Raw genomic sequence first — 144,179 nt, forward strand, 5'->3', positions numbered from 1 at the left:
ATCATCAAAGACCCTACCCACCCCAGCCACAGTCTGTTTGCCCTCCTACCATCTGGAAGACGCTACAGATGCATTCGCACCCGTACGACCAGATTTAGGAACAGCTTCTTTCCCAGGGCTGTCATCCTACTGAACTCCACAAATAAACACTAAAGCCTGCACATCTGCCGATGCACTTTATTATGGTCATATTTATGCTAATATATATGTACAAATGTATGTTGAAATGTTTAAGTGTCCTAATCCAAATTGTACACTCTCGGGAGCCGCAAGCCTACATTTCGTTGTACTGCACTTGTGCACTAACAATGACAATAAAAGTTGATTTGATTTGATTTGATTGATTGATCATTTTCCAAAATTCCATTGATTCTAGAATGGTTCCCGTGGATTGTAAGGAAGCAAAATGTAACCCCACTATTTCAGAAAGGAGGGAGAGAGAAAACGGGGAACTACAGACCAGTTAGCCTGACATCAGTAGTAGGGAAAATGGTAGAATCTATTATTAAGGACGTGGTAACAGGGCACTTAGAAAATAATAATAGGATTGGCAGAGTCAACAAGGATTTATGAAAGGGAAATCATGTTTGACAAATCTGTTAGAGTTTTTTGAGGTTGTAACTAATAGAATAGATAAGGGGGAACCAGTGGACGTGGTGTATTTGGATTTTCAGAAGGCATTCGATAAGGTGCCACACAAGAGGTTATTAAACAAAATTAGGGCTCATGGGTTTGGGGGTAATAAAGTAGCATGGATTGAGGATTGGTTAATGGACAGAAAACAGGGAGTAGGAATAACCGGGTCATTTTCGGGTTGGCAGGCTGTAACTAGAGGGGTGCCACAAGGTACCCGCAGCATGCTACCCGCCACCATCTCAGCACAACCCCAGCTCGGCATGAGGTTGAAAAGGCTATCCGACAACTGAAGAACAACAAGGCCTCAGAAGCAGATGGAATCCCCGCCGAGGCGCTAAAACATGGCGGAGAAGCACTATTGGTGCGAATACATGAACTCATTTCTCTTATATGAAAGGAGGAGAGCATGCCAGGGGATCTCAGAGACGCTGTAATGGTGACCATCTTCAAGAAAGGTGACAAGTCTGATTGCGGTAATTACAGAGGAGTCTCCCTGCTGTCTGCCACAGGGAAAGTCATCGCAAGAATCCTCCTCAATCGCCTTCTTCCAATGGCTGAAGAGCTCCTCCCAGAGTCGCAGTGCGGATTCCGCCCACTAAGGGGCACAATGGACATGATCTTCACCATGCGTCAACTACAAGAGAAATGCAGGGAACAGCACCAACCGCTGTACATGGCCTTCTTTGACCTCACAAAGGTCTTCGAAACCATCAACCGTGAGAGATTATGGAGTGTCCTCCTCAAATTCGGCTGCCCTCAAAAGTTTGTCACCATCCTCTGCCTGCTTCATGATGACATGGAAGCCATGATCCTGACCAACGGATCCACCACAGACCCAATTCACGTACAGACCGGGGTCAAGCAAGGCTGTGTCATTGCACCAACGCTCTTCTCGATCTTCCTGGCTGCAATGCTCCATCTCACCCTCAGTAAGCTCCCCGCTCGAGTGGAGCTAATCTACAGAACAAACAGGAAACTGTTCAACCTCCGTCACCTCCAGTCCAGATCCAAGGTCATCCCATCCTCTGTCATCGAATTACAGTATGCAGACAACGCTTGCGTCTGCACACACTCTGAGGCCAAACTCCAAACCATTATCAATATCTTCACCGAAGCGTACGAGAGCATGGGCCTTACACTAAACATTCGTAAGACAACGGTCCTCTACCAACATGCCCCCGCCACACAGTACTGCTCCCCGATTATCAAAATCCATGACGAGGCCTTGGACAACGTGGACCACTTTCCATACCTCGGGAGCCTACTGTCAACAAGGGCAGACGTCAATGACGAAGTCCAACACTGCCTTCAGTGTGCCAGTGCAGCCTTCGGTCGCCCGAGGAAGAGACTGTTTGAAGGCCAGGACCTCCAACCCAGCACCAAGCTCATGGTCTACAGAGCAGCAGTGATGCCCGCCCTGCTGTATGCCTCAGAGACATGGACCATGTACAGCAGGCACCTCAAAGCACTGGAGAGGTACCACCAATGCTGCCTCCGCAAGATCCTGCAAATCCATTGGCAGGATAGGCGCACCAATGTCAGTGTTCTCACTCAGGCCAACATCCCCAGCATCGAAGCTTTGACCACGCTCGATCAGCTCCGATGGACGGGCCACATCGTCCGCATGCCCGATATGAAACTCCCAAAACAAGCGCTCTACTCGGAGCTCCGACACGGCAAGAGAACCCCAGGTGGGCAGTGGAAACACTTCAAGGACACCCTCGAAGCCTCCTTGAAAAAGTGCAACATCCCCACCGACACCTGGGAATCCCTGGCGCAAGACCGCACAAAGTGGAGGAGAAGTGAAGGCGCCGAACACCTCGAGTTTCTTCGCCGGGAGCAAGCGGAAGCCAAGCGCAAACAGCGGAAGGAGCGCACGTCAACCCAAGCATCCCATCTACCCGCCCCTTCAACCACCGTCTGCCCCACCTGTGACAGAGACCGTAGGTCCCGCATTGGACTCATCAGTCACCTGAGAAATAATTTTTAGGGTGGAAGCAAGTCATCCTCGGTTCCGAGGGACTGCCTAAGAAGAAGAAGACCACAAGGATCAATGCTTGGGCCTCAGCTATTCACAATCTACATCAATGATTTGGATGAGGGACCAAATGTAATATATCCAAGTTTGCTGATGATACAAAGCTGGGTGGCAATGTAAGTTGTGAGGAGGATGCAAGGAGGCTTCAAGGGGATATAGACAGGCCTGGTGAGTGGGCAAGAACATGGCAAATGGAATATAATGTGGATAAATGTGAAGTTATCCAATTTGGTAGGAAAAATAGAAAAGCAGAGTATTTTTTAAATGGTGAGAGATTGGGAAATGTTGGTGTTCAGAGGAACCAGGGTGTCCTTGTACACGAATCACAAAGTTAACATGCAGGTACAGCAAGCAATTAGGAAAGCAAATGGTATGTTGGCCTTTATTACAAGAGGATTTGAGTATAAGAGTAAAGACGTCTTACTGCAATTATATAGGGCCCTGGTGAGACCACACCTGGAGTATTGTGTACAGTTTTGGTCTCCTTACCTAAGGAAGGATATACTTGTCTTAGAGGGAGTGCAACGAAGGTTCACCAGACTGATTCCTGGGATGGGGGAATTGTCCTATGAGGAGAGATTGAGTAGACTGGGCCTATATTCTCTAGAGTTTAGAAGAATGAGAGGTGATCTCATTGAAACATACAAAATTCCTACAGGGCTTGACAGGGTAGATGCAGGGAGGATGTTTCCCCTGGCTGGGGAGTCGAGAACACGGGGTCGCAGTCTCAGAATAAGGGGTCGGCCATTTAGGACTGAGATGAGGAGAAATTTCTTCACTCAGAGGGTTGTGAATCTTTGGAATTCTCGACCCCAGAGGGCTGTGGAGGCTCAGTCGTTGAGTATATTCAAGACAGAAATCGATAGATTTTTGAATATTAAGGGAATCAAGGGATATGGGGATAGTGCAGGAAAGTGGAGTTGAGGTCGAAGATTAGCCATGATCTTATTGAATGGCGGAGCAGGCTCGAAGGGCCTGCTCCTATTTCTTATGTTCTTATGTTCAATGGCCCTGGTCCCAGCCACACATGGGGCGGGGGCAATGGACCTCTTCCTAGCCACACAGGGGGTCAATGGGTCTGGTCCCAGCTGTTAAGTCTGTGTGTTATAGTGAGAATTACTACACAGACCACAAGAGTAAATTTTAACAGGTCTTTACTAGTCGAAGGTCAGGGCGGAACTGCCCAATAAATCATTACACAGCACTTACATACCGGTGTGGTCACCACCGGTATTACAGTATACAGCAGCCAAGATAAAGTAGTGCAACTCTTAAAATAGTTCTCTTAAAGGTGGAACGGTTACATACACCACAATCCTCCCTTTTTAGCTTAACAGTATATATTCCCCATTAACATAACATAATAACATATATACACAACTTCATGTAAAAACAGTTCACAGATTCAGTCTCTCTGGAGGCTTCCTGACTCGGTCCGGATAACGCCTCGGTGGTGTAGTAGTTTTCGGTGGTGTAGTAGGTTCTTTTGGCAAGGTCGATTCGGCTTGAATGCCAGTGTCGGGTTCATCTGATTCCAGTATCACCGGATCGGAGGTAGATACTATGGGTATCTCTGCTTCATCATTAGGCGTATAGAGTTGTGGAGTAGGTTGTCCCTTTTCGGATGACTCTATGATCTGGTCAACATGGCGCCTTATTATGCTTTCACCAATGTCCACGGTATACATCAGCGGTCCTAGTCGTGTGCAAATAGTTCCAGGCTGCCATTTCTCGGTACGGTAGTCCCGGGCCAAAACTTGTTGACCTATCTGGAAGGTTCTAGTTGGCCTTTCATTCATGCCTTGAAATTGCCGGTTCTCTACGTCCCTTCTGATGTTTGGCTTGATCAAATCCAGCCGGCATCTTAGCCTTCTATTGAAAAACATCATGGCGGGAGTTTGGTTTGTAACCACATGTGTTGCATTCCTGTACGTCAACAAGAAGTTATCTACCTTATGTTGCAGATTTATGTCTTCATTACCCATGGCCTTTATGGCCTTCTTGAAGGTCTGGACAAACCTTTCAGCTAATCCATTGGTGGCGGGATGGTATGGGGCGGACGTGTAGTGCTTAACCCCATTGTTTTTTAAGAACTTCCTGAATTCTTCGGACACAAATTGCGGTCCATTATCAGAACAGATCTGTTCCGGCAGCCCATTCCTGGCAAATATGGTCCTTAATACTGTGATGGTTTTTTCCGTGGTGGTGGAGGACATCTTTATTACCTCCGGCCACTTGGAGTGTGCATCCACCGCGATTAAGAACATTGAGTCCATAAATGGACCAGCAAAGTCGATATGTACCCTTTGCCATGGAGATGAGGGCCACTCCCATGGATGTAGAGGGGCTTGTGGTGCGGCGTTTTGGACTTTCTGGCATCCTAGACAGCTCTTGGTCATTTCTTCGATGTCTCCATCGATACCTGGCCACCACACAAACGCTCTGGCTAGGTTCTTCATTTTCACTCCACCCAGATGCCCCTCGTGAAGCTCCTTTAGCACTTTATGCTGGAGTTTGGGTGGAATCACCACTCTGGATCCACACATCAAAGTTCCTCGGCACACTGACAGCTGCTCTCTTCTTTGTGAGAATGCTGGCAACAGTGGTTCGCCATGTGCTGGCCATCCCTTCACCGTTAAATCGTAGACTCGTGAGAGAGTCGGGTCATTTCTCGTTTCCTTTTCGATGGTAGAATTTGTTACTGGTAGACATTCCACTATGGTTGAGTGGAACATCTCCACTGGGTCCACTGTAGGCGCCTCTTCTACCGTTGGCAACGGTAGGCGCGATAAACCGTCAGCATTCCCATGCTGTTTTGATCCTTTGTATTCTATGTCATATTGGTGTGCCCCTAGGAAAAGGGACCACCTCTGTAGCCTTTGCGCTGTCATAATGGAAACGCCCTTTTTAGGGTTAAATATGGATACCAACGGCTGGTGGTCTGTCAGCAGTGTAAACTTCTGGCCCTGCAGGTAATGATTAAACTTCTTTACTCCCCACACCAGGCTGAGAGCCTCCCTATCTACCTGAGCATAGTTGCGCTCAGCGGAGGTCAATGATCGGGATGCAAATGCGACTGGCCTTTCCAAGCCATTTGGCAACTTGTGTGAGAGTACTGCTCCAATACCATAAGGAGAAGCATCACAAGCTAAACGAATAGGTAGCGTTGGGTTGAAATGAGCCAACACTTCCTCTGAGGTGATCAATGCCTTGCTTTTGCAAAAGGCCTTCTTACAGTCCTCGCTCCACTTCCATGGTACTTCTTTCTGCAAAAGAGCATTCAGCGGGTGCAGCACCGTGGATAGATTTGGCAGAAACTTATGGTAATAGTTAATCAACCCTAGGAACGACCTCAACTGGGATACATTTTCCGGAGCGGGAGCCTTCACAACAGCTTCGATCTTGTCAGGTGACTTGTGCAGCCCCTCCTGGTCAATGACATGACCACAGTACGAGATCCGTTTCTGAAAGAACTCACATTTCTGGCGATTAACTCGAAGTCCATATTCCTTCAATCTGGTGAGCACCAGTTTCAAATTTGCAAGGTGTTCCTCATCGTCATCTCCTGTAATCAGGATATCGTCCAAGTAACATTGAGTGTTTGGAATTCCCTGTAATACCTGCTCCATGGCCCTCTGCCAAATTGCTGGAGCTGAAGCCACTCCAAAAACCAGTCTATTATATCGATACAAGCCTCTGTGCGTGTTGATTGTGAGATACTGGCGCGACTCTTCCTCAACTTCCATCTGTAAGTACGCTTGCGCCAGGTCTATCTTGGTGAAGTGTTTCCCGCCAGACAATGAAGCAAAGATATCCTCAATCCGCGGAAGCGGATATTGCACCATGTGAAGCACCGGATTAACTGTGATCTTGAAGTCTCCACAGATGCGGACCTTCCCCGGTTCCCCTGGCTTGTTACTCGATGAACGCTTCATGACGGGAACAATGGGCGTGGCCCACTCACTCCAGTCCACCTTAGACAGTACTCCTGAACGTTCTAGCCCTTCCAGCTCAGCTTCCACAGCAGGTCATATCGCATAAGGTACCGGTCTGGCTTTGAAAAATTTTGGGTTTGCATGTTCTGCAATCTTGATTTTTGCCTTAATTCCTCTTAGTGTTCCCAGTCCCTGTTGGAACACCTCTTTAGCCTCATCCAATATTCTGGACAATCGTTCAGGTTTGACATTTTTTTTCCAGAATCTACCGTCATTGCTTTTAGGGAGTGCCAGTCCATATTTATTTTCCTGATCCACTCCCGTCCCAGAAGTGGTGGACCTCCCTCAGGTAGTACATATAAGTCCATTCCTTGGTGTTCTTTGCCCTTGTGTATCACCTTGACTTTTATCTTTCCGATGGGGTATACTCTTTGCCCCGTGTATGTCTGCAATACTATCTCCGTATCCCGTAGGGGAATATGTGTGAATAACCTTTTGTAATCTTGCTTATTCATGACCGTCAACGCCGATCCGGTGTCCAATTCCATCTTCACTTGGACTCCTGCTATCTGCAGTGTGACCCAGATAGTTTGTAGGTCAGCTTCCTTATTCACATTGTGAATTCTCAGACTACCCAGTTCCTTGCTGTTGGAGTCTGAATCCGAATTCTGTTCATCCGAACTCTTCTCAGCCACCTTATGTACCTTTCTGCACTTTTCCTGCGGTGACTTTTTGTTGCTGGTCTTCTTTTCTGACCGGCATACTTTAGCTCTGTGACCAAGCTTGCCACATTTTCTACATTCCTGGTTTTTAAACCAGCATTGGTTCTGATCGTGTGTTGTCTTTCCACAACGATAACATTTCGTTGTACCCAAAGCCATTTGATCTACGCTGAGTACCGCTGCCTTCAGCTGCATTTCCGCAGTGCCTCTCACTGCAGCTTCGTGCGATGCTGCAATAGTGACAGCCTTATCAAGTGTAAGATCATTCTCTTCAAGCAGCCGCTTTTGTGTTCCTTCTTTCGACAATCCACACACGAATTTGTCTCTCAGTGCCTCTGTCAGACTTTCCCCAAACTGACAGTATTTCGCTAGCTTACGCAGTTCAATTAAATACTCCGCGTTGCTTTCCTCTTTCAGTTGCGTTCTCGCATAAAATTTAAATCGTTCCGCTAACATCAGCGGTGTGGGGTTCAAATGATTTTTCAGGACAGCAACAATTTTAGCGAAAGTCTGATCCGCCGGTTTAGCTGGTGATAGAAGATGCTTCAATAGCCCGTATGTCTTCGCACCCATTGAGTTTAGTAAGGTTAGTGCTTTATCTTCATCTGATATTTTATTTGCCTTACAATATATCTCTATGCGTTCTACATACGTGGCCCAATCTTCAACATCGGGATCGAAATCATTGATGTTACCACGCTTAGGCATCCTCGCAATCTTCTTGAGAAACAAAAAGAAATTTTTCTTTTATTTTTTTTTTTCAAAATGGCGGTTTCCCGCGCTTGTCTTCTTCCCCCGCCTATGAAAATGGCGGCTTCCCGCGTTTGCCTTTCTCCCCCGCTGGCTGTAATGGCGATTGCCGTATTGCTGCATTCGCCCTCCCCAGCGGTTTTCAAATCGTGCCTCCCAGCCCCTCTTGCAGTCCGGTCCTTTCCCCCGGCTGCGGCTGAGTTCTCCGCGTTTTTTTTTTAATTTCCTCCCGCGCCTTACGCTGACCCGGTTGCTGCGCCTCGCGGCCTCGGTAGCTGCCCGGCCTTTTTCACCGGTCGCGGTCGAGCCCTCTCTCGACGCTGTTGCATCTCCCAGCCCGCTTGCAGCCCGGTCTTTTACACCGGCTGCGTTTGCATTCACCGCGGCTCCCGTGCCTTACGCTGCCCCAGTCTCAGCGCCTCTGGTCCCGACTTCTGTCCGGTTCTTTTCCCCGGCCGCGGTCGAGTTCTCTGCCCTTATATCCTCCGTTTTTCCCTCCCCTACTTCACAGCCAACGTGGCCGACTTGCTGCTCGTCGCTGATCGGCTTACCCATCACCGTGATAGAAGGGATGATCACTGCCTGTTGCTAATGGAAGACTTCGTGTCAGGATTCTTCCTTTGCTCTTCAGACCTGCGTCTTTTTTCAGCAGGATGATGGGGGCGGATGCCTCCTCTCAACGCCCGTCAACTGCCTTGGATGTATCTCTGCCGCAGGGTAAGATCGTACTCGTCGCCACTGTTAAGTCTGTGTGTTATAGTGAGAATTACTACACAGACCACAAGAGTAAATTTTAACAGGTCTTTACTAGTCGAAGGTCAGGGCGGAACTGCCCAATAAATCATTACACAGCACTTATATACCGGTGTGGTCACCACCGGTATTACAGTATACAGCAGCCAAGATAAAGTAGTGCAACTCTTAAAATAGTTCTCTTAAAGGTGGAACGGTTACATACACCACACCAGCCACACACGGAGGGCAATGGGGCCTGGTGCCAGCCACACATGAGGAGCAGTGGGCCTGGTCCTAGCAACACACTGAGGGCAATGGGCCTGGTCCCAGCCACACATGGAGGGCAATGGGCCTGGTCCCAGCCACACATGGGGAGCAGTGGGCCTGGTCCTAGCAACACACTGAGGGCAATGGGCCTGGTCCTAGCAACACATGGAGGGCAATGGGCCTGGTCCCAGCAACACACGGAGGGCAGTGGGCCTGGTCCTAGCAACACACTGAGGGCAATGGGCCTGGTCCCAGCCACACATGGAGGGCAATGGGCCTGGTCCCAGCCACACACGGGGAGCAGTGGGCCTGGTCCTAGCAACACACTGAGGGCAATGGGCCTGGTCCTAGCAACACACTGAGGGCAATGGGCCTGGTCCCAGCCACACACGGAGGGCAATGGGCCTGGTCCCAGCCACACATGGAGGGCAATGGGACTGGTCCCAGCCACACATGGGGGCAATGGGCCTGTTCCCAGCCACACATGGGGGCAATGGGCCTGTTCCCAGCAACACATGGAGGGCAGTGGGCCTGGTCCCAGCAACACATGGGGGCAATGGGCCTGGTCCCAGCCACACATGGAGGGCAATGGGACTGGTCCCAGCCACACATGGGGGCAATGGGCCTGTTCCCAGCCACACATGGGGAGCAGTGGGCCTGGTCCGAGCAACACAAGGGGAGTAATGGGCCTGGTCCCAGCCACACAGGGGGGCAATGGGCCTTGTCCTAGCAACACATGGGGGGCAATGGGCCTGGTCCCAGCCACACATGGAGGGCAATGGGCCTGCCAGGGACCTCAGGGTTGGCACTAACTCCCTCCCAATAGAGAAGGTCCAGGGACAATATTCCCACAGGGCTCAAAGCAGTGTGATTCAATGGTTAGGATAGCCTGAAAAGAAAGACGTGCATTTATATAGCGCCTTTTACGACCACCGGACATCCCAAAATGAAGTACCTTTTGAAATGTCGTCACTGTTGTAATGTGGGAAATGCGGCAGCCAATTTGCGCACATTTCCCACAAGCAACAATGTGATAATGACCAGATAATCTGTTTTTTTAGTGATGTTGGTTGAGGGATAAATATTGGCCCAGGACACCGGGGATAACTCCCCTGCTCTTCTTCAAAATAGTGCCATGGGATCTTTTACATCCACCTGAGAGAGCAGACGGGGCCTCAGTTTAACATCTCATCTGAAAGACGGCACCTCCGACAGTTCGGCGCTCCCTCAGTCCTGTACTGGAGTGTCAGCCTAGCTTTATGTGCTCAAGTCCCTGGAGTGGGACTTGAACCCACATCCTTCTGACTCAGAGGCGAGCCTCCTGCATAACAGAGGCCCAACAAAAACGCTCCCAGTGTCCTCCTGGCCAATATTTATCTCTCAACCAACACCACCAAAACAGATTGGGCCAGATTTTGCTGAAAAAGTATAATGGCGTGTGAACGGCGCTCACCCTCACCATGGCGCAAATCGACCAGCAACTTGTGGCGAGGAAGAGAGACCTCGTGAATTGCAAATCACTGCAGGTTGCTGGCCGATTTGGGCCGCTCCGCTGATAGCTTCGCGAAAACGGCATCTTGCGCTTGACCTGCCTGCGATTCTCATCAAGTTGCTGCACTTGCACATTAATAGCCCACTAAACGTACCACAGAATGTTAAGCCTTGTAATTAACAGCGTAAGTACCCTTTTAACGACATGATAATTGTTAATGACTTGCCAATCAACGCCTCTTACCCAGAAAATAATTATATGTGTGCAGTCAGGTTGTGAATTGTTTTAGGAGATTTTAAAAATGTCAAATTTTAAATATTCAAGTTTTTTTTCCTACTTTTCCTTTCTGTCTTTTTTCTCTCTTTCCTTAAGCCAATCTTTCTATCCCTCTCTTTAATTCTCTTTCTGAACCTGATTTGACTCTAATTCACCCTACTGCTCAGTGCTTCCTCTGTTTATTTCTGAATTCTTAAATCTCTGGTTAAGGAGATACACTGTTTGTCCCGCTGTTCACCAAGATCCCAGGTGCCCTGTTGCCCTCGCTGCGCCGTTATCAGCTTGCACTTCCAACAACTTTGTAGTCAAAATCTTTAAAACCTAAATGTGCACGAACAAGTCTAACTACTGGGGCACAGAGAGATGCCCAGCTCCAGCAACATGTGGCCAGCATTATCTGGTCTTGATCACATTGCTGTTTGTGGCAGCTTGCTGTGCGCAGGTTGTCTGCCGTGTTTCCTACATTACAACAGTGACTACACTTCAAAATCTACCTCATTACCTGTAAAGCGCTTTGATACATCTACGGTCGTGAAAGGCGTTATATAAATGCAAGTCTTTCTTCTGCAGAAATATTCAGGAGATTAGGAAACATCAGTCCAGGGAAACCTTTAAAAAGTCTTAAAGATCTAGCAAGGGCAAGAGCTAGAGCTGGGAAAGTGTACTAGAAGGTGGACAGAAGTGAATTTACCACAAGCTCCCACAAACAGCAATGAGATAATGACTAGATAATCTGTTTTAGAGATGTTTAGTGAACCAACATAACAAAAACATTAGCTGGTCATTATCACATTGCTGTTTGTGGGACCTTGCTGTGTGCAAATTGGCTGCCGCATTTCCTACATTACAACAGTGACCCCACTTCTTTAAAAAAAAGTACTTTATTGGCTGTAAAGCGCTTTGAGACGTCCGGTGGTCGTGAAAGGCGCTCTATAAATGCAAGTCTTTCTTTTCTTTATGTTGGTTGAGGGATAAATATTGGCAAGGAGAGTTCCCCTGCTCTTCTTCAAATAGTGCCATGGGATCTTTTACACCCACCTGAGAGGGGAGACGGAACCTCAGTTTAACGACTCGTCTGAAAGATGGTACCTCCGACAGTGCTGCACTCTCTCAGGACTGCACTGAGGTGTCAGCCTTCAATATGTGCTCAAGTCTCTGGAGTGGGACTTGAAACATAGAAGATAGGAGCAGGAGTAGGCCATTCGGCCCCTCGAGCCTGCTCCGCCATTCAATGAGATCATGGCTGATCGTCCAAATTCAGTACCCTGTTCCTGCCTTCTCCCCATATCCCTTGATCCCTTTAGCCTTAAGAAATATATCACAGAATCACAGAAACCCCACAGTGCAGATAGAGGCCATTTCGGCCCATCGAGCCTGCACCGACACATATCCCACCCGATTCCCGTAACCCCACGTATTTAATCCCCCTAACACTAGGGGTCAATTTATCATAGCCAATCAACCTAACCCGCACATTTTTTTTTTTGGACTGTGGGAGGAAACCGGAGCACCCGGAGGAAACCCACGCAAACACGGGGAGAATGTGCAAACTCCACACAGACAGTCACCCGAGGCCGGATTCGAACCCGGGTCCCTGGCGCTGTGAGGCAACAGTGCTAACCACTATGCCACCGTGCCACCGTACCTGTGATATCCGAGTGGTAAGGTCAGAAACTGAGAGAAGCGAGACTTTAACTCTGGAACTTTTGCACGGTTCCACAATTTTGAGTACACACCCCTGTTAATTATGGTTACGCCGCATCCTGTATCCACTTCAAAGTTGACCTTAGAGTCATTTATTGTCAGTTGCAAAGTGATAGGATCCACTTTTGGAATGTTCTCTACCATACTATGCATTATGAACATGTCGTCTTCTTTCTCAGCTTCTCCGCTGATGTGATGTGCTCCCTGTTTTTTCACTTCTCTTCCTAGGTTTTGCTTTCCTCTCCCTTTTGGTTTGTATTCCTCCACGGTTGCTTTTGCCCTGTATGCACGTTTTATATGTCCTTTTTTCCCACACTTGTGGTATTTTTCCTCCAGAAACCTGCATTCCCTCACCAGGTGATCGCCATTGCATCTATAACATGCCTTTACATGCTCACGTTGTGGTTTCTGACGCATATTTAACTTGTGCACAACAACCCAACCTCCAACTTGCTTTGTAGCAGCCCAGTCGGAACCTTGTATTTCTTTTACATCTCGGTCCACTGTCTCTATGGCTTGACCAAGTTCCAACGCTTTTTCATACGTAAGCCCAGTCTCGGACAATAATCTCCTCTGCATTCGATCATCCATTATCCCGCAAACTAGCCTATCTCTCAGCATGTCTTTCAGGTTGTTCCCGTAATTGCAATCGTGTGCCAATTTTCTCAACACCGCTACATAATCCAACACAGTCTCTCCCGGTTTCCTGTTCCATGAATTAAATTTGAAATGCTGTACAATCTCACTCGGTCTGGGATTGAAATGGTTCTTCAGCAAGGCCACTAAGTTAGCAAATGTTGTGTCTCCAGGCTTTTCAGGACTGCATAAGTTTCTCATTAAACTATACGTCTGACTTCCCACGGAAGTGAGCAAAATAGCTCTCCTTTTTCCGACATCATTTATATCATTTGCTTCAAAGAAATGCATCAGCAACTCGCAGTACTCATCCCAGGTCTGTGTCTGAACATCAAAAGCAGAGATCTTTCCTACCGTAGCAGCCATGATCCTCTATTCAGTGCTCTTTTATTTTTGCTTCTTCAAGATGTGATCTGTTGATCCTCGTCACCAATATGTGATATCCGAGTGGTAAGGTCAGAAACTGAGAGAAGCGAGATATAAGGAACAAAACCCAACTGTTTATTACACGGTGTAGCAGAGAGACATAGCTCTTACAGGCTGGAAGCAAAGCACCATTTCTTACTGCACGAGCACCAAGATGGAGGATGAACCTCTGAGTCATACCCATAATGCAATGCCACATTACCTTAATAACTGGTGTACCAGGACATTGAGTACATGACCCATTACCTTAAATACTGGTGAATGTGAAACCTTACTCTTTGGCTCCATCTGGTGGATAACTTAAACATTACATCCCAGATTACTATAATATCCAACTCCTTCTTGAATATATTTAATGAACTGGCCTCTACTGCCTTCTTTGGTAGAGAATTCCACAGGTTCACCACTCTCTGGGTGAAGAAATTCCTCCTCATCTCTGTCCTAAATGGCTTACCGCTTGTAACATTTGCATATTGATTTATCATTGGCCCGCAGGCATCTGTAAGGAATACATATTATATTCACATGTGATCACATACTGAGTTGTCATTGGCCTGCAGGCATCTGTAAGGACTGCTATTGTTTAGAGGACCCAGGGTCCGGACTCCATCTTGTCCACACGGTGCTGTATTGGTTGAGAAAGCTTACAGACCTGATGCTTCATTAAAAGAGTTTAAACTGTAATACTCCGTTGTCCTGCAATTTATTATTTTTGTACAAACTGTGCAAAACCAAAACATGGTGTCAGAACAGGGATTTGAAATGGACATCGTTGGAGCTCCCTTACCTCAAATGAATTGGGGATCTTTGAACTTACATAGAGAATGGAGCAAGTTCAAGCAACACATGGAATTGATGTTCTCGGGTCCACTGAAAAGCAAAGGGGAGGAATAAAAATGCAGCTATCTACACTTGTGGATCGGAGAAAAAGGGAGAGACATTTTTAACACATGGTCTCTCACCGCAGATGAAACAAAGGTACTGAAAAGTTATTTTGACTGTTTTGAAGCATATGTGATGCACAAGACAAATACGATATTCGCTAGGTACAAGTTTCAGGAGAAAGTACAAGGAGCTAGTGAGTCATTTGAACAGTTCGTGACTGAGTTAAAACTGCTGGTAAAAGACTGTGAATATGCAGATAAAGATGAGATGGTCAGAGACCGCATCGTGTTTGGAATACATTCAGCTAAAGTGAGAGAGAAACTTTTGAATGTTGGGTCCGGGCTAACGCTGGACAAAGCTATAGACACAGCTAGATCGCACGAGATAGCCCAAGCACAGTTGAAAACCATAACCGGCGCCACGAGCAGCTCGAGTGAACAGACAGTGCACGCAGTTAATAGACACACACCAAAGAACACTGCCCAGAGAGCGTGTTTCAGAACAGAAAGAACAGCGAGAGTTCTAAAAATGGGCGACACAGACATAAAACGCTTCAAAAACTGTGGATATTGTGGAAACAACTGGCATGGAAAAAAGGAGTACTGCCCTGCCAAAGGAAGGCAATGTACTAAATGTGGTAAATGGAACCACTTTGCTAAAGTTTGCAAGACTGTTTTCGGAAAAACAGTACACACAGTGAGTGACAGCCAAATGCCAGATAGAGAGCCAAATGCAGAGGAACTGTTTATTGATTCTGTGTCACAGAAAAAACAGATTTCAGAGACTGAGAGAGCCTATGCCGATATTGAGATAGGAAAACAGGGCAAAGAGCTTAAGTTTAAACTAGACACTGGATCTCAGGTTAACGTAATTCCTCTGAGTGAGTATCACAGCTTGAAGGATGAGTGTGAGCTACAGCCCACCTCATGCAGACTGACCGGCTATGGGGGTGAGCAGCTCATTGTAAAAGGCACATGCGTGATGAAATGCAAGTACAAAGAAAGCGACATGATGCTGGACTTTTACATTGTTAACACTCAAGCACCTCCAGTGCTAGGTCTAAAGGCATGTTTAGACATTGACTTCGTCAAGCTAGTGTTATCATTGACAGCACCAGTTGATAAGCAGACAGTCATGGAGGAGTTTGCTGATGTTTTCAAAGGAATCGGACTATTCCCAGGTGAATGCACTATTCACCTAGACCCAGCAGCAACCCCCTGTGGTTTGCCCACCGAGAAGGATACCCCTTGCTCTATGTAGTCGCCTGAAGGAGGAGCTACAGAGCATGGAGAATACAGAAATCATCGTCCGGGAAACAGAACCGACAGAGTGGGTCAAGCTCAGAGTCTGTCTCGACCCCAGAGATTTGAACAAGGCTATCAAACGCCCTCACTACCCTCTACCAACGCTAGATGACATCACACCCAAGCTAGTGGGAGCACGTTACTTCAGTGTAATGGACGCACGATCAGGATACTGGACTATCAAGCTCACGGAAGAGTCATCTAAGCTAACAACGTTCAACACACCATTTGGACGCTAACAATTTCTGCGTTTACCATTTGGTCTTATCTCAGCTCAGGATGAATTCCAGCAGAAGATCGACGAAACCTATGAAGGCCTCGACGGAGTAGTCGCAATCGTAGATGACATCCTCATCTATGGCAGGAAGAGAGAGGAACATGACAGGAACCTCCGTGCGATGCTACAAAGATCACAGGAGAAAGGTATCCGGCTCAACCCCGAGAAAAGCATAATCGGATCCACCGAGATCAGTTATTTCGGGCATCGCCTCTCAACTGATGGCATTAAGCTGGATCCAGAGAAAATCTCCGCCATCAAGAAGATGGAGCTGCCGAAGAACCGCACAGAGCTAGAGACAGTACTAGGCATGGTTAACTACTTAGCCAAGTTTGCCCCGAGCCTCTTCAAAATCAACGTACCCATGCGTCAGTTGCTCAAACAATCCAATGAGTTCCTATGGGACAAACAACATGACGCCGCATTTCAGAAAATGAAAGACCTAGTCACCAGAGGACCAGTTCTTACCTACTTCGACCCCAACAAAGAGCTCAGACTACAAGTGGACGCGTCAAAGTACGGACTAGACGCAGTATTACTGCAAGAAGGAAAGCCCATCGGCTACACTTCCAGATCTCTCTCAGACAGTGAAATCAACTATGCTCAAATCGAGAAAGAGCTATATGCAATTCTGTTTGGATGTAAGCGTTTCCACCAATATGTCTATGGCCGACAAGTCATTGTGGAATCCGACCACAAGCCCCTCGAGTCAATCATGAGGAAACCACTAGCCGCAGCCCCACCAAGGCTACAGAGAATGATCCTTCAGCTACAGAAGTATGACTTCACAATCATTCACCGTCCAGGCAAATACATTCCTATCGCAGACACGTTCTCCAGAAAGTCTCTTAGCTACCAGGACAGCAGCCTCAGTGAAGGCATGGATGTGCAGGTGCACATGGTGTACAATAGCTTACCTGTGAGTGACTCAAAACTGAAGGAGATCCGAGCAGAAGCAGAGACAGATGCACAACTCACACTGCTGAGCAAAGTCATACATGAAGGATGGCCTGAGGAAAGGAGGAAATGCCCTCAGAGCATATCTGAATTCTGGAACCACAGAGACGAACTGTCACAAATCAACGGAATCATCTTCAAAGGGAAGAAAATCATCATTCCTACCAGCCTCAGAGAAGAGATGTTGACAAAAATTCATGCTGGACATATGGGCATGGAAAAATGCAAACAAAGAGCACATGACATTATGTTTTGGCCCGGAATGTGCAAACACATTGAGGACATTGTCGGAAAATGTTCCATTTGTCTAGAACGCCGCCCATCAAATGTCAAAGAGCCCATGATACCTCACCGTATCCCAGACAGGCCCTGGCAGGTCGTCAGCTGCAAGCAAGTGCATGCAAAACATGTACAGAGACAGCAACACCAAAAGAGATACTATGACAGGTCAGCTAGACTACTGCCACTGCTGCACAATGGAGAATCCATCAGAATCCAGGAGCATGACTACTGGAAGCCAGCAGTCGTCATCCAGCCAGCTGACACTGAGCGATCGTATCACGTCCGCACCCCAGAAGGACAAGTGTACCGCCGCAATCGCAGGCACCTCCTGAACACCAAGGAACCACACAAGGTCAGGACGAGAGGTCAAGCCTAGAGTTATCCTTGACTTGTGAACTGTCAAAGCGTGTAGGCGGATCGCTGCCCTAAAAGAAACTGTACTTCGTTATTGAAACGTTGAGATGTTTTCAGTGCTAGTTAAATGTTGAGTTTAATTATATGTTGATGCTACTGAGAACATTATGTAGAAGACAGGTTCAAAGGTAATGCATAACATTTTTCTTTTAAAAGAAAGGGGATGTAACATTTGCATATTGATTTATCATTGGCCCGCAGGCATCTGTAAGGAATACATATTATATTCACATGTGATCACATGCTGAGTTGTCATTGACCTGCAGGCATCTGTAAGGACTGCTATTGTTTAGAGGACCCAGGGTCCGGATTCCATCTGGTCCACACAGTGCTGTATTGGTTGAGGAAGCTTACAGACCTGATGCTTCATTAAAAGAGTTTAAACTGTAATACTCCGTTGTCCTGCAATTTATTATTTTTGTACAAAGTGTGCAAAATCTAGACACCCCTTATCCTTAGACTGTGACCCCTGGTTCTGGACTCCCCGACCATCGGGAACATCATTCCAGCATCTAGTCTGTCTAGTCCTGTTAGAATTTTATAAGTTTCGATGAGATCCCCTCTCATTCTTCTAAACTCCAGCAAGTACAAGCCCAATCGACCCAATCTCTCCTCATACGTCATTCCTGCCATCCCAGGTATCAGTCTGGTGAATCTTCGCTGCACTCCTTCCATGGCAAGAACATCCTTCCTCAGATAAGGCGACCAAAACTGCACACAATACTCCAGATGTGGTCTCACCAAGGCCCTGTACAACTGCAGCAAGACATCCTTGTTCCTGTACTCAAACACTCTCACTACGAAGGCCAACATACGATTTGCCTTCTTAACTGCCTGCTGCACCTGCATGCTTACTTTCAGCGACTGGTGCACAAGGACGCCCAGGTCTCATTGCACTTCCCCTTCTCCCAATCTACTGCCATTCACACGACCATATGACTCAGAGGCGAGAGTGCTACCCACTGAGACACAGCTGACACCTATTCATGCATAAAGACAAATCGGCAGAGCAGATGGGATTTCGCAGCAAGGAAAAGGTGCACTTTTACTCTGTACGATGGCTAATAATGTACCCAGAGTTTTACTGAGGTAGCAAATCCCCATCAATGGTATGTTAAATTTCTGGAATGAAAGATGTCTCTGAGCAGTTTATATGGCACTTTGCTCCTTGAACACACCTGTATGTCCATCTAATTCCTTTCTTTCTTGTTTTAGTGCTGCAGACAGTTCCTGTTTTATGGACAGTTCTTCCTTCAGTTTCTTGAAGTTTTATAACATTGAAAATTATGGAAGTGGCCCTAGAAATAGTAGATGCATTGCGGGTCATCTTCCAAAATTCGATAGACTCTGGAACAGTACCCATGGATTGGAGGGTAGCTAATGTTACCCCACTGTTCAAAAAGGGTGGTAGAGAGAAAACGGGGAATTACAGACCGGTAAGCCTGACATCGGTAGTGGGGAAAATGCTAGAGTCCATTATAAAGGATGTAATAGCAGAGCACTTGGAAAAAAGTGACCGGATCGGACAAAGTCAACATGGATTTACAAAAGGTAAATCGTGCTTGACTAATCTACTGGAATTTTTTGAGGATGTAACTGGTAAAATAGATAAGGGAGAACCAGTGGATGTGGTGTATTTGGATTTTCAAAAGGGTTTTGATAAGGTCCCGCATAAGAGATTAGCATGTAAAATTAAGGCACATGGGATTGGGGGCAAGGTATTGACTTGGATAGAGAACTGGTTGGCAGATAGAAAGCAAAGAGTTGGAATAAATGGGTCTTTTTCCGAGTGGCAGGCAGTGACTAGTGGGGTACCGCAGGGATCGGTCCTTGGACCCCAGCTATTCACAATATATATTAATGATCTGGATGAGGGAACTAGATGTAATATCTCCAAGTTTGCAGATGACACAAAGCTGGATGGGCGTGTGTGCTGTGAGGAGGATACCGAGAAACTCCAGTATGATTTGGACAGGTTGGGTGATTGGGCAGAAGCATGGCAGATGCAATATAACGTGGATAAATGCGAGGTTATCCACTTTGGTGTCAAAAACAGGAAGGCAGATTATTATCTGAATGGCAATAGATTGGGAAAAGGGGAAGTGCAACGAGACCTGGGCGTCCTTGTGCACCAGTCGCTGAAAGTAAGCATGCAGGTGCAGCAGGCGGTTAAGAAGGCAAATGGTATGTTGGCCTTCGTAGCGAGAGGGTTTGAGTACAGGAACAAGGATGTCTTGCTGCAGTTGTACAGGGCCTTGGTGAGACCACATCTGGAGTATTGTGTGCAGTTTTGGTTGCCTTATCTGAGGAAGGATGTTCTTGTTATGTATTGTGTGTTCTATTGTGTGTTCTCCTCCCACCTGTGGTGGCGCTGTCACAGGAGATAAATGGTTGGGTGTTCTCTGTTAAGTTTAGCTCTCTTTGTTCGGAACTTTCCAGAACTTCCTTTCCTTCCAATAAAGCACTTCATGTTTGAATCTCTGAGTTCTGAGTCCTAAATTGTGTCTAGGTAGAAAGGTACCGACACAACAGTTCTTGCCATGGAAGGAGTGCAGCGAAGATTCACCAGGCTGATACCTGGGATGGCAGGAATGACGTATGAGGAGAGATTGGGTCAATTGGGCTTGTACTCGCTGGAGTTTAGAAGAATGAGAGGGGATCTGATTGAAACTTATAAAATTCTAACAGGACTAGACAGACTAGATGCTGGAACGATGTTCCCGATGGTCGGGGAGTCCAGAACCAGGGGTCACAGTCTAAAGATAAGGGGTAAGCCATTTAGGACAGAGATGAGGAGGAATTTCTTCACCCAGAGAGTGGTGAATCTGTGGAATTCTCTACCAAAGAAGGCAGTAGAGGCCAATTCATTAAATATATTCAAGAAGGAGTTGGATATATTTCTTAAGGCTAGGGGGATCAAGGGATATGGGGAGAAGGCAGGGACAGGGTACTGAATTTGGATGATCAGCCATGATGTCATTGAATGGTGGAGCAGGCTCGAGGGGCCGAATGGCCTACTCCTGCTCCTATCTTCTATGCTTCTATGTTTCTATGAATGTCAAAATAAGCCAAAGCCCACATCTACAGTCTTTGTCCTCAGATAAAAGTTGTGCAGTTTATTTATAAATCAGTTTTTCCTCTTCATTTTTTTCTAAGCATCTTATCTTGTAATGGTAACCACTATAAAAACTATTCGCTTTCATTTAGCATCTTCAACTTAAAGAAATCTCCCAAGGTACTTCATCAATTAGCACGATGAAATTGCTGTGACAGGAAGGGAAGGAAGATGGACTGAAGAGGGGGGTTTGAGAAAGTATTTAGTTGTGGAGAGAGGCGGGGAAGGTTAGAGATGGGCTTCCAGAGAGTTGGATCGAGGTGACTGAAATCTCTGCCACCAGCAATGAGGCAAAGGGAGGGGCTTCAGTGCACAGAGGACTGGCCACAGAGGAGCAGAAAACTTAAGAGTGGATCTAAGGCTGGAGGCGATAGTCGAGATACTGGAGAGACTTAAAATAACAGAATCATACAGCACAGAAGGAGGCCATTCGGCCCATCGTGCCTGTGCCGGCTCTTTGAAAGAGCGATCCAATTAGTCCCACTCCCCTGCCCTTTCCCCAGAGCCCTGCAAGTTTCTTCTTTCCAAGTATTTATCCAATTCCCTTTTGAAAGTTATTATTGAATCTGCTTCCACCACCCTTTAGGGCAGTGCATTCCAGATCGCAACAACTTGCTGTGACATTTTTTTTCCCTTTATTTCCCCCCTGGATTTTTTGCCATTATCTTAAATCTATGTCCTCTGGTTAGCGACCTTCTTGCCACGGGAAATCTTAATTACACTAACAAAACCCTTCATAATTTTGAACACCTCTATTAAATCTCCCCTTAACCTTCTCTGCTCTAAGGAGAACAACCCCAGCTTCTCCAGTCTCTCCACATAACTGAAGTTCCTCATACCTGGTACCATTCTGGTAAATCTCCTCTGCCCCCTCTCCAAGACCTTGACATCCTTCCTAGAGTGTGATGCCCAGAATGGGACACAATACTCCAGCTGAGGCCTAACCAGTGATTTATAAAGGTTTAGAAAAACTTCTTTGCTTTTTAACAGCCTTATCAACTTGTTCTGTCAGCTTCGAAGATTTGTGTTTGTAAAATTTAGGACAAGGATTTTAAATGTAATGCAGTGGGGGACTGAGAGGTAATGAAGGTTAATGAGGATGGGATGAGGGTTGAGCAGAACAGGACACATGGATAGGCGCACCAAGGTCAGTGTTCTCGCTCAGGCCAACATCCCCAGCATCGAAGCATTGACCACGCTTGATCAGCTCCGATGGACGGGTCACATCGTCCGCATGCCCGATACGAGACTCCTAAAACAAGTGCTCTACTTGGAACTCCGACACGGCAAGAGAGCCCCAGGTGGGCAGAGGAAACACTTCAACGACACCCTCAAAGCCTCCTTGAAAAAGTGTAACATCCCCACCGACACCTGGGAATCCCTGTCCCAAGACCGCACAAAGTGGAGGAGAAGCATCCGGGAAGGCGCCGAACACCTCGAGTCTCTTCGCCGGGAGCAAGTGGAAGCCAAGCGCAAACAGCGCAAGGAGCGCACGTCAACCCAAGCACCCCACCCACCCGCCCCTTCAACCACCGTCTGCCCCACCTGTGATAGAGACTGTAGGTCCCGCATTGGACTCATCAGTCACCTGAGAACTCATTTTTAGTGTGGAAGCAAGTCATCCTCAGTTCCGAGGGACTGCCTAAGAAGAAGAAGAAGACTTGCTGCAGAGTTTTAGACAGTTAGGGTTTACTGAGGGTGCAGGGTGAGAGGTCACGAAGGAGTGCATTAGAGCGGACAAGTCAGGAGATGGCAGACATATATAAAGAAACAACAAACTTGCATTAATACGCCATTCGTAACCTCAGAATGTTCCAAAGTGTTTCACAGCCAATGAAGTACTTTTGAAGTGTAGTCACTGTTATAATGTAGGAAACGCGGCAGCCAATTTGCGCACAGCAAGATCTCAAAAAATGAGAGAAATGACCAGATAATGTATTTTTGGTGACGTTGGTTGAGGGATAAATATTGGCCAGGACACCGGGGATAACTCCCCTGCTCTTCTTCAAATAGTGCCATGGGATCTTTTACATCCACCTGCGAGGGCGAATTGGGCCTCAGTTTAACGTCTCATCTGAAAGATGACACCTCTGACAGTGCAGCACTCCCTCAGTACTGCACTGAATTATAGGCCTAGATTTTTGTGCTCAAGTCTCTGGAATGGGGCTTGAACCCACAACCTCCTGACTCAGAGGCTACCACTGAGCCAAGGCTGACACGTAAGGTATAGGGGCTGAGGTATGAGTGGAGGTGGGCAATGTTGCGAAGGTGGAAGTAAGTGGCCTTAATGTCGAACAGGATGCCAAGGTTTCTAACAGTCTGAAATAGAAACAGAAAACGCTGGAAATGCTAAGCAAGTCAGGCAGCATCTGTAGAGAGAGAAACAGAGTTAACGTTTCAGGTCAATGACCTTTCGTTAGAACTGAAAAAAGTTAGAGACGTAACAGGTTTTAAGCAAGTACAGAGGCAGGGAAAGGGGGGAGGGGAGAAAAGAACAAAAGGGAAGGTCTGTGATAGGAAGGAAGGCAGGAGAGATTGAATGACAAAATGGATGATGGTGCAAGTCAAAAGGAGATGGTGATGGGACAAGTAAAGAAACAAAAGATGGGTCAAGAAGAGGTGTAAATGGGAATGGCAGAAACATCAACAGCTGCCATGTGAAAAAATAGGGGCAGAGGTTCTGGTCTGAAATTGTTGAACTTGATGTTGAGTCCAGAAGGCTGTAACAGTCTGGTTGTCTTGGTGCATCTTCTTTGAGGCTACTCACCAATTAGGAATCATTTGATGTTCACCATAATGAAAGTAGTCTCCTCTCTGCTCACGTCTCTCCACTGACTACAACCATGGGGTAGGAACTGGGAGCACATCAGATCTGTCCTTATTCAAGATTTTAAGCCGGGACTTGGAGAAACTGAGAAAACTTGGTCTCCGGACTGAAAATAGAAAGTTGGCATCTTGGATTATTGGACGATCATTATCATCTGACTGTTAAATGCGTACCTACCAAGGATCACACATTTTGATTTTAAAATACTTGTAATTTACTCTTAAAAATAAATAAGGCTCCATATGTTTAAGTGAGTTTGTGATCAGACCCACACTTATTAATCATAAATCTCACCCTTAACAGACATTTGAACTTCCCAGCAATGTAAATGAAGTGTTTGTGGCTCAGCGCTGATACAGTGGCGAGTATGAATCACTGCTGCTCTCAGCTCGTGAGTCATGTGCACAAGTTTTACAAAAGCAACCTGTAACATTTGCATATTGAATTATCATTGGCCTGCAGGCATCTGTAAGGAATATCTATTATATTCACATGTGATCACATGCTGAGTTGTCATTGGCCTGCAGGCATCTGTAAGGACTACTATTGTTTGGAAGACCCAGGCTAGGGGTCCTAATGCCAGGCTTTCCCCAATGATGCAGTTATGAATAAGATCACAGACCTAATGCTTAATAAAAGAGTTTAAACTGTAATACTCTGTTGTCCTGCAATTTATTATTTTTGTACAAAGTGTGCAAAACAAGACATGGTGTCAGAAGTGGGATTTGAAATGGACATCGTTGGAGCTCCCTTGCCTCGAATGAATTGGGAATCTTTGAACTTACTTCGAGAATGGTGCAAGTTCAAGCAACACGTGGAGTTGATGTTCTCGGGTCCGCTGAAAAGCAAAGGGGAGGAAGAAAGATGCAGCTACCTACTCCTGTGGATCGGAGAAAAGGGGAGAGACATTTTTAACACATGGTCTCTCACCGCAGATGAAACAAAGGTACTGAAAAGTTATTTTGACCATTTTGAATCATATGTGATGCCCAAGACAAATACGATATTCGCTAGGTACAAGTTTCAGGAGAAAGTACAAGGAGCTAGTGAGTCGTTTGAACAGTTCGTGACTGAGTTAAAACTGCTGGTAAGAGACTGTGAACATGCAGATAAAGATGAGATGGTCAGAGACCGCATCGTGTTTGGAATACATTCAGCTAAAGTGAGAGAGAAACTTTTGAATGTTGGGTCCGGGCTAACGCTGGACAAAGCTATGGACATAGCTAGATTGCACGAGATAGCCCAAGCACAGTTGAAAACCATAACCGGCGCCATGAGCAGCTCGCCTGAACAGACAGTGCATGCAGTTCATAGACACACCAAAGAACACCGCCCAGAGAGCGTGTTTCAGAACAGAAAGAACAGAGAGAGTTCTATAAATGAGCGACACAGACATAAAACGCGTCAAAAACTGTGGATATTGTGGAAACAAGGTGCATGGGGAAAAGGAGCAATGCCCTGCCAAAGGAAGGCAATATGCTAAATGTGGTAAACGGAACCACTTTGCTAAAGTTTGCAGGACTGTTTTGGAAGGGCAGTACACACAGTGAGTGACAGCCAAATGCCAGATAGAGAGCCAAATGCAGAGGAACTGTTTATTGATTCTGTGTCACAGAAAAAACAGATTTCAGAGACTGAGCAAGCCTTTTCAGATATTGAGATAGGAAAACAGGGCAAAGAGCTTAAGTTTAAACTAGACACTGGAGCTCAGGTTAACGTAATTCCTCTGAGTGAGTATCACAGCTTGAAGGATGAGTGTGAGCTACAGCCCACCTCAAGCAGACTGACCAGCTATGGGGGTGAGCAGCTCATTGTAAAAGGCACATGCGTGATGAGATGCAAGTACAAAGAAAGCGACATGATGTTGGACTTTTACATTGTTGACACTTGAGCACCTCCAGTGCTAGGTCTAAAGGCATGTTTAGACATGGTCCTCATCAAGCTAGTGTTATCATTGACAGCACCAGTTGATAAGCAGACAGTCATGGAGGAGTTTGCTGACGTTTTCAAAGGAATCGGACTATTCCCAGGTGAATGCACTATTCACCTTGACCCAGCAGCAACCCCTGTGGTTTGCCCACCGAGAAGGATACCCCTTGCTCTACGTTGTCGCCTGAAGGAGGAGCTGCAGAGCATGGAGAATACAGAAATCATCGTCCGGGAAACAGAACCGACAGAGTGGGTCAAGCTCAGAGTCTGTCTCGACCCCAGAGATTTGAAGAAGGCTATCAAACGCACTCACTACCCTCTACCAACGCTAGATGACATCACACCCAAGCTAGTGGGAGCACGTTACTTCAGTGTAATGGACGCACGATCAGGATACTGGACTATCAAGCTCACGGAAGAGTCATCTAAGCTAACAACATTCAACACACCATTTGGACGCTACCGATTTCTGTGATTACCATTTGGTCTTATCTCAGCTCAGGATGAATTCCAGCGGAAGATCGACGAAACCTATGAAGGCCTCGACGGAGTAGTCGCAATCGTAGACGACATCCTCATCTATGGCAGGAATAGATAGGAACATGACAGGAACCTCTGTGCGATGCTACAAAGATCACGGGAGAAAGGTATCCGACTCAACCCCGAGAAAAGCATAATCGGATCCACTGAGATCAGTTATTTCGGGCATCGCCTCTCAACTGATGACATTAAGCTGGATCCAGAGAAAATCACCGCCATCAAGAAGTTGGAGCTGCCGAAGAACTGCGCAGAGCTAGAGACAGTACTAGGCATGGTTAACTACTTAGCCAAGTTTGTCCCAAGCCTCTCTGAAATCAACGCACCCATGCGTCAGTTGCTCAAACAATCCAATGAGTTCCTGTGGGACAAACAACATGACACAGCATTTCAGAAAATGAAAGACCTAATCACTAGAGAACCAGGACCAGTTCTTGCCTACTTCGACCCCAACAAAGAGCTCAGACTACAAGTGGACGCGTCAAAGTACGGACTAGGTGCAGTATTACTGCAAGAAGGAAAGCCCATCGGCTACGCTTCCAGATCTCTCTCAGACAGTGAAATCAACTATGCTCAAATTGAGAAAGAGCTATATGCAATTCTGTTTGGATGTAAGCGTTTCCACCAGTACATCAATGGCCGACAAGTCATTGTGGAATCCGACCACAAGCCCCTCGAGTCAATCATGAGGAAACCATTAGCTGCAGCCCCACCAAGGCTACAGAGAATGATCCTTCAGCTACAGAAGTATGACTTCACAATCATTCACCGTCCAGGCAAAGACATTCCTGTCGCACACACGCTGTCCAGAAAGTCTCTTAGCTACCAGGACAGCAGCCTCAGTGAAGGCATGGATGTGCAGGTGCACATGGTGTACAACAGCTTACCTGTGAGTGACTCAAAACTGAAGGAGATCCGAGCAGGAACAGAGAAAGATGCACAACTCACACAGCTGAGCAAAGTCATACATGAAGGATGGCCTGAGGAAAGGAGGAAATGCCCTCAGAGCATATCTGAATTCTGGAACCACAGAGACGAACTGTCACAAATCAACAGAATCATCTTCAAAGGGGAGAAAATCATCATTCCCAGCAGTCTCAGAGAAGAGATGTTGGCAAAAATTCATGCTGGACATATGGGCATGGAAAAATGCAAACAAAGAGCACGTGACATTATGTTTTGGCCCGGAATGTGCAAACACATTGAGGACATTGTCGGAAAATGTTCCATTTGTCTAGAACGCTGCCCATCAAATGTCAAATAGCCCATGATACCTCACCGTATCCCAGACAGGCCCTGGCAGGTCACGGCAATGGATCTGTTCACATGGAACAACGAGGACTACATAGTGACTGTTGATTACTACAGCAGATTTTTTGAACTGGACAAGCTTCACAGCACCACATCTGCAGCTGTGACCCATAAGCTAAAGGCAGCCTTTGCCAGGCATGGCATGGTAGAGACTTTAGTCTCAGACAATGGCCCCCAATACAAATCAAAAGAGTTCGAGTCGTTTGCCAAGGCATGGGATTTCACACATGTCACATCAAGCCCACATTATCCTCAAAGTAATGGCCTTGCTGAAAAAACTGTCCAGATTGCAAAAACACTCATGGACAAAGCCAAAGCAGACAAAAGAGACCCCTACATCAGTCTCCTTGAGTACCGCAACACTCCGGTTGACAGCTTCAAGTCACCAGCACAGCTGTTGATGAGCCGCAGACTTCGCTCAATCCTTCCAAGCACCAACCAGCAGCTGCAGCCAGAGGTCGTCAGCTGCAAGCAAGTGCATGCAAAACGTGTACAGAGACAGCAACACCAAAAGAGATACTATGACAGGTCAGCTAGACTACTGCCACCGCTGCACAATAGAGAATCCGTCAGAATCCAGGAGCATGACTACTGGAAGCCAGCAGTCGTCATCCAGCCAGCTGACACTGAACGATCGTATCACATCCGCACCCCAGAAGGACAGGTGTACTGCCGCAATCGCAGGCACCTCCTGAACACCAAGGAACAACATCATCATTCCGACGAAAGGATCAGTTCAACAGAGTGTGATGAACAGAGCAATACACAAAACACATCATACTTACCTGAACCTAAACCTGAACCTAAATTGTTGACCGATTCAGGAACATGCTCAGTTTCATACCACACAAGGTCGGGACGAGAAGTCAAGCCTAGAGTTATCCTTGACTTGTGAACTGTCAAAGGGTGTAGGCGGATCGCTGCCCTAAAAAAAAACTGTACATCGTTATTGAAACGTTGAGATGTTTTCAGTGCTAGTTAAATGCTGAGTTTACATATATGTTTATGCTAGCGAGAACATTATGTAGAAGAAAGGTTTAAAAGTAATGCATAACATTTTTCTTTTAAAAGAAAGGGGATGTAACATTTGCATATTGAATTATCATTGGCCCGCAGGCATCTGTAAGAAATACCTATTATATTCACATGTGATCACATGCTGAGTTGTCATTGGCCTGCAGGCATCTGTAAGGACTACTATTGTTTGGAAGACCCAGGCTAGGGGTCCTAATGCCAGGCTTTCCCCAATGATGCTGTTATGAATAAGATCACAGACCTAATGCTTAATAAAAGAGTTAAACTATAATACTCTGTTGTCCTGCAATTTATTATTTTTGTACAAAGTGTGCAAAACAAGACACAACCTATGTTTGTATAGCACCTTTAACATAATAAAATGTCCCAAGGTGCCTCATAGGAGCCTAATCAGGTAAAAATTGAGCCAAAGAAGGAGACATTAGGACAGGTGACTAAATGCTCGATCAAAGAGGTAAATTTAAGGAGCATCTTAAAGGAGGAGAGAGAAGTGGAGAGGTTTAGGGAGGGAATTCCAAAGCTTAGGGCTGAGAAAACTGAAGACACGGCCGCCAATGGTGCAGTGAAAGAAGTCAGGGATGCACAAGAGACCAGAATTGGAGGAACGCGGAGGATTTTAGGGCTGGAGGAGGCTACAGATATAGTGAGGGGCAAGGCCATGGAGGGATTTGAACACTAGGATGAGAATTTCAAATTCATGGGGTTGTTGGACCGGGAGTCAATGTCAGCGAGCACAGGGGTGATGGGTGAACGGGACTTTTTTTTTTAATTCACTTATGGAATGTGGGCATCACTGGCAAGGCCAGCATTTATTGCCCATCCCTAGTTGCCCTTGAGAAGGTGGTGGTGAGCCGCCTTCTTGAACTGCTGCAGTCCGTGTGGTGAAGGTACTCCTTCACCACATGGACTCGGGCAGAGTTTGAGTTAGGATATGGACAGCAGAGTTTTGGATGAGCTTAAATTTGTGCAGGGTAAATAAAAGCATGGACATGGGTTTCTGCAGCAGATGGGTTGAGGCAAGGGCAGAGTCAGGTGATATTACGGAGGTGGAAGTAGGCGGTCTTGGTGATGGAGAAGATATGGGTTCGGAAGCTCATCTCAAGGTCAAACATGACGCTGAGGTTGCGAACAGCCTCAGACTGTGGCCAGGGAGAGGGATCGAATTTGTGGCGGAGACCAAAGGCAATAGCTTCAGTCTTCCCAATATTGAATTGGAGGTCATTTCTGCTCATCCAATAATAGATGTCGGACAAGCATTCTGACAACACAGAGCCAGTGGAGGGGTCGAGAGAGACGGTGGTGAGGTAGAACTGGGTGTCGTCAGCGTACGTATGGAACTCGATGCTGTACTTTCAGATGATGTCGCCTGTTCTCTCACTACCCTCTCCATGTTACTTAGTCAGAAACTTATCATTGGCAACTGTACAGAAACAGGACAGAAGGTTAATTCACTCATCGATGCACGAGACAGTCAGTGGAGGTTGAATATTGAAATAAATGGAAACAGCTGCAAAAGACCAGTTCTCAATTGGTGAAAAAAGCTCCACCAAGCCATCCCAGGTCAGGAACAGGACAGAATAAATGAAAGTTAATTAATTGGGGAAATACTGACCAGGAATGGTCACAGGGAGTCATAGTCGGCCCCTCACGACATCAAACCAGTATCTGGCTGTCATCAAAAGAAGCTAATGGGATGTTAGGTAATATAAGAAAGAGGAATGCAGTATAGATCAAAGGAAGTATTTCCACCATTACACAGAACGTTGGTCAGGCCCCAACAGGAGTAATGGGTGAAGTGCTCGAACCCTCACTGCAGACAGGGTGTCATTGATCGGGAACAGACACAGAGAAGAGCTACTAAGATGCCTACAAGGCTGGAGAACAAAACACAGAGAGGCTTAAAGAATTGGGACTTTTCTTGGAGAGAGAATTGATTTTGGTTTTCAAACTAAGGTGACTCAGGGCTGTCAAGGATCAGTAAGGGCTGTTTGAATTGCCACAAGACAGAACAAGGGGACACGAGGACAATCCAAGAAGAGGGAGATTCGGGTGGGAGGCAAGGAAACACTGTTGGGAGGGTGATTTGTTTTTAACAACAGTCCAGGCTGCGTGTAACTTAGATCTCTGCAGGGTAAAACTGGACCAGAACCTTGGAAGAACACATTTATTGGTTACAATCGCTAGGACAGAAAGAAGGCAAGATAGACCTATGTTTATTTTCTCCCCCCTAAGTGTCAGCTTGGCTCAGTTGGTAGCATCCTCAGCTCCAAGTCAGAAGGTCGTGGAATGAATGCCCATAATCCAGGCCGATACTTCAGTGCAATACTGAGGAAGTGCAGCATTGCCGAGGGGTGCCGTCCTTCAGAGAAGACGTTAAACCGAGGTCCCATGCGCTTGGTCAGATGGTTGTAACATCCCATGGCACTAATTCAAAGAACTGCTGACAATCCTTCCGGTTTCCGGTCAATATTCTTCCATCACCTCAAATAACACCATCAAAAACAGATTAACTGGCTGTTCATCTCATTTAGTGTTGGTGGGGCCTTGCGGTGTGCCAATTGACAGCTGCATTTTTCAATAGAGTGACTGTACCTCATAAAGCAATTCAGCTAATATTTTTTATATCTCAATATATTTTGTAAAAACAGTGCCAAACAGATGACTATTTAGAAAAAAAATGTGCATCTTAGACGGCTTAACAGGAGTGACCTGTGGGTAGCCCGACCCCCCATGCTGTTTAGTTGTTTACAGTACTGGCTGTTAGTTAACCCGAGTTGTCCCACCTGTTCTTACACAGCTAAAGCTGCTTGGGGTCAGTGCCACTGGTTCCCAAAGGACAACCCCAATGTAAACCGCCCGGATTCACAAAATCCAGCTGCTGAGAAGGCCTGGTTTAAAAAGAAAACAGGTTGAAGCGTATAGCCTTCGACCGCAGCCTGTTGTTATTCCCATGGGCGAGTCTGGAGTTGGAGCAGAATATTCCACGGAGAATTCAGCGCAATTCCCAACTGTTTTATGATATGAACGAATTAGAGAAATCACACTGAAACAGAATGGGGATCATCTGGTTATATAGAAAAGGTAGGAAGTGAAAAAAATGTTAAGAGTGGGTTGGTTTTCTTTCTGAATATGTTTGCTTACAAGTGACTAAATCCTCGAACTATTTATGCGCCATGATGCATAGAGAGTCTTAAAAACACTGCAATGCAACAGGAATGTCACATTTCGCAGTTGGGTTCAGGATAAATGTGTCGGGGTGGGGAGGAAGGAAGGTGCAAAGAGGGCATTTTTTTATCAGCTGTGAGCAGTATTCTGTGCAGAGAGTCGATGGTTCCCTTTTCCCGGTGCGGCACTGGACCTCAAGTTGAGCAACGGAGCAGGTTACAATAGCACACAATGGGGCCGATACACTGGTGGGGCTCCAGCTCCAGGCTGGCCGACAACCCACAGCTCTTTGCTGCCGTTATAGTAAGGGCAAGTTGATGTGTGCATCCTCCTGCTGGGCACTACAGTTGTGTGTCTTCTCCCCACCCATCCTTAACATGGCAGCAGGGAGGGGGAGAATGCTAAGACCAGTTCTTTCTGTTTCCATTTAGCTCATGTGCAAGATAATCAGTTCCACACGGCTGCACACGGCAACTCCAAGATAAATTGTTCATGGTCATAAGACTACCCAGACAGCCGCTTACTCTAACCCCTCCCACATTTATAGCCATTGTCGACTTGTTGCTAGGGAATAAGCAACTTTCCAGTGGAAATAAAACACATGAGAAGCAAGCAATACACGTAATCTCAATTGCAGCCATTACAACCTTTGCCAGATAAAAGAGTGAAACCTACTTCAGGAGATTAATTACAAACCTTATCAGGAGCCCCTCTCAGATGGGATTTTGTTTTCCTTTATTCGTTCATGGGATGCGGGCGTCGTTGGCAAGGCCAGCATTTATTGCCCATCCCTAATTGCCCTTGAGAAGGTGGTGGTGAGCCGCCTTCTTGAACCGCTGCAGTCTGTGAGGTGTTTTCCTAGCTCTTTGATACAACCGAGTGGCTTGCTAGGCCATTTCAGAGGGCAGTTGAAATAGAAAGATTTGCATTTATATAGCACCTTTCACAACCACCGGACATCTCAAAGCGCTTTACAGCCAATGAAGTACTTTTGAAGTGGAGTCACTGTTGTAATGTGGGAAACGCGGCAGCCAATTTGTGCACAGCAAGGTCCCACAAACAGCAATGTGATAATGACCAGATAATCGTTTTTTGTTATGGGATAAATATTGGCCAGGACACCATAGAGTCATAGAGCACAGAAAGAGGCCCATCGTGTCCGCGCCGGCCATCAAGCCCTATCTATTCTAAGGCCAAGTTCTACCCATATGGCCTCATTAGAGGCACCTACTACGATATCATCCCTCCTTACAGCAGTAATTGACTCCCTGATTAATATTGCGACAGCCCCTCCTCTTTTACACCCCCCTCTGTCTCGCCTGAAGATTCTATACCCCGGAATATTGAGCTGCCAGTCCTGCCCCTCCCTCAACCATGTCTCCGATAGCAACAATATCATACTCCCATGTGTTGATCAACACCTTCAATTCATCTGCCTTACTCGCAAGACTCCTTGCATTAAAATAAATGCCATCCAGCCTGCCATATACCCTTGTGCCATTACATATTTGCTCTGCCTGCCAGGCTGAGGGATAACTCCTGCTCTTCTTCAAAATAGTGCCATGGGATCTTTTACGTCCACCTGAGAGAGCAGATGGGGCCTCAGTTTAGCATCTTATCTGACAGACAGCACCTGACTGTGCAGCGCTCCCTCAGTACTGCACTGGAGTGTTAGCCTAGATTTCGTGCTCAAGTCTCTGGAGTGGGATTTGAACCCCCAACCTTCTGACTCAGAGGGCAAGAGCGCTATCCACTGAGCCACAGTTGAGAGTCAACCACATTGCTCTGTTCCAAGGAAAACAGACCCAGCCTATCCAGTCTTTCCTCAAGATTCTCTACTCCCGGCAACATCCTTGTAAATCTCCTCTGTACCCTCTCCAGTGCAATCACATCTTTCGTGTAATGTGGTGACCAGAACAGCACGCAGTACTCTAGCTGAGGCCTAGCTAGTGTTTTATACAGTTGAAGCATAACCCCCCTGCTCTTGCATTCTATGCCACGGCTAATAAAGGCAAGCATTCCGTATGCCTTCTTAACCACCTTATCTACCTGGCCATAAATATAAGGTAGTCACTAACAAATCCAGTAAGGAATTCAGGAGAAACTTATTTACTCAGAGTAGTTAGAATACAAACTCGCTACCACATGGAGTAATTGAGGCAAATAGCATAGATGCATTTAAGGGGAAGCTGGATAAGTACATGAGGGAGAAAGGATTAGAAGGATATGCTGATAGAGTTCAATGAAGAGGGGTGGGAGGTGGCTCTTGTGGAGCATAAACAGTGGCATAGACCTGTGGGGCCAAATGGCCTGTTTCTGTGCTGTAAATACGATGTACTATGTACCTAGAATTCTGCTCACTTTAGCTAAAGCTTCAGAACATTGGTCAGGAACCTCGAGTGATGCACGACAACACCCAGATCGCTTTCTTTTGCCACCGGCTTCAATTGTGTCCGTTATAGTTTGCATGTATATTTAGCAATCGCCCTGCCCACGTACATAACACTACACTTTTCTAGGTTAAGCATCATTCGCCAACCATGGGCCCATTTCCTCAACACATCGAGATCTGCTTGCAGTAGTTGAACATCCCCTACAGGCCGGACTCTTGCACACATCAGTCATGCGCAAACTTGTGGATCATTCCCCCAACATCTACATCTAGGTTGTTAATAAAAACAGTAAATAACTAAAGTCCTAACACTGATCCCTGCAGGACACCACTGGTAACCTGTAACCAAATCTACTGACAACTTTCTGCATACGGGTATTCAGCCAATTCTCAACCCACCGCAGCAGAATAACACCAATTCCACAAGGTTCTATCCTGTGGAGTAACATTGTGATTTTTTTTTTTTTTTAATTCGTTCCTGGGACATGGACATTGCTGGCAAGGCCAGCATTTATTGCCCATCTCTAATTGCCCTTGAGAAGGTGGTAGTGAGCCGCCTTCTTGAACCACTGCAGTCCGTGTGGTGATGGTACTCCCACAGTGCCGTTTGGGAGGGAGTTCCAGGATTTTGTCCCAGTGACAACAATGGAACGACAATATATTTCCAAGTCAGGATGGTGTACAACTTGGAGAGGAACTTGAAGGTGGTGGTGTTCCGATGCGTCTGCTGCCCGTGTCCTTCTAGGTGGTAGAGGTCACTGGTTTGGGAGGTGCTGCCAAAGAAGTCTTGGCGAGTTGCTGCAGTGCATCTTGTAGATGGGGTGCCACTCAAGTGGGCTGCTTTGTCCTGGCTGGTATCGAGCTTCTTGAGTGTTGTTGGAGCTGCACTCATCCAGGCAAGTGGAGAGTATTCCATCACACTCCTGACTTGTGCCTTGTAGATGGTGGAAAGGCTTTGGGCAGTCGGCAGGCGAGACACTCGCACCTGCTCTTGTAGCCACAGTATTTATGTGGCTGGTCCAGTTAAGTTTCTGGTCAATGGTGACCCCCAGGATGTCGATGGTGGGGGATTCAGTGATGGTAATGGCGTTGAATGTCAAGGGCCGGTGGCAAGACTCGCGGTTGTTGGAGATAGTCATTGCCTGGCACTTGCGTGGTGTGAATGTTACCTGCCACTTATCAGCCCAAGCCTGAATGTCATCCAGGTCTTGCTGCATGCAGGCATGGACTGCTTCATTATCTGAGGAGTTGTGAATGGAACTGAACACTGTGCAGTCATCAGCAAACATCCCCACTTCTGACCCGATGGAGGGAAAGTCATTGATGAAGCAGCTGAAGATGGTTGGGCCTAGGACACTGCCCTGAGGAGCTCCTGCAGCGATGTCCTGGGGCTAAGATGATTGACCTCCAACCACCATAACCATCTTCCTTTGTGCTAGGTATGACTCCAGCCAGTGGAGAATTTTACCCAATTCCCATTAACTTCAATTTTACTAGGGCTCCTTGATGCCACACTCGGTCAAATGCTGCCTTGATGTCAAGGGCAGTCACTCTCACCTCTGGAATTCAGATCTTTTGTCCATGTTTGGACCAAGGTTGCAATGAGGTCTGGAGCCGAGTGGTCCTGGTGGAACCCAAACTGAGCATCGCTGAGCAGGTTATTGGTAAGTGCCGCTTGATGGCACTGTCGACGACACCTTCCATCACTTTGCTGATGATTGAGAGTAGACTGACAGGGCAGTAATTGGCCTGATTGGATTTGTCCTGCTTTTTGTGGACAGGACATACCCGGGCAGTTTTCCCACATTGTCGGATAGACGCCAGTGTTGTAGCTGTACTGGAACAGCTTGGCTAGAGGCGCGGCTAGTTCTGGAGCTCAAGTCTTCAGCGCGACAGCCAGGATGTTGTCGGGACCCACAGCCTTTGCTGTAATCCAGTGCGCTCAGCCATTTCTGGATATCACGTGGAGTGAATCGAATTGGCTGAAGACTGGCTTCTGTGATGGTGGGGATGTCAGGAAGAGGCCGATATGGATCATCCACTCGGCCCTTCTCGCTGAAGATGGTTGCAAATGCTTCAGCCTTGTCTTTTGCAGTCGGGTGCTGGGCTCCACCATCATTGAGGATGGGGATATTCCTGGAGCCTTTGATTTGATTAGTTGATTGTGGGATCGCTTAGCCCTGGCTATAGCTCTATCTGTACCTTATCAATAGCTTTCTGAAGGACCAGATAGACAATGTCTACAGGGTTACCCCCCAACCACTAACCTGATGACTTCTTCAAAAAATGCAATCACATTTGCAAGACATGACCTTTTCTGGAAGCAGTGTTGGGTGCCGTTGATGAGGCTTCCTCTGTCTAACTGGTCATATAGGAAATCCCTAATGATGCCGTTGAGCATCTTACCTATTACGGAAGTCAAGCTAATGGGCCTATAGTTCCCCAGCTCTGCCTCATCGCCCATCAACTCCATTGCTTTCAGGTGGCCTTCACCTCAAATAGAATCATTAATATGACATCAGGTGTAGGTTTTATCCCACTTAGAACCTCGGGGCCTTTTTCAAAATCACCAGCCTCCAGTTTAAAAAGGTACCAACTAGACCTAAAAACCTTACCGCTTACAGGCATGATCAACGCTTTGAACAAGAAGTGTCTGCGCTGCTGCTGCTGCTTTGAATTAAGATGAAGGCTATGGGAGAAAGATACGTGGAGTTTGGGGGGCAGGAAGAGAGAGCAGCTAACCAAAAAATCCACAGGAGGGAAACGGGGTCAACTTTAAACCTGAAGCATTGAGAATCACAAGTTTACAAACAGTGGAAGCCGTGGGCTCAGCTGCGACATCCCCCATTATTGAATAGCCAGCCAACACGAACATGAAGGCTCGGACGTGCAGAATGGCCACTTAGGGTGGGGTAATAGGAGAACCCCAGGTGTCCTTCAAACTGCATCCCAACAAGAGTTGACACTTTCAGAACAAGGATGAGAAAGGGCCAATGACAGACACCAGGGCCAATGATCCTCCATACTTACTGCTCCTATCCAGAGAGGAATAACTGGATTCTTGCCCTGGTAATTTCTACTGCACACTCCATTCAATGTCTTCACACACAACCAGCTGTACCGATAAACTGCTGCAACTTCATTCCAAATCTGTTTCTGGAACTCCTTTGCTTTTATTTTGAAGATACAGGAAACTTCCTTTTAACCGGCACCTAAATATCCAGAAATCTCTCAACCAGCAAAATTCAGGAGTAGGTTCAGGTAAGTTTTACTATATATTAGTGGCCGTGTAACCGGAGTGCCTGGATCTGTGGCCGTGTAACCAGAGTTCCTGCACCTGTGGCCGTGTAACCGGGGTTCCTGGATCTGTGGCCGTGTAACCGGGGTTCCTGGATCTGTGGCCGTGTAACCGGGGTTCCTGGATCTGTGGCCGTGTAACCGGGGTCCCTGGATCTGTGGCCGTGTAACCGGGGTTCCTGGATCTGTGGCCGTGTAACCGGGGTTCCTGGATCTGTGGCCGAGTAACCGGGGTTCCTGGATCTGTGGCCGTGTAACCGGGGTTCCTGGATCTGTGGCCGTGTAACCGGGGTTCCTGGATCTGTGGCCATGTAACCGGGGTTCCTGCACCGATGGCCGTGCAACAGGGACACCTGGATCTGTGGCCGTGTAACCGGGACTCCTGCACCTGTGGCCATGTACGGGGGGGGGGGGGGGCCTCTCGTACCTTGGTAAGTATACCTCTCTGTAATCCAGACTTTTTGATCGACTGGCACCACGTCGGTCCTGGATAAAAAAAGTTTCCTGTACTGTCATTTTGTGACAAGATTCTACCAGCTGATCCTCATCTGACAGAATTTACATCACAGAAACAGGCTATTCGGCCCAAATGGTCTGTGCGGGCGTTTCTATTCCTCCCAAGCCTCCTCCCACCCGTCTTCATCTCACCCTATCTGCCTATCCTTTTTATTCCTTTCTCACTCATGTGTTTATCCAGCTTCCCCTTAAATGCCTCTCTGCTATTCGCCTCAATCACTCCCTGCGGAAGCGAGTTCCACACTCTAGCCACACTGTCCTCAGCCAGGTCCACTTCCCAGCAGGGGACAGCGGACAGTAATCAGGAGAGGGAGCCCGGATTGCGGTCACAGTTGAGATTAAGGAGTGCAGCACAGACAGGGGATTGAACTAAACAATTCCCTGGTCTGAGAGAGTCAATCCCAGACCACATGATGAATTTATTCGCCGAGCCAGCTGGATGTTCTTCTGCTCATACGTAAAAAAAAGATTACTCCCAAAGAAATAAATACATTGCAAAGACTCAGCAAACAATTTCTAAAAGCTGCAGGAAATCAATTACATTTATTGCAAAGCTTTGTTCACTGTGCAGTTTTATTTTTCTGAGCAACTTAAACTCAAAACAGGATTAAACAGAACCAAAGGCCTCATTGTGAAAGTAACAGATACGACAGCAATTTGTTGAACTCAACACCCAATAATTGCCATAAGATCCATTCTTCTGTGGCCTTTGTAAGACTGCAATGAATTTATTTACGAAGCACATCTTTCATTTCAGGAGAAGTATTTACATTATATTGCACTGATCTTAGACAGTCCCCGTATGAAACTTGGAACAAAGTTCATGAAAATAACAATCTCAAACTGATATCACAAAACATTCGCAGGAGAATTAATCTAATAAAATTCAATGACCAAAGGTCATCAGAAGGGTGACAAACCCACCGATCAGCTTTTAGATGCGGTGCTTAATGTCAAAACGTTCCATCGGTTAGGTCAACTGACTTGAGAGAGAAGAATTCTCACTACTGTAAAATGTGAGGGTGATTAGAACTGGGACGAAAAGGTAACAAAACACAACAATGATTAAGGAACCAACAATGGCAGAGAGAGGAGAAAGAGGGGGAAAAAAGGAGCACATCACAAGGTCAGGAGAACAAAGGAAATATGAGTGACGTGTTCAGAACTACTCCTGTGACCACAGTAGCAAATCCTAAACACAAGGTGTTTGCAGCCACACTGCCCCTCCACCGAGGCAAGTATCGAAGTCTGCATTAGCAGCCAGTCGCGCCTATAATTAAAGAAACAAGCTTGTGTATGGTTTCGCCACAATGTTATTTAGACAAAGTATTTCTTAATTTGCTGCAGTAGAACAATTCCTTTGTGTCAAACAGTAAGAAACATTCTCTCTCCACCCGCCTCCTCCCCGTAACTCTAACATTGCTCTTCACCGAATCTTATGGTCCAAAAGCGTTCAAAGGATCGTCAAAAATGTCCGCAGCTTTGTTATCCGGCGTGCTGATCGGAACGGCAGCTTGGCTTGATCTGGTCTTGGGTTTGGATTGTTTCTTGGTACTGGCCGAGGACGCAGAAGCAAAAATATCATCTGAAATAAAAGGTCATCAACAATTTAGATAAAAGGGCAAGAAACACAGCCCCTCGCACTCCTAGATCCCACTATCAAGAAACAAAGCTATGGGGGGAGGAGGAGGAAGAAAAAAGGGCGCTCCAGCTATATCGCCCGTTCGCATTGTCCGGTGTTAAACAGCGGCCAGTAACGACATTAGCCCCATGGAGCAGCCTGACCTTCCAAGAGAGTGATACAAGACAAAAACCTCAAGGGGAAGCCCCCTGATCAAGGTTATTTTAAATTGGATGAAAAGTTAAGCTTATTCATGCAACCACATACTGTTCGAGATAGGGAGCTCTCCCACCCTCCCGTCAGCCAGCTGGGATTCAAAGGTCAGAAAGTGGTTTGAATGTTATTTTTCTCAAAGTTGTCCTCCACAATACCAGAAGTAGTGTCCGATACGGAGGACTCCTTTCCTCCAGAGGATTGATAAAGTTGATCTAGGTGAACTGTTAAATACATCTAAACTGAGAAAATGAGCAGTATGAAAGGAAGTCAAACAGAAGAATTGGGCAGCTGAATTGTGACACACATACTATAAGCAGATTCAAAAGGCCGTTGGGGAAAGGGGGGGGGTGGAAAAAGAGAATTGAAGCAAACTTTGAGAGAGCCGAGCTCAGCAATCAGAACGAGATGTCCTTGGAGGGCCCTGTGGTCTTCTCCTGTTCCTCAAAGATCTCGTCTTTTCCACACCAAAAGACTTGGTTCCTGGGCTACATTCTCGGAGGTGACGGTTCGCAGGGCACCTCCTGCCCTTTATTTCTGCTCACCATGGGAGGTGGATTGTGATGGGGGTAGAGTCTTTATGGGTCTGTGCAAAGAGCAGGCTTGACGGGCGGAGTGACATTTTCTTCATCCTTAATGTTCCTAATGCTTTTAAACACCTTTTTAAAATCAGATAAAATTAAACTCTTAGAAAGACTGGGACCACTGTTGTAAACAGTGAGTGCACCCAACTACATACAAACACACTCGCCCACACACTGCTCCCGAGGTGTTCCACTCGAGTGGTGTGTCCCCGGGTTTATGTGCTACCTTAGATAGGATATCAAGAGGCTGCAGAAGAGATGCACTAGGGTGACATTAAGGATAAGAAGCTTTAATTAGGAGTAAAGACTAGAGGAACAGGCCCATTTCATTAGAACAGAAAAAGTCAAGAGCAGATCTGACAGGTTTGCAAAATTATAGGGTAAATAGGAAAAACTATTTCCACAGGTCGGTGAGTCAGTAACTAGAGGGCATGATAAAGAAGGGGGAGGTTAGATTTTATTGAGGGTTGTGGGACATGGAATGCACTACCAGCAGAATCCAGAACAAATTTTAAAAGGGAAGTGAATGAATATTTGCAAGAGAAACATTTTAAATGAGGAGGAAAGGGCAGTGGAATGGACTAACTGGAAAGCTCTTTCATGAGCCAGCACAAGTGTGATGGGCCGATTGGCCTCCTCCTGTGCTGTAAAACTATAATGTTTCTATAGCAGAGAGTATTGGTGAACGGTATAATTCCCTCCAGTCTGAAAAACAACCGTGGTGTCCCCCAGGGGTCGGTATTAGGATCACTTGATAGATAATGACCTGAACTTGGGTATACAGGGCACAATTTCAAAGTCTGCAGACGATACAAAACTCAAATGTAGTAAACAATGAGGAGGATAGTAACAGACTTCAGGAGGACAGAGACAGACTGGGGAAATGGGCAGACACATGAGAGATGAAATTTAACACAGAAGTGTAAAGTGATTCATTTTGGTAGGAAGAATGAGGAGAGGCAATATGAACTAAATGGTACAATGTTAAAGGGGGTGCAGGAACAGAGAGACCTGCAGGTGTTCGCACACAAATCTTTGAAGGTGGCAGAACAGGTTGAGAAGCATATGGCATCTTTGGCTTTATTAATAGAGAAAGAGAGTACAAAAGCAAGAATGATATGCTAAACCTTTATAAAACACTGGTTAGGCCTCAGCTGGAGTACTGTCTCCAATTCTGGGCACCACACTTTAGGGAGGATGTCGAGGCCTTGGAGAGGGTGCAGAAAAGATTTACTAGAATGGTTCCAGGGATGAAAGACTTGTTACATGGAGAGACTGGAGAGGCTGGGGTTGTTCTCCTTAGAGTAAAGGTTAAGGGGAGATTTAATAGAGGTGTTCAAAAACATGAATGGTTTTGAGAGAGTAAATATGGAGAAAGAGTTTCCAGCGGCAGAAGGGTCGGTAACCAGAGGACACAGATTTAAGGTGATCGGCAAAAGAACCAGAGGCGACATGAGGAAACATGTTTTTTATAAACACAGCGAGTTGTTGTGATCTGGAACGTGCTGCCTGAAAGCACAGTGGGAGGAGATTAAATAGTAACTTTCAAAAGGGAATTAGATAAATACGTGGAGAAAAAAAAAATTATAGGGCTATGGGGAAAGAGCAGGGGAGTGGGATTAATTGGAGAGCTCTACCAAAGAGCCGGCACAGGCACGATGGGTCGAATGGACTCTGTGTTGTACGATTCTATGAGTCTATGCTACACAGCAGGACCGGAGGTGTGCCCCATTTCCCATCTGGTGTATACATACCCATGTTATCGTCAAATATAGACTTGGTTTCTACTTTCTTCCTGCTCCTCTTCTCTTTTGGTGCTACTTTTAAGTCAGCAAATATGTCTACATGATCATCGAAGAGGTTGACATCAGTGCTTTCCTCGTTGCTTTTCTTGGCTACGGTAACAGATTCCGTGGCAAACAAATCGTCCTGACAAAGGAAAAGAATCGTTTCAGCAGGCAATTATTTGAAACTTAAAAAAAAAGGCAGCATTATTACATTGAATATATGGAACAGAAACAGGCCATTTGGCCCAACCAGCCCATGCCGACGTTTATGCACCACTCGAGCCTCCTCCTGTCCATCTTCATCTAACTACCATCATAACCTTCTATTCCTTTCTCCCTCGTGTGTTTGTCTAGCCTCCCCTTCAATATATTTATACTATTCACCTCAACCACTCCCTGTGGTAGCGAGTTCTACATTCTCACCACTCTCTGGGTAAAGAAGTTTCTTCTGAATTCCCTATTGGATTTCTTGGTGACTATCTTATATTGATGGCCTCTAGTTATGCTCTTCCCCACAAGTGGAAACATTCTCTCTGTATCCACTCTATCAAAACCTTTCATAATTTTAAAGACCTCGATTATGTCACCCCTCAGACTTCTCTTTTCAAGAGAAAAGAGCCCCAGCCTGTTCATCCTTTCTTGATGGGTATAACCTCGCATTTCTGGTATCTCCAGTGCCTCTATATCCCTTCTTTAATATGGCGACCAGAACTGCACACAGTACTCCAAGTGTGGTCTAACCAAGGTTCGATACAACTTTAGCATTAACCAGACCCAGCTCCCTCACACTGCGAAATATTCAAGTTGAAAGCATTCAGTCCCCTCCGACCCAGGGGTCAGCTCTATAAGGACGACTTGCAAAATTCACCAACCAATTTTTCTGGTTAAACCCAAGATCTTAAAATCCAAATTTCCTCAGTCCGAAAAGCCACTATTATTAAAGCATCTCTCAGGAAGCTCCCATAGTATAATTCTGGGATTATCTCGACCACGGCTTCCAGTCCAAAGACACGGTACATGGCCTGGCTATTTAAAAAAAAAAATGTTTATGGGATGTGGGCGTCGCTGGCAAGGCCAGCATTTATTGCCCAAACCTAATAATTAGCAAATCTTGATTGTAAACAGCACCCACTGCTGAAACCAATCACCATCCAGTGACCCATGTTTGAAGGCATAGGCAAATATCCAGAAAAGGACAGGTACTGGGCCTGGCTGTAATGCCTGCACCAGCAGAAAAGCCTGTCAACACGTCATCCAGACTCCCACACGACAAATGGACACTTGGATGAGGCAGAGAGAAGCTACCAGTTCTTGAGGAACTGTACGCAACTTGACCCACTACTTTAAGAAAGGAGAGGGAAGAGAGAAAATTGGTAATAAAAGTGAACACAGAAAAGGAGATTCTGAGGGGGATTGACAGGGTAGATGTTGAGAGGTTGTTTCCCCTGGCTGGAGAGTCTAGAACTAGGGGACATAGTCTCAGGATAAGGGGTCGGCCTTTTAAGACTGAGATGAGGAGGAATCTTTTCACTGAGGGTTGTGAATCTTTGGCATTCTCTGCCCCAGAGGGCTGTGGGTGCCGAGTTGTTGAGTATATTCAAGACTGAGATCGATTTTAGGACTCTAGGGAAATCGAGGGATATGGGGATAGGGCAGGAAAGTGGATTTGAGGTCGAAGATCAGCCATGATCTGACTGAATGGCAGAGCAGGCTCGAGGGGCCTGCTCCTAATTCTTATGTTATCAGTCACTTCTGGTGTCATTTAAGACTGGAGCACAGGGTTTCATCAAGCATCCATTTTAACCAATAAAACGATTACCTCAAAGATATCTAGTGATTTTGAACCATTGTGTGTTGTTGGTTTAGTTTTCCCTGATTTTGCTGTCCCAAAGAGATCGTCACCACCGTCCTCTTCGAGAAAAGCAATTGCTTTGGGTTTCATCACAATCCGTTTACTTGGCTGGAAAAGGTCCCCTTCGCTTGGTGCAAATATGGATTGGGCTGGCTCCTTCTTGGGCAAGGAGTCCTCCCTGCTCCCAGCTGCAGGAGTCGGTCCCTGGGCCAAGCTTGGCTTGAACAGGTCGCCTGAACCGAAGAGGTCGGAATGCACCGGCTGCTTTAGGGCGGTGGGAGAGAGTGGGCTGGCATCTTTACCGGGTGACGCTTCAGGCGGCGGTGACCGCTTTGCCGCGGGCGTCTTGTCCGAATTTGTTTTTTGGGCCGCGACCGTCGGTGAAATGTCTGCAATGCTGCCCTCTTCTGATAAAGCGCCATCGGTTTCCGATCTCTGGTCCAATTCTTCTGTCTCGTCGGACTGCTGAGCTGCCAGTCTCCGTGCCCCCCTCGTCGGAGGTCGGCGCTTCTTCACTACTCTTGGACGGCTCTGTAAGAGAACAGGATAAGCTTGGGTAATCTTGCTAAAGACAAGAAAGAAGCCTTACAGAATACCCATTGGCCCCCCCAATGCTGCTGCCAGTCTCCCTCTCCCACCCACCAGGCTCTCGGACCACGTGACTCCAGTCTCCATAACCCCTCGTGCGCTCTGATCCACCTCTCCCCCCCACCCCGTTCGCTTTGCTCTCAAGAGCCCAGCCCACCCCACTGATCATCTCCCACCCCAACTCCCCTGCCCCTTGAGATGTCACCTCTTCACAAAATAATCCAGCATGCAAAGGGATGCTGAAATAATTATTCCAGATTTGAAAAATAGCCAACGAACATTGCAGCAAGAAAATGCCCTAACTGTACAGCAAGCCCCTGCTAAACCTTGCTGTTTGTTGTGCAGTTAGCAAAAATACACACACACGTACAGCATAAAGAGTAAGGCGCTGAACACAATATGCTATATCTTATGAATCGGATCTGTGTAACTTCCAACTTCACATTCAATAATAAATTTCACATCACATTCTTCATTTTATTACACACGTGCGTTACTTTTTTCGTCTTCTATCCTTTTTACTTGCCACATTTTTGGCTTCCATGTTTCAGACTACTTGCGTAGACCATCCCCAGTATCCTACATCCTCAGGAGTGTTTCCGCGTGCCAGGATCTCAGTAAAATTGGTGATGCACCTGGAAGAGAACCCGTTCTGCAGGCACTGGCTCGCTCTCCTGCCTTCAAAGGTGCCTCGGCTACATAGGAACAGGAGGAGGCCATTCAGCCCTAAAGCCTGTTCCAGAATTCAATTAGCTCATGCTGATCTGTATCTTAACTCCATCTACCCGCCTTGGTTCTGTAACCCTTAATACCCTCGCCTAACACAAATCTGTCAATCTCAGTTTGGAAATTTCTAATCGACTCCCAGCCTCAACAGCTTTTTGGGGGAAGTGTTCCAGATTTCCACTACCCTTTGTGCAAAGAAGTGCTTCCTGACATCACCTCTGTACAGCCTAGGTCTAATTTTAAGGTTGCGCCCCCTTGTTCTGGACCCCCCCCCCCAACCAGAGGATATAGTTTTTCTTCATCTAGCCTATCAACTCCTTCAAATCATCTTAAACACCTCAATTAGTCCACCCCGTAATCTTCTATGCTCGATGGAATAAAAGCCTAGTCTACGCAGCCTCATAATTTAACCCTTTTCGCCCCGGTATCATTCTGCAGAATCTGCACTGCGCTTCCGCCAAGGCCAATATATCCTTCCTGAGGTGTGGAGCCCAGAACCGAACACAGTGCTCTATAGGCAGAACGCCAAATCAGACCTTGTTTTAGGCTTTAATTACCAAACAGACTTATTTAACAGCAAGAGAACAATCGTTAGCAGCAGTAACACATGTTCACATGTTTTTGCACTATGCAAACTCCTTTAGTAAAAGAAAACAATTTGCAACTTAGTGCTAAAACTAGATTAAAAAAAACAAAACTTTTTTCACTGGTTTATCTTATTTTTCCAGTTGGAACATCTCTTCAAAGACTCCAGATTACATCCAGTTCTTTAAAAAGTAGACTGAAATACCCCCAAATAGTAACCAGTGCTTCATGAGTTTGAATAACTACATTTAATCAGAAAGCTGCCAACCAACCAAATCTGAACAAATCATGCAGCCTACTTGTATTTGAATTGAGTGGCTTGTCTCCTCCCTCAACATTTTATCAAGTTAAGCTACGACTTCAGTGAGTGAAGTTCACTTTTAAACTCATGTGGAGACAATTAAAAAAAAGCTAAATATTTAAAATGCTGCGTTTTTGTCACACCTTACCTTAATAACACTGGGCAAAGTGTCCACCTGCATTGGCTGATCAAAGCTCACAGTGATGCCCTCACTTGTAGCTGGTCCCGAAGCTGCGACAACGCTCGGAGATAACTCAGGCGGAGACGGAAGGAACGCCGACCCAGCCGTAACACCAGCAACTTTCGACGATGCGCCGGGCAGGAGGCTCGCTGGGTTAATCGCCAGGCTTGCCTAAGAGAGAGGAAAATTAGGGAATCTGGGATATAACCAGATATGAAATTACAAAACTGAGGGAAAACAGAGAGGCAAATACCTGAAGAAGAGGAAGATCGATCAGCATGTGCACACTGACACCGTTGTACAGTTAAAAGCTGTCTAAAGTGCCGTTAGTTTTTAAGCAGTGATGGTTTGACAGTCCTTTAACATTTAATAAAAGTGTCCACAAAGAACTGGTTAAAAAGCCTGCTGTCCTTTGTGCAGCAACACTGAAGCATGCAGTTATATTCAACAGTGAAGGATTTTACAAAATTCATCAGTGTTCGCTGCTGCACTTGTACTGTTAGTGGAAAAGTAACACGGAGCAGCAATGCTGTGCAGCCTGCAGAAGAGAAGTAAAGGAAATCAAACCGTCAAGTCACTGGTCCGCTGCCTACCTGCAACAAATCTCTGTTCAGGGACTCTCAACTACACTGATCATCCATCTTAAGAACGTTTCTTCCTGGGAATCAATGCTAACGAAACAAGGGCTGAGCGAGGGTCAAGAAAACCACACAGCTAGCACGAGGCGGTCAGCGATATCTGTACCTAGATCCTGCACTGCTCTTCCCCAGTTGGCGAGGGCACCAGACAATGTAGCACTAAGCCACACAGACTAGACGATCCCTGATCGGATTCCCCCAATCTGTGCGGAGATAGCTGGGCTCAGCCGGAGCAGCAGTTCGGGTGCTGCAATTAACCTTGGTGCTAAAGAACGGGGTTGGGGAAGTACATCAATCAATCGGTGGCCCCGTCAGAAAGTGCGCGCCTGTTGGCTGATCCCATTCTCGCCCAGCCTCGGCTAAATAAATCGGTCAAATAATCAGACGACAGCCACCACCTTGGGATCGGACAAGAAAGCCACTTGAGTGAGATATCAGACAAGCCATGAATTGGCACCCCAACAAACAGCAGCAGCTTTGGCAAAGCAAGGAGAGAGTTGGAAAAAAAACCCGAATGATCCCAGAACTTCAAACGTGGACAGACCTAGAAGCTAGTGAGTCGGGTGTGGTTTACGCCCAAAAGGCAACCATTTCACTTCAGAATTTTTATTTCTTATTTCGTCTTCCCTGACCACCTGCCCTCCCCTCGACTCGACGGATGTAAGCTGCTGCTGAAAGAACAGTGAAACCAGACTCAAAACACTGCTCAATGCCAACACGAGACATCACTGTGGGGGGGCAGAACTCTAAAGACGACGTGGCAGCAACAAGCAGGAAGTGCGAAAGCGAAAAAGAAGAATTTTATTCATCTTAGAAATATGAAAAGTTCCAAAACAGTTACTTGGAGTGCTCCAATCCGAGAGGAAAGCCCTTTTGTTTTAATGGGACCCGTGTTGGTGAGTCTCTGTGGAAGGAGGGGAATCAGGAAATGAAATCAGTCAGTTTCAACACCAAATCTTAAACACTGGGCAAAAATGTACAGAACTAGAATATTCCACCGCAGTCCACATTTTTAAATGGCGTCATTTGAATAACTTTGCGAATACCCACTTTCCACCACACGATATCAATTTACCGGACAGTGCTGATCTAGGCAGCAGTCCTGCAGGATAGATTACTTGTAAAACGTGCAGTTGTTTGTGTGTTGCCACTTGCGTTCCAGAAGTTATCTTGCAGTATAAATCCACAGCACCAGGGGTGACGGCAAACACAAGCGTTTCTACGTGAAGCAACATAAACCTAACACAAGTGGTGCCAATCTGGGTTTAAAGCTTAAAAGGCACATTAAGCTTCCTTACTTCCTTCTCCTCTGGTCTCTCTTTGCTCAGCACTTCGCCACTTGCTTGCTTAGGACGCTCACTGGCTTTGGGGGCAGCAGCCCGCGAGATCGGTCTTCCCTTAAGCACTGGCTTCTTGCAATGAAAGAAAGAGGGGTCATTACAGGTCATGACCTTTGCTGTCGTTCAGATGCTACACGGCACAGGCTGGCCGACCCTGTGCCGGCGGTTTGGCTGACCCACCCCTGGGCTACTGGTCTCCCGGACCCTTGCACGCGACAACGAGGATTTTTTTTATTCCTGAAATGGCTCAGCAGTTCCCGCCGCCCCTCGGGAGTGTGGGGGGTTACGGGATGGATCATTGGTGGATGTGGTAGCCCTGTTGTCTGGACAGGGCAGGCTCAATGACCTTACCCTAAACCTTCTTTCTGTATGTTTGTAAATGCCAAGAATTACCGTGTGTGTCACAGGTGGCTTCGCAGGGACAGGCCTGAAGAGATCCTCGTTCCCTCGGTCTTCAAAAATACTTGCTGTGGATGACGGCGCCTTTGCCGAACCCGGCTTCACAAAAATAAAAAATTGAAATTTTAATAATGAAACTTGTGAAATACAAAAATTTTAAAATACCCAGCTTATGCAAATTGACTCTTGGCTGGTTCACGTGGACTCAATCCACAACACACAGCAGTTTTAAACTCCACATCACATCACTCGCTATAAGTGGCCCAATATCACTTAGTCATCCACAAACCAGACAGGCTGCAGGTTCCAATATTACCGGGTTTTACCAGGTAAACAACACAGAGCAGAGAGATGCTTTCACCCCATTGGTCTGTCCCGGATTGGAACCCGAAGAGGACAGTGCAGTGCGCTAACCTGCAACGCACATTCCTGCTGATCAGTAAAGTTTAAAATGGTTCCAGTTCTCCCCAGGGCCATTTCATGTTATTTATTCCTACTGCACGTGCGAGTTAAGAGTTTATTTTGGAAAGCTCGTTTTTATCCATTTTGCAGTTTAACATCGGAGAGAAGCAGCATCCAGCCCGACTTGAAAATCGGATTAAAGTAGCTAGTCGGTTGGGAATGGAGCTGCAAACATTTCTGACAGAGCTTCCATCTAAAATGTTCATCCCTTTGTCCCATTACAGATTCTGACTCGTTCGGCCATCTAGTTCCAGTATTTGCTCATTTTATTTCAGATTTCCGGCAGTTTCATTTTAAAAAAATTACCTTTGTGCTGAACAGACTGTCGGTTGTGTCGAAGAGATCGGAGCTCGGAAGCTCCGTCGGCCTTGTCCGAGGTGCAGGCGGAGGGTTAACAGGAGGCTTTATTCCTGGCTTTTTAACCTGCAACATGATCCCAGGGTCAAGAGGCATGAACACAGCTTTCCTTTGCATCAGTTTGTTGGCATTTCAGGTTAACTTCAGAATCCTTTAAAAGCTGCCTCTTAAAATGAACCACATAATCCAGTCCCTCAGGCAGACATTTTACAACACGGCGTTTTGAAGTGGCTTACAATTTCTTTATCAGTCTAACTATGGAAGTGATGCAAAGAGCACCAAAGAGCAGAATTTCCCAAATATTCACACATACAGGAAATTTTGCGCTATCCGGCACCGACGGGACCGAGCTGTTGCCGTCCCATCAAAACTGCCGGACAAACCAGCGCTAATGTTGAAACATACGGAGCTTTTGAGCTCCATATCTGGCAACAAACCCTGTTGCTTAGCAACAGCTTCTAAACAGTCGGCCGTACCTTGCAAGTGTCTCTGTAGCTTAGCAACAGAGAGACCTTGCAGAGCCTGACTGGTGAAAAAAAAAAGCAACGAGAAGAAAAAAAACCTAACGAAACGGCTCCTGATTTTTGCCGGTGGGTCAAGCATTCCGGACAGTTAACCTCCGGATAAACCAAAGTTTCCTGTATATTGGGCCTCAAACCGCCCCCGCCCCCGGGGGTGGAAATGGAAATATATCTGAGTAAAACTGGAAGCTCAATTCAGTGCACAGGGCATCAAATGGGCACTCTGCATGTGAGAGCCCAGATAGCGAGCGTCAGGCTGGTTCTTACCAGATTTACAAACTCACCCTTTCCTTTGCTTACATCTCTAAAATCATAGAAAAAAGGGAAGTGCTTCGGAGTGTAGTGTAGACATACTACTTGCTACTTTACTATACTGCGGGATCCAGATTTTTATCACCGACTCCAAAAACAATTTACACCTGGACCGAACAAGACAACAACCCAGAACCAAAGCCAATTTGACTTTCTCAGCATGCGGTGCAGGATAGACGTACACAAGAGATTAAAACCAAACCCATTTACCACACATCGCATTTTTGAGTAAGATGCTCAATCCATCTCGTTATCGTTCCAATCATTTAAAAACAAACCAAAACATGGAGGAATTCGATGCTCTTCAAAAAAATAATTTAGAAAAACGATCCCTGCCGCCAGAATAGCGGATATCCACCTCGAATCTCATGTTTCAGCTGTTTCCCTTGCTGCTGATTGAAGCTCGGGCTCCAGCTGCAAACTCTGAGATCCCGAGCGAGGAGTGGAGATGTTTGTCGCAGGGGTTTGTTGCCCTGAGAGCTGCTCCCCTCCCCGCCTCTCCTAGCCCAGCACGAGCAGCGGTGGTTGGAGCTTACGATGTAAAATCAGGTCGTGTGGCTTCCCACACGCAGTCACGAGTGAACCAGCGCTGAAACTAGGGCTCAATCCCGCAACCCCCACCCGGCTAACCCCGGCCCGCAATCATCCCCAGTGCGAAGCGCCGAGAGACGCACAGCTCCGCAATCACTGTGTGTCTATGTTCCAGTGTGTAACTGAGAGGTCAGGACCACGCATGACTTCGACCGCAGGAGTGTCCCAGACGTTGCAAACACGCAGCACAGTACACCGCGGGTCGGGTGGAGCCATTCCCTCGGCTGGGTGGACCTGTTCCGCAGGGGGGGTGCGTTGGGACGCCCCTTGCTCCAGGTGATATCAGACAGGATTTCCCACTTAATGACGGAGTTCAGAACTAACCTCTGGTTTTAGAGCATCAGCAAAGAGGTCAACATCAGGGTCATTGTCCTTCTGCTGGTGTTGACTGAAGAGCAACTCCTCATCCTGGAACACCCTGGTACTTACACCACTCTCGGCAAGCTGAAGGAGAAGAAAACGATTAAGTTGCCATTTGTGAAGCACTAATTCTGGAGATCGGGGAACCTTCTACTCCGCAGTTTACCTTCTCATCGTTAACCAGACTGCACTGGCTGAGCGTATCCTCCGGCTTCCCCCCTTCCTCTTCATCAAACAGGCTGACTACCGAGTTCAGACTGCTCTGCAATTCCTCCTGCGAACCAGTGGCACTCGATCTGGACAGAGCATCGCCTTCCTGGGAAGTTACACCGTCAGAGTCCAGCTGAAAATATCGTAACAAAAAAATATATATCTGAATGCTAAATTTACATTTTATTAATGACAAGATCCTGAAATCCATTACCAATGATAATTTACACTTCTGTACTAAACGTAATAATGGAATAAATTAAGAAATTAAAATCCACTAGCCACTGGAACATAACAGGAGGAGGCCATTCAACCCCTCGAGCTATTCAATTCCATGGCTGATCTGTATCTTAACTCCATTTACCTGCCTTGGTTCCAGAACACTTAATACCCTTGCCTAACAAAAATCTATCAATCTCAGTTTGGAAATGTTTAATTGGTCTCCAGCCTCAGCAGCTTTTTTGGGGGTGGGGGGGAAAAGAGTTCCAGATTTCCACTGCCCTTTGTGTGACGAGGTGTTTCCTAACGTCATCCCTGAACGGCCGAGCTCTAATTTTAAGGTTCTGCCCCCTTGTTCTGGACTCCCCCCACCAGAGGAAAGAGTTTCTATCTACCTTATCAAATCCTTTAATCATCTTAAATATCTCAACTAGATCACTCCTTAATCTTCTATGCTCAAGGGAATACAAGCCTAGTTTATGCAACCTGTTCTCATAATTTAACCCTTTTAGCCCCAGTCTCATTCTGGTAACTGAGTAAAATAGTCAGTGCCCCCCTTCCTCTCTGTACCTAGCTCTCCCTGCCCTCCACCCCCCAAATCCATCCATTCCTGGCAAGGAATGCAGACAACTCAATCGCAAACTAAAGCAAGCAGCACGACCCAAGTGAGGCAAGCAGTGCCAGTTCCAGGGTTTCTAACAGAATGCTCAATCTCCATGTGCTTTTCCATCCAATTTCCAATTCCAATAGTGCAAAGTGAATTGTTCACCCTATGCATGCACTCTTAGTTTGACTGGGCCACTTGTATTAGTCGTGCCCTACTCTTCAGAGAGGCACTTGTCATGATGTCTTCACAGGTGGCACTGGGCTCATGTGACCATGAAGCTATCGAATTGTTGTAAAAATGGTTCATTAATGGGGTTACGGGGATAGGGTGGGCTATGTGTCAGTGCAGGCTTGATGGGCCGAAATGGCCTCTATCTGCACTGTAGATTCTGTAATGCCCTTTAGGGAAGGAAACCTGCCGTCCTTACCCAGTCTGGCCTTTTTGTGACTCCAGTCCCACCACCACCACCGTGATTGACTCTTCACTGCCCCCTGAATAGGCCTCGTAAGCTTCTCATCAAACTGCGATCTGCAGCGGTTCAAGAAGGTGGTTCACCTCCACCTTCTCAAGGCAACAAATGCCGGTCTCACCAGTGAAGCCCACATCATCAGAAAAATAATCTGCAGGAAAATATTAAATTTTTGCGGAGTTTGACGTACCACTTTTGTGCTCCCTTGTTGCTCTAGAACGTCAATCCTAGCCGACGGGCGGACTGCTCCCACCAGTTTTGGTTTTGAGTCAGCCTCTTGTTTCACTTGCCTCTTCCCATCAAACTCCTCAACAGAGTCATTTTCCACGATTTTGCTGAACAGTGACGACCCCTGGGGAGAAGCAGCAGGCTTCTGTCAAAACAGAGTAAAAAATAAATAAATGAGTACAAAGCAGCCAAGCGCGTGTTTTAAGCTGCATAAAGAAAACACTGTACAGAGCAACAAGTGCACTTAAAGAATCCTTGCCCCATCCACAGTATTCTGCCCCCTTTCCTGAAGGCAGCAAACTCCTACTGGAGCACATTTCCAAAACTCTGCTGCACATATCCTAACTTGCACCAAGTCCCGTTCGCCAATTGCCTCCGTGCTCGCTGACCTACAATGGCTCCCGGGCGGACAACGCTTGATTTTTAAAATTCTCATCCTTTTGTTCAAATCCCACCATGGCTTTGCTCCTCCTCAACTCTAACCTCCTCCAGCCCTACAACCCTCAGATCTCTGCTTTCCTCCAATTCTCACCTCTTGAGCCATCCCCCATTGGCAGCCGTGCCTTCAGCCGTCTAGGCCCAAAGTTCTGGAATTCCCTCCCTAAACCTCTCCCTCCGCCTCTACCTCTCTCTCCTCCTTTAAGACGCTCCTTAAAACCTACCTCTTCCATCTGCCCTAATACCTCATGGCTCGGTGTCAAATTTTGATTGATAATGCTCTTGTGAAGCACTTTAGAACGTTTTTGCTAAGTTAAAGGCGCTATGTAAATGCAAGTTGTTCTTCTAGATGCTGGCTGTCCAAGGACCCATTTCTTATGTATAAACCTAGACAGAAAATTCAGAAGTCTACTCGATACGAAGAAAGAACATGCATTCATAGAACACCATTCACGACCACACGACGTCCCAAAGCGCTTTACAGCCAATGCAGTACTTTTTGAAGTGTAGTCACTGTTGTAATGTGGGACATGATGGGGTGGTGGTGGCAGCAGCAGCACAGATTCCGCTCCTGCCCTCGTACAGTGTCCACAACATGTGCACTTGAGGTAATGTTCAGGAGCAGGCACCAGGCTGACTTGTCCCCTCCGTACCTGTGCACAGAAGCCAATAGTATCACACAGCACTGAAATCTCAATACCTGAGGAGCAGCAGGTTTGTTGGTTGCTGGCTTAGATGCAAAGAGATCACCTTCATCCTCCTCTTGAAACAAGAGGGACACTTTCTGCGATTTCTTTTGACTAGATAAAAAAGGAAAGTGATTACTAATAAAAACGTACAGAAACTTATATCTGACAAAGCTTAGGGCAGTTTAAATGTATTCAAAATCTCAGCCTGCACTACCTTTCTCAACCTCAACCACCATGGGAGCACAGAAGTAAGGATGGAGGAGAAAACTGTGGGCGAGGGAGGGCAGGCGGTACAAGGGAAGGGAAGGAATGCACCTTTAAAGATGAAAACATATGCTTTGTGCATTTCTTGCTTGCTGCATTTTCAACATTTCACACACATGCCTTTTATATTAGAAAATCCAGTTTCTGAAACAAAGCCAAGTTTGGCTACAGACTAATGAACAGCTTCTAAATAGACAACACACCCATACAGCAGAGAAAAGGTTAACTTGACACATTCAACAGCCAATGTTTCCAGACACCTGAAGTCGGTAGGTATAGCTTCCAACCCGATACCAAAAGCAGCTAAGCGTGTGGTTTGTTTCACGTTAAATTTGGAGACAACTCGGCACAGAGGAGAATGAGCAACAACTGCGTCTGAACTGAACCTGCAGATCAATGAGGTACTCTTGGAAAGTCTGGTTTAGCACCTCAGGCATTTACTGAGGTGAGAAATTAACATCCCAGGGAAACACCAACTGATTTTGGGGGCAGTAGAAATACCACAGTACAAGGCATCTCCTGCACATGTGTGACTACCTCTCCTCCTTTAAGATGCTCCTTAAAACCAACCTCTTTGACCAAGCTTTTGGTCACCTGCCCTAATATCGCCTTATGTGGCTTGGTGTCAAGTTTTGTTCGATAACGCTCCCGTGAAGCGCCTTGGAACATTTTACTATGCTAAAGGCACTGCATAAATGCAAGTTGTTGTTGTACATATGATAAACCAGACCCTCTGTACAATGTGTGCACTAGAGCATGGTGCTCGTTCTGTAGGTTTGCCCTCCAATATTAACCAATTTTTTTTCATCGAATGCACCAGACACCAGTCTGCTCCACCAGCACCGTGCCCTCTCTGCAGTTTTGTGGCCTTAAATTTGGGAGAGGGGCAAACAGCATGGCACCTTGCCTGGTTCAGATGACCACAGATAAATTCTTGGTCAGTACAAGGTTCCTTGATGGTTTTGATTCTTTTATCAATTCTCTGCCTAGAAAAGCACAATACAACTCGACAAACGGCAGCATGTCTCATTCACTGCAGCTTTTAGAATACTGCACGCTCTCTGGTCTCACCTTTCCTTCTGAGTCACGCCAAACAAGTAGTCCTCTTCATGATAGTCGTCAAACAGACTGGTCTTCTTTGGTGCTCTCGAGGCTGCAGCAGCCTTTGGTGCCACTTCCTTTCTCAATGAGGGCTGCACAGCCTCACTCTCCACGGGTGCCTGTGATACTGGGCTTTGCCATTCACTCTGCAAAGGAAACCGTACTATAAGCAGCTAGCTTTTGGCATGGCAATGAGTGAGGTTTGCAAAGATAACTTATAAATTGGGAGCGCTGGAAAAAGTTCGAGTGACTTACAAGAATAGGTGATTGTTCCTAGATATTAAATCTTGAAGAACTGACACTTAAGGCAAGAGCTGATTAAGGGGAAAATAAGCATTAGGAGCAAGAGTAGGCCATACGTCCCCTCAAGCCTGCTCCGCCATTCAATTAGATCGTGGCTGATCTTCGACCTCAATTCCACTTTCTTGCCCGATCGCCATATCCCTCGATTCCCCTAGAGTCCAAAAATCAATCGATCTCAGCCTTGAATATACTCAAAGACTCAGCATCCATAGCCCTTTAGGGTAGAAAATTCCAAAGATTCACAACCCTCTGAGTGAAGAAATTCCTCCTCATTTCAGTCTTAAATGGCCAACCCCTTATCCCGAGACTCTGCCCCCTAGTTCTAGACACTCCAGCCAGGGGAAACAACCTCTCAGCATCTACCCTGTCAATTCCCCCCCGCCCCCCCCCCCACAATCTTGTGTTTTAATGAGATCACCTCTCATTTTTCTAAACGCCAGGGAGTATCGGCCCATTCTACTCAATCTCTCCTCATAGGACAACCCTCTCATCCCAGGGATGAACCTTCGTTGTACCGCCTCTAAGCCAAGTAGGTCGTTCCTCAGATAAGGAGATCAACAATCTTCACTTATGTGAAGAGACTGTAGAGGCTGGGGTTCTTCTCCTTAGAGCAGAGGAGGTTAAGGGAAGGTTTGATAGAGGTGTTCAAAATCATGAGGGATTTTGATAGAGTAAATAAGGGGAAACTGTTTCACTGGCAGGAGAGTCAGTAACTAGAGGACACAGATTTAAGAAAATTGGCAAAAAATCTAGGTGGGTGACAAAGAGAATTCTTCTGACACAGCGAGTTAGGATGATCTGGAATTAACTGCCTAAACGGGTGATGGAAGCAGATTCAATAGTAACTTTTGAAAGGGAATTGGATATATACCTGAAAAGGAAAAATGTGCAGGGCAATGGGGAACAGGACTAATGGATAGCTCTTTCAAAGAGTCAGCACATGCACGATGGGGCGAATGGCCTCCTCCTGTGCTGTACGAGGCTATGATAACAGTCTGAGCAGGAGTCAGCAGCAGGGAGGTGACTAAAGGAACCAAACAGGTAGGCAGGGATATAGCAAGGTGGAGGGGTTTATAGAGGGAGCCCCAGAGTGTGGGAGTGAGATAGCGAAGGCTCTGCCATGATGGAGGGAGTAGGGAATGCATATCAGACCATTAGAAGAGCAACCTAGGACATAGGTTAGAGATGCAGCGTGGAGAGAAACCATGGAGTGATCTGAGGATGGGGATTTTGAAGTTGAAGTGCTGAGGAACGGGGATCCAATGAAGATCAACAAGAACAGGGCGATAGGCGAGTGGGATTTTGTGACTCCAGGATGCGGAGCTCTGGATGAATTAATTTAGATGGGGTAAAAAATTGGAAGGCCAGCAAAGAAGGCATTGCAGAGAGGGAGGGATTAGGGTGGTAAAAGTATGATGGGGGGGTTTCAGCAGTGGGGGCAAGATGGACAATATTCCAGAAGTGGAAGTAGGCAGTCTCTGTAATGGACTGGATGTGGAATTTGCAGCTCAGCTCAGGATCGAGGAACACCCCCAAGGAGACACACCATTGAGTTGGGCAAGCATTCAGGAGGATAGGAATTTTGGGAGATGTGTGCAAATTCTCCAAGCTCCTTACCTTGTCATCACTGCCGAACAATGCAGTGGATTTTGATCCGCTGGCTGGAAGTTTAGGTTCACCCGACTGCTTAGGTTTCTTCGTTGGAGAAATAGCCTTCGAAGGAGTGGAACCGAAGAGATCACCCTATAAAACCCAGCACAAACAGGAGATAGCACCAGGCTCACAGGAGGAGACACCACAACCCTTCAACATGCCCAGACATTCACCAACCATTCGCACAGGGAGGATAAGCCAAACATTCACTCTTCCTGCATACAGATTATACCAGTTAATCCTGGCTATTAAGAAGCCAGTGTATCAGCAAGGGCTCTTCACCATGCATTACATTTTACTATTGCTGCAAAACACACAGGCACCCATTCATTAATGCAGACAGGACACACGCATTAACTGAAATTTACCAGTAATACAAGTCAGTCACATGTTTACTTTCTATACTTCATATAACTGGCCAAAAAAAAAGACAGGAGATGTGGATAAAAAGATTTACACAGCGTCTTATGATCTGGAATGCACTGCTTGAAAGGGCGGTCAAAGCAAATTCAATCGTAACTTTCAAAAGGGAATTGGATACATCATCGAAAAGGAAAAACTGCAGGGCTATGGGGCAAAGAGCAGGGGAGTGAGACTAATTGGACAGCTCTTTCAAAGAGCTGACACTGGCACGATGGGCCGAATAGCCTCTTTTTGTGCTGTATGATTCTATGATTTCAGTAACAGGTCAGCAAATGCCTGCTTCCATTTGGCACATCAAATATAAGCTGTGTTCAGAAAGGCTCCTGGATAATACACAACTGCTTAGAAAGAAAGAAATCATCACTCTTGCCCTTGCCCCTCGGGTCGTCTTCTTCTTAGGCAGTCCCTCGGAACCGAGGATGACTTGCTTCCACATTAAAAATGATTTCGCAGGTGACTGATGAGTCCAATGTGGGACCTACAGTCTCTGTCACAGGTGGGGCAGACGGTGGTCGGACATCCTCAGGTAGGACATCAGTGGAACACCTGCCCAACAACAGCAGGCGAGGTTGAGTCAATTAACCCCTCAAAAATGGACCCAGATAAAGGGCCGGTTGGGAAATGAGGTGGAGAACTATCGGGATAGGTAGAGAGTCAACTGAAAAGATGAAAGGACACAGTGGGGTCCTGTGCTCCTGGTTGAGGGCTTGAAGGTGTTTAGGAACTAAAACAGAATGTCTGCAAAGAGCAGCAGGCCAAGACTAAATACTGGAGCGACAAGGATGGAGGAAAACTCTTCTGCTTCATTACTCTCCTGAGGAGGTGTGAGTGACTACACCCGGACCCACAAAGTTAAATGAGTGAGGTAGAATCCATGAGGTGATAGAAGAATGTATTGAATAACCTTTTCTCATTCCATGCTTTCTTACATTTCTAGGGCGAATTAGAAGTGATAATAGTAAGTGAGGTGAACTTAGCAGCAACAGACCAGCAGTGTAGGTTAGAGGTTTCATTGCAGCACAGAAGAAACACACTCATTGCCATCACCATCAAGCAGAACCGTTCCATTCAGTGTTCAGTCCAGAGTGTCCAGTTAGTTTGGAATTTACCACATACAATTCACAGGGATGTCTGACCGAGTGACTCGGGTACTTGTGAAAAAGAACCTTTCTTTGGGCCAAACTGCACTGTATCCTCAGCCCTATGTAATTATCTCATTATATCACCTTCCCAACAATACTGGAAAAATTACCATAAAGAGAGAGAGAGAGAAAGAGAGAGAGAGAAAGAAACAGAGAAAAAGAAAGGGTGAGAGAAGAGATAGACAGAAAGAATGCTAGAGAAAAAGAGATGGAGAGAGAGAGAGAGAGAGAAGAGAAAGAAAAAAGAAAAAGACACGCAAAAATAAATGACAGGGTCTGAGGAAAGCCATGTTTCTTTCTCAGGTGAGCGGATTGAAAAAAAGTCAGATCAATTCTTGTGGCCCAGGTAAGCCTCATTCTTGTGGTTCCCAGTGACGTAATTTGAACGCTTCCATGAGATTCTCTGGTAACTCCCTTCCTGGTACCTCTGCAGATTATTCAATTAATACACTACTTTAAGGATTGCACAATATTAGAAGGATGATTATTGATAAATTACAGAAGTAACAGAAAATTATTTTACCTCATCATCATCGAAGAACGAGATTGGAATCTGATTGGATCTGATCTGGCCTAAGGATGATTGCTTTGATTGGTGTCTTTTTGTGTCTTTGTTTGAAGAGAATAAGTCCTGTTATGGACGAGACGGAGTTAGAGGCAGGCGAGGATCCTGTTGAGAGGCTAACCTGCGCAGTCTGAGAAACAGCTCAACACTTCCGCTTCCTTCCAAACTCAGTTATAGTTTCGTCCAGAGAATGAATGCAAAAGATTATAGCGACAAAAAAATGATTGATACTTTACCTGTACGGCAGGGACCAGGAAGAGCCACGGTTTGATCAGCAGTCTGTATCAAGTTAGCTGTAACTGGCCTCAATGGCCCTGGGTTAGGGATAGGGAAAAATCAAGCAGGGGTCCCATGTCTGACTGCAACCCAGTGACACCAACTGGAAGCCTGCCAGTGAAATCAGGACAGGGTCTGGCTTGGCCGAAATTCTTGGAATGCAATGGAAGTGGATTAGGGTGCCGTTCATGGAAAATAGCCGGCTGACACGAGTTTGGTCAGATACCAGAGGGCAGCCAGCCCCCCGTGGTAAAGCCTCCAACATCTAGCTTAATTTTTATTAGCCTTAGTTGAAGACTCAGAAATACGGTATTTGGTACACGGTCAGTTTTACGTGGGATTTTTCTGCCTGGGGCTGTAACTTGCCCATCGTGCGCTGATCGGCTGCTACAAGGTCAGAGTTTCACCCGACGAGGCAGATTTCACAAGAATTGGTTTCTAAAACAATATTTCTGGGAAAGCGAAAGAATAAAACTTTCTGCGAACAGAAATACTCAGCGGATACAAAGCAGCACATTCCTGGAAGTGTCAGCGAACCACTTGTAACAGTCGCGTGGGCCTCTTTGTACCACATGAAGGATATTGGGAGTCTCAGCGGCCACTTCCCTTACCTGAGATTCATCTTCATCAGAGAAGAGACCAGAGCTGGTCTGGGACTTCTCGGCAAGCGGGGGCGAGGATTCCACTACTTCAGAGTATGGCTCTGCATTCTTGGAAATACGACAAAAGCAGATTCAGTATCCAAATAACTCAATTCCCACCAACGTCCCTCTTCTCTCCTCACCTCGACCACCCACCACCCCCAGCCAGCCTGCCCCCGTCCTCTAATGAAAGTACCTACTCAATGACAGTCCCAGCATTGCAGCCTCTCACCCAAATGAAGAGTTGCTGCTTTCAGGAGAGGAGAAAACTTTTACATATAAAGTGGCACGTTATGGATGGTTTAAGATGATAAATGTGGAATGGTTGCAATGTTAAAGTCAACCAGTATTTACACTTCACACACTGCAGTGTCATTCTAAGACAGTGTTTCTCAAACTGGGGTCCTGGGTTCAGTAGATACTTTCCAGGGGGTCCGTGACCGGAGGTAATTTCAAGCCTGCTCCTTATTATAAAACCGACACAGATTCAGTTCTTGCGAATTAGTCTCAATGGCTGGGCCCGCCTCCTCAGAGGCCCACAGTTCTCACTCACTTTGCAACGAACGCTCCCTGCAGGTCGAGCCGATTCCTCGCCCTGGGGCCACGACCTTGTGCTGTCCTTGTGGCACGTGATCAGAGTGCCTGCGGGGCCTTTCAAACACGTGCCTGGACGTGTTGACGCAAACACGTACAAGCCCAGAGTGCAGCGGTTACAGAACCTGCCGGTGCGACGGTATGGTGGGGAGTCATGCTTCCAGCAGCATCCCAGCATGTGTGGGAGAGCTCGTGGACTCACTCACCTTGGCCATCCTGCTGACGGTTTTAAAAATTGTCCAGCACTAAGTGGCCAATAGTAGCCATCTGTTGCTGCGAAGCACTGAGAATTGGTGCGAGAAGCAGGCACACTCACCTCACGATATCTGGACGTAAATACCTGTTTTCTTAAAAGCACTATTAAAACACTCTTTACATGCATCACTTTCATATTGAGTATTATAATTTTTAAAAGGGGGGATCCGTGATTACTAAATGATTTGAAAAGGGGTCCTTCAACCAAAATAGTCCGAGAACCACTGCTCCAAGACACTCGCTCACCTGCGGCGCTCTCGATTTCGCTCTGGCTGGTTTAGGCGTGATACTTGCTTCAAAGAGTCCACTGTCCTCGCTGTCATCAAAGAAACTGGCGGCCAGCTTGGGTTCGGTCGGCGCTAACAGGAAAAGTAGAAGGGAAGAAATGTCGATGCAAAGGCTTTGCAAAATCATTTAATACCACAGGGAAATAATCAGCAGTCTCGCCGAATATGACCAAGTTCAAATGTATTCATTACCAAATGTATTAAGACACCCAAAGCCTTCATACCCAACTCAGACAAAGATTACAAATTCCACTAATACCCCATGACAAGGACTGGATCCCTTGCACTTCCCTCCTTCTTGCCGAGTGTTCCTAAACATTAAGCAAACCAGGATTCTCTGCACTCCCAAATGAGGAGGTGTGATCACCAGAAGTGATTGCACGGCCTCCTGCCACAGTGTTCAGAGGTCCTAGCACACTCGGGCAGGGTTTGGTCACAGCAACATCACATATTGTTGAACGTGGTACAGGAACATCATAGCCTAATAGCAAGACTGGGCGATGCTTCGACAGCACCTCCCAAACCCACGACCTCCACTACCTAGAAGGACAAGGGCAGCAGGTGCGTGGGAACACCACCACCTCCAAGTCACACACCATCCTGACTTGGAAATATATCGGCCGTTGCTGCATCGTCGCTGGGTCAGAATCCTGGAACTCCCTATCTAACAGCACTGTGGGAGCGCCTTCACCGCACGGACTGCAGCGGTTCAAGAGGGCGGCGCACCACCACCTTCTCAAGGACAACTAGGGATGGGAAATAAATGCTGGCCTTGCCAGCGAAGCCCACATCCCGAGAATGAATTTAAAAACTTATAAACAGATGAGATTTTTTTCCACACTAGTGAGAGTGCATTATTTACCACCATACAGTAAATTCTACACAAGGCCTGGGGCCTGCACCTGCAGCTATGCCGAGGCCTCAGATGCTAATCTGGACCCTTCTCCAGCACTGAATCCAAGCAGGACCCGCAAGATTGCACTGTACCCAGCCTCTCTCAGGTTTCTACAGCTCACCGCCGAGCATCAGCTGGTTCTGCTGCAGCTTTTCAGGAAGACAACCTTGACCCTTGAACTCTGAACAGAACACTTATTTGTGGGAAATACAAAGTGATAATAGATAGACCAGGCCCTGGCAACATCTTCAGTAAAGTTTGTTAATTACCCTTCTGCTTGAACAGACATTCAGCCACTACGTGTCATGAAACAACACGTAAACTTTAAACTCTTCCTTTAGAAAATGCAGTGTGAAGTGTTGTATTTGAGAGTCCCAAAGCCATGCAGGGGCTGAAAGAAACCCTCCAAATTAAAAAAAAAAACACAAATCTAACTTCCATCTGTCCCAATGGAGCAGATAAATGTGATTTATACTGATATCGGCACATGCACAAGGCCGACAAGACCACAAGAATCACTTGACAGGGAGGCAAAGACAGACCACGGCTCTCGAAGGGCGCAACAGAGCGTCCCTGCATTCCCCAACAGTCTGTATCCTGGACTGACCCAGTTTTATTGCTGACTGAATCAAGTCAAGCACCAACGATCTGTGTCCCTGATACAACCTACTAGACAATGCTCGAACACCACAGAGTCCGCACAATGCCAATGAAAAGAATGGCAGCTTTCCGGGGGGGGGGGGGTCCCTGGAATAGTCTGAAAGTTTTGATGATCTGATTTCCCTTGTTATGTAGTTGTCTGATCTACACCTTGTATTTATATAGCAACGTAGTAAAACGTCCCAAGGCACTTCACAGGAGCGATTATCAAACAAAATTTGACACCGAGCAGCATAAGGAGATATTGGGACCGGCGACCAAAAGCTTGGTGAAAGAGGTAGGTTTTAAGGAGCGTCTTAAAAGGAGGAGAGATAGAGAGACTACACCTCTACCTCTACCATGAAGCATAGTTTATGGGTGTTACTACTGCTACAGGTGTGCAGGGAGTCAGGTTTTATTCTAAACCCAGCTTTAATTAAATGCGGCAGCAGCTACAGGTGTCAGTTAGTTTGAAACAAGCCCCAGATTTACCCGACGTTGAGGTTTTTGCGTTTGATCCAAATAAGTCGTCATCTTCCTCATCATCGAACAGCCCGCCGGCGTCTGCTGGTTCTGGAGCCGGCGGGGCCTTCGCCGCCGCCGCCTTCTTCATTCCCTTCGCATGGGTTGTCTCAGAAACCACCTTGGCACCAAATAAGTCTCCAACTGAAAAGGAGAAATCGAAATGGTCACAAACAAACAGAGTCCCTGCACAGCAACACAAGCAAAATGAAATAAAGGCGCATGGCTAGAAATTAAACACAGAAAATTGTAGAAATACGCAGCAGTTCTGACAGCAGGAGGTGGAGAGGTTAAACTTTTCAATGGAACCCTTCACCATGCTGGGTGATGATGAAGGTTCCTCCACCTCTCAACATTAAGCTGTCTTTTCACTTTCAAAGGCTGACCGATCTGCTGACCACTTCCGCCATCTTCTGTTTCTTTCAGACTTCCGACCGTTGTCATTTTTCAATCTCTACATAAAGTCTCTTTGGTAAGGTTTTATAATTCCTGTCCCTGGTGAAGGAACGCTATGGGGAAACTTGGCTATGGAATGAGTGGAAAACCCGGCAAGGCACACCGAGCTCTGCAGCCGATTTCCTAATAATCACTCCTGGTGTAACGAGCTCCACATCAGGGGTGCAAATGTGTAAAACCTGCCCTATAATTCAAGCGCAACCACGGGCTAAAGAAGCCCTGTCTGACCCCAGTGATAGATCAAAGCATTATCCTGTTATTCTTTTTTCCCTCTATTCCTCCTCCCACCTGAAAAGGCACTGGGTAGGGACAGCAGCCACCTCTGGAGCCTCCCACCAAATAGCCAATCTCGATCTGCAAGTCTAGACAGCGTCAGGCCAGTCAACCATGGTGTGGGATATTCCAGAAAGGCAAACAGCAAATAGTTGATGGGAGTTTAAACGTTTCGTATGTTCCGCTACGCTCATGTACAGAGAGCAAACTGCATGGAAGTCTCCAACCTCGGGCTGAATAAAGAAGCCACAGAATAAATACACGCACACAGACACAGTTAGACACAAGACAAGACTGTTGTTCAGCATCGGTGCATTTGTTGTTAATTACAGAAAACCTACCGGGGTAAATAGAAACTGCTCCAACTGGTACTTTTTTCCCAGATTTTCTTACAGCAGGTTCTGATTTTAAAATTAAAGAAAAAAGTTTAAAATGGGAGAATAAATCAAAAGAAGCCGACACAACCTCAGACCCTAAATACGTTTGCCTGCTTTCAGACACGACTTTGATACAATAGGATTACAGTCCAAGAACGATCATGGAAACTGGCCTCATTTAGTCTGATCTCCAGGAAGGTGCCTCACTCCTGGCAAGCTCCAGGTCTCTGCAGTGGCTGCACAAAGCACATTCAAAAGCATCAGTGCCGACATTTCCTCAAACCAACAAGTCTTCTGTGAATTAGATCTTTCAATCCACAAAAAGAAACTCCCAACCATCTAAGCTAGACTATTGTCAATATCATGAAGCCCACTCACAAGAAAGCGGAGAATAGCGGGGAAATAATCCGGGGGAGGGGTGGGGAGGCCGAAAGCAGTTAAACCACAAGCTACAAAGCTACAATCCCCACCACCCAAGCCGCCAATGGCTATGGCAGGTGACATAAGAAAACTACTAGGCACTTGGTCCAAGCGTTAAACAAAGCTTTAAATCAACAGTTTTACAACATGGAGGTCTAGTTGTGTCCTTCACTAGTTCCTGTTAAGAATGTCCTGCGCAAGCTGGGCCCGTGCCCGAGTATTTATACTCTCCCTGGACAGCGCCACCCGTAGGCCGCTCAGTATTATTTCATAAGTCTTTCTTTCATGAAAGACTGATTCATGTCAGCTGGCAACCACCTATAGTGGGCAACGCTAACTATTTTGCCTTTACCATGGATGTTAATTACAAATGCACCGTTTATAACTTAATAAACACGACAGCTATTTTGGGCAGACTCCGCTGTTCAATCAACAGTTCGCACCTCGTTAAGGTGCAGTTACCCTGGATACCAAGGCCCCCCCCCCCTCCAAGTAGTGTTAGGTTACAGCTTGCGCTAATCAGCAAACATGTGATTGGGTGGCATTCTGAATGAGAAGTTGATGTTTGAGAAGCGCTACTCCTTTTAACGTCCACCTCGTATAGCGGGCAAACCGCGGGAACACCATCACACCCTCCGTAAGCGTTGGGGACTGAACTCCTACAAGCAGTGAAGTACTTGGACACGGGACATGTCAGAGCTTGGATTTTGCGCCAGCGTTCCAGCAGATTTAGTGCGGGGTTCCGAATGCGAGGTTAGTAAGCACCCTTTCCTGGAGGTCCCATCATTAGGTTTCAGGGACAGATGAAGCGTCTGAGGGGAAGTAGTTTGGTTACAATCTGAATCAGCAACTGCAATGTTACGATTACGCACCAACTCAGAGGAAAAGCAATTATTTTTAAAAAGATCCCCCACAAACTGAATTCCAGCATTCATTAGAATAGTCCAACATCTCTCAGCATCAAGACCAACATAGAACTGCACTGCCACACGATCGAATGCTGGACAAATCATTTTAATCAGGCCCAAGATAAACTGCACATGAAACATTTAGGAATATTAGCTGCTTTTCAGACAAACAACACTTTAAATCCTTGCAAGTAACCTATTATAGAAGTGATTCTCAGCACTCAACGCCACATCATAAGCCGGCCACTCACCATTACTAACAACTCGTGTCACTTCCCTCCCTGTGTCCACTTCTTCCTTTGGTGCCTCAGCAAAAAGGTCACCCTGGAAAAGAAAGCAGCATTTTTGTAAATTAAACTGCAGTTTTAAACACAGTGACATGTTAACTCTGGGACCTAGGCTTCAATCCAGCCTCGTCACCCTGCCCCAAGAGCGGAGGGGTAAAGTGCACTGAGACAGATAACCAGAGGCTCCCAGGTGCCATCCTTGACTTTTATAATCTCAGCTGGGGCAGGACTGGAGGCACAGCAGTTGATGTCAGTGTCTCAGGAATGTGGGTGGGTTTGGGGGGGGGGGGGGGGGGGGGGGGGAAACCATGGGGTCCTGAATCATTAACAGGGTGGGAGGAGGGGACCGGAGGGCGTGGGGACCGGAGGAAGTAGGCATGCACATCTGAATAGCCTATTGATGTCACCCAAGGTCACACATGAATAGCAGCCAGTTGGGCCAGGTCCAGTGAGCAACAGCACTGATGGAACCGGATCCCAGCAGGTCAGTGACATCAGGAGGACAGGAGAAAACAGAAGCTTGCCTCCTTTCGGTCAGCTGTAAAAACAAGTCCCAACCCAGTTCCTAGTGGGAATAGGCCGACACCAAAGTATCAGCAATTCTGCAGTAACTGAGATTAAATTAGTACACAGGCTCAGCACCAGGTTCATACCCTGGCCCCGGGCTGGTAGGACAATGTGCTGAACAATTTGCATTTATAGTCCTCCCCACATCGCAAAGACGTGTTAGTTAATCTGTATCACAGAAATCTGACTCCAATTTTTACTACTACTATCTGGATTCTAAATTATAAATGTCTAAACAGCAACATATCCGTACCAACCTCGTCATTGTCAAAAAGGCCTTTCCCTCCACTGAAGAGACCACCTTTGCTGCAAAATGGCAAGTAGTCGTCATCTTCATCAGCTTTCTCAGATGTGAATAAGTTCTCGTCATCTTCTGACACATGAAAGAAAAGGGCATTTCACGAGTGGTCACAGGCATTTCAGTAAAGTGCTGTGAGGCTGTCACATGTCCAAACTGTGATAAACACCCAGTACAATGACAGATTCTGCCCTTCGAAACGAGGGTTATGTCGGGGGGGGGGGGGGGGGGGGGTTGGTCTTTTATGCTGTCTGGGTGAAGTACTGGTGGTTACCAGTACTGGACTGTTACAGGTCATGGGAACAACTTGGTGATTAATTAAGAGCAGTGCACAAGAAGCACAAAGACACTGAAAAATCACGTGTAAGATTCTTCTCCCTCCCCCCTCACTCTAACCTGGTCGATCGATCAATACTTTAATAAGGCTAATGGCAGTGCAAGCAGTTATTCACCCTGAATATAGCAGTGGAGAATTCCCAGCATGACAGGGACTAACCAGTTCCAGCATCGCAGCCACATCCTATTGCGACTTGATAAGACTTTAGGTCGCCCACTGTATATGCTCCCTATCACAACTGATCCAATGGCTTAATTAATGCTGTGCTCATGGCAGAGAATAGGAGTTGTCTTCTCCCCGCCCAATACAGAACACCACACCCACATATAGCAATATTGGGGCCGCAGCAAGCAACGAGCTGTAACCAAAGGGCCGCAGCAAGCTGCAACCAACTCCAACCGAGCTTTTCTCTGGAATCTGTTGGCCTTCACAGTCCGTCGTCAGTATCCCAAGTGTGGACACCGAGGAAGAATAGGTTACGATTTATGATCCGATATCAGTGTACCTGTGCTCCGAAGAGTTCCCTTTTCTCAAAAATGTTAATCTACCATTAAGTAAAGTTTTGGCGTAAAGACTTCTTCCTGTACTTTTCTTGGTCAGGAGAGCGAGTTTGGATGCAGCCCGCTGACCCAGCTCTCTGCAGCAGGCAGTTCCTGCTCAGATTTGCTTCTCCCTTTAGCTGCCTGGAGTAACAGTGCGCGAGCGAAGAGCTCCTGTCGGTCAAGAGCCCTGGCTCCCACTCGCCGATTCTAATTCATGTGCAGCTAAGGCAGCCGCCACCTGATGTGGTAAATGTAGTGACAAATAGGATTCACCGGTCACCCAATTGCCTTTTATTAATTCAATCGACAAATGGCCCAACATGCACACGGTTGTATATTTTATATTCTTGTGCTTCTGGCATTCAAACACAACGCTCAAAGTGTTTTCAGTATTTCAAAACCCCACTAGAAATGTACAAGAATATTTTGCACCCACTCCAGGGACTTGAGCACAATAAAGCTAGGCTGACACTCCAGTGCCGTGCTGAGGGAGTGCTGCACTGTCGGAGGTGCCGTCTTTCGGATGAGACGTTAAACCATCGAGGCCCTGTCTGCTCTCTCAGGTGGATGTAAAAGATCCCATGGGGCTATTTCGAAGAAGAGCAGGGGAGTTATCCCGTGTCTGGGACAATATTTATCCCTCAATCAACATCACAAACAGTTATCTGGTCATTATCGCATTGCTGTTTGTGGGAGCTTGCTGTGTGCAAATTTGCTGCCACGTTTCCTACATTACAACAGTGACTCCACTTCAAAAGTACTTCATTGGCTGTAAAGCGCTTTCAGACGTCCGGTGGTCGCGAAAGGCGCAATAGAAATCCAAGTCTGTCTTTCTTTATTCTGTCTAAAACACATTTTACCTTTAAACAAAAGCAGCCCCATTACAAGGTTTAAAATCACAAGTCTTTGGTGACTGGATCTGGTGTTGGCCTTTCCTTCTCACCTAAAGACAGTAACTCTCTGCTGGGTTCCAGTGGCGTTTATATGTAAGCTCCGTCCAATGAAGGGTGTTGGCAGGCTGTTCAACCGATGGCGATTAGTGTCAATGCCACGATCTCATCCTCAGGCAATGCCCACACGTGCACTTCCAGCAGGGACCATTAGACAGTAAGCAGGATCCCAACGCTGACCAATTCGTCCGCCCACTAACCCAGGGAGGCAAAGGCCAATTCGAGCATCACTATCACGGCCGTGGCTGGGGTCAACCAATTCAGCACAGATCAGCGGTTCAATCTGGGACAAATTCTGTAAAATGTCGCTAAGCCGTCGGGGGAACATCCAACCAGACTTTGTTAACGTGACCAATAAAGTCCCTGCTTGGGCTCCCACTCGCACAGAGAGCTCCCAGTTCAGTCAACCATTGCGTATTAACCCTTAGCCCAAAGCTTCCGGTCAGAATAAACTGTTCCAAGTCTGATTTCTTACCTTGACGTTTAGCCTTTCGAGTTTCTTTCTTGACATTTACTCGATTCTTTGTTGCCGACCCCACTGATGTCAAAGCTGTGGGACAATTAATTAAAAAGAATTAGGACAAGACTTTGGACCACGTGTGGTGCAGGGGAAACTGATCACAAAAATAAAGAGATCCATCGTTTCACCGCACCCGCGCCACCACCCCACACCCACTTGCCATCTCTCCATGCCCCCAAGGCAACAGCCAAAAAAAACCCACAAATAATTACACGCTCTCTCTTCATCTGGTTTCTCTGGGCTTTCTGCTTGAATCCGTGCTGCTAGTTCTTCTGCAAAGGAGGTTTGTCCCATCTTTTTCTGCAATGAACGAATGTTATCAATGAAAGGCGTCCTTTAAAATTACTCCTCCGTGCAATTTCACCAGACTGTGAAGGGTTCCTCACCGTGCTCGTTACGTCCCCATCATCCTCTTTCTCAGATTCATGAAACAAATCGGAGTCGTCATCTTCATCCTCGTCACTGATCAGCTGCTGTTTCTACAACAACAACAACTTGCATTTATATAGCACCTTTAACTAGTAAAACATCCCAAGGCACTTCACAGGAGTGTAAGTAGACAAAATTTGACACCGAGCCATGTAAGGAGATATTAGGACAGGTAAAGAGGTAGGTTTTAAGGAGTGCCTTGATGGAAGAGAGACAGATAGAGGGGCAAAGAGGGGTTTAGGGAGGGAATTCCAGCGCTTAGGGCCTCGGCAGCTGTAGGCACGGCCACAAACGGTGGAGCGATGAAATTCCGGGATGTGCAAGAGGACAGAATTTGAGGAGCACAGAGATCTCGGAGGGTTGTGGAGCTGGAGGAGATTACAGAGATAGGAAGGAGCGAGGCCATGGAGGGATTTGTAAACAAGGATGAGAATTTTAAAATCGAGGTGATTAGAGTAAAATCATTTCAAAGCACTCCTTAAAGGATCAACCAACTACTTGACAGCTATTCAGATATTTTAAAGGGCAATCTGTGATTGCATGCTCCCTGTAGGTCTGTCTCTTTACTATGCAAGTATGCTTGGCAACTTATTAAAAAAGAGTTCTTCTATTATTGACCTATGGTCTCCTGTACCCTCACCCACCCCTAGACAACAGGACGGGAACACCATATGAGCACAGGCCACACGCCAGGTGCAGGAAAGCTCATTAGATGTTCCTGCAGGGCTTGCTGTAGCCCATATGCGCTTAGCCTCTACTCAACATTGCCACTTAACCTGGCAGTGTGACAGTACGAGGAGAACAGCAGGAGCAAACTGTGCCTCATCCCTCAACAACACACCACCCAGCGGAATGGTTTATACTCGCCAACATGTGAATTTTCTGCACATCTTTGCTGAAGGTGCTGACTCATTGAAGGGAATGGTTCCACAGATACAGAGACAAATCCAAATCCAATCGCACTCTCGTCCAACAGGATTCAGCATAGTTTGATCAGGGGCAGAAACGGACATTTGCCCCTTCTCCACCTGGGGAGGCAGAGGCCAAGAGTAGCTGCTGCCCTAGCGGAGATCAGTTTACTCAGCACAGACTGAAGATCCAACCTGGACCTTCTATTTGTGGGATTCGGTACTCGGGCCGCCCGGCTTGGGATTCGGTACTCGCGCCGCCCGGCGCGGGATTCGGCACTCGCGTATTTTTCACCACTAGACCAACAGAGAAGCTCAGAGCGGACTTGGATTTGCATTTCAAAATATAATAATCCTTACATGAATCTGGTCGTTCATGTGAAAATGACTTATGAAATAATACTGGGCGGCCTGCTGGTGGCGCTGTCCAGGGAGAGTATAAATACTCGGGCATGGGCCCAGCTTGCTCAGGACATTCTTTAACAGGAACTAGTGAAGGACACAACTAGATCTCCATGTTGTAAAACAGTTGATTAAAGCCTTGTTTAATACTTAGACCAAGTGCCTAGTAGTTTTCTTACACCAAATCCCTTGATCTTCATGCAGTTAAAACAAATGAATCAACAAGTAAAATTGAAGTGCAAGTATTTTCTTTTAAAAAAGGTTAATTTCTCTTGAAACAAGCCACAGAAATGTGTAGCTCCACAGCTTTAAACATGACATGAGCATCCACGATAACTAGAAATACTTACTCGGACCGACTTTGGCAGCTTCTGCTCATCCTCCTCGCTTTCGTCTGCAAAGTCCTCCTCAGACTCCTGCATCAGTTGCACATAACAAAACAGTCCAGTGACCGAAGAGATTTGGCCATCGCTCACTCACTCACACTTCAATCAGTGATTGCACTTGGCACTGGGTTAAGATGTGTTACAATCAGACAAGAATGGTTTGGGCAGTTACAATTCAAGGCATTCTGCTACACAAGTAGGAAATAACCAGCTCTGACAGAGTGATAGAATCATGCAGCAGAGAAGGAGGCCATTCGGCCCATCTCATCTGTGCTCAAGGTTAATGAACATTCTACAGATGCTTATATTTTATCTAGTGTTAGTGTCTATGTAGCAAGTTGACTACAAGACTATAAAGTGAATAAGAAGACAGCACCCCATTACTGAGCACACAGATGGCACACACCTCAGAATCACAGAAACCCCACAGTGCAGATAGAGGCCATTTCGGCCCATCGAGCCTGCACCGACACATATCCCACCCGATCCCCGTAACCCCTACACATATCCCACCCTATCCCTGTAACCCCACGTATTTAATCCCCCTAACACTAAGGGTCAATTTATCATAGCCAATCAACCTAACCCGCACATCTTTGGACTGTGGGAGGAAACCGGAGCACCCGGAGAAAACCCACGCAAACACGGGGAGAATGTGCAAACTCCACACAGACAGTCGCCCGAGGCCGGATTCGAACCCGGGTCCCTGGCGCGGTGAGGCAACAGTGCTAACCACTATGCTGCCCCTGGAGAAGCACAGACCTTGCACAAGGTAGTGGAGCTGGGGGACATATGGTCATCTTACCAGAGTGAGCACACCGAGTTGGGGGTGTTGGGGGGGGGGGGGGGGGAAGGTGGGAGGAAGATGCAAAAAAAAAGACGTCTGATCTCAACAGTATCATTAGAACCTTAGGATTGCCAGGTTAAGTAGACGACGCATTAGGCTGTGCTGAGCGAGGATGTTTCTGTAAGTCAACCCAGCGGCTGGAAGGTGAAACTTGAAGTGAGCACATCCTTTTGGGCAACCACCTGCAGGGGACTGAGTTGCAGAACAGGACCACAACTGTAGCGTGTTACAGCAAGGTGAGAGAGATAGCGCCCAAGGCCGTCCAACCCCACACTGCACGGGCTGTGCCAGTCACTGACAATCACTTCCCAACAAACCTCTTCCTTTCCTCTCACCTCTTTCTCCTCCTCGCTTTCAATAACACTGCCATGTTCACTGTCCACAGACTCTGCGCAAAACAGAAGATATAAATTAGAAAAATCACGCAGCAGGGATATCGGGAATGTGCAAAGCTAGAACTGACAGGGCTGCATTAAAAAGGATGGGAGTAATGGTTAATATTTTAAGAAGAATCGAGAACGAAGATGTTGAAATTTCCTCATTAGGCAAAAATCTATTTTATTTTCAATTTTCCTTTGCCAACTTCTGCCTCAATTTCCCATCCCTTGGAAGATGTGTCTCTTACTCTCCTGTGGCCATTCCATATGACCTTGTATGGAGGGGTGGTGCGGGAGGAGGTGTGGAGAGAAAAGCATCACAGCCAACCCCAAACCTGTTCCCACAGGTGCACTTTCCAGCAGGGGTTACTGGACTGTGAACCCTCGCTTTGAGCCACCCAGGCCAGTTGCAGCAGCCCCACTGCCAGCCCAGAACCCAACCTGGGACCTCCCTGGTCTAGGTGGTCCATTGACCCATTGGTGGAGCCAACATTGCTGGTCAGCCGCTGCTCAATAAGACCAACCATCAAATACACAGCATCAGAGTTAATGTCAGACACAACAAACAGGGAAACTGCACAGAGGGAGCACCCGAATCAAGAATTACCCCTTCCTTCAATTCCTGCTCCAACAACACAAAGTATATTCAATGCTAGGGAAAGGAATACTCTCCCATTCCAGGAACTCTTGGATCAGGATTAGTATAGCTTGCGCAGAGTGAAGCTGCCCACCACTCGGCCCACCCCAGAAAAGCAAGCCCGCTCCATGTCCCACTGTTCACCACTGCTAATGATAATCTAACATTGACAAATTAACACCAGTTTGAGCTAGTGCCAGCAAGTGTCACTAAGAATGGGTTTGGGACTGCTCAAACTTATTTCTTCACCTGTTGTTCATGGGTAGCAGAGGAGACTTGCATCAGTCTGGGTGGGGTTTGTGTGTCAGGATAGCGTACCGCCGTACCATCCGACTTCTCCCTCCCTCAACCTCAGTCCCTCAGTTCAGAATGTCAACTGTTCTTAACTGAAAACCAGCTCTGGTGGACCACAGAGTCATACAGCACAGAAAGAGGCCCTTCGGCCCATCGCGTCCACGCCGGCCATCAAGCCCTGTCTATTCTAATCCCATTTTCCAGCATTTGGTCCGTAGCTTTGTATGCTGTGCCATTTCAAGTGCTCATCCAAATGCTTCTTGAATGTTGAGGGTTCCTGCCTCTACCACCCTTTCAGGCAGTGAGTTCCAGATTCCAACCACCCTCTGGGTGAAAAAGTTTTCCCTCAAATCCCCTCTAAACCTCCTGCCCCTTACCTTGAATCTATGCCCCCTTGTTATTGACCCCTCTACTAAGGGGAAAAGTTCCTTTCTATCCACCCTATCTATGCCCCTCATAATTTTGCATACCTCAATCAGGTCCCCCCCTCAGCCTTCTCTGCTCCAAGGAAAACAACCCCAGCCTGTCCAGTCTCTCTTCATAGCTGAAGCGCTCCAGCCCAGGTAACATCCTGGTAAATCTTCTCTGCACCCTCTCCAAAGCAATCACATCCTTCCTATAGTGTGGCAACCAGAACTGCACACAGTACTCCAGCTGTGGCCTTACCAGCATTTTGTACAGCTCCATCATAACCTCCCTGCTCTTATATTCTATGCCTCGGCTAATGAAGGCAAGTATCCCATATGCCTTTTTAACCACCTTATCCACCTGTTCTGCTGCCTTCAGGTTAACCAGAGGCATTAGTTTGTCTTTTTGTTTCTTTTAAGATGCTGATCCAGCAGTTTCTGATTCAGAAGTCGTAGAATTGTAGAAATTTACAGCACAGGAGGCTGAAAGAGAGCTATCCAGCCTAAGCCCAAACCTAAACCAGCTATTTATTTTTTTTACAAGATCAATTCATCCTTATAGACAACCAAGACTCTCATAACACAGAGCTCCAGAGCGGAGCTAGAGCCTAGTGGCACAGAAGACAACCAGTTTCTTCCACGGTCTGTCCACAGCAAGATATTCGACGCTGACTGGAGTGTCATCTTGCCCATCATTCAGCAAATTGTGGTTCTCCACAGTTGAGGTTTATATTTGTAAGTCTGTACAGACGCATTATCTCTGTAACAAAAGGCATTTGTATGTGGACATGTTGTTAGCCTGACTCACAAACCCCCACCAGGAAAGCGATGCACAGCTTTCAGTCAGGCTCCTAACTTTCGACCGGTTTGGCTTGGGATGGCCCTACCAGGAGTTACACTTCCGCCTGCATAGCTCTCTGAGCACACAAAACCTTCCCACCACGTCACGGGGCAGTCCCAAAAGATGCTGCATTTCCCAAGTACACTTCGCCACTGTTGAGCACATCACCATCTCTTCCACACACAGTCCATCTAGACTTTCTCTTTCCCAACAGTCACTACATGCTCTCAAATGGTTCCTGCTCACGTGCACCATCACCTTACAAACCCGAAGAGTGTTTCGATCCTTTCCACTTGTCATTGATGTCTACCCTTCGCAATCTGTTCAGTCGAGTTTATTTTTCAATTTAAAACCCCACATCCACTCAGTCACAAAGATCCCCGTCTTTCCCCCTATGGACCACTTTCCCTGCCCCCGCCACTGAAACCCTAATTTCTCAAGTGCCCTCCCACCAGCCTCCCTACTTCACCCACAACAAGCCAGTTAATCCAGAACTCTGCGGCTCCAGGCATTTCATGTACAGGAAACTTTCGATTAACCGGCACCTAAATAACCGGAAATGCCGGTTAACCGGCAAAATTCAAGAGTAGGTTCAGGTAACTTATTACTTGCTTTCCTCCATGTGTTGCTGTGCAAGGGTGTGGCTGCAGCTGTTGCTAAGCTACAGAGACGCTTGCAACTTGTGGCCATTGTTTTGAAGCAGGGTTTGTTGCTTTATACGGAGCTCTCAGCTCCGTATCTTTTACTATAGCGATCGGTTATCCGGAATTTTTGATGAACCGGCACCAGGTCGGTCCCGTCTGTGCTGGATAAAAAAAAGTTTCCTGTACAAAGTTCCTCAACAGCTACCACCACCAGTCTTATAAAGCTCTGCCGGCTCCGTGTTCTAGCCACTCAATTTCAAGACCTGCCCCCATAACAGTACACGCCGCTCCTAGTGATTGCGGAGGGGGGGGGGGGGGCACGTGGGGCGCCCCGGAGGGGTGTATTTAAGGGAATTAAGGGTTAACAGTCACACGTTTGTATCTTACAGCAACAGGCATTCCAATATAAACAGGATGACCTTGAAGTGCCGTGAAAGGAAGGCATAGCTTGTCTACTGAGGCAAAAAGCGCTTGTATAAGGAAATACATGACAGTAATGACGTCATTCATGAGTGATTAAAATGTAACTTTTGGGGCTAGGGTGATAAAACATGGGTAGAGAATCCATTAGCTATAGTGTGGAATGGTAACAGTTGGTAAAGCATTTTCTTCAAAGGGTTCAAGGATGGTTAGATCAGGGAAATAGCTGCGGGGTAAACAACAGCAAATGTTTACATCAATAGTCTGCCTTCAAAGGATTTGGGAATAGATACGTCATACAGTCTTATCTGTGACATTTTTCTTTGATGATGTCAAAATATGGTGTATAAAAAGAGCATGGTTTTCAGCATTTCTTCTGAGGGCTCAAAAGATACAGAAACCGAAAAGCCACTCTCCACACAGTTAGGCTGATCACCTGTACTGTGCATCAATAAAGTCTGTTCCATATACTACACTATGAAGTGTCTCGTGCTTACTCGAAATGTGTTATGAACCAGAGAAGGAAGGAAATAACAGAAAACGCTGGAAAAACCTCAGCAGGCCAGGCAGCATCCGTGGAGAGAGAAACAGAGTTAATCGACCTGAAACGTTGACTCTATTTCTCTCTCCACGGATGCTGCCTGGCCTGCTGAGTTTTTCCAGCGTTTTCTGTTGTTATTTCGGATTTCCAGCATCCGCAGTATTTTGCTATCGCTTCAGAGGAGGAAGGAGGTTGCCTGCTAACACCTAGGCTGCATCCTCCTCTCCTTCGACTCTAGATTAGGCTTCTTCCTCGCTCCATCAGAGGCCAACCTCTCAGTCACTGCTTCCCACCCTCTGGAATTCTGTCCCAAAATACACTTCACCCAGCTAACTCGCCCAACTTCCCAAAGCCTCCTAAAAATATCCCTCTTCGACAGCACCTTTCGTCTCCTTCTCGAATTCCTCCTTTCCTACTCAGTGTGCAGCCTCTCTTTTCTAAAGCTCTCCGATGCTCCTGTACATGACAATCGATATGTAAATGCAAATTGGCCTGTAGCTTATTATTTCTGAATTGACACATTTTGTTAAGTTAATATCACCTTGAAACAGGGTGCCACTCAAAATCTCTCTCGCAAGCCACCGCAGTAGTTACAATGTCTAGAAAGAGATTTTGCATAGAACGTTTTATCAGGGACTACAGGAAACTGTGAGATATCCGGCACCGATGGGACTGGCGTGTTGCCGATCTATCAAAACTGCCAGACATACAAAGTTAATGTTGAAGCATACGGAGGTTTTCATCTCCGTATCTGACAACAAACACTGTTGCTTAGCAACAGCTTCTAAAGAGTCAGCTGCAGCTGCAAGTGTCTCTAGCTGAAGCTGTTGCTATAGCTACAGACCTTGCAGTGCCTGACTGGGGGGGGGAAAAAAAAAGAGAACTAAAAAAACGGCTCCTGATTTTTGCCGTTAGATCGAGTATTCCGGACATACAACCTCCGGATAAACCAAAGTTTCCTGTAGTACACAAAAGATGGGCACGTTTGGATGGACCTGGTGGTCTCTCTTCACCCATGACTGTTTAGTACCTTCACTGGAGAGGTCACCCAGGCCGACATCCTCCTCCTGCATAAATTGCTTAGACCCAATGATATATGGCAGGGGCCTGTCAATGTACAGATCCTGTAATCGGCACAGAAACAAACTGAGTAAATGTAATTGTTACTCAATACATTCAAAAGATAAATCACCAACTTCATTCCTCCTTTAGGTACAATTATGCGAAGAAGCCATGGGGTGAGGGAGACACGACCCATCTCAATGGCTAGATGGAACTTTAAACATCTCATAATCCAGACTGACACTCCAGTGCAGTACTGAGGGAGAGCTGCACTGACAGAGGAGCTGTTAAACCAACGCCCTTTTTGCCTTCTCAGGTGGAAGTAAAAGATCCCATGGCCAATAATTATCCCTCAACCAACATCACTAAAACAGATCATCTGGTCATTTATCACACTGCTGTTTGTGGGAGCTTGCTGTGCGCAAACTGGCTGCCATGTTTCCTACATTACAACAGTGACAACACTTCAGAAGTATTTCACTGGCTGGAACGCGCTTTTGGATGCCCTGCGGTCGTGAAGAGCGCTACATACAGGAAACTTTCAATTTACCAGCACCTAAATAACCGGAAATCTCGGTTAACCGGCAAAATTCAGGAGTAGGTTCAAGTAACTTTTATTACTTGCCTTCCTCCATGTGTTGCTGTGCAAGGGTGTGGCTGCAGCTGTTGCTAAGCTACAGAGACGCTTGCAACTTGTGGCCATTGTTTTGAACCAACAGGGCTTGTTGCTTTATACAGAGCTCTCAGCTCCGTATCTTTTACTATAGCTCTCGGTTATCCGGAATTTTTGATGAACCGGCACCACGTCAGTCCCGTCCGTGCCGGATAAAAAAAAGTTTCCTGCAAGTGCAAGTTCGTTCTTTCTTAAAGTCAACAGCATCGGGGAAGGAGAGAAAATAGCGGAAGAGAACTAAATCCCCAGAAACAACTAGCCAGTTTACTGCCATGATGAATGTATTTCCAATTTGGAGAGGCAGTCAGGTTGACGTGAGGTTGAATTAAATGATTACAGAGACGTGTTCACCCTCCCCCTCCGCCAGCTGCCTGTCTCCGTTCACCTTGGGTTCCAGCAGATGCTCCACTCTCTCGTTTGTTTCTTCATCCTCCGAGTCAGAGTTTCCAGCTTTAATATCCAGCTGTTCGAAGGCAGAGTCCAGCACTCTCAGCCCATAGTACACAGCTTCCTGCACCTTGGGGATCAGCTCCGCCTCCTTCTGCTCCCGCGTCCTCTCCTGCACGAGACAAACATCGAAGCCAATGCTGAAGGAGCGCCAGTGAACAAGTGCATATTTATCAAAACTGACATTCAAAAACGTGCCGTCGCCCAATGATAGGACAATTCTACGTTCCAGGTAACCTTGAAACAACTGGAAAACCCAAAGTTTGACTAATGCTATGCATTTGCCTGAGCTTCAACAAGAAAAAACAATTCTCAGTTACAGTTTTGCATGTTGAATGCTGGTTTTGTACATGTCAGCGTCAAAGGGCACCACACGTGCAAATGTTCCAGCAAGGGGGGGGTCGCAACAGCAACAGCGAGCAGGAATAGGAACCCTGACTGATTTATCCCACCCCTAGCCCAGGGACACTAATGGCAATTACATCAGCTCCCTGCTGTGCTGGCTCAGACAACCCAGTACAACAACTTCTTGCATTTATAGAGCACTTATTATAACATCGCAGAACGTCTCAAGACGCTTCACAGGAGCATTACAGAACAAAATTTGACACCGAGCCACATAGGGAGAAATTAGGGCAGAGGACCAAAAGCTTGGTCAAAAAGTTAAGTTTTAAGGAGCGTCTTAAAGGAGGAGAGAGAGGTAGAGTGTTTTAGGGAGGGAATTCCAGAGCTTAAGGCCTTGGCCGCTGAAGGCACGGCCATCAATGGTGGAGCGATTAAAATCAGGGATGCTCAACCAGCCAGAATTAGAGGCGCGCAGATATCTCGGAAGGATTTGAAAACAAAGATGAGAATTTTAAAATAGAGACGTTGCTTAATCGGGAGCCAATGTAGTCAGCGAGCACAGGAGTGATGGGCGAACTGGACTTGGAGCAAGTTAGGACATGGGCAGCAGAGTTTTGGATGACCTCAAGTTTATGGAGGCCAGAACGTGGGAGACCAGCCAGGAGTGCATTGGAATAGTCAGTACAGACTGAGGTAATCAGAGCAGAGACCCCTGTGGGTATGCACCAACAGCCCAAGATTTAAACTACAACAAAAAAAATTACAACTAAATCATTTTTTAAAAAGCCTTTAATATTTTGGTATTCACACATCAAAATACAAGGTCTCTCCCCGCCGTTAAATCGCTCAGTTACATACCGGCTCGATTGGTTTCCCTCCGCTCTCCGGTTTAGCTGCCTCCTCCACTTCTTCATCATACACTCTCTGCAACAACGAACAGCCACAGTTTGCTTCCACATTTCAGCACAAGCAGCAAAAGAAAAACCAAAATACTGCGCTACCCACCGCACAGAACCGACAAACCAAACGATGCTCGTTCACCATCAGCTAACACTGTCCAGGGATATGCCGATTGCTGATTCAGTACTCCGGGGATTGCAGAACAAAAACAAGTGTGGACTGAGCTATCAGGATGGGATTAAAAGCTTCCTGTCTGCAGACTGTAAGCGCCTGTGTGAAATGAGTGTGGACAGTTCCTAATGGGAGAGGGGTAAACATAAATTTACCCGTAATCTGCAAACTCAAGAGGCCACAGGATGGCTGGTATGGAAATGCCCCGTTGGCAGAGTAAAGGGAGCTGCTGAGGTTTGGGACTGAAGTACATAGCTGGGGGAGAGTAGAAGGGACTTTACTCTGCCTCGAACCAAGCTGTAGCCACTCTGTATGTGCTCGATGGTGACACGGGGTGTTTGAAATAGAAAGTGCTCCATGCAGCAGTGCTTGCATCCATCACCTAAATGAGTACAAAATAAGTAGTCATTTTTGCCAGGACCTGCTTTAACCAACTGGAACATCATGGACTCTCCCTAACATAACCAGCTGAGATGAAGTAGACACAAAACGTTTATTCCTGACCCTGAATATAACAATTAAGAATTGGATATTATTCTAACAATACAATTTATTAATGAGCATGGCCATCTGCACGCCACAGGATCCCAAATTGGTGCTATACCACTCCACAGGAGTATCTTAGCACTTAAGTGCATACTTACAATGGTCAGTCCTGTTATCAAGCAGCTATTCACCCAGTTCTTCTAGCAAGTCAGCATTATAGAAACAGATAGAAACATAGTATAGTACAGCTGCGGTTATGGGCCTTACACTAATGGTCGCCCCATGTGTTGCAACTCATTAGCATTTATAGTAATGAATGGTAGTTTATTTTATTTACACCTTCAAGGACACCCTCAAAGCCTCCTTGAAAAAGTGCAACATCCGCACCGACACCTGGGAATCCCTGGCCCAAGACCGCACAAAGTGGAGGAGAAGCATCCGGGAAGGCGCTGAACACCTCGAGTCTCTTCGCCGGGAGCAAGCGCAGCCAGCAGAAGGAGCGCACGTCAACCCAAGCACCCCACCCACCCGCCCCTTCAACCACCGTCTGCCCCACCTGTGACAGAGACTGTAGGTCCCGCATTGGACTCATCAGTCACCTGAGAACTCATTTTTAATGTGGAAGCAAGTCATCCTCGGTTCCGAGGGACTGCCTGAGGAGATGATTTTGGCGCTTCTTTCATGTACTGCAGGGGTGTGCAGACTATGGCCTGTGGGGCATTTCCAGCCCTTGAGCCCTACCCATTTCTCATTACTGGTTTGTTCTGTTTGAATTTGGTGTGCCTGGAGGTTTGGAAAGGGCTGTTGTCTCATTGGCGGATAAATCCGACATCAGAACATCAAGACCCATCGGTATCCAGAACAGGGGATTTGGGCACATCGATGGATTTAAACTTTGTGTGCCCAACTAGGCTCCAGGGAATGCACCAAAACAGCCCTCCAACAATAGATGCTGGGACACTCCCTAGTGTCCTGTACTGGTTTCTGATACGCATGAACCTGCTGTACAGAAACAAAAAGTTGTTTATCACATTTTAATGTTAAATCAAAACTGACACTACAACTATGGGGCAATCCTCCCGTCCCCAAGTGTTATCTGGTTCTGTTCATCGGTTTTCAGTTTAGCAGCACTGGGGAATGGACCACCTTCCGTTCTGGGCATTCTGTGTCAGAAGATTAAGGGGTGATCCAATTGAGGTGTTGAAGATGATTAAAGGCTTTGATAGGGTAGAGAGAAACTATTTCCCTGGTGGTGGGGGGGGGAAATTAGAGCCAGGCCGTTCAGGGGTGATGTCAGGAAGCACTTCTTCACACAAAGGGTGGTGGAAATCTGGAACTCTCTCCACCAAAAAGCTGTTGAGGCTGGGGGTCAATTGAAAATTTCAAAACTGAGACTGATAGATTTTTGTTATTCGAGGTATTAAGGGTTACAGAACCATGGCAGGAAGATGGAATTGAGATACAGACCAGCCATGATCTAATTGAATGGTGCAACAGATTTGAGGGGCTGAATGGCCTACTCCTGTTCCTATGTCAGTATCAAGCATACCCAGTTCAGGTTCAGCACAGTTTAGATACAGAGTAAAGCTCCCTCCATTCTGTCCCAACTGTATAAGAACATAAGAAATAGGAGCAGGAGTAGGCCAATCGGCCCCCCGAGCCCGCTCCACCATTCAACAAGATCATGGCTGATCTGATCCTAACCTCAAATATACTATCACTCTCCATCCCACCCGAACCCATGTGATCTCCCAGGAGAAGCAAAAAACCAGATTTTAAAAAAAACAATGGCCAATTTGGGAGAAAAAATCTGGGAAATTCCTCTCCAAACCATCTAGGCGATTGAAACTCGTCCAGGAGATCACTCTGTCCCTATATTTTCTACAGTACTTACCTTCTGTAAAGGCGATCTCCACCCCAGCCAGGAACAGCAATAAAACCATCTCCTGAAATCTAACAGAATTAGAACACAAGTAGGAGCAGAACCAGGCTACACGGCCCCTGGGCCCACTCCACTACCCACAGGGCCACGACCATTCCGAACCTAGACTCGCCCAATTTCCTGCCCGCTCCCCGTAACCCCTAATTCCCTTTATTTCTAGGAAACTATCTACAGTATTTCTGTTTTAAATTTATTTAATGATGTAGCTTCCACAGCTTTCTGGGGCAGCAAATTCCACAAACCTACCACCCTCTGAGTGAAGAAATTTCTCCTCATCTCAGTTTTGAAAGAGCAGCCCCTTATTTTAAGATTATGCCCCCTAGTTCTAGTTTCACCCATCATTGGGAACATCCTCACCGCATCCACCCGATCAAGCCCCTTCACAATCTTATATGTTTCAATAAGATCGCCTCTCATTCTTCTGAACTCCAATGAGTAGAGGCCCAATCTACTCAACCTCCCCTCATCCCTGGAATTAACCGAGTGAACCTTCTTTGTACTGCCTCGAGAGCAAGTATGTCTTTTCTTAAGTATGGACACCAAAACTGTATGCAGTATTCCAGGTGCGGTCTCACCAATACCTTGGACAACTGCAGCAATACCTCCCTGTTTTTATATTCTATCCCCCTAGCAATAAAAGCCAACATTCCATTGGCCTTCTTGATCACTTGCTGCACCTGCATACTAACTTTGAGTTTCATGCACCAGGACCCCCAGATCCCTTTGTACTACAGTACATTCCAGTTTCTTGCCATTAAGATAATAACTTGCTCTATGATTTTTCCTGCCAAAGTGCATAACCTCACACTTTCCAGTATTGTATTCCATCTGCCAAATCTCTGCCCACTTACTTAGCCTGTCTATGTCTCCTTGCAGGTTTTTTATGTCCTCCTCACTCACTACTTTCCCTCCCATCTTTATCATTTGCAAACTTTGATATGTTACACTCGGTCCCCTCCTCCAAATCATTAATATAGATTGTAAAGAGTTGGGGACCCAGCACTGACCCCTGCAGAACACCACTAGTTACTGATTGCCAGTCGGAGAATGAACCATTTATCCCAACTCTCTGCCTTCTGTTAGAGAGCCAATCCTCCACCCACGCCAGAATATTACCCCCAGTCCCGTGATTTTTTTATCTTGAGCAATAATCTTTTGTGTGGCACCTTGTCAAATGCCTTTTGGAAGTCTAAATACACTACGTCCATTGATTCCCCTTTATCCACCCTGTATGTTACTTCCTCAAAGAACTCCAGCAAATTTGTCAAACATGACTTCCCCTTCATGAAACCATGCGGAGTTTGTTCTATTAAATTATGATTATCCAAATGTCCCGTTACTGTCTCCTTAATAATGGACTCTAAAATTTTACCAACCACAGATTGTATCTGTTTTGGTTGACGTTTGTTCCATCTCTATTACTCTACGGGAGGGGGAAATCACTTGCAATTGCTTGCTTTAGTGGCTCATCCTTAATTTCATGCTGTCTACTCTTACCCTCTGCTCTTAAGAGTTCCTTAAACTTCAGAAAATATAGTCGTCAAGGCACTGCAGCATCTCAAATATTTCTGTTGATTTTCAGGAAAAAAAGGTTTCCTATGAAGACTACTGAGGGATCCCCAGACTTGGCACCTGGTGACGTACTCAGTCACAGAGTACACCAGCAGTAACATCCTAGTGTTTCTCCCCTCACGGCCCCCTCCCCAACAATGAAAAACAATTTTAAATGGGTTCATCACACCGAATCAAATACTGGCTGGGGATTGCACCCTTAGAAAGTGATTGAATGGGTCCCAGCTGGGAAAAGACTGTATGGAGACCACGGGATATATTCATAGAAACATAGAAGATAGGAGCAGGAGTAGGCCATTCGGCCCCTCGAGCCTGCTCCGCCATTCAATGAGATCATGGCTGATCATCCAAACTCAGTACCCTGTCCCTGCCTTCTCCCCATATCCCTTGATCCCTTTAGCCTTAAGAAATATATCCAACTCCTTCTTGAATATATTTAATGAATTGGCCGCCACTGCCTTCTGTGGTAGAGAATTCCACAGGTTCACCACTCTCTGGGTGAAGAAATTCCTCCTCATCTCAGTCCTAAATGGCTTACCCCTTATCCTTAGACTGTGACCCCTGGTTCTGGACTCCCCGACCATCGGGAACATCCTTCCTGCATCTAGTCTGTCCAGTCCTGTTAGAATTTTATAAGTTTCAATGAGATCCCCTCTCATTCTTCTAAACTCCAGCGAGTATAAGCCCAATCGACCCAATCTCTCCTCATACGTCATTCCTGCCATCCCAGGTATCAGCCTGGTGAATCTTCGCTGAACTCCCTCCACGGCAAGAACATCCTTCCTTAGATAAGGCGACCAAAACTGCACACAATACTCAAAATGTGGTCTCACCAAGGCCCTGTACAACTGCAGCAAGACATCCTTGTTCTTGCACTCGAACCATCTCGCTACGAAGGCCAACATACCATTTGCCTTCTTAACCGCCTGCTGCACCTGCATGCTTACCTTCAGCGACTGGTGCACAAGGTTCAGGAAACCCGGAATAGAAGAGTGACAATGCTCAGACATCTGCAAGAGCCGGCGGAGGTGACAGTAGAATGGAAAGGTATACTTCCAGCCTGCTTATGGTAACTGACTTACCAAACACTAGTACAGTACTTGATTGCATTAGAAGCAGGATTGCTTTACAGCCCATCATTTAGCAGGCTGTAGCAATTACTATCGCGCTTCATCATAATGCATTATTTCTGAAACAACTGGTCATCTCCCAGTCTTCTCCCTGACCCCCGTCCCCATCGCATACCTGTTCCAAACCGCCCCCCAAAACCGTGCGGACTGCCCTGCCTTCAACTCGACACAGGACTTGCAACAGCAAGCAAATCAGCAAAAGGCCGCCACACGCACTCACATTTTCGATGAACTGAATGTTTGACAGCATCAGGAAATCATTGAAGACATTGTGGAGCCGGGAGTCCGTGGCTTTCGTGTGCTGGATCAGGCCGTCGAGCTGCTTCTCGATTTCATGTGTGCGGGAGAGCATCCGCTGTGAGAAATCTTGCAGAAACAGAAGCAGCTGTTGGCAAAAAAATATAGAAAATCAATCACCACGAACATTCAAATTAGTGCAGAATCACCAAGGCCGTGCAAAATATCGAGTCTCAAACTGCTGCTTGTTGGATCTCCTTAAAGTAAGGAGGCAGCTCCCAGCGGGAACTACCTTTTTCCACCTCTCTCTCTCTCCCCCCCCCCCCACCCCGGTCGCGAAAATATTCTTCCCCCACCGCACAGGTGGACTCCACAGATGCCAAAAGCCCGAAATTCCTCACCCAACGCTCGTACCCAAGCCCAATCCATGGGGTGACAGTGCAGCAACACAACAGACAGGACATTTCCCCTGACCTTCCACCAAGCTAGTGTTGTAACTCTCAATATTTAGTGGCAGCCCAACGCAATCAAGTGAGGGGAAAAAATAGCAACAGCAGCGCGGCCCAAATGACTGAAGGGCACCCATTAATTGGACGGTATATTTTGTTCACACTTTTAATCGACCCGGTGGTTTTTTTCCATCCCAAGCACCAATTCTTGCTGCGTCCAATTCCACAGGGACCAGCAGTTCCCCGGCATCTCATAGAAACATAGAAGATAGGAGCAGGAGTAGGCCATTCGGCCCCTCAAGCCTGCTCCGCCATTCAATGAGATCATGGCTGATCAGCCAAATTCAGTACCCTGTCCCTGCTTTCTCCCCATATCCCTTTAGCCTTAAGAAATATATCTAACTCCTTGAATATATTTAATGAATGAATGAATTGGCCTCTACTGCCTTCTGTGGTAGAAAATTCCACAGGTTCACTACTCTCTGGGTGAAGAAATTCCTCATCTCTGTCCTAAATGGCTTACCCCTTATCCTTAGACTGTGACCCCTGGTTCTGGACTCCCCAGCCATCGGGAACATCCTTCCTGCATCTAATCTGTCTAGTCCTGTTAGAATTTTATAAAAGTTTCAATGAGATCCCCTCTCATGCTTCTAAACTCCAGCGAGTATAATCCCAATTGACCCAATCTCTCCTCATACGTCATTCCTGCCATCCCAGGTATCAGCCTGGTGAATCTTCGCTGCACTCCCTCCATGGCAAGAACATCCTTCCTCAGATAAGGCGACCAAAACTGCGCACAATACTCAAGGTGTGGTCTCACCAAGGCCCTGTACAACTGCAGCAAGACATCTTTGTTCCTGTACTCGAACCCTCTCGCTACGAAGGCCAACGTACCATTTGCCTTCTTAACCGCCTGCTGCACCTGCATGCTTACCTTCAGCGACTGGTGCATGAGAGCCTAGTGACAGTCGGCAGGCCCATCGACTGTGGAAAGCATCATAGCTGTCCGCACCCGACATCCCGCACACTTTCCCGCAGGGGTCACCGGAGAGCAATCACTTGCAACCAACTATTACTCTCCTTACAGATTAAACAGTAAACTGGGATCAATTCGTGAACTTTCAACAATAAGAATCTGGAAAAAATGCCGGCTGAACTCGAAGGCTCCGGTCCTACATTTGACGCCGCGCGTTAGGACTTAGGTTAGGGCCAGAGCAAAATATATTGAACACAAACCCCCTTTACAACATTCATTGAATTTCAGAGGTACAAGTCTCAGATGTCCGAGACCATCTGCAAGAGAATCATACCAATAGTAAGCATTTGGGACAGAGTAACAAATGTTTAAGGGCCACGCCAATGAGTTAGCTTGTTGCAGTGTTAGTCCAGGCTGTCTAAAGTTTGGTAAAGGCCGTGCACCCAACATGAAAAGAGCAAACCAGAATGCCAGTATCATCTTCCGATTAGGCACTTTACAGTCTTCCGGACTCAATATCGAGTTCAACAATTTCAGATCATAATCTTGGCCCCGATCACATATTTATATATTTTTATCCACACTTTTGGTTTGTGCCTTTTCCTTTTTCTCTCTCCCACATGGCAACTGTCTCTCACTCTGCCAGCGCATTTCACACTTCATCTAGAGCCATCCTTTTTCCCTTTATCTGTCCTATTACCATCTCGTCTTAAATATCTCTTAATGTCTCTTCACCCCCCCCCCCCAGACCTTCCCCTTTTGTTCTTTCATCCCCTCCCCCATTTCCCAGCCCCCAAACTTGCTTTTTAATCTGTTTTATTTCCTGCTTTTTTCTCAGTTCTGATGAAGGGTTTCGACCTGAAACGTTGACTATTTCTCGCTCCACGGATGTTGCCTGGCCTGCTGAGTTTTTCTAGCGTTTTCTGTTGTTATGCCAGTATTTAATACTGGGACTGCTGCTGCCTGTGTTTTCACAGACTAACCCCCCCGCACCCCACCCTCGAGAAAGGGGTACATTTACCAGAAAGTTTGCCCGTAGAAACTGGCAAGGACCAGTAAAAGGCAGGCTGCAGTCTCAATATTTTCCTTCTGAACTTTCAGAAGAGGCAGAATCACTGTTTAGATTGTGCCTCTTGTAGAAATGGGCATTAAAACTGCCTGCTTTGGCCAAGAGAGCCACACTAGGGTGCTGTAAAGCACAGGGACAATGCTGCCACTCCACTCTACTTGCTCCATCTTCATGCTGCTCTATTAGAGTTCCGACCAGAAGCTTCCCGTGACACTTCAGGGTGTGTGGGGAAAATGGGGGCAGGCGAAGGGAGAGCTGTCACGGGGTAGGTGTCACATCACCTCTCAGCTGGCCCAAGAGAAGCACAGATAGAAGCCTAGGTGGTCACTCATCCACTCGCTTCCAAGAGTCCAGCCACACACGAGAGATGGAGGAAAACCAGAAATAGTCACAATCATTGTGGCACAATTACACATTACAGAATAAATGCAGCCAAAAGCAGGTACAGATATTTGTGTTACTGTGACGTACTGTTACGGTCGCACTTACCCCAGCGTCTGCGCCAAGCGACCAGCTCCCACTGGCTTTATGAATCTCTTCTAAAGTCCACGGCCGCTCCCAGACAGGCTCACTCTCACAGCCATTCTGTCCAAGGGCGCCGTTAACAGTTACTGAGGGTCCATTCATCTATCACAGGAGAGTAAATCGTTAAATGTACTGCACACACAGGGACAGGTGGCTAGAAGGCAACGACAACACAACACTTTCTGACTGCAGGGCAACATGTGACAGGGCGACAGTACACAGAGCAATTAGATTTTCCTGCATTCACAACACTGCTCTGTGTCTTTCATGAATTAGATTGGTGCCGCTGCTGGCTTTAGCCGCATGCAGGAATCCACTTCCAGTTACAAGCTCAATGAGACCAAACGGGAAGACTATATTTAATCATGACTCATGCAACTCTTTTCCCCCCCCCCCTTAATTTTCCGTATTTCTAACCCTTTTCTCCATCCACACGGCCCGACACCAAGGCCATTGCCACCTAGCACCCCATAGCCAGCCACTTGTGCTTCTCAAGACAAGGGTCAATGGCGATGGGAAATGAAACACTCCCCCATCTTAGATACACACTGTCAGCATCAAGCACTCCCGAGGCAGATATAGCAATAGTTAAATACAGAATAAAGCTCTGTCCACACTGTCTCAGAGGAACACTCCTACCACACCAGTGGAGCATTTTCCTACATTAGCCATGCTTATTGCTGGAATGGAATTGAAGGTAGTTTTGGGCTTTTTATTTTGCACTGGTTCTTGTAACCAGCAGACTCGGCCTGTGCTTGAAAGGGGGTAAATTCAAAACTAATATGCAGAAGCAATATTTCAGCGAGCGAATGGTCAATCGATGAAACAGGCTCCCAAAGGAGATGGCGGAAGCAGTTAGTATCGATTAATTCAAAATTTAGATAGATTTCTTTCAGAAAATAACAATTGACTCTGCACTGTATCCCAAAATAAGACATGACGTGTGGCGAGTGTAGCGTGCATGGCAGGAACAGGCGACTTTGGACCTATGGTTCCCAAAGCTCTCCACCACTGGGGGTTTCCCTCGCCTCACATCTGGGCCTGTTGTAGACTCACTGATAGAGATTGATCGCTGTGATTAGGCAACAACTCCATTATCATTGTATCATAGGACTGCCAGGATGGTAGAATGCGAACTAGATGGAGCTTGGTCTTTCTCATCTAGCAATTCCTATATTCCTACATGGGTGATGGTCCCATTCCTAGTTGATGGGATCAATAATCTTCACAACTGATTGGCTTATTCGGCCACGTCAGAGGGCAGCAAGAGCCAACCACGCAAGTGGGGGATTCGGTCACACGTACACTAGTCGGGGTAGGGTTGGCAGATTCCCTGTTTGGAGAATGATTATCATCTCATCATCAGTTTGAGCTCAATTTGGGCCCAAGTCTAGCCCACCACAACACCCCATACAGATAATGTCAAGGTTTACCTTAGAAGACTAATAATCTCTGTGCATCTTCTCTACTGTTTTCCATTAAAGTGGTGAAATGTTAACCCAATGGGAGCGTGAATCAGCTGTGGATCACAAGTTCTGCCGGCTAAAGTTATCGTCAGACTGGTGGCTGAAACGTAAACAAAGTTATTTATTCTAGCAGCAATGACACTTGGGGTCTTCACTACAGAAGCACTAATACCACAACACTATCTACACAAGCTCCACCAACAGTGAACACCAACATCAACCACTGCAAACCAGCTCAATCTTCTAGACTGTGCGCAGGCACCCAGTACCCAAACAAGAAGCTTAAGACCATGGGGCCATCTCTGGCAACTCATTTTACGGCCAATTTTTCTTATTCGATGGCTTGGCCCGTCTCAATTTCATGCACCTGGAGGTTTGGAGGGGCGGGGGCGTTACTGCTGTTGTTTCATGGGTAAAGTCCTAACTCGCAACACGCGGACAACAGAGGCCAGAACAATGGGACTCCTACAGAAAAACCGGGGACCCCCAAACCAGCACACCGCGACCCCCCCAAACCAGCACACCGCGACCCCCCCCCAAACCAGCACACCGCGACCCCCCCAAACCAGCACAAAGCGACCCCCCCAAAACCAACACACCGCGACCCCCGCCCCAAACCAGCACACCGCGACCCCCCCCCAAACCAGCACACCGCGACTCCCCCCCCCCAAACTAGCACACCGCGACCCCCCCCCAAACCAGCACACCGCGACCCCCCCCCCCAAACCAGCACACCGCGACCCCCCCCCCCAAACCAGCACACCGCGACCCCCCCCCCCCAAACCAGCACACCGCGACCCCCCCCCCCAAACCAGCACACCGCGACCCCCCCCCCAAACCAGCACACCGCGACCCCCCCCAAACCAGCACACCGCGACCCCCCCCCCCCCAAACCAGCACACCGCGACCCCCCCCCCCCAAACCAGCACACCGCGACCCCCCCCCCCCCCAAACCAGCACACCGCGACCCCCCCCCCCCAAACCAGCACACCGCGACCCCCCTCCCAAACCAGCACACCTGCCCTCCCCTCGCCGCGGGCTGTCAGCCCCCGTCGATTGGGCCGGTTGCTCAGCCGGGAAGCGGGGACAATCCCTCCCCGGACCCCGTCACCCTCAGCCTCAGCCTGGGCCCGGCGCTCGGTGGGCGCGGCCCCTCGGGGCCCACAGCCACCAAACGGCTCCTCACAGCAACAACAGCCCGGGGCCTGGCTAACGGAGCTTGCCCATCACCGCCTGACCTGCAGCCGCTGCGCCCAGGCCCCGGTGCCGGTACCTCTCTCACCCTCCCCAGGGCTGTCCTCGCCTCTCCGCTCCACCAGCCGCTGTCAATCACTCCGTCGCCCCGCCCCCGCCGGCCGGTCACATGACCCTGGAGCACCTGATGGGGGCGGGACCGCTGGCCACGCCCCCTCCGCAGTGATTGACACCTCGAGATGTGTCACTCCTGCTGATCCCAGCCTGTCCAATAAACAGAAGAAAAGACAGACTTGCATTTCTCCAGCGCCTTTCACGACCACCGGACGTCTCAAAGCGTTTTACAACCAATAAAGTACGAAGTGTAGTCACTTGTTGTAATGTGGGACATGCAGTGGCCGATTTGCGCACAGCAAGCTCCCACTAACAGGCAATATGATAATGACCAGATAATCTGTTTTTGTTATGTTGATTGAGGGATAAATATTGGCCAGGACACCAGGGATAACTCCCCTGCTCTTCTTCGAAATAGTGCCATGGGATCTTTTACATCCACCCGAGAGGGTAGACAGGGCCTCAATTCAACGTCTCATCCAAAAGACGGCACCTCTGACAGTGCAGCACTCCCTCAGTACTGCTCTGGTGTGTCAGCCTAGATTTTTGTGCTCAAGCATTAAAATAGTCCTAGATATCCTTTATAGATAGAATGACTTTTTTTTGGATAACACTCCTGAAGGCCCCTTGGGACATTTTATTACGTTAAAGGTGCTATTGTAGGAATTGATGAATTCCTAACTAATAACTGAGGTCAACTCAGGAGATCAAACAAACAGGTCTTTAATGTAAGGCTAAACGAGTTCAAACAGTTTGTTGAGATCGATACAGGAGAACCACGAAAACAGGTCTTAACAAGATGGAGATTCCACGAGGACTGCCTGGGCAGTCACGTGGTTTGCGACGTGATGTCATCGTGTTTGCCCGCGTTTTCCCGTGCTTTTAAAGGGGCCACGCCCCGTACATACAAACACTATATACAAAACACAGTAATGTCTAACACAATGGTACAGGCTTAGGCTGGTGTTAGAACATCGTTAAAGGGAATTATATACAGTTAGCCAGAGTCATTCAGTGGCTCCGCCACATGCGCCCCCCAGAATTCGCTTTAACGGACAAAGTCAAGCGGTGAGTTGGTCTGATGAGCCTGTCAGAACGACTCCTGTACTCCTGAGGCGGAGGCTGTTGGGCGGCTGGCGGCCTGGCGGGCGGATGCACTTGGTCTGCTGTAACGGCGATGGGTGGCCAACCTCGTCTCAGCGGTTGTGCTGTCTCGACGGGCCGGTCGAGGTCCAGATGCGCTGGCTTTAAGCGATCGACCGAAATGTGGTCCGGTTTACCACCGACATCCACCGTGAAGGTTTTGTCCTCTGCCTCCAACACACGGAAGGGACCAGTATATGGGGCCTTGAGTGGATTCCTATGAGCATCGTGGCGAATAAAGACGTACTCAGACTTGTGAAGCTCCGGGGGAACGTGCGAACTCTGCAGCCTGTGGTTCGAAGTGGGCACCGGTGCGAAGCATCTGGCCGCCTCCTGGTGACTAGTAAGCTGGTCAGACGTGGACCATGGTTTTGTTGATGTTGGCAGGAAATCCCCCGGGACTCGCAGCGGCTGACCGTACACCAGCTCCGCTGATGAAGAGCGAAGGTCTTCTTTGGGGGCCGTGCGAAGGCCCAACAGGACCCATGGTAGCTTGTCTGCCCATCCGGCGTCCTGGAGGCTGGCCCTCAGGGCGGCTTTCAGTGATCGGTGAAAGCGTTCACAGAGGCCATTCACCTGTGGGTGGTAGGCTGTGGTGCGGTGTAATTTGACACCGAGTCCTTGGGCCACTGCATTCCAGAGTTCGGAGGAAAACTGCGGTCCTCTGTCGGAAGAGATATCTGTGGGCACTCTGAAACGGGCGACCCAGGTGGAAATGAACGCCCTGGCCATGTCCGCCAAAGTGGTGGATGACAGGGGAACCGCCTCCGGCCATCTGGTGGTGCGGTCAACCATGGTCAGGATGTGTGAAAAACCATGGGAGGGTGGGAGTGGTCCTACCAGGTCCACATTGACATGGTCAAAACGCGCTCCGGAACCATGAAGGTGGCCAACGGAGCTTTGACGTGGCGCTGTACTTTGGCCTTTTGGCAGACGACGCAGGTGTTGGCCCAGTCGCGGACATCCTTGTGCATGCCATGCCATACGAATTTCGCTGACATCAGCTTCTGGGAGGCCTTCATTCCTGGGTGTGACAACCCATGTATGGCGTCGAACACTTTATGGTGCCAGACGACCGGCATGACCAGGCGAGGGTCCCATACGGAGACGTCACACAACAGCGTGGTACCTGCCGAATGGAACTTGACGTCAGCCAACCGGAGGCCAGTGACGGTCGTTCTGCAGGCTTGGACTTCTGGGTCTGAGGCTTGGTCCGCTGCCATGAGGGCGCAATCGATGCCCAAATGAACCGTATTGACGGTCGCGCGTGAGAGGCAGTCTGCCACCAGGTTGTCCTTACCGGCCACGTGCTGTATATCCATGGTAAATTCAGATATGTAGGTCAGTTGACGTTGCTGTCGGGATGACCACGGTTCGGCGGTCTTAGCCATGGCATAAGTTAGTGGCTTATGGTCCACAAAAGCGGTGAAAGGACGTCCTTCCAGGAGGAAGCGAAAATGGCGGATGGCCAGAAAAAGGGCGAGCAACTCCCAGTCGAACGTGCTGTATGCTCGCTCGTTCCGCCGTAGTTGACGGCTGAAGAACGCTAACGGCTGCCATGTCCCGTTCACCCACTGCTCTTGCACGGCGCCGATTGCGTAATCTGACGCGTCAGTGGTGAGGGCGATGGTGGCTCCTGGCAGCGGGTGCGCCAGCATGGTTGCGTTGGCTAAGGTGCTTTTGGTGTCGGCGAACGCTTGGGCCATGTCATACGTCCAGTCTATCGGGTTCTTGCCAGTCTTGCCCTTGAGGGCCTCGTATAGGGGCTGCATGAGTAGTGCCACCTTAGGCACGAAACGGTGGTAGAAGTTAACCATGCCCAAGAATTCCTGCAGGGCCTTTATGTTCTGCAGGCGTGGAAAGGATGTCACCGCCTCTACCTTTGCTTGTAAAGGAACCGCTCCGTCTGGGGTGATGCGATGTCCCAGGAAATCAATTTGTTGCAGGCCAAATTGACACTTGGCCGGGTTGATAATCAGGCCGTGTTGGCTGAGGCACCGAAAAAGTGTGCGTAGGTGACAGATATGTTCCTCTTTATTAGAACTGGCAATGAGGATATCGTCCAAGTAGATGAAGAGGAACTTGAGGTCCCGCAGCACGGAGTCAATCAGGCGTTGGAAAGCCTGGGTGGAGTTTTTTAACCCAAGCGGCATTCGCAAAAACTCAAAGAGGCCAAATGGGGTGATGACTGTGGTCTTCTGGACGTCCTGTGGGTGAACTGGGACCTGGTGGTAGCCCCGGACGAGGTCGACTTTCGAGAAGATGGTGTTCCCAGCCAAATGGGCAGAGAAATCCTGGATGTGGGGGATCGGGTACCGAATAGGAGTGGTGGCGTCGTTTAGGTGTCGAAAGTCGGCGCATGGTCGCCATCCACCGCCAGGCTTCGGGACAATGTGGAGGGGTGAAGACCAGGGACTATTCGACCGGCGAATAATCCTTAGCCGTTCCATTGTCGCGAACTCCGCCTTTGCGACCGCCAGCTTGCCAGGTTCCAGGCACCGGGCTCGCACGTAGACCGGGGGGCCGTTGGTGGTGATGTGGTGCTCAACACCATGCTTCGTGGCCGTGGAGGAGAACGTGGGTCTTGTCAGTTCGGGAAATTCGGCGAGTAGACGAGCAAACTCGTCAGGAGTCGGGAAAGCACAGGCGACGGTGCGCAACGTAGTGTTACTGCGGTAACAAGGGATAGAATTGAAAGTTGCCACGTTGATCAACCGCCGGTTCTTCACGTCGACCAGGAGGCTGTTGGCACACAGGAAATCCGCGCCGAGAATGGGCTGAGAAACCTTGGCCGTAACAAATTCCCAGTGAAAACGTTGCCCCCCCGAAGCACAACTCCACTCGCCGCCTGCCGAAAGTCCGAATTGTGCCGCTATTGGCCGCTTCGAGGGCGGACGCGGGTAAAATGCTGCACTGCGCTCCGGTGTCGCACAGAAAACAACGACCGGAGAGTGTGTCGGTGATGAAAAGCAACTTGCCCGCGTTGCCGATCGCCATGGCGGCCGCGGGGCGCCGGTTAGACCCGTTCCTCAGTAGTCGCAGTTGTTTTTGTTTTAGGAAAGCTGCAGGGAGGGCGGCAACGTCTCGCTTTCGCGTCGAACTGCGCATGGTAGGAACACAGCCCAGCCGGCTGACGAGCTGGGGCGGCGTCAGTACTGTACTGCTGCATTACCGCGAAAATTTTGTCCGCCTCTGCCACGAGTGTCGGTGAGTTTTTTGTAGTGTATGTGCCTTTAAGAGCCCCCTGTGTACTGTAATACCGGTAATGGCCACTCGGGCTATATAAGCCTGTATATTGTTTTGTATCAGTTAGTTCCCTTCCAGACTTTGTTCAGTAAACACCTGTGAAGCCAACTCCTGTCTTCAGTGTCTCTATTAACGCACAGATACAACAGTGGTGATGAATTGGAAACGGACTTAGCTGCAATTCGGCAGCACCTCAAGGACATCGATTCCTCTGGCGTCCAAAGTCGAAGAAAATCAAGAAAAAGAAAAAGCTGTGGTTTCACCAGCTAGCCAAGCTGGTGGTAGGTACTGCAATAATCCTTCCTGGGCGTCGGGCTGGGGCTCCAGCGGCTGGCTCTGCACCGAGGCCAAGCAGCGAAGGCGGAGGCAAGCAGTAACAGACGGGGAGGGAGCACTCAGGAGACGGCCGGCACAGCAAGCAGGTCGGCGTTCAGACCTAGCAGAGAGAGTCCGGCGGGAACGAGTCTCCACCTGTAAATGAATAAATTAAAAAAAGGGAAACCCGCGGGAAACAGCGTTGTCATCGGCAGCAGCGGCGGGGAAGCGCGGGAAGTGCCATATCTTTTCTGCAGAAAAGAAAGAAAAGCGCGAGAAGCGCCATTTTTTTTTCTAGGATGCCTAAGTCTGGCAATATTGATGCTTTTGATAATGAGATAGAGGATTGGGCCACATATGTGGAAAGAGTGGAGGTATATTGCACCGCAAATGGAATAGAAAATGAAAAAAAACCTTCAGTACTTCTAAATCTAATGGGCGCAAAGACATACGGGCTGTTACGAAACTTAATCACTCCAGCCAAACCAAAGGACAAGAATTTTAAAGAAATTGTTGATACCCTACAGGAGCACTTAAACCCAACACCGCTGCTGATAGCGGAACGATTCAAATTCTTCAAGAGGAATCAACACAAGAATGAAAGTAACGCTGATTACCTCACCGAATTAAGAAAGCTATCAAAGCACTGCCAATTCGGGGCAGGACTAGCAGATTATCTTCGAGACAAATTCGTCTGCGGTCTCCTAACTGAAGGAACACAGAAAAGGCTGCTTTCTGAAAAAGATTTAACACTGGACCAGGCTTTCAGTATGACTGTATCATACGAAGCAGCCGCAAGAGGAGCTGCAGAGATACAACAAAAGACACAGGACTTCGGCACCCATGAAATGACACAGGGTTTCGAGCGATGTTATCGCTGCGGCAGATCCACCCATGACCAGAGGGACTGCTGGTTCAAGGACAAAGCATGCAGGCAATGCGGAAAGATTGGACACATTGCACGGGTATGCCGATCTGGACAAAAAAAATCCACGGACAGAAAAAAAAAAATCAATAAAGAAAAGTACAGAAAGGTACAAATGATGACGGACAGTAGCTCCGAAGACCAGAAGAGCGATAGCGACTCCGAAAACAAGAGACTAAGCTGTCTCAAATTACATAATGTAATTGCCAAAGAAGATTACCAGACCATTTGGGTTACCCTCACGATAGCAGGGTCCCCAGTTAAAATGGAGCTAGATACAGGATCAGCTCTGACCGTCATAAGTCGACGGGATTACGAGCAGCTATTTCCGCATATACCTTTAAAAGTCACATCTATTATCTTGAAAACATTTACGGGGCAGAAAGTATACCCCAAAGGAAAAATAAGGGTGCCTGTTGTATACAACGGCAAGGAAATACAAAAGTTGTATTTATACGTTCTACAAGATGGTGGTCCACCGCTGTTGGGACGTGAATGGATCACGAAAATACGTTTAGACTGGCACTCCATTCAGGCACTGACGGTGACCAGTAAGGAAAAAAACGATGATGACGTCATACCTGAACGATTAAAAGACATCTTGGCCAATGCCAAAGAAGTGTTTCAAGAGAAACTAGGAACCTTGAAAGGCATCACCGCCTCAATAAAAGTGGAAGATGCGGCAATTCCCAAATTTTTTAAGGCAAGACCGGTGCCATACGCAATTCGTCCAGCAGTCAAGGCAGAGCTGGAGAATTTGGAAAAGGCAGGCGTATTATCCAAAATAGATAGGAGCGAGTGGGCAACACCCATCGTCCCAGTCATGAAGAAAGCGTTCAATAATGATAAATCTGAAGAACAGAGAAAAATTCGCATCTGTGGAGACTTCAAGGTGACTGTAAACCCGGTCCTTCACATGGTACAGTATCCTCTTCCGAGGATAGAAGATATTTTCGCCTCACTATCCGGAGGGAAACGTTTCACCAAAATTGACTTGGCACAGGCATATCTACAAATGGAGGTTGAAGAGGCCTCTAAAAAGTATCTCACGATAAATACACACAAAGGTCTGTACCAGTACAATCGACTGGTTTTCGGAGTAGCATCCGCTCCAGCTATTTGGCAAAGAGCTATGGAGCAAGTCCTCCAAGGGATTCCGGGGACTCAATGCTACCTAGACGACATCCTTGTAACAGGAGAAAACGACAACGAGCACCTTGCCAATTTGGAGCAGGTGCTCACTAGGCTGAGAGAACGGGGCCTACGAGCAAATCGCCCCAAGTGCGAATTTTTCCAGAATCGAATATCATATTGTGGCCACATAATTAATAAGGAAGGGTTGCATAAGTCACCTGAAAAAATTGAAGTGGTCATAAAAGCCCCAGCACCTGAAAATGTTTCACAATTAAGGTCGTTCCTGGGATTAATAAATTACTATCATAAATTTTTACCGAACTTATCAACTCTTCTGCACCCTCTTAATGAACTGCTACAAACAGGAGTAATTTGGAAATGGAGCGAAGACTGTAAACGTGCCTTCCATAAATGCAAAGACTTAATCACGTCCAAAGAAGTTTTGGCTTATTACAACCCATCACTGCCAATCAGACTGGCGTGCGATGCATCCCCTTACGGCGTAGGAGCAGTATTATCGCATAAATTCCCTGATGGCTCGGAACGGCCGATAGCTTTTGCGTCACGCTCATTGAACTCAGCTGAGCGTAACTATGCCCAAATCGACAGGGAAGCACTCAGCCTGGTATGGGGAGTGAAGAAATTCAACCATTACCTACACGGACAAAAATTTACCTTGTTGACTGACCATCAACCCCTCATCTCCATATTCAACCCTAAAAAGGGTGTTCCCATTATGACAGCGCAAAGGCTACAGAGGTGGTCCCTTTTTCTAGGGGCACACCAATATAACATAGAATACAAAGGATCAAAACAGCATGGGAATGCTGACGGTTTATCGCGCCTACCGTTGCCAATGGTAGAAGAAGCACCTCCCGTAGACCCAGTGGAGATTTTCCACTCTACCATAGTCGAATGTCTACCAGTAACAAATTCTGCCATTGAAAGGGAAACTAGAAATGACCTGACTCTCCACGAGTCTATGATTTAACAGTGAAGGGATGGCCAGCACATGGCGAACCACTGTTGCCAGCATTCTCGCAAAGAAGAGAACAGCTGTCAGTGTGCCGAGGAACCTTGATGTGTGGATCCAGAGTGGTGATTCCACCCAAACTCCAGGATAAAGTTCTAAAGGAGCTTCACGAGGGGCACCTGGGTGGAGTGAAAATGAAGAACCTAGCCAGGGCGTTTGTATGGTGGCCAGGTATCGATGGAGACATCGAAGAAATGACCAAGAGCTGCCTAGGATGCCAGAAGGTCCAAAATACTCCACCACAAGCCCCTCTACATCCATGGGAGTGGCCCTCATCTCCCTGGCAAAGGGTACACATCGACTTTGCTGGTCCATTTGTGGACTCAATGTTCTTAATCGCGGTTGATGCACACTCCAAGTGGCCGGAGGTAATAAAGATATCCTCCACCACCACGGAAAAAACCATCACAGTATTAAGGACCATATTTGCCAGGAATGGGCTGCCTGAACAGATCTGTTCTGATAATGGACCAAAATTTGTGTCTGAAGAATTCAGGAAGTTCTTAAAAAACAATGGGGTTAAGCACTACACGTCCGCCCCATACCATCCCGCCACCAATGGATTGGCTGAAAGGTTTGTCCAGACCTTCAAGAAGGCCATAAAGGCCATGGGTAATGAAGACATAAAACTTCAGCACAAGGTGGATAACTTCTTGTTCGCATACAGGAATGCAACACATATGGTTACAAACCAAACTCCCGCCATGATGTTCTTCAATAGAAGCCTAAGATGCCGGCTGGATTTGATCAAGCCAAACATCAGAAGGGACGTGGAGAACTGGCAATTTCAAGGCATGAATGAAAGGCCAACTAGAACCTTCCAGATAGGTCAACAAGTTTTGGCCCGGGACTACCGTACCGAGAAATGGCAGCCTGGAACTATCTGCACACGACTAGGACCGCTGATGTATACCGTGGACATCGGAGAAAGCATAACAAGGCGCCATGCTGACCAAATCATAGAGTCATCCGAAAAGGGACAACCTACACCACAACTCTATACGCCTAATGATGAAGTAGAGATACCCATATCTACCTCCGATCCGGTGATACTGGAACCTGATGAACCCGACACTGGCATTCAAGCCGAATCAGCCTTGCCAAAAGAACCTACTACACCACCGAGGCGTTATCCGGACCGAGTCAGGAAGCCTCCAGAGAGACTGATTTATAATTAATTAACTGCAGCAATGTGTAGATTATTTTTCTTGTAACATGTAATTAATGATTACTTAAAATATTATGTACTGGTTGGCTAAAAGGAGAGGAATTGTAGTGTATGTGCCTTTAAGAGCCCCCTGTGTACTGTAATACCGGTAATGGCCACTCGGGCTATATAAGCCTGTATATTGTGTTGTATCAGTTAGTTCCCCTCCAGACTTTGTTCAGTAAACACCTGTGAAACCAACTCCTGTCTTCAGTGTCTCTATTAACACACGGATACAACATCTTCCACCTCGGACCTGGCCATGGCAGCTTGCACCTGCTGAGGCAGCTGGCTGATGAATTGTTCACGGAAGAGGAAGCATTCCGGTTCGGGGCCCAGGAGTGTGAGCATTTGGCTCATCAACTCCGAAAGCTTGGAGTCCCCGAGCCCGGGCATAGCGAGCAATCGGCGCGCTCTGATTTAGTGAGTCCGAAAACTTGCAGCAACCGCGCCTTGAGGGTTTCATACTTGCGCTCCGTTCGAGGGTTCTCGAGGTGGCTGATGATCCACGAGGCGGTGGAGCTGTCGAGTGCGGAGACCACATAGGGATATTTGGTCTGATCCGCAACGATGTCCCTCAGGGTGAACTGGGCCTTGACCTGAATGAACCACGAGCTCGCTTGCTGCTCCCAGAACTGCGGTAGCTTTAGCGAAACGGCATTGGCCTCCATGTCGTGTTCTTTTTGCGAAAAGCGTTCACAAAAAACGGGGTCACCAATGTAGGAATTGACGAATTCCTAACTAATAACTGAGGTCAACTCAGGAGATCAAACAAACAGGTCTTTAATGTAAGACTAAACGAGTTCAAACAGTTTGCTGAGATTGATACAGGAGAGTCACTAAAACAGGTCTTAACAAGATGGAGCTTCCACGAGGACTGCCTGGGCAGTCACGTGGTTTGCGACGTGATGTCATCGCGTTTGCCCGCGTTGTCCCGCGCTCTTAAAGGGGCCACGCCCCATACATACAAACACTATATACAAAACACAGTAATGTCTAACACAATGGTACAGGCTTAGGCTGGTGTTAGAACATCATTAAAGGGAATTATATACAGTTGCCCAGAGTCATTCAGTGGCTTCGCCACACTATATAAATATAACTTCTTGTTGTTGCATTTCTATAGCGCCTTTCACAGCCTCAGGACGTCCCAAGGCGCTTCACAGCCAATGAAGCGTAGTCACTGTTTGTAATGTGGGAAAGACAACGGCCAATTTGTGCACAGCAAGCTCCCATAAATTTAGGCATGTTCTCCCTGGAAAGGACAAAGTTGAGAGGCGACCCAATTGCTGTTTTTAGGACTATTCTAGGGTAATGTTGGTGTCAGCCGTGGCTCAGTGGGTAGCACTCTCACCTCTGAGTCAGGAGGTTGTGGGGGTCGAGCCCACTCCAGAGATTTGAGCACATAATCCAGGCTGACACTCCAGTGCTGCACTGAGGGAGCGCTGCACTGTCGGTGGTGCCGTCTTTCAGATGAGACTTGAAACCTCTCAGGCGGACGCAAGCGATCCCATGACACAATCAAGGATAAGCAGGGGAGTTCTCCCTGGTGTCCTGGCCAATATTTATCCCTCAACCAACACCCAAAAAAGCAGATTGTCTGATCATTATATAATTTTCTGTTTGTAGGACCTTGCTGTGTGAAAATTGGCTGCCACATTTCCGACATTATAACAGTGACTACATTTCAAAAGTATTTCATTGGCTGGAAAGTGCTTTGGGACCTCCTGAGGTTATGAAAGATGCTGTAAAATTGTACTAAATGGTACAACTTTAAATGGAGGGCAGGTACAGAGAGACCTGGGAGTTCATGTGCACAAATCTTTGAGGGTGACAGGACAAATTGATAAGACTGTTAAAACGCATACAGGATCTTTGGCTTTATAAATAGAGGCATAGAGTAGAAAAACAAGGAAGTCATGCTAAACATTTATAAATGTTAGGCCTGAGCTGGAGTATTTGCCCAGAAATTCGGGTCGGAGGCTTCCCGCGGGTCAAGCCTCCGACCTGCACTTACCTAGTGCGCCGGCCGTTGAGCTGTGGGCCCGCATGGGATTCCGATCCTGGGCCTCCTCCAACTGCCGGCGCGCAGTGCTTGTGTATCCCAGGGGCGCAGTTAGTTCGAAGCGTCCCCTGGGATCACGTGGGCCATGGAGAGCCAATGGTAGCAGGGAATGCTTCATTCATAAATTTGACAGGAAGGCCTGTCAAATCTATGAATACAATCCAGCCCCAAAACATAACCAAAACATCGAATACATTTTTTTTTTTAATCACATTTTTAAAATAACTATAAATTACATAAAATAACTATTTTAAACAATAATTTAAATTTTTTAAAAAATTAATTACATTTTCTAACGGGGCTAAAAATAAACTTACCTTTCTTTAAAGTATTTAAAAATAATAAACCTGTGGAAAAAATGTTTTAATTTTACGTAATTCACCACTTACCTTGTTAAAAGCAGGCCTTGCGTCTGCTTTTTAAAAGCGTAGCTGCTGGAGACTTGCCCTCCCGGAGAAACCTGTAAAAAATACGGAAGTTCCAGGCGTACGCACTGCCTCTCCGGCACACGCGTTCGACCTGTGAACCCCTTCCTTTAAGGGAATGGAAGTTCCGGTTTCCCGCGCATGCGCAGTGCATGCGCGAAACCAGCACTTTCGTTGGCCATACGCGTGAGTACCCAGCGCGTACTCACCCGTGGGGACCCGAAGTTCTGGCCCAATATTGTAGGAGTCTACGTACTCCTAGCAAAAAATACTGAACTCGGAGAGGTTCAACAGAAACGGTTTAATTGTTGAGGCTGCATGCTGAACACAAAATGGAGTCAGAGACTACACAAAGTACAACTCTCTTTCATCAGTGCACAGCTTCGACTGCTCCTCCCCCGCTCTGGGCCTAACTATGTTGCAGATCGAGTTTCTTAAAGGTGTGATCCTTCTTAAAGGCATGACGCCTGATTTATAGTCTACGGACCGGAAAGCGGATTGTGTCCGTTCTGTGATCGGTACGCCACAATATTATGTCCAATTCTTGGCATCAGACTTTATGAAGGATGTCAAGGCCTTGGAGAAGGCGCAGAGGAGACTTACTAGAATGGTACCAGAGATGAGGGGTTTCAGTTATATGGGGAGACTGGAGAAGCTGAGGTTTTTCCCCTTCGAGCAGAGAAGGTTAAGTGGGGGATTTAATAGAGGTGTTCAAGGGTTTGGATAGAGTAAATAATGAGAAACAGTTTCCACTGGCGGAAGGGTTGGTAACCAGAAGACAATGATTTAAGATAATTGGCAAAAGATCCAGAGGGAAGACGAGGAGAATGTGTTTTACGCAGCGAGTTGTTATGATCTGGAAAGCACTGCCTGAAAACGTGATAGAAGGAGATTCAATGATAACTTTAAAAGGGGAATGGGATCAATACTGGAAGTGAGGGCTATGGGAAAAGAACAGGGGAGCGTGACTAATTGAATAGCTCTTTCAAAGGGCCAGCACAGGCTCCATGGACCGAATGGCCTCCTTCTGTGCTGTATGATTCGATGATGGCGGGGGAGTCCAGAACCAGGGGTCACAGTCTAAAGATAAGGGGTAAGCCATTTAGGACAGAGATGAGGAGGAATTTCTTCACCCAGTGAGTGGTGAACCTGTGGAATTCTCTACCACAGAAGACAGTTGAGGCCAATTCATTAAATATATTCAAGAAGGAGTTAGATATATTTCTTAAAGCTAAAGGGATCAAGGGATATGGGGAGAAAGCAGGGACAGGGTACTGAATTTGGATGATCAGCCATGATCTCATTAAATGGCGGAACAGGCTCGAGGGGCCGAATGGCCTACTCCTGCTACTATCTTCTATGTTTCTATGTTTCTATGATTCTATGAAATGCAAGTCTTTCTTTCTCTCTAGAATGCATAGACAAGCTATTTCACCTTGTCCACAAGAAGGCGTGTCCCTGCACCTGAAGGGGGGTAAATTAAAATCTAATCTGCGGAAACAATATTTCACTGAGCGAGTTGTCAATCTATGGAACAGGCTTCCGAGGGAGATGGCGGAAGCAGTTAGTATTGATTCATTCAAATGAAAATTAGATCGATTTCTTTCAGAAAATAACATTTTGTGATACAGTATCTGAGTAATTTGAGTCATGATGAGGTAAGTGTAGCAATGCTTGGGAGGAAACAGGTGACTTTGAACCTCTTCCGAAAGCTCTCCACCACTGGGGTTTCCTCACCTCATGTCTGGGTCTGTTGTAGACTGATTGATATCAACAACTCTATTCTGGTTGAATCATGCAACTACCATATATAAAACTCCTATTTGCTGATGACTGTGCTCTCATGGCCCGCTCCCAGGATGATACGGTAACAATCATGAACCACCTTGCAACAGCTTGCCTGAAGTTCAGCATGACTATCAGCCTTAAACAGGCAGTGATACTCTTCCAACCAGCCCCAGATGAGATTTATACTCCACCTAGCATCACAATTGGTGGTCACATGCTTTAGGCTGTGGATAGATTCACCTACCTGGGTAGCAACCTGTCTAGAGAAGTCCTTATCAATACAGAAGCGTCCTGTGGAATTGTCAAAGCCAGCTTAGCTTTTGCCAAACTCTGTGGGCGTCTCTGGGACAAAAGAGGCATCAGCCTGCAAACCAAGCTCAATGTATACAGGGCTGCCGTTCTGACGATCCTGCTTTATGCCTGTGAAACATGGACAACATATGCACGCCACATTAAGAAGCTGAATCACTTTCACCTGTGCTGCCTGAGAATGCCCTAAGGTCCCATCCTAGGCCCCTTCCTATTCCTCATCTACGAGCTGCCTTTAAACAACCTTTAAGCATGAGGTCAGCCCCATACACACGATGAAACCCAGTTGAGTGCTACCACTGAGCCACAGTTGATACCTATGGGAGATTGCAATCTTTCCAAACCTTGCCCAGATGTTCATAGACATAGAAACATAGAAAAATAGGAACAGGAGTAGACCATTCGGCCCTTCGAGCCTGCTCCGCCATTCAATATGATCATGGCTGATCCTCTATCTCAATACCATATTCCCGCTCTCTCCATACCCGTGGATGCCTTTTCTGTCTAGAAATCTATCTAACTCCTTCTTAAATATGTCTATTTTTAATAGACCAATGCGGTGACACTGGGTTTGCCCAATGTCACTGACAAAAAAACATCTCTACAAGTGGCCCCTCATGTGAGGTAGCCCCACTAATATAATAATTTACACATAAGGTCTAATTAAATGAAGAGAAACCTATAATGCTAAATCATAGTATTATCCATGCCTAATGGACACTCTATACCCTGCAGTGCCCGCCGGTGATGGAAGGCCCAGATCATACCGATGGACGTGCCCTCTCCAGGGCCATCCGGGCATGGACAAGACAGCGGAACAGAGGCGTGCAGCCAGAATGATCCTCCCCGCGGGTCGTGCTCATCCTGAACCCGTGAATAGCTGTTTTTACCAGGCCTAGGAGCAGACCCACAAGATCGTCCTCTGATCTGCCCCCTGCCCCTCCGTACCAGGTGGCCAAAGATCAGGGCTGTGGGGCTGTAGCTGAGCCATAGGTTGAGGAGCAGCCTCATTAAATGGTAAAACAGGGGCAGCGACCTCGCCCCTCGCACGTACGTGTGAAACGCAGTTTTGTCCCACGGCAGAAGCTACAAGCGGCCTGGGTATCCGTGAAGGATCCCTCCAATGTTTCTGCTCCATGTGGGAGCTCAGAGGACTTAGAATTTAGCAACATAGGAACAGGAGGAGGTTATTCAGCCCCTCGGGCCTATATCGCCATTCAATGAGATCACGGTTGATCTGTACCTCAACTCCATCTACCCGCCTTTGACCCAGATCCCTCATTACCCTTACCGAACAGAAATCTATCGATCTCAGTCTTGAAAGCTTCCACTGACCCCCAGCCTCAACTGCTTTTTGGGGGAGAGAGTTCCAGATTCCCACTACCCTTTGTGTGAAGAAGTGTTTCTTGGTTTCACTCCTGAATGCCGTGGCTCTAATTTTAAGGTTATGCTGTAGGAATTAACGGAGATCGACACAAGAGAACAATCAAACAGGTCTTTACTCAACGGAGATGCCACGAGGACTGCCTGGGCAGTCCCGTGGTTTGCGACGTAACGTCATCGCGTTTGCCCACGTTTTCCCGCGCTCTTAAAGGGGCCACACCCCGTACATGCAAACTCTATATACAAAACACAGTAATGCCTAACACAATGGTACAGGTTTAGGCTGGCGTTAGAACATCGTTAAAGAGAATTATATACAGTTAGCCAGAGTCATTCAGTGGTTCTGCCACAATGCCCCCTTTTTCTGGATTCCCCCACCAGAGGAAATAGATTGCCTTCATCTATCCGACTGAATTCTTTCAGCATTTTAAAACACCTCGATTAGATCACCCTTCAGTCTAACATATTCAAGGGAATACAAGCCAAGTTTATGCAACCTGGCCTCATAATTTAACCACTTAAACCCCGGTATCATCTGATGCCTTTGAAGTTGGATTGCTGTGGCAGATTGCCCTCTGGTGGCAAAATGTATACACAATCCAGATTCCAGAACGCAAGAGTTACTTCTATGAGCTGGATACTCCAGGAACATGCTTCAAAATGAGTCAGCTCTGTGGGTAACTGGGTCGTACTGGGTCCGACACATCAGGAAGATCCCGGGCCTATCCATGGCCTGTGCTGAGTTAACTGGTCTCAAGTAGGGTTGGTACAGCTGCACAGGCCCCACCTGGGAGAGAGAGGTAGAAAAACAAGAGGATTCTGAATGACCCGAGCCGGAAAATGTTCAGAAACAAGTCAAAAGGCAGAAGCTCGCATCTGAGCCCAAAGGGACTGAGCAACTGACTTGGAGTGCATGTCCACAGATCCCTGAAGGTAGCAGGACAGGTAGATAAGGTGGTTAAGAAGGCATATGGGATACTTGCCTTTATTAGCCGAGGCACAGAATATAAGAGCAGGGAGGTTATGCTTGAACTGTATGAAACACTAGTTAGGCCATAGCTAGAGTACTGCGTGCAGTTCTGGTCATCACATTACAGGAAGGATGTGATTGCACTAGAGAGGGTTCAGAGGAGATTTACGGGGCTGTTGCCTGGGCTGGGGAATTTTAGCTACGAGGAAAGATTGGATAGGCTGAGGTTGTCTTCTTTGGAACAGAGGAGGCTGAGGGGAGACCTAATTGAGGTGTATAAAATTATGAGGGGCCCAGATAGAATGGATAGGAAGGACCTATTTCCCTTAGCAGAGGGGTCGATAACCAGGGAGCACAGATTTAAAGTAATTGGTCGGAGGTTTAGAGGGGATTTGAGGAGAATTTTTTTCACCCAGAGGGTGGTGGGGGTCTGGAACTCAGTGCCTGAAAGGGTGGTCGAGGCAGAAACCCTCATCACATTGAAAAAGTACTTGGATATGCACTTGAAGTGCCGTAACCTACGGACCAAGAGCTGGAAAGTGGGATTAGGTTGGAGAGCTCCTTGTCAGCCGGCACAGACAAGATGGGCCGAATGGCCTCCTTCTGTGCTGTAAATTTCCATGATTCTATGATTCAAAGCCGTGAGCGGAATGGGGAAGAACTTGAAAGAAGCAAAGACAAAAGTAGAATGAAGGAAATAGGAGTTTGCGGATTTTTTTGGTGGTTACCGTCGCAACAAGGGGTGGTTAGTCCGGCGACAATAACTCCACTGATTCACACACGAGTGGTTTTCTAATAACAAGCTTTATTATTACAGTGACTAATAACAGTATTAGATTCTATCTAACTGTTCTACAGTGTTATATTAGTTCACAAGATGACGTGCAAATAATAAATCCTGGTTCCCGGAGTGGTCCCTCTCTGGGCTGCCTGCCTGGCTGTGGGCTTCCACCTGCCCATGAGATGTTTCTCTGACTAATAGAAGAAATGTGTCCCATTCTTACACTATTGCGCTACCTTGAGCTACATCTGCCCTCAACACAAAAGCGCAGATCCCGCATTTTTAGGTGTTTACCAAGCTTATATCTTTCAGCCTTTTCCTCTGTGCTACAAGCTTTGCTTATGGTACAGTAAGTATGCAGCTTATGTCTTACTGTGGTATGTGCTGTCTCAGAATAGAGACAAGATTAAGATTTCTCTTTCTTCCATATTGCGAAAGGATGCTGGAATAAATTGACCAGCTAAATCATCTTAAAGCATTCAAACATTTCTCCCCTTTTGACACATGGGCTGGATTTTGCCAGCCCTGGGGAGGCAGGTTTGAAGGCGGGACTGCCAGGAAAATGGCAGAATCTGGGGGCAGGTGCCCAACCCGCCCCCATGCCATCTTGCCAGGAGGCGCGTAGCCGTCCCGCGGCAGTTCCTGTCTCCTTGGAGGCGGGAAGGGATTGCAGCCACTTAACTGCCTGTTAACAGGTTGTTAACAGACAGATAAGAGGATTATCCCCATTTTGCCCACGCAAGTGCGGGCTTCCCGAAGGCTCCGAACCCCGCCAGGGTCACCGAGGCAAGTAGTGGGTCTGCGGGGGTCGGAGGGGTCCAAAAGTGTGCTGTGAAGGTGAGTGATGGGTGCAAGTCTGGAGAGGTGAGTATCTGAGGTAAGTGCAAAGTGTTAGAAAAAGTGTACTTACCTTTGTTTCTTCCTGCAGGCTTCAGTCAGTGGGTCTGCGGAGAGTCTCGCACCTCCGCGGCAGAGATGACAGATGGCCGTTGCATTCTCCAATGCAACAACCATCTCATTTCTGCAAAAGAAAGAGGTTTGATGAGGTCTTGAATTCAATAACTCATCAAACTACAGAGAATGTCACGGTTTGACAGCTTCACAGAGCTGTCAAACGATGACAATTCATCTGTCAAAAATTTTTGACAGATGAAACATCATACGTTGACGTTCTCTGTAACCAGCTTTCCCTTAATTGGCCTGCTGAACCCTCTGGGCGGGCTTAACAAGGTCAATCGAGGGAAAATAGCGTGGGTTGGCCAGAAGTTGATGGAGGCGGGACTGAAACCCGACAAGTGGGAGTCCCGCCTCCAAAAGCTCCCCATTGGCAAAATCCAGCCCTCTAGAATGTGAGCAATGACTCTGGGTCAATGAACTTTCTTTCTGGCTTTACATCCTGGAGTTTACAGTCGATTACAATTACATCGATGTCAGCACATCCAACATGTTCGCATCGCTCCAAAGGGTCCTTTGGTCTTATTTCATCTGCTGATATTTATCCGTGAATTCCCCCCCACTCCACGCTTGGGAGAGCTCTCTGCTGAGCTGGCTCCTTGTCTTCGTCTTTCATTTTGTAAGGGCTTGACTAAGCAATGCGTACACGATGAAGACCAGGATCAACGTACAGCATTGGAAAATAACTAACAGTTATGAAATAATTCTTATCCATGGGTGTATTGAGATGTTATTTACGGCTCCCACCCTAATTTCCTTCTGAGCCCCTCAATCTCTGTCACCAAACTTTGATTTTGCTGATCCAAGTGATTTACTGAGATCTCGGTTCGTTCTATAATCTCTTTTAGTTTTTGTGCGAGGGGATTGGCTATCCATAGCGAATCAACAATTTTTTCAGTGGCTGAGAGCATTTCACCGTGCACTGTGATGTTAGTCGCTTGATCACTGGTATCGGGACTTCATATCTTGGTAACCTGGGTCGGTGCAAAGCAGAAAGAGGAGCGAGAGACAGGGCAGGTGAGGGATCCGTACTCAGAAGAGGCTGAGGCCGCAGTTACACAATACACGTCCCTGTCTGACATAAACTAGGTTTACGGTAGCAAAGTACTGCGAATGCTGGAAATCCAAAATAACAACAGAAAATGCTGGAAAAACTCAGCAGGCCAGGCAACATCCGTGGAGAGAGAAACAGAGACAACGTTTCAGGTCGAAACCCTTCGTCAGGACTGAGAAAAAATGCAGGAAATGAAACCGATTAAAAGGCCAGTTTGGGGGCTGGGAAATGGAGATGAAAGAACAAGAGGAGTGAAGAGACATTAAGAGGTATTCAAAACCAGACGAGATGATGATCGGACTAGTAAAGAGACAAAAGACGGCTCTAGATGAGGTGTGAAATGCGCTGGCAGAGTAAGAGACAGCTGCCATGTGGGAGAGAGAAAAAGGGAGAAGGGCCAAAACAAAGGTGTGGATAAAAAATATAAAAATGTAATAGGGGCCGAGGTTATGATCTGAAATTGTTGAACTCGATATTGAGTCCGGAAGGCTGTAAAGTGCCTAATCGGAAGATGAGGTGCTGTTCCTCGAGTTTACGCTGGGTTTCCGTGGAACAATGCAAGAGCCCGAGTACGGTGAGGTCCGAGTGGGAATGGAGCGGTGAATTAAAATGACAGGCGACTGGAAGCTCGGGGTCACGCTTGCGGACTGAACGGAGGTGTTCCGCAAAGCGGTCACCCAATCTGTGTTTGGTCTCCCCAATGTAGAGGAGACCACATCGTGAGCAGCGAATAGAGTATACTAGATTGCAAGAAGTACAAGTAAATCGCTGTTTCACCTGGAACTAGGTTTAAACTGGGTTTCATTTGTCTCTGGTGCCATCTTGTTACAGAAATGCTGCAATTTGGCGTTTCCTTATTCCAAGCTGTGGCTCAGTGGGCAGCACTCTCGCCTCTGAGTCAGAAGGTTGTGGGTTCATAGTCCCGTTCCAGGAAATTGAGCACATAAAGCTTGGCTGCCACTCCAGTGCAGTACTGAGGCGGTGCTGCAATGTCGGAGGTGCTGTCTTTCAGATGAGACATTAAACCGAGGCCCTGTTTGCTCTCTCAGGTGGACGTAAAAGATCCCATGGCGCTATTTTGAAGAAGACCAGGGGAGTTATCCCCGGTGTCCTGGCCAATATTTATCCCTCAATCCACAACAAAAACAGATTATCGGGTCATTATCACATTGCTGTTTGTGGGAGCTTGCTGTGCACAAATTGGCTGCTGCGTTTCCCACATTACAACAGTGACTACACTTCAAAAGTACTTCATTGGCTGTAAAGTGCTTTGAGACATCCGGTGATCGTGAAAGGTGCTGTGTAAATGCAAGTCTTTTTTTAATTAACTTCTCTCAGGTCATAGTGACACAACCATGTATCTTTGATTAAAGAACATCCTGCCATGTCTGGTGCAGTCCATCTTTCATTTATTTGCATCACGTACGATGGGACGGGATGATATTCCTTCTGCATTTGCTCCTCCAATATCCGAACTGATGCTATTGTTCATACTTTTATGGACACATGGGTCTCTAGTGTTGGCAGGGCAAGAATTATCCCTAACAGACCCTTAGTCTTATCATGGCACGGGTGAGATGTAGCCCATACTGTGCCCAACCTCCTCAGTTCACAAGTGGGAAGCGTGGAAGTAGTCACCCTTCATTCTGCGAGCTGTTTATCTGACACAAAGGTGGGCATTAGGTTGTTCTCAATATCATCCAGTCCCTGTTGTATTCGGGAGAGAAGGAATGCCCCATACTTGCTACAAGCAAATCCCTTTGAGGCGTCACTTGAAGTCTGAGCCTCCTCTTGGATGAGAGCATTAATTTTGTCCTGCATATTTTGGTCATTTGACACTATGGGCTGGATTTTGTCAGCCCCGAGGAGGCAGGTATGGAGGCGGGACTGCCGGTAAAGTTGCAGAAAGTGGGGGCGGATGACAAACCCGCCCCCATCCCGCCTCCGTGCCCTTTTGCCAGGTAGTTAACAGGCAGAAAAAAGGATTAGTCCCATTTTACCTTTTTCAGGTGAAGACTTCCCGACCTCGGAGAACCCCGCCGGGTTGAAAGAGTTGAGTAGGAGGTCTGCGGGGGTCAGAGGGGCCTGAAAGTGAGATGTAGAGGTGAGTGATGGGTGCAAGTGTGGAGTGGTAAGTATGTGAGGTGAGTGTTAAGTGTTAGAAAATGTTCACTTTGTTTCTGCCAACAGCCTTCAGCCGCGGTGGTTCCGGAGTCCCGACATCTTCAGTGTAGATTTCACAGACTGGCTGTTGGATCCTCTGAACCAACAGTCATCTGCTTTCTACAAAGTTGAAAGGTTTGATGAGTCCTGAACACAAGGGCCTAGAAATTCAGTCGCGCCACTTTTGGGGCGCTAAAGTCGGGCGGTCGCTAAAGTTAGCGCCCGCCGGAAAGTGTAGGCCACTTCGCCGAAATTCAGTAGATTTGGCCAAGGAGTTTGGGCGAGCGCTGAAACTGGCGTTGCACTCCTATCTTTAGGCGCTAAGCCAGCGGTGCGGACTGATAACGCCGAGGCCGGGCACAGCGCAGGTGCGGTCATGTTTTGATTGACAGCAGACACCCTGACGCCGGCCAGCTCTTAAAGGGGGAAGGGTCGACTTTGTCTGCTGCCACGCCCTGGATAGTGGAGCCCTGCAGCTAGGCCTCAACACTGCTGGTGGACCCAAATAGCGCCTGAAGCCATGCAGAAGGCCCGTGAACGAGCGCAGCGCTTCTCAGAGCCTGCTTTGTGGGTGCTGCTTAAGGGTTTGGAAAAGAGAAGAGAGATCTTGTGCCCGGACAGTGGCAAGAAGGCTCCCAGGAGGCAGTTCAGGAGAGCCTGGAGGGAAATCGCCCACAGGGTGTCAGCCACCAGCGATGTCCCCAGGACTGGTGACCAATGCCGCAAGAAGTACAACGACCTCACTCGGTTGGTCAAGGTGAGTAGCCTTTCCAGTGTCCTCCTCATCCTTGCATGTGCACCTCACATTATGGGCAAAGGGACCTCAAAGGCCTAATGGCCATCCCTCCTCCCGCAGCTATGGCACTGGCATGATCATCAATAGCACTTTCTGCACTTTACACACTGGCCAAGCTATTCCACCATGGGAGGCAGTGCACACAACAACAGGGCACCACACTGGCCAAGCTATTCCACCATGGGAGGCAGTGCACACAACAATAGGGCACCACACTGTACTTAGAGGCCGTCCTTTCTCTTGCAGGCCAAGCTGGCCCAGAATATGAAGAGCCGGAATGTCACCGGGGGAGGCCGTGCCCAGTTCCAGGAGCTCAGTGAGCTGGAGGAGCGCGTGGCTCGACTCATGCGTGGCCGGGTGGTTGGCCCCGTTGCTATTGGTGATGTGGACCCTGTGCTGGGCCCCAATGGTAAGGACATGACCGTTTGGACCTCTCTCATTCCCCTCGCGCTTCAGATCTACATCCTTTGCCACTGTCCGACCAATGCGCATAATGCCACCACTCATGCCTCCCTCGCTGACGCCCTGTCCTCACTCTAAAGCTACTCTTGTGCCTTCCTGCTTTCAGCTGGTGAGGAGGAGGTCCATGAAGCTGAGAGTGCCAGTCCCTCGGAAGAGGAGGACGACGAGGACCAAGAGGAAGGCGGCACATCGGGGGAACCCTCATCCGCGCCAGGGGATGGCAATGGAGGGGAGACGTCTTGCCTGGAGGAGAGCCAGGGGGAAGTGTTGCAGGGGGGTGTAGCTCCTGGGCCCAGTGGCGTCCAGGCACGCGGGAAGGGTCGGGCAGCACGGCTGCCTTCTCCCCAGAGGGGGGAAGTGTTGCAGGGGAGGGCAGTTGCTGGGCCCAGTGGCGTCCAGGCACGCGGGAAGGGTCTGGCAGCACGGCGGCCTTCTCCCCAGAGGGGGGAAGTGTTGCAGGGGAGGGCAGTTGCTGGGCCCAGTGGCGTCCAGGCACGTGGGAAGGGTCGGGCAGCACGGCGGCCTTCTTCCCAGAGGGGGGAAGTGTTGCAGGGGAGGGCAGTTGCTGGGCCCAGTGGCGTCCAGGCACGCGGGAAGGGTCGGGCAGCTCGGCGGCCTTCTCCCCAGAGGGAGAGTCCGCCCTCCAGTCCGGAGACGGTCCTCGCCCAGGAGGTGCGCCTCCTTGATGAAATGTCCGCGGCCTCGGAGCGGCGCCACAACGAGTTCATGGGGGTTGTGGGACAGATGCCTCAGGCCATTGAGTCCCTGGCTCATAGTGTGGCCGCTTTCGGGGACTCACAGGCCAGGGGTGTCGACCAACTCGCGGCAGCACAGGCCAGGGGTGTCGACCAACCCGCGGCAGCACAGGACGCGAGTCGCGAGTTCATGAGTGGTGCCGTCCAGACACTGGCTGATCTGATGCGGGCACAGACCAGGGCAGTTCGGGCACTCACTTCTGCCACACTCGCGGTGTCACGGAAGCATCGCCAGGGCACCCGCCGCCCTGCTGCAGCACAGCGGTCTGGCCTCCACCAGGTTGCTGCGCTTGCTGCAGTGCCAGCCCGGCCGAGTGCCAGTGTCTCTGGCGACCAGCGAGCGCCTGGCATCAGCCAGCTTGCCCCCATTGCTGCAGCCGCCACTGCCACTCCCCCAGCCAAGGTGCGACGAGCTGATGCAGAGACTGATGCTGCCCAGCCACAGCTGCAGCAGTCAGCAGCCGGCCCCTCCAGGGCCGGACCTCGTCTAGGCCGACCCCCAAGGGCATCTGCCGTCACACAGTGTGCCCCTCAGGAGCCTTCCCCCAGCCTTGCCACACCCATAGGGCCCAGGTTGAGGCGGAGCAACAGGTCGGGCAGGGGCCGGAGAAGCCTGCACAAGGACTCGCCCTATCAGCACACCAAGTAGAGTGTGTTGCCAACTGTTTTTTTTATATGGGGGTGTTTGTGTTCTGGGGGGGGGGCTTATTTTGGGAAGGCCGAAGATGAAGGCAAATGTTTTTTTATATGGGGGTGGTTGTGTTCTGGAGGGGGGGGGCTTATTTTGGAAAGGCCGAAGATGAAGGCAAATTTTTTTTATATGGGGGTGGTTGTGTTCTGGAGCGGGGGGGCTTATTTTGGGAAGGCCGAGGATGAAGGCAAATGTTATTGACAAGTTTTGTTATTCCTCCCCAGGTTGTGGGAGTGAGAGATGTTTTTGACTGTTTTTTGGGGGTCTTGTCTGTTTCTCTGTTTCATGTGGGAAGGGCCCTGAGTTTGTTAAATAAAGCTTTTTATTTATTCAGCTTGTCCAGGTGTCATGTTTCAAGTGGTTGTTGTGTTAACCGGCTGAGGGCTTGCGGAGCGGCTGCATTCAGGTGCGTTCATTGCCACAAGCCATTCCCTGACAGGGGGCCTAGAAGTGCCGTTCAATAAGCCGCCGGCGGACGGCCCTTGGACCTTGTGGCTCCCTCCTGGGCTGGTACTCCTCCTCCTCCTCCATCTCCTCATGGTCCTCCTGCTCGTCCTCCTGAGGTGGTGGTCCAACGTGAGGTGGCAGTGCCTGAGTCCTGCGGATAGCCAGGTTGTGCAGCATGCAGCAAACGACGACGAACTGGGAGACTCTATCCGGCGAATACTGTAGAGATCCGCCGGAACGATCCAGGCAGCGGAACCGTTGCTTGAGGACGCCAATCGTTTGCTCTATGATGTTCCTTGTGGCTTGATGGCTTTCGTTGTATGCCTCCTCCGCAGGGGTCCTGGGCGCGCGGAGCGGGGTCATGAGCCATGTACACAAAGGGTAGCCCTTGTCCCCAATAAGCCATCCCCTTGGTGGAGGCTGTGCCTCGAACATGTCAGCCACAGTAGTCTGGCGCAGGATAAATGCATCGTGGCTGCTTCCTGGAAAGCGGGCATTGACAGCTAGGATGCACTGCCTGTGGTCACACACCAGCTGTACATTGAGGGAATGGTAGCCCTTCCGGTTGCGGTAATCCTCGGCATTGTCGATAGGTGCCCGCATAGCCACATGCGTGCAGTCAATGGCGCCCTGCACCATGGGGAAGTCGGCGATCCTGGCAAATCCGACTGCACGCTGCTCCTGCCTCTCTAGGGTCATGGGGAAGGAGATGAATTGGTGTCTCCTTGCGAAAAGGGCATTGGTGACCTGCCGGATGCAGCGATGCACGGCGAACTGGGAGATGTTCGCTATGTCCCCAGCAGCGGCTTGGAAGGAGCCGCTTGCATAAAAGTTCAGAGCCACCGTGACCTTCACTTCCACCGACAGAGAGGTCCTGCACATCAGCTGTGGACGCAGATCTCTGTGAAGCAGCTGGCAGATCTCTGCAACCACCTCCCTTCTGAAGCGCAGCCTCTTAACACAATGCGCGGCAGTCATGGTGAGATAGGACACCTGCTGCCGGTATTCCCTGAGTGGGTAAGGCCTACGTTGCCGACGCCTGATGGCCCCTCTGCGTCTAGGCATGGCTGCCCCTCTCACACAGCGTCTGCGAGCCCTTCGCACATAATGCTGGAACTGAGGGTTGGAACCCCATGCAGCCCCCATAATAAACTTGCAAACAGTGAAATCACAAGAGTCAAATTTCCAAGCTCTGGCCAGAAGCCAAAAATACCTCTCCTATGTTGTCCCAAATCAGTAAGGTCTGTTCCTTGGTCTCTGTACAGAAATCCAAAGCACTGAAGTCATTGCAGCAAAATGGCTGGCCTTTATAGTTCAGTGTAAGTGCCCTTTAATTAGCGCTCCCCGAGGCCCACAGGGCCTCTGCTGCGTTCCACTTCACAGTTCTTAACAGCGCCACGCCCACATTGGGCGGGCGCCACTGAATTTCCGGTTTGGGGCGCACAAACAGCGTTGCACGACGAAATGACGTCATAAGCTGCGCGCGCAGCTGAGCGGGCGCAAACACTTTGCGCCGGCGCTAAATGTCAACTGAAGTTGGGCGTAGGTGCAGATCGACCTGCGCCCGGGCGCTAAGTGCCTAGCGCTGGAAATCTACCCCTCTTATGGCGTTAACGGCTGGCGAACGCAACTGAATTTCTAGGCCAAGGTCTTATCAAACTACACAGAATGTCAGTGTTTGACAGCTTCACAGAGCTGTCAAACACTGACATTTCTTCTTCCAAGAAGTCTTAGCAGATGGCACGTCATTCGTTGACGTGCTCTGTCAGTGACTTCCCCCTAATTGGCCTGCTGAGCCCGCAGGGCGGGCTTAACAAGGTTAATCAGGGGAAAATCCCGTTGGTTGGACAGAACATGATGGAGGCGGGACTGAGACCCGACAAGCAGCAGTCCCGCCTCCAGTAAGTCTCCATTCACAAAATCCAGCCCCACGTCCGTCACTCAGAACAGCACCTGTCTAAGCTCCCCTCCCTGGTCAACCAATATCTGGCGCTCCTTTAGCAACATTTCTTTAAGCTGCCGTTTCAGCTTTTCATCACTCTCAGCCAAAGACTCAGGGGGAGAAATTTGGTTGCTTTGCGTCTAAGGGGGCGCTAACGAGGCGTAAAGTAACTAGCGCCCGGGCGTGGCGCCGCCAGCGCCTCCCATGAAATTCAGCGGGAGGTTAGCGGCGGCGGTAACCATTAGCGCCCCGCAGCGCTGCGCCGCCGGCGATGACGTCATCTTCGTGCGCAGTGCCCCGCTCACGCACCGGCCATGATCATCGGTAGCGCCCCTTGACTTACCGCCGGACGCTATGTCCGACGGAGTCAGGGGGGCCTACCTGCAGCCAGGACAGCGCTAATTAAAGGCGCGGTGCCGGGTGGCCATTTCTGATGCTGGCCGCCTGCCTCCATTGCCGTCCCTGGCCTCCTGAGCACCCCCCGTGGAGTGCCAGCTGCGCTCTATGAGCCCGGCACTTCACTTGAGTGCCGGGCTCTTTTCCCGGCACTCCGATCCCTGGTGGCCCAGCTGAGCCCCGGGTCGCGCTGCGCAAGGCCCCACCCCTTTAAGAAGGGGAGGAAGGCCTGCAGTACCATGGCATGACGTGCCACAGTGTGTGGCGCTGCAGCACGTAGCGCTGCGATATTCCCTCACAGATCCCCAAGAGGGAGGCGGGGCACTTCCAGTAGCGCCCCGCTTCCCTCTTGGGGCGCTACCGATGAATTTCGGCCGTGGGGGGCGCTAATTTTTTCGGGGTGCTAAAAGTAGCGCCCCGGCGATGTTAGCGCCCTAAAGGGGGTGCAACTCAATTTTTCCCCCTCAATGTCCATCCTATTCCACCCGGCAGCAACCCTACCATGGCTCCAATATCCAACCATTCAACCACTGCCCCCCCCCCTGCTCCAATACCCAACCATTCAGCCACTCCCTGCCTTTTAGGACGTTGGGGGGGCAGTGACCAGAGTTACCTCGCTTGTGGTAGCAGGGGCTGGAAGTGAAACTTGATCCAGGAAGTTCTGGATCATACGCTCCATCAACGGTTTGCAAAAAGTTACATATGTCGGGTTCCATAAATTTTCTGACATGGACACATTATATAAAGTATAAGGGGGCTGCACTTCCCAAACCCGCGGCCTCTACCACCTAGAAGGACAAGGGCAGCAGACACATGGGAACACCACCACCTCCAAGTTCCCCTCCAAGTCACACACCATCTTGACTTGGAAATATATCGCCATTCCTTCATCGTCGCTGGGTCAAAATCCTGGCACTCACTACCTAACTGTGGGAGTACCTTCACCACACGGACTCCAGCGGTTCAAGAAGACGGCTCACCACCACCTTTTCAAGGGCGATTAGGGAAGGGCAATAAATGCTGGTGTCGGTGGCTGTTTCTCATATCCCGTGAACGAATAAAATCTTAAACATCACCGTAAATATTTCATATCGTACATCATTCTATAGAGATTGTCCTGTATCTCGAGCTATTAGTCAATTAGGGGGTCCCTTTTCCACAAAGGGGCAGGTGGGGTTTGGAGTTATTTCCTTTGGCACCTTTTTCTTTTGTGTTTGTAGCATTATGGCATTTATCTCGATGGGCTCATCAAAGTCATGAGCGCACGTTGGGTAAGACCAAGGGGTCGCACTAGTCCTGTTGGTATTACACTGGCAGGTAAACATGCCATGTTCAGTCGGCCAAAACCGAGGCCAACATAGTCTGTGTCCTTCTTTGAGCTGGGATCCTCCTGTTGTTTCCTATCTGAGTCCACTTGGACCCCTCTCCTTCCCTTTTCCAGTAAATGGGTGCTGGCTGTTTCTCAGCTGGTGTATCCAGTGATGTGGTCTTTGAAGATATAAAGGGACAACTGCAAGAAATACATATCCCATGTCCTTCTGGCACCCTGTAACTGGTCGTAGTCATTGTTATGTTGCAAGTTGGATATCTGTACCAACCACTGTAGGGTGCGGCGTATCAGCACTGTGAACGCCCAGGGCCGGAGGTGCTGGTAACGGCGACACCTGCGTATACCGTTAGCATATGTTTGCCTTCCCAGCCCAGGTACCCTGGGCCGACGTGTACTCCATCCTTGCTTATCCATCCGGTTTGTACATAAGGGGTAGCCATCAGAAAAATCCGTGGAGTCATAGCCTTCTTGTGGAGGTATTCCTCTGCACCATTTGTGCAACATCCACTCCAGATGGTTTTTGTACCTGGTTAGATCAATTAGTAAATGTTAGTATCAGCGTATATTTTACATATTGACTTCTACTGTTTACTGCAGCTAGAACTGATTTCTCATATCTACTTGTACTTCTTACTGAATTGGCACTCTTTCTTTCTTGACTCCAGTCGAAGGGGGGTGTCATGCTGCCAGCATATTCGTTGGATGTAAGCCATTGTGGTAGTGCAGTGGGTCGAGCTCGAAGCTCCACGCCTGTCGCATTCATAGGCTCTGGGTGCGGCCTCCATTAGTCTGCAGTTTCCAGTATTATGGTGCGCATGCTGCCTTCCTGACCCTCTAGCTCTGGCGGTCCCTTGTCGGATTTTAATTAATGGATGGGGACCCATCGGTTCCCTGCTCTCCGGTTTGTACTTTGACAGTGCAGCTTATAAACACTTGGGCTGACTCTAACTACTGCTGGGTAGGGGCCTTCGAATTTGGGCTGCCACTTGCCAGGAGATGGGTAGATGCAGACCATCACCTGGTCTCCTGTGTTAAGCCCTGCTGTGATGGATTCCGGATAGCAGGAGGGACCTGTTCGGGCACACCTTCGGTTTTGGGCCATCACCAGGTGATTTCCTAATGTAACTTCTGTCTCTACCATTCTCTCCACATCTTCTCCTCCTCCAAATCCCCCCAACTCTATTGTGCCTTTAAATTCAACTGGGCGATTGAGTGTGCCCCGTACAATGGTGTGTCATGCGTCATTATCTACTCGCAATATTTTGGGTGGCCTCCGGGCCATGTGTTGGTCTGGGGTCATCTGTAAGGGTCCCGACACATCGCACACAGGGCCCCCTTGACTGGAGAGGTCAGACACTGTCGAGCTGTATTTCCCCCCACTTTCGGGGGGGGGGGGCGGGGGGCTGAGCTGTTTCATCGGGGAGGTGATGTTATACGTTCAAATGCTGTGGAAGAGAAGGATTGGGCTGGTCTGAGCACTTCCTCAGTATTTCCTGTCTCAGAGCATTTATCAGTGTCAGATTGTTCTCTCTCCTCTTTCCATCAGTAGTGACCACCCTCTGGTTGCCCACTTCGGCAATCCCAAAAATTATGGCCCCTTTTTCCACAGGTCCAGCACTCCAGAGCGGCCTTTCCATTTCTAGCCATTGGTCGTAATTGTGACCTTTCCGTATTCTTACAGGGTGCAGAGGGCATCTCGGCCTGTATATTCTGCATTCTAGCTGTTCCCTGTTTTGTTCTTATTTGCTTGTACTTACGGGTCAACCATCTCAGTAGCCAGGCCTCATTGTGGGTGATGATTGCAGGATCATACATGTCACTAATTGCTCCATATTGATCCCCAACTCCCCCTATCAGGTACTGAACCCACAATCTCATGCAATCTGGCCCTAAATCATCCCTCTCTACGGTAGGGAATGCAGACTTGTATTGGTGCCACATTCGCTTGATAAATGCTCCTGGCATCTCATCATGTCCCGGTTTACATTCCAACAAATACTTTGGGTGAGACGTTAAACCGAGGCCCCGTCTGCTCTCTCAGGTGGATGTAAAAGATCCCATGGCACTATTTCGAAGAAGAGCTGGGAAGTTCTCTCCGGTGTCCTGGGGCCAATATTTATCCCTCAACCAACATCACTAAAACAGATGATCTGGTCATTATCACATTGCTGTTTGTGGGAGCTTGCTGTGCGCAAATCGGCTGCCGCGTTTCCCACATCACAACAGTGACTACACTTCAAAAGTACTTCATTGGCTGTAAAGCGCTTTGGGACGTCTGGTGGTCATGAAAGGCACTATATAAAATGCAAGTCTTTCTTTCTTAGGGCTGTTCTATTTGCTCCTTCCCTGAATCCCGTCACTTTTCATACTTCATTTTTGGCTCCTTCCCAGTCTACCTTTCCTCTTCTAACCCCCACCTGCAATGCTTCATACACTTCAGGGCTGCAGAGGAGAAGCAACGGTTTCACTGATTCCTTTCCATCACACCCATGAAGTTCACTTCCTTGCTCCACCGCTGCCAAACTACTGCTGGGATCTTCTTTATTGTTAATTGGCAGGATTCCAGTGGCCATGCCCTGGAGTTGGATAGTGTCGAAAGGAATGTTAGAAACCCCCGCCCCCCCCCCCCCCCAGCTTTGATCCCTTCTATTTCAGTTTATCTTTACTGGCACCATTCGCCCTGTGGGAGTGTCAGGAGGTTCCATCTCTGGAGATGGTCTCTGCTCTTCCCTATCTCCCTCATACTGATGAGCAGCCTCCAGTAAATCACCCTAACTTACCTCCTCCCAGGAGGAGTTGTCACCACCAGTCTGACTAGCAGTTATGACGTGCATCATGCCTTTCTTCTGCTTCAGCCTTTCCTCTAACTCCTGTATTTTGAACTGACAGTGTGTACGGTCTCCCTTCTCTTCTATACTCCGCGGGCCCTCCCGCCTCTGTTTTAGGGTCCCATGTAGTGCACGGCCCAATTCTTGTTTGTTCCAACATCTTAGTTAAACCCTCCTGCTCTTTTTGCTCCGCTTTACATGCTCCTAATTTTCTGGATTTCCTTGCACCTTCAGGCTGAAGATAATCTACTGACACGGCTGCGGTCGAGCTTTCTTTAGCTTTTTGATCTAATTGGGTTTCTAGGCTCTGGCTGTGATTGCTCTTTGCTTCTTTTTACTTTTAAAGTTAGCTGTCCTTGCCAGAACACAACTGCAGCTTTCTATTTATTCTTTTTGAAACGCGTCTCTTTGGCTCGTGTTTGACCACCGCCCCGAGCTGCTCCATGTTAGCGGTTTGCTCAATCAAGGGGATGCACAAACCAAATGATTTTTCCACAATATGTGTGGATTGTCGAACAGAAATTCTCCAGTGCACTCATCATTCTTATTTCTTTTACTGGTGGGATTGGCTAGGTTCTGTAACTCGGTCACAACCAAAGTATCCCCGACAGCTTACCAACCTCAGGCCGGAATTTTCCCAACCAACACTTTGTTAGTTTTACACCTTTAACGCGGCCCACCCAGGAGACGCCAATGTTAGCGGCTTTCTTAGTGCTTACCGTCGCCACAAAGGGTTGTTAGTCCGGCGACGATAACTCCGCTTATGATTCACACACGAGTGGTTTTCTAATAACAAGCTTTATTATTACAGTGACTGATAACAGTACTAGATTCTATCTAACTGTTCTACAGTGTTATATTAGAACACAAGATGATATGCAAACGATAAACTCGGCACTTTACAGTCTTCCGGACTCAATATCGAGTTCAACAATTTCAGATCATAACCTCGGCCCCGATCTATTTATATATTTTTTATCCACACTTTTGGTTTGTGCCTTTTCTCTTTTCTTTTCTCTCCCACATGGCAACTGTCTCTCACTCTACCAGCGCATTTCACACTTCATCTACAGCCATCCTTTGTTTCTTAATCTGTCCTATTACCATCTCGTCTCGCCTTGAATATCTCTTACTGTCTCTTCACTTCTCACAGACCTTCCCTTCCCTCCCCCATTTCCCAGCCCCCAACTTGCTTTTTCATCTGTTTCATTGCCTGCTTTTTTTTTCTCAGTTCTGACGAAGGGTTTCGACCTGAAACGTTGACTCTATTTTTCTCTCTCCACGGATGTTGCCTGGCCTGCTGAGTTTTTTCCAGCTTTTTCTGTTGTTATTGCAAATAATAAATCCTGGTTCCCAGACCCGGAGTGGTCCCTCTCTCGGCTGCCTGCCTGGCTGTGGGCTTCCAGCTACCCATGAGATGTTTCTCTGACTAATAGAAGAAATGTGTCCCATTCTTACACTATTGGGCTACGTTGAGCTACATCTGCCCTCAACACAAAAGTGCAGATCCTGCATTGTTAGGTGTTTACCCAGCTTATATCTTTCAACCTTTGCCTCTGCGCTACAAGCTTTGCTTATAGTACAGTAAGTATGCAGCTTATCTCTTACTGTGGTACATGTGGTCTCGGAATAGAGACAAGATTAACATTTCTCTTTCTTTCATATTGCTATAATAATATAAATTTAAGCCGAAGGATGCTGGAATAGTTTGACTAACTAAATCATCTTAAAGCATTCTAATAATGTGTACAAGAAAAACAGAGGTAGGTGAGAGAGAAACAGCAGGGGGAAGGGAGAGCAACCAATCAAACTTCTTTTACCTCCCCCCTTCCCACTGTCCAGGGCCCCAAACACTCCTTCCAGGTGAAACAGCGACTTACTTGTACTTCTTGCAATCTAGTATACTGTATTCGCTGCTCACGATGTGGTCTCCTCTACATTGGGGAGACCAAACGCAGATTGGGTGACCGCTTTGCGGAACACCTTCATTCAGTCCGTAAGGGTGACCCCGAGCTTCCGGTCGCCTGTCACTTTAATTCACCGCTTCACTCCCGCTCTGACCTCTCCGTCCGCGGCCTCTTACACTGTTCCAATGAAGCTCAGCGTAAGCTCGAGGAACAGCGCCGCATCTTTCGATCAGGCACTTTACAGTCTTCTGGACTTAACATCGAGTTCAACAATTTCAGACCATAACTTCGGCCCCAATCTATTTTTTCCATTTTTTTCTCTCTCTCACATGGCAACTGTCTTTCATTCTGCCATTGCCATTTACACTTCATCGCGAGCCATCTTTTGTTTCCTAACTTGTCCCATTACCATCTCCTTTGGCCTTGCACCATCATCCCTTTTGTCTCTTAATCTCTCCTGCCTTCCATCCTATCACAGACCTTCCCTTTTGTTCTTTCCTCCCCTCCCCCCTTTCCCTGCCCCCGCACCTGCTTAAAACCTGTTCCATCTCCAACTTTTTCCAGTTCTGATGAAGGGTCATCGACCTGAAACGTTAACTCTGTTTCCCTCTCCACAGATGCTGCCTGACCTGCTGAGTATTTCCAGCATTTTCTGTTTTTAAATCAAAGCTTATTGTTTGACCCCGAGGAGAAGAGAGTGAGAAACCAAAATCAGAGACAACGGTGATCGAGGTCCAGAGATTATATCTTAACCAGATGTAAAGAAACATTTAAGGATCAAAACCAATGTGAAACTTGGGAACTTTAACAACCTCAAATGCAAGCAAAGACTGGTCATTACTAATAGTACAAGACATTGTGTAGGGAGGGGCAGAACTGTAAGATCAAACTTAGATGTTTTTGAAACCTTAAGACTACATTTAGTTCTGACGAAAGGTCATCGACCTGAAACGTTGACTCTATTTCTTTCTCCACAGATGCTGCCTGACCTGCTGAGTGTATCCAGCATTTCCTGTTTTTATTGAAGAACAATCCGCTACCTGCTGGAGTGAGATGCCACAGCTTCATTAGTCCCTTTTTAGGATTTCAAGCTTGAGCGTCATGTCAGGACCATAAATCACATCATTAACAGGGTCCTCTAAGATATTAGTTATCGGCCCCAAATGGCTACGGTAGATATAATTCAAGATAAAGTCGTTAATCTAGAAATTTCACGATCGCCATTAAGTTAAATGAGGAGCCTCACAGCGAGAAGCGACTTTTCTCGGCGAGGCTAATGGCGGAGCAATGCAAATCGTCCAGCAATTTGCAGATAATCGGAACTCATGGCATATCTCTTACTCCCCAAATTCCTGGATTTTTTAACGAGTTAATAATGATGAGCGCCATTAATGCGTCAGCAATCTCTGGTCTGTTATTTTTGACGGAATATTCTACAGGGTCTGGAAATAAAAGCAGCTAGTCAGGCTGGACCACATCAAGCACCATCGGGTCCTGCTCTCCTCGGCCAAAGCTGCTCGCTACTCCAGGATCATTCTGGAATCCAAAGATAATCCCTGGTTTCTTTTTTCCACTACCAACCGCCTCCTTGATCCCCTCTCCCCTGCCCCCTCCACCCTCACCTTCAACAACAAGTGTGAGGAGCTCATGGACTCACTAAGATTGAGACCATCCGTTCAGCTGCCTCTGCTGCTTCCCTCCCTTTCCCTAGCCCTCCAAGCCAAACATCTCCCAAGGTTCCGCCCTGCCCAAGCATCTTTCTCTAGTTTATCTCCTATGCCCCTCATGCCCTCTCTGAGCTCATCTTGTCCATGAAACCCACTTCCTGCTCTCTTGACCCATGACTCTTGACCAGCATGGTGGCATAGTGGTTAGCACTGTTGCCTCACAGCGCCAGGGACCCGGGTTCGAATCCGGCCTCGGGTGACTGTCTGTGTGGAGTTTGCACATTCTCCCCGTGTTTGCGTGGGTTTCCTCCGGGTGCTCCGGTTTCCTCCCACAGTCCAAAGATGTGCGGGTTAGGTTGATTGGCTGTGATAAATTGACCCTTAGTGTTAGGGGGATTAAATACATGGGGTTACGGGGATCGGGTGGGATATGTGTCGGTGCAGGCTCGATGGGCCGAAATGGCCTTTATCTGCACTGTGGGATTTCTGTGATTCTGTGAATTCCTACTAAACAGCTGACCACCAAACTTCCCTTCCTGGCCCCCATGTTATTTGATATTGTTAACTGTTCCCTCTCCTCAGGTACTGCCCCCTCCCCTTCAAATCTGCTGTCATCACCCCTCTTCTAAAAAGAACCAGCCTGGGCTCCATTTTCTTTGCAAACTACCACTCCATCTCCAAGGTCCCTTTCCTTTCCACAGTCCTTGAATGTCTTGTCGCCTTCCTAAACTGTGCTCATCTTTCCTGCAACTCCATGTCTGAATCTCTCCAATCAGGTTCCACCCCTGCCACAGCATTTAATCAAAATCACAAATTACATCCTCTGTGACTGTGACCATGGTGCACTATCCCTCTTTACCCTTCTCGGCCTGTCTGCAGCCTTTGAAACAATTGAGCACGTCATCCTCCTCCAATGTCTCTCCTCTGTTGTTCAGCTGAGCGGGACTGCACTCGCCTGGTTCCACGCTTACCTATCATACCATAGGCAGAGAATCTCCTGCAATGGTTTCTCTGGAGTCCTCCAAGGATCTATCCTTGCCCTCCTCCCCTCCCATTTCTCATCTACATGCTGCCCCTCGGCGACGTCAGATTCCACATGTATGCTGACGAAACCCAGCTCTACCTCACCACCACCTCTCTTCAACCCTGCAGTGCCTCTGTCTTGTCACACTGCTTGTCTGACATGCAATCCTGGGTGAGTCGAAATCTCCTCCAATTAAACATTGGGAAAACTGAAGCCATCATCTTTGGTCCCCATCACAACCTCCATTTACTCGCCATCAATTCTATCACCCTCCCTGGCCACTGTCTCAGGTTGATCCAGACGGTTCACAACCTTAGTATCCTATTTGACACTGAGCTTCTGGTCCCATAACCTCTCCATCACAAAGACCATTCCACCTCCATAACATCGCCCGTCTCTGCCCCCGCCTCAGCTTATCTGCTGCTGAAACCCTCATCCATGCCTTTGTTGCCTCCAGACTCGGCTATTCCAAAGCTCTCCTGACCAGCCTCCCATTTTCCACCCTCCATAAACTTGAGCTCATCCAAAACTCCGCCCATATCCTGACTCGCACCAAGTCCCGTTCACCCATCACCCCTGTGCTTGCTGACCAACATTGGCTCATGGTTCACCACCACCTTGGCCTAGAAATCCGATAAGACCCGTAAATGGGCGGTGCCACTGCAGGGCGAGGTTTGCTCGCGCCCGTAAAGAGATCGCAGGCAGCACCGGAACTTGGTGCTGCCCGCTGATTATCATTATTGTGGCGTTCAGCCCATTGGGACTCATGGCCAGGATCGATCGGGGAGGGGGGGTGTTAAGTCTGTGTGTTATAGTGAGAATTACTACACAGACCACAAGAGTAAATTCAACAGGTCTTTACTGGTTGGAGGTCGGACTATACTGAATACAATATTATTACACTGTGCTTATATACCGGTGTGGTCACCACCGGTATTACGTATACAGCAGCCAAAGAAAGTAGTACCTTTCTTAAGGTGGACCAGGCTTAAGTTCTCTTAAGGTGGAATAGGTTACATACACCACAATCCTCCCTTTTTAGCTTAACAGTCATATCCCCAAATAAACATAACATATATACATGTATAACTTCAGGTATAACAGTTCAAAGGCTCAGTCTCTCAGGAGGCTTTCTGATTCGGCTTGGATAACGCCTTTCAGTGGTCTCTGATTCTTGTTGTTGAGGTGCCTCCTCTAGTTGGTTGCCAATGTATTGGGTGTCATCATCATCAAATACATTCTCGGCCGAGGTAGATGCTTCAGGTTCATGAACGTCTTCCACAGCTGTCTCTGTCACAACCATGGGTTCGACCCTTGCTCTCGACTCTACCAGTTGATCCGCATGACGCCTTATCACATTATGACCAATATCTACGGTGTACATCAGAGGTCCTTGTCTGGCCCGGATTGTTCCGGACTGCCATTTGTCGTTTCCATAGCCCCTTGCCATCACTGGTTGTCCTACGTCGAAAGTTCGAGTGGTCTTGCTGTTAATATGCCGAAACTGTTTGTTTTCCACTTCCCTCCGCACATTTGGTTTTAACAAGTCCAACTTGGACCGCAACCTCCTGTTATAAAACATCATAGCAGGGCTTTGGTTAGTCACGGCATGATCGGCGTTTCTATATGACATCAGGAACTTATCGACCTTGTGTTGCAGCGGAATCTGATCATCATTCATGGCCTTAATAGCCTTTTTGAATGTCTGGACAAATCTTTCAGCCAACCCGTTTGTCACCGGATGATATGGGGCAGAGGTATAATGTTTAACTCCATTCTTCTTTAAGAATTGTTGGAATTCTTCCGATACAAACTGTGGTCCGTTGTCCGAACAGATCTGTTCTGGCAATCCGTTCCTTGCGAATATTGTTCTTAACACCGCAATTGTCTTTTCTGAAGTAGTGGTATTCATCTTGATGACTTCTGGCCATTTGGAATGTGCGTCCACCGCGATTAGGAACATGGAGTCCATGAATGGACCAGCAAAGTCAATGTGTACGCGTTGCCATGGGGCTGAAGGCCATTCCCATGGGTGTAGCGGTGCTATCGGAGGTGCATTTTGCACTTTTTGACACCCAGTGCAGCTTTTCGTTAACTCCTCAATCTGTTGGTCAATACCCGGCCACCATACATAAGCCCTAGCAAGACTTTTCATTTTAACTCCCCCCAGATGACCTTCATGCAGTTCGTTTAAAACTCTTTCCCTTAACTTGGGAGGAATAATCACTCTTGTCCCGTACATCAAAGTACCATGGCAGACGGACAGCTGGTCTCGCCTTGCCGAGAATGCCGGTAACAGAGGATCACCCCGTGTTGGCCATCCTTTCACTGTCACCTCGTAGACTCTGGACAGTGTCGGGTCGTTCCTGGTTTCTCTTTCAATACCTGCGTTGGTGACAGGTAAACACTCGATAATGGTCGAATGAAATAACTCAACAGGGTCAACTTCCGTCGTGTCTTCATCTTCAGGTAGTGGCAGGCGCGACAGGCCATCAGCATTGCCATGCTGTTTCGTACCTTTGAATTCTATCTGATATTGATGTGCCCCTAAGAAAAGAGACCATCTCTGGAGACGCTGTGCTGTCATCACCGAAACACCCTTCTTAGGGTTAAAAATGGACACCAACGGTTGATGGTCCGTCAGAAGTGTGAATTTTTGGCCCTGTAGGTAATGATTAAACTTCTTCACTCCTCATATAAGGCTAAGGGCCTCCCTATCGATCTGCGCATAGTTGCGCTCAGCGGCGGTCAATGATCTGGATGCAAACGCGACTGGCCTTTCCGTGCCATTTGGCAATTTATGTGAGAGTACTGCCCCAATACCATATGGAGAAGCATCACAAGCCAACCGAATAGGCAGTGTCGGGTTGAAGTGAGCCAACACTTCCTCTGAGGTGATCAATTCTTTGCTTTTGCGAAATGCCTTCTTACAGTTTTCACCCCAGTCCCATGGTACCCCTTTCTGTAAAAGAGCGTTCAACGGATGCAGCACCGTGGATAGATTTGGCAGAAATTTATGGTAGTAGTTAATTAATCCTAGAAACGACCTCAACTGAGAGACATTCTCCGGAGCGGGAGCCTTTACAACTGCCGCTATCTTGTCAGGAGACTTATAAAGCCCCTTCCGGTCAATGACATGACCACAGTACGAGATCCGCTTCTGGAAGAACTCACATTTCTGCCGATTTACCCTAAGTCCATACTCTTTCAGTCTGTTGAGCACCAGTTCCAAGTTAGCGAGATGCTGTTCATCACCATCACCTGTGATCAGAATGTCGTCCAGGTAACATTGTGTGCCTGGAATTCCCTGTAATATCTGCTCCATGGCCCTCTGCCAAATTGCTGGAGCCGATGCCACACCAAAAACCAGCCTATTATACCGGTACAACCCTCGATGCGTGTTGATCGTGAGGTATTGGCGTGACTCTTCTTCAACCTCCATCTGCAAGTACGCCTGCGCCAGGTCTATCTTGGTGAAGTGTTTCCCGCCAGACAGTGAAGCAAAAATATCCTCAATCCGTGGAAGCGGATACTGCACTGTGTGAAGCACCGGATTAACGGTGATCTTGAAATCTCCACAGATGCGAACCTTCCCTGGATCTCCTGGCTTATTGTTCGCAGGACGTTTCATAACGGGAACAATGGGCGTAGCCCACTCACTCCAATCTACTTTAGACAGTACCCCTGAACGTTCTAGTGCTTCCAGCTCCGCTTCAACCGCAGGTCGTATTGCATAGGGTACCGGTCTGGCTTTAAAAAATTTTGGTTGTGCATGTTCATCAATCTTGATGTTTGCCGTAATTCCTCTCAGTGTTCCCAGTCCTGGCTAGAACACCTCTTTAGCCTCATCCAATATTCTGGACAATCGTTTAGGTTTGACAGCTGTTTCCCCAGAATCTACCGTTAGTGCTTTCAAGGAGTGCCAGTCCATATTCATTTTCCTAATCCACTCCCGTCCTAGTAGTGGTGGACCTCCTTCAGGTAGCACATATAAGTCCATTACTTGGCTTCCTTCGCCCTTGTGGACCACTTCTACCTCTATTTTTCCGATGGGGTGCACTCTTTGCCCCGTGTACGTTTTCAATATAATCTCCGTATCCTGTAAGGGAATATGTTGGAATAACCTTCTGTAATCTTTCTTATTCATGACCGTCAATGCCGATCCAGTGTCCAATTCCATTTTTACTTGGACTCCTGCTATCTTAAGAGTGACCCAAATTGTCTGGAGGTCTGTATCCTTACCAACGTTGTGTATTCTTAAGCTATCCAGTTCATTACTGCTAGCGTCTGAATCTGACTTCTGTTCAGTCAAACTGTTCTTTGTCACCTTGTGTACCTTTGCATATTTTCCTTGCGGTGACTTTTTATTGCTGGTCTTCTTTCCTGACCGGCATACTTTAGCTATGTGGCCAAACCTGCCACACGTTCTGCATTCTTGGTTTTTAAACCAACACTGGTTCTGATCGTGCGTTGTCTTTCCACAACGATAACATTTGACAGAACTCAAACCCAATTTGTTTGTACCGAGTTCCGGTGGCCGTAGCTGCATTATTGCCGTGCCTCTTGCTGCGGCCTCGTGTGCTGCTGCCATAGTGACCGCCTTCTCGAGAGACAGCTCATTCTCCTCGAGCAGTCGCCTTTGTGTATCCTGTTTAAATAAACCACACACAAATCTATCTCGAAGTGCCTCTGTCAGTCCCGTTCCAAACTGACAATATTTTGCTAGCTTACGTAATTCCATCAAATATTCAGCATTGCTTTCATTTTGCCGCTGTCTTCTATCGTAAAATTTAAATCGTTCCGCTAGCATCAGCGGCGTGGGGCTAAGATGATTTTTTTAGGACGGTAACAATCTGTTCGAACGTCTTATCCGCCGGTTCATCTGGTGATAACAGGTGTTTCAATTGCCCGTATGTCTTCACACCCAGCACGGTGGCATAGTGGTTAGCACTGTTGCCTCACAGCGCCAGGGACCCGGGTTCGAATCCGGCCTCGGGTGACTGTCTGTGTGGAGTTTGCACATTCTCCCCGTGTTTGCGTGGGCTTCCTCCGGGTGCTCCGGTTTCCTCCCACAGTCCAAAGATGTGCGGGTTAGGTTGATTGGCTATGATAAATTGACCCTTAGTGTTAGGGGGATTAAATACGTGGGGTTACGGGGATCGGGTGGGATATGTGTCGGTGCAGGCTCGATGGGCCGAAATGGCCTCTATCTGCATTGTGGGGTTTCTGTGATTTCTGTGAAGTTTAGTAATGTTAGTGCTTTATCTGTCTCAGGAATTTTATTTGCCTTACAATAGTTTTGTATGCGTTCTACATACATAGCCCAGTCTTCTATATCACTGTCGAAGGCATTAATGTTCCCATGTTTAGGCATCGTAGCAATTTATCGTATTTTTAATGTTATCTAAGATGGCGGCTTCCCGCTCTTGCCGTCGTCCTCCGCCCACAAAATGGCGGTTTTCCCGTGCTTGGCGGTCTTCACCCGTTCCCCGACGCTGTCTCCGCTTCACCGCGGCTCTCGCGCCTTCAGTTTCCCCAGACGCTGCGCCTTTAGCCCGAATGTGGCCCTTATCTCCGGTCGCGATCGATGTCCCGCACCGCGCCACTCGCTCGAAAGCGGCCCGGCCCTTATCTCTGGTCGCGATCGACCTCACCGCCCTTATTCCTCCGTCTTCCCAGCCCCGTCTGTACAGCCAACGCGGTTGACTTTCTGTCGCGTCGCTGCCCAGCTTACCCACCACGAGGTAGTAGAAGAAGCTGACAGTCGCTGATGGAGGCTTCGAGGTCAGGATGTCTTCTGCACTCCAGTTGCTCGATGCCTGCCGCTCGACGTGTCTTCCCGTAGGTGATGAGGGTGGAAACCTCTCTTCGACGTCCTGTCTGTGGACGAAGTCGCCGTGGAAATAACTGCAGCAGGGTAAGAATCAGACTCATCGCCACTGTTAAGCCTGTGTGTTATAGTGAGAATTACTACACAGACCACAAGAGTAAATTCAACAGGTCTTTACTGGTTGGAGGTCGGACTATACTGAGTACAATATTATTACACTGTGCTTATATACCGGTGTGGTCACCACCGGTATTACGTATACAGCAGCCAAAGAAAGTAGTACCTTTCTTAAGGTGGACCAGGCTTAAGTTCTCTTAAGGTGGAACAGGTTACATACACCACAGGGGGGGCAGGGTGGAAGGTTGGGGCAAGCGGGATTATGGCCAGCATTGGGGGTGGGGTGAGGGGAATGTGGAGGGGGGAGATCAGGGCCATCGGGACCAGCATTGCGGGGAGATCGGAGAAGGCCTGGAGGTCGGAGTCGGGAGTGAGGTCGGAGATGGTAATGGTAAGTACTTAAGTTTTTTTCATGCAGCGCTGTTTAACATTTGTTTATCCAGGAGTAAACATCGCTGGCTCTGGCTGCCTCAGGCACAAGCCAAATTTGCAAGAGGGAGCAGAAGCAGATGCTTGGCCCCTTATTTGAATATGTTAATGGCCTAATGCCTGCTTCAGATGAAGCTAAACAATGCCTCTTTTATTGCCGTCACCAATATAGTGTCCAGCGCGGCCCACATTGGAAGTGGGCGGAAGCGAGACAGACGCCATATTTTTCCACAAAACTTGGGTTAACAGCCAGTGCTAAAGTACTGAATTTCAGGCCCCTTGATTTAAAATTTTTTATCCTCATGTTCAAATCCCTCCATGGCCTCGTTCCTCCCCATCTCTGTAACCTCCGCCAGCCCTACAACCTTCCAAGAGTTCTGCGTTCCTCCAACTCTGGCCTCTTGTCCATCCCTTCCGCCCCCCTTCCCCCCTTGCTTCACCCACCATTGGTGGCCGTGCCTTCAACCGTCTAGGCCCTAAGCACTGGAATTCCCTCCCTAAACCTCTCCGCCTTTCCACCTCTCTCTCTCTCCTCCTTAAAACCATTCTAATAGCTTCTTCTTGGAATGGTTTACTACGTTAAAGGTGCTACATAAATGCAAGTTGTTGTTGTTGAAGAAAGACCTTGGCGTGTAATTGCTACAATGTACTTACCCCCATCAGAGGGCCAACTAGTGTTCAGTTAACAAAAATCTTTCACTCCCCATATCTTTTTTTTAATTTGTTTATGTGATGTGGCCAGCATTTATTGCCCATCCCTAATTGCCCTTGAGAAGGTGGTGGTGAGACCCCTTCTTGAACTGCTGCAGTCCGTGTAGTGATGGTGCTCCCACAGTGCTGTTAGGGAGGGAGTTCCAGGATTTTGACCCAGCGACGATGAAGGATCGGCTGATATATTTCCAAGCCAGGATGATGTGTGACTTGGAGGGGAACTTGGAGGTGGTGGTGTTCCCATGCGCCTGCTGCCCTTGTCCTTCTAGGTGGAAGAGGTCGCGGGTTTGGGAGGTGCTGCCGAAGAAGCCTTGGCAAGTTGCTGCAGTGCATCTTGTAGATGGTACACACTGCAGCCACGGTGCGCCGGTGGTGGAGGGAGTGAATGTTTAAGGTGGTGCATGGGATGTCAATCAAGCGGGCTGCTTTGTCCTGGATGGTGTCGAGCTTCTTGAGTGTTGTTGGAGCTGCACTCATCCAGGCAAGTGGAAAGTATTCCATCACACTCCTGACATTATCTGAGGAGTTGTGAATGGCGCTGAGTACAAAAAATAACTTTTTTTGAAAAAATGTTGGCAATTTCTCCATTAAAATAAAATCTGCACTTGGGAATCTCCAGGGAAGAGGATATTCAGGCTCCGAACATGTTCTCCTAAAGGACTGAGCTGCAGAAAAACATCCGCTGATGGTCTGGCAGCTTGGTGGAGTGCATGTCACTGTGCCTGACTGCACCTCCCAGTGTGAAGCAGCAGCTTTGTCAATCAATAAAGCTTCCACACAAATTACAGGAAACTCTCTCTTAACCGGCAAAATTCAGGAGTAGGTTCAGGTACGTTTTACTATATTAGTGGCCGTGCAACCAGGGTTCCTGGATCTGTGGCCGTGTAACCGGGCTTCCTGGATCTGTGGCCGTGTAACCAGGGTTCCTGCACCTGTGGCCATGCAACAGGGACTCCTGGATCTGTGGCCGTGTAACCGGGACTCCTGCACAAGTGCCGTGTAACCGGGGCTCCTGCACCTGTGGCCGTGTACGGGGCTCTCGTACCTTGGTAAGTATACCTCTCTGTAATCCGGACTTTTTGATCAACCGGCACCACGTCGGTCCTGTCGGTGCCGGATAAAAAAGTTTCCTGTACTATCAAAAAAGTGTAGAGAATGACATTTTAGAGAATATTTTATCAACAGTCATTTGTCCCTTACCGTTAATTCTGTTTCAGCATATACAGTATATGTAGGGAACGATAGCATAGTGGTAATGTCACTGGACTAGTAATCCAGCTGGGCAATTTAAATTCGGTTAATTAAATAAATCGGGAATAAAAAGCTAGTATCAGTAATGGTGAACTACCGGATTGTCATAAAACCCACCTGGTTTCATTAATGTCCGTTAAGGAAGGAAATCTGCTGTCCTTGCCCGGTCTGGCCTATATGTGACTCCAGACCCACAGCAATGTGGTTGACTCTTAACTGCCCTCTGAAATGGCCCAGCAAGTCACTCAGTTGTAACTAACCGCTACGAAACAAAATAATAGGAATGAAACCAGACGGACCACCCGGCATCGACCTCGGCACCGGCTACGGACACGGCAACGGCACACCCAGCCCAGTCAACCCTGCAAAGTCCTCACCAACATCTAAGGACTTGTGCCAAAATTGGGAGAGCTGTCCCACAGACTAGTCAAGCAACAGCCTGACATAGTCATACTCACAGAATCATACCTTTCACCAATGTCCCAAACTCCTCCGTCACCATCCCTGGGTATGTCCTGTCCCATCGGCAGGATAGACCCACCAGGGGTGGCGGCACAGTGGTATACAGTCGGGAAGGAGTGGCCCTGGGAATTTTCAACATTGACTCCGGACCCCATGAAGTCTCATGGCTTCAGGTCAAGCATGGGCAAGGAAACCTCCTGCTGATTACCACCTACCGCCCTCCCTCAGCTCGGTAGCACCACTACTGACCGAGCTGGCCAAGTCCTGAAGGACATAGCTGCCAGCCTGGGTCCGCGACAGGTGGTGAGAGAACCAACACGAGGGGAAAAACCTACTTGACCTCGTCCTCACCAATCTACCTGTCGCAGATGCATCTGTCCATGACAGTATTGGTAGCAATGACCACCGCACAGTCATTGCGGAGACAAAGTCCAATCTTCACACTGAGGACACCCTCCATCGTGTTGTGTGGCACTACCACCGTGCTAAATGGGATAGATTCAGAACAGATCTAGCAGCTCAAAACTGGGCATCCATGAGGTGCTGTGGGCCATCAGCAGCAGCAGAATTGTATTCCACCACAATCTGTAACCTCATGGCCTGGCATATCCCTCACTCTACCATTACCATCAAGCCAGGGGACCAACCCTGGTTCAATAAGGAGTGTAGAAGAGCATGCCAGGAGCAGCACCAGGCGTACCTAAAAATGAGGTGCCAACCTGGGGAAGCTGCAACACAGGACTACATGCATGTTAAACAGCGGAAGCAGCATGCTATAGACAGAGCTAAGCGATCCCACAATCAACGGATCAGATCAAAGCTCTGCAGTCCTGCCACATCCAGTCGTGAATGGTGGTGGACCATTAAACAACTAACAGGAGGAGGAGGTGCCATGAATACCTCCGTCCTCAATGATGGTGGAGCCCAGCACGTGAGTGCAAAAGACAAGGCTGATGCGTTTGCAAACATCTTCAGCCAGAAGTGCTGAGTGGATGATCCATATCGGACTAATCCTGAGGTTCCCACCATCACAAAAGCCAGTCTTCAGCTAATTTGATTCACTCCACGTGATATCAAGAAACGGCTGAGCGCACTAGATACAGCAAAGGCTATGGGCCCCGACAACATCTCAGCTATCGTGCTGAAGACTTGTGCTCCAGAACTAGCCGTACCTCTAGCCAAGCTGTTCCAGTACAGCTACAACACTGGCATCTATCCGACAATGTGGAAAACTGCCCAGGTATTTCCTGTCCACAAAAAGGAGGACAAATCCAAGCCGGCCAATTACTGCCTCATCAGTCTACTCTCAATCATCAGCAAAGTGATGGAAGGTGTTATCATCAGTGCTATCAAACGGCACTTACTCACCAATAACCTGCTCACTGATGCCCAGTTTGGGTTCCGCCAAGACCACTCGGCTCCAGACCTCATTACAGCCTTGGTCCAAACATGGACAAAGGAGCAGAATTCCAGAGGTGAGTTGAGAGTGACTGCCCTAGGCATCAAGGCAACATTTGACCGAGGCATCAAGGAGCCCTAGTAAAACTGAAGACAATGGGAATCGGGGGGAAAACTCTCCACTGGCTGGTGTCATATACCTAGCACAAAGGAAGATGGTTGTGGTGATTGAAGGTCAATCATCACTGCCCCAGGACATCGCTGCAGGAGTTCCTCAGGGCAGTGTCCTAGGCCCAACCATCGTCAGCTGCTTCATCAATGACCTTCCCTCCAACATAAGGTCAGAAATGGGGATGTTTGCTGATGACTGCACAGTGTTCAGCGCCATTCACAACTCCTCAGATAATGAAGCAGTCCATGTCCGCATGCAAAAAGACCTGGATGGCGTTCAGGCTTGGGCTGATAAGTGGCAGGCAACATTCGCGCAACAGAAGTGCCAGGCAATGACTATCTCCAATAAGCGAGACTCTAACCACCTCCCCTTGACATTCAATGGCATTACCATCGCCGAATCCCCCACCATCAACATCCTGGGGGGGGTCACCATTGACCAGAAACTTAACTGGACCAGCCACGTAAATACTGTGGCTACAAGAGCAGGTCAGAGGCTAGGTATTCTGTGGCAAGTGTCTCACCTCCTGACTCCCCAAAGCCTTTCTACCATCTACAAGGCACAAGTCAGGAGTGTGATGGAATATTCTCCACTTGCCTGGATGAGTGCAGCTCCAACAACACTCAAGGAGCTCGACACCATCCAGGACAAAGCAGTCCGCTTGATTGGCACCCCATCCACCACCTTAAACAATCACTCCCTCCACCACCGGCTCACCGTGGCTGCAGTGTGTACCATTTACAAGATGCACTGCAGCAACTCACCAAGGCTTCTTCGGCAGCACCTCCCAAACCCGCGACCTCATCCACCTAGAAGGACAAGGGCAGCAGGCACATGGGAACACCACCACCTCCAAGTTCCCCTCCAAGTCACACACCAGCCTGACTCGGAAGTATATCGCCAATCCTTCATCGTCACTGGGTCAAAATCCTGGAACTCCCTCCCTAACAGCACTGTGGGAGTACCTTCACCACACGGACTGCAGTGGTTCAAGAAGGCGGCTCACCACCACCTTCTCAAGGGCACTTAGGGATGGGCAATAAATGCTGGCCTTGCCAGTGATGCCCACATCCCATAAAACAAATTTTTAAAAAATATGGACACAGATAAAGTAAACATAGAAACAAGAGAGACAGAAAGACAAAAAAGACTTGCATTTAGAATAGTCCCTTTCACGACCTCAGGACATCCCAAAGTGATTTACAGCCAATTAAGTACTTTTGAAGCACTGTTGTCCTGTACGGTAATGCCAACTCCACCACCTCATAAATCATGAGACAATCTCTTAAAAATGATGATAAATGTGAAGTATTACATTTTGTTTGGAATAATAGGGAGGTCACTTATTACTTGGAGGGTGCGAGTCTGGGTGTGGTAAAGGAGCAAAGAGATCTCGGAGTACAAATACACAAATCACTAAAAGTAGCGACACAGGTTAACAAGGCCATAGAAAAGCAAACCAAGCACTAGGGTTTACTTCTAAAGGAATAGAATTGAAATGTAGTGAAGTTATGCTAAACTTGTATTGAACCTTGGTTAGACCACACTTGGAGTACTGTGTACGATTCTGGTTGCTCTATTATAAAAAGGATACAGAGGCACTGGAGAGGGTGCAAAAAAGATTTACAAGGATGATACCAGAAATGCGAGGGTATACCTATCAGGAAAGGATAAACAGACTGGGTCCCTGTTATCTTGAAAAGAGAAGGCTGAGGGGTGACCTAATAGCGGTCTTTAAAATCATGAAAGGTTTAGATAGAGTGGATACAGAGAGAGTGTTTCCACTTGTGGGGAAGAGCAAAACTAGAGGCCATCAATATAAGATAGTCACCAAGAAATCCAATAGGGAATTCAAAGAAAGAAAGACTTGTATTTATATAGCGCCTTTCATGACCACCAGACATCTCAAAGTGCTTTACAGCCAATGAAGTACTTTTGGAGTGTAGTCACTGTTGTAATGTAGGAAGGAATTCAGTAGGAACTTCTTTACCCAGACAGTGGTGAGAATGTGGAACTCGCTACCACAGGGAGTGGTTGAAATGAATAGTATGGATGCATTTAAGGGGCAGCTAGATAAGCATATAAGTGAGAAGGGAATAGAGGGTTCTGCTGATGGAGTTAGATGAGGAAAGACGGGAGGAGGCGCGAGTGGAGCATAAACACTGGCATGGACTGGTTGGGCCGAATGGTCTGTTTCTGTGCTGTATATTCTATGAGATTTGGTAAGAAATCATGAGTTGCTTTTTTTGGTTTATAAATCTTATTAGTGGCTTCATTTAATCTCTATCAAGTCACAGCTCTTTACAGAAACTATAGTACTGCATTTGAAAATGCTTTACAAAAAACTTTTAAAAAATCCTACATGTTATCACCACCCTTCGCGAGTTGGGGTAAATTTTCATTAATTCGTGAGAATTGGCATTACTGAGTTTGGGTGCTTGTCTTAAATTTTATACTACAGCTTACTATTACTGTAGCAGCTGCCGAACAATAACAATGTCTGACAATGTCTAGGTGTCAGCGTTGGCTGTGGCTCTCTCTTGTCTCTAAGTCAGAAGGTTGTGGGCTCAAATCCCAAAGACTCGAGCATAAAATCTAAGTTGAAACTCCAGTGCAGTGCTGAGGGAGTGCTGCCCTATCAGAGGTACAATCTTTCAGATGAGACATTAAACCAAGGCTTTCCATCTGCCTTCTCAGGCGGACGTAAAAGATCCCTTAGCACTATTTTGAAGAAGAGCAGTGTCCTGGTCAATATTAATTCCTCAACCAACATCACTAAAACGGATTATCTGGTAATTATCACATTGATGTTTGTGGGAGCTTGCTGTGTGCAAATTGGCTGCCACATTTCTCTGCCTTGCAACAGTGATCACACTTCAAAAAGTACTTCATTGGCTGTAAAGCGTTTTGGGACATCCTGGGGTCGTGAAAGACGCTATATAAATGCAAATCTTTCTCTCAATGATTTTCCAGGTGCTTGTCTGTCTGCTAGTTATACCGTTATAACATTAAGTGGCGATGGGTGGTTGCTCACTCCGCTGAAAATGTTGCCTTATATTGGGGATGCTGAAATGATGCAGGACCAGCCCTTCTCCACCAGCCCTTCTCCGGGAAGCAGTGAGGTTGCTAAGGAGCGTTGCTAAGCGAAAACGTCACTAGGAGACATGGGGGGGGGGCGGTCACGTGGCCGCGCCATCTTACAGCTGGGGCGGCTGAAGCGAGAGGATGAATGGGAAAGAGCGAGCGATGTCGCCCGTCCCGAGTGATTATCTCAGGGCAGGCGGCCGGTTCGGTGACGGGACCGGAACGCGCTGTACCGGATTGGCCCGGGCAGGGGTCTGGAGAAAGGCGGCTCCACCGCGCTGGGCGCTTCTGCCCGTCACTGAAAATGGCCCGGGGGCAGGAGCGGGGGCGGGGCCTCGCCCGCAGCTCTGTTTTTGATTGGCTATCTTTTTTTCCGCCCCTTTCTCCTATTGGCCCGCGGTAACTCATCTTCCGATTAGGCACTTTGCAGCCTTCCGGACTCAATATCGAGTTCAACAATTTCAGATCATAACCTCGGCCCCTATTACATTTTTACTTATTTTTTTCCACCCCTTTGTTTTGGGTTTTCCCTCCCCCCCCCATTCCTTTTTTTTCTCTCTCCCACATGGCAGCTGACTCTCATCCTGCCAGTACACTTCACACCTAATCTGAGCCGTCTTTTGTCTCCACTGTCCTATTACCATCTCGTCTGGTTTTGAATACCTCTTTACTTCTTTTGTTCTATCGCAGCCCTGCCTTCGATCTATTTTATTTCCTTTCCAGTTTTGAAAAAGGGTTTCAACCCGAAACGTTGACTCTAATTTCTCTCCACGGATGTTGCCTGACCTGCTGAGTTTTTCCAGCATTTTCTGTTGTTATTTAGGCCGGCGGTAACTAATGGTTTCAGTGCTCGCACGGGGTCAGTTGGATTTAAATCTGACAGCAAAATACTGCAGATGCTGAAAATCCGAAATAACAACAGAAAATGCTGGACAAACTCAGCAGGTCAGGCAACATCCGTGGAGAGAAAAACAGAGTCAACGTTTCAGGTCAAAACCCTTCGTCAAGACTGATTTAAACCTGAAGTGGTTTCCGGTGCAGCAGCGTCAGCGCGGCGCGGTTTGAAACCCTCCCTCTGCTCCAAAAGGACAATCATTCGCGGAGGTGGAGGTCCCCAATGGGGGGCTCACTACGCGGGAACCCTCCCCTTTTCTATTGGGGACCTGGCCTGGAGGGTGTTGCACGGAGCAGTCCTGTGCAACAAAACATTAAGTAGGTTCATGGACTCCCAGGCCGCCTGCCTTTTCTGCGGCCTAGAGGAGTCCTTGTTCCATGTTTATATAGAATGTGAGAGGTTGCAGCCCCCATTCCACTACTTAAACGGGCTGCTCCTTGATTTTTGGTTGCACTTCAGTCCCACGCTCCTGATCTTCGGTCACCCGGTGCAGAGGGGAGCGGGTGGGTCAGAGGACCTCCTCGTAGGACTGCCCCTGGGCCTGGCCAAAGTGGCCATTAATAGGTCCAGGCAGCGGGCAGTCATCCGGCCCGATTGCCTGCCTCTCTTCCGTAGCTATGTTCGCGCTTGGGTGGCCCTGGAGATGGAGCATGTGGTGTCTGCCGGAACGCTCAAGGCCTTCCGTGACTGGTGGGCGCCATGGGGACTGGAGTGCATCGTCACCCCGGCAAACCAAATTTTAGTTTAATTTGTTAAGTTTTAGTTAAAGTTTTATTAAGTTACAGTTAATTGACAAGTTAATTTGGTTCAACAAAAAGAGGAAAAGGAAAATCATGACTTTTTACAGTTGACTCGCGAGTTGGGGCAATTTGTTTATTAAAAATCGCGTGTCTCGTGATTAATTCGCGAGCGTTGCCATTACTGAATGCAGGAAACACTGCACCCAATTTACGCACAGCAAGTTCCAGAAACTCTCCCCTCTTTGAAGTTGTGCCATGGGATCTCTTACGTCTACCTCAGATTAACATTTCATCTGAAAGACGGCACCTCTGACGACACTGCACTGCACTGTCAGCCTAGCTTTTGTGCTCAAGTCTCTGGAACGGGACTTTGACCCACACGATCGCCTGACTCAGAGGTGAGAGCCTACCCACTGAGCCACAGATGGCATGATAAGGCCGAGTGAGAGAGAGAGAGGAAGAGATACATGCAATACAAACATTTACGTTGTCATTATCAGTATCCGAGCTTGTTAAGACCACAGTGCCCCATACGGCAGACACTTAGCTCCATTGGTTGAACAGGTACAGACCTTCTGCACATTTCATGACTCGGCCTCATCGAGGCTCCAGAATGCATATAAAATATTTAAAGTAACAGCAAAATACTGCGGATGCTGGAAATCTGAAATAACAACAGAAAATGCTGGAAATACTCAGCAGGCCAGGCAACATCCGTGGAGAGAGAAACAGAGTTAATGGCTCAGAAATTCGGGTCTCCACGGGTGAGTACGCACGGGGTACTCACCCGTAGGCCCGATGGAAGTGCCAGTTTCCTGCATGCACTGTGCTTGCGCGGGAAACCGGCACTTCCGATCCCCTGAACGAAGGTGTTCAGAGGTTGAACGCGTGCGCAGGGGAGGCTGCGCGTGCGCATCGAACTTAGGTTTTTTTTTACAGGTTTTCACGCGAGGGTAAGTCTCCAGAATTTAGAAATATAAAAAGCAGGCGCAAGGCCTGCCTTTTACAAGGTAAGTGGTGAATTATTTAAAATTAAAACATTTTTTCCACAGGTTTATTATTTTTAAATACTTTAAAGCAAGGTAAGTTTAATTTTAGCCCCGTTAGAAAATAAAATTATTTTTATCAAAAATTTAAATTATTGTTTAAAATAGTTATTTCATGTAATTTATAGTTTATTTAAAAAATGTGATTTTTAAAACATTTATTTGAAGATTTAGTGCTATTTTGGGGCCGTAGTATTTATAAGTTTTGACAGCTCTTCCTGTCAATCTTATGAATGGAGCATTCCCTGCTCCGATTGGCTGCCCATGGCCCACGTGATCCCAGGGGATGCATCGAACTAACTGCGCCCCTGGGATACGCAAGCACTGCGCGCCGGCAGCTGGACCAGGCCCCGGATCGGAATTCCACGCGGGCCAAGAGCTCAACGGCCGGCGCGCAAGGTAAGTGCAGGTCAGGGGCTTACACCCGCGGGAAGCCCCCGACCCGAATTTCTGGGCCAATGGTTCAGGTCTGACGAAAGGTCATCGTCCTGAACCGTTAACTCTGTTTCTCTCTCCACGGATGCTGCCTGGCCTGCTGAGGTTTTCCAGCATTTTCTGTTGTTATTTAAAATATTTAAAGACTTGACAAAACTTCCCAGTATTTGTGGCACAGTTGTGTTTTTTTGTCTTCCAAGCCCATTTTGAATCACTTTAGGGAATGCTCCACATATGATGAAGTTCTTAAAGGGGAACAACATTTCCATTTTTTATTGTTGCAATATTTACAGCCCCCTTTTACTACTGAGTTGTTCATATTTAAGATTTTTCCAATACTTCTCCAATTTTATCAATATGCACTTTGGAATAATTTGTTGGAGGCTCACTAAGTAAGCTTGCTTATAAACATCTAAAATGTTCATTATTGCTCACCCTCACTATTGGTTCAGTGGTAACCCTCTCGCCTCTGAATTATGAAGGTCACGTGCAGAAACTGATAAGAATCATTGATTCCTGGAATGATACAGCACAGAAGGTCGTCATTCGGCCAATCGTGCCTGTGCCGGCTCTTTGGTAGAGCTATTCAATTAATCCCACTCTCCCCTGCTCTTTTCCCATTGTCCTGTAAATATTTTCCCTTCAAGTATTTATCCAATTCTCTTTTGAATGTTACTAATGAATTTGTTTCCATCACCCTTTCAGGCAGTGCATTCCAGATCATAACAACTCGCTGCTTAAAAAAACATGTTTCTTCATGTTGCCTCTGGTTCTTTTGCCAATCACCGTCACTCTGTGTCCTCTGGTTATCGACCCTTTAGCCACTGGAAGCTGTTTCTCCTTGTTTACTCTATCAAAACCATTCATGATTTCAAACATCTCTATCAAATCTCCTTTTTACCTTCTCTGCTCCAAGGAGAACAACCCCATCTTCTCCAGTCACTC

At 47.7% G+C, this 144,179-nt stretch overlaps 1 protein-coding gene across 12 annotated transcripts; it reads right to left on the minus strand.

Annotated features, from left to right (window-relative positions):
- Positions 1 to 38,384: 38,384 nt before the first annotated feature.
- Positions 38,385 to 91,625, minus strand: LOC147098488 (WASH complex subunit 2-like). Of its 12 annotated transcripts, none has more exons than XM_085970252.1 (33): positions 91,490 to 91,625; positions 90,184 to 90,316; positions 88,715 to 88,852; positions 85,715 to 85,879; positions 80,152 to 80,217; positions 78,887 to 79,060; positions 77,797 to 77,890; positions 72,941 to 72,993; positions 71,723 to 71,788; positions 70,020 to 70,112; positions 69,846 to 69,933; positions 69,589 to 69,663; positions 67,244 to 67,359; positions 66,384 to 66,456; positions 64,769 to 64,828; positions 63,669 to 63,842; positions 61,602 to 61,714; positions 60,477 to 60,575; positions 59,548 to 59,655; positions 57,424 to 57,549; positions 55,474 to 55,649; positions 54,150 to 54,249; positions 52,974 to 53,153; positions 51,445 to 51,621; positions 51,243 to 51,362; positions 49,444 to 49,560; positions 48,670 to 48,774; positions 48,235 to 48,348; positions 47,778 to 47,840; positions 46,266 to 46,469; positions 43,885 to 44,448; positions 42,033 to 42,207; positions 38,385 to 39,445 (listed from the first exon to the last, which is right to left on the minus strand). In XM_085970252.1, the coding sequence occupies exons 3-33, from the start codon at positions 88,850 to 88,852 to the stop codon at positions 39,297 to 39,299; spliced, it is 4,125 nt and encodes a 1,374-aa protein (XP_085826378.1). In that variant the 5' UTR covers positions 90,184 to 90,316; positions 91,490 to 91,625; the 3' UTR covers positions 38,385 to 39,296. The 12 variants fall into 12 exon arrangements, with proteins under 12 accessions (XP_085826378.1, XP_085826374.1, XP_085826376.1 ...); XM_085970248.1 differs by having other exon boundaries at positions 52,974 to 53,156; positions 91,499 to 91,624; XM_085970250.1 differs by having other exon boundaries at positions 52,974 to 53,156; positions 67,244 to 67,356; positions 91,490 to 91,624.
- Positions 91,626 to 144,179: the final 52,554 nt, after the last annotated feature.

The sequence above is a fragment of the Somniosus microcephalus genome, chromosome 29 (genome assembly GCF_052327205.1).
Source record: "Somniosus microcephalus isolate GS21.2 chromosome 29, FLI_Smic_1.0, whole genome shotgun sequence".
NCBI lineage: Eukaryota > Metazoa > Chordata > Chondrichthyes > Squaliformes > Somniosidae > Somniosus > Somniosus microcephalus.

Excerpts from the sequence above, each read along its gene's own strand:
- LOC147098488 (XM_085970248.1), bottom strand. The coding sequence starts at position 88,852 with ATGAATGGACCCTCAGTAACTGTTAACGGCGCCCTTGGACAGAATGGC. Across the intron at positions 63,843-64,768 it reads AGCAGTTTCTATTTACCCCG|TTGGAGACTTATTTGGTGCC; the intron begins GTAGGTTTTCTG and ends TCTCCTTTTCAG. Across the intron at positions 48,349-48,669 it reads AGCCACCTGTGACACACACG|AAGCCAGTGCTTAAGGGAAG; the intron begins GTAATTCTTGGC and ends TTTCATTGCAAG.